We start from the raw sequence: 144,179 nt of genomic DNA, 5'->3' as shown, positions 1-144,179 counted from the left end.
CACCTATATGGATGTTGTCTACCTGAGGTACTTCAGAGACCTGCAGGTTGCTTCTGGTTTTTCATGGGCAGTTGCGTGCCTAGCTCACTTGTATAGGGAGCTTAACCATGCTTCCCATTCGGCCTGTAGTCAGCTGTCAGGATACTTTTCTTTGCTGCAGGTATAAATTAGGAATTATGTTTGTTTTTTCATATGTAAGTTTTGACCTTGTTTATATATTTATATGTGGTTGTTTTTTATTGCAGGTTTGGATTTATCAGCACTTCAGGGGTATAGACAGCAATGATGCGCGGGGTGGATATCGGGAGGAGTATCCACGTGCCATACTTTTGCCCCACGGATGGGTTTGTCTACACCAGACGAGTACATAACGCATATGGATGCGCTGGATCTGTCTGTCGTTGTCATGGCCCCATAAGCTGAGCACCGTGTTTCATGTCCTTTTGAGCGGGTCAGCCTTTACTCCAGATGGCTTAGATATGGTAACCGCATGGTGAGATATCTGCTGGAGTGGGTGCTTCGTCAGTTTGTGTACGTTAAGATTGTCCTGATATATCCATTGAAGAGTGCACCTCCCCAGCAGACCTTAGGGGAAATCACCCTTCGCTTTCAGCGTGCTTTTGATTATGCACTGACACCTCAGGAGTTGGGTCACCCTGTAGTGTATGGGGTTAAGGAAGCAGAGGGATACATCCACTGGTTTATGACGTCTCTCATCTACGCATGATTCTTCCAGACATGGAGGTTCTGGTGCCGAAGCCACAAGAATGGGAGGCCATTGATGAGTTAGGAGGATGGAGAGCATGGGTACTTAGAGTTGAGCGGAAGGTTGGGCCACATCAGAGACCATGTTTATGTTGTTATGTCTAGTGGTGAGGTTCGGCAGGGGTCTGAAGCATGGCAAAATTTAGAGGAAGTACTGAGAGAGGTGCATAGTGGGAAGGTTTACCGCCGTAGCGGAGCTACTTAGGGTGGCAGGGGTGTTGGGGGTTCCAGAGGTGGCAGAGGTAGCAGGGGTGGTGGTAGCGGTGTAGTGATAAGGGGTTGATTGTAATTTTAAATCATGTTATGTTATATATTTGAATATTTTGGATGTCATTTAATTATGTAACAATTGGATAATTTTAATTTTTATGTTTAATTAATGTTTTAATGTTTGAAAATTATATTGTGTTGTTAATTGTTATGTTATAAATTGAATTTTCTGTTTGAACAAATGGTCAAAGGCCAAAACAGTTGACTACATGCTCTAAAACAGAGGCTCAGCCAAAACAGATGGCTTCTGCCTCTATTCTGATGCAGTTCGGATTATATAATCCGGACAGTTTTTACACTTTCCAGATTATGTAATCCGGAAGCATCATTTTTCACCCTAAATGTTGACTTCCAACATGGTGATTGACGCATTTCGGATTACATTATCCAGAATGAGTAAATCCATTCCAGATTCTATGACCCGAATTTATCCATTGCACACTGCGCTCAGAATCCATCAGGGTTATTCAAGTTCAAAATCCACGAATGTGTCCGGATTTCGTTTTTCGGAATCAGTTCGGATTATGTAATCCGAACAAAGGGTATTTTTGAAAAAAATAGGGTGCTCGAGGAAATGAATAGGGTGGGACAAGTAATAGTCTAATTATAGGGTTTGGACCCTAAATATTGAGCCCAAATTTTTATAGGGCTTTTTAGCCCGGCCCTAAAAAGTCTGGTATCCGTTAGGGCTAGCCCGTTAACCCGCATAACAAAAAAATCCTTAAGAGAATCTTCAGGAATATCATGCTTAAAAATAGTTTCTAAGAAAACGGAACAAAACACGCTATGATGTCGTACCAACATGTCAAGACATCTTGTCCGACATCTTACTAGAACTCTTGTTTTTAACAAAATGCAGTCAATACATGTCTATAGACCTAACATATATATATATATATATATATATATATATATATATATATATATATATATATATATATATAAACGAAATACGTTTCCTTCCAATCTCAGGCTTCATTCAAACTATTGAATGTAGGAATTTATCCTTTATATAATATATTTAAATCTTTAATTTAAAAATGAGACAAATCTTATTGCAATAGGAACATTTTCAATGTAATAAGAACAATATTGAATACTATAAAATGAACTAACTTATTTTAATCTTAATTTGTAATTATCTTTAGTTGTGTGTGATAAATTAAATATACAATTATGCGTGATAGAAATATAGACAAAGGAGTATCTTAATGTCCATCTTTTGTGCATAACGTAAGGGTGTGTTTATTTCAAGATATATTTGTAGATTTCTGAAAATAAAACGATTGAAATATACATGTTTATGTTTGTTATAAGTTTACTACATCTTATCCTCATCTATAAAATATTTCTGAGAATAGAAAAAAAATTCTGAGAGAAAATGGTGTGAATAAAGTTCCCATGTAGATTAGAATAAATTCATGTGTAAATACCTATTATAATCCATATTTTAAGGTTTCTTGAAATTTTATAATGTTAATCAAACATCTTTTTTTACATTGTTGTACCTTTGGGTTTGATATGGCACTATATTTACAGGTGGCTGAATTTGTCGTCAGTAATTCCCTTTGTTGTGGGGGATCATTTTAATCAGTTTACCGTTGTTGGTGGTCTCGCAAAGGCTCGTCAATCTATTTTACAGGTTCTTTGGTTTGCAACTATGTGGGAAATTTGGAAAGAAAGAAACAATAGGCTCTTCAATGGTAAAGAATGCTCAATTCACTACTACAAAATATATATTTTACATCATGGGGGTTTTAGTTTTCACATCAGTCGCAAAATAACTGAAGGAAAACATGCACACTGAGAGTTTTTACATCAGTTGATATATGCACATAAGGGGAATTCTTAATAGCATGTACCATTTACATAAGTGGATATTTTGAATGAAGGGAAAAAAACGCGGTGGCATTTTCGCAATTTGAGCGAAAGCTTTGTCTATTTTTTTTCACATCAGTTGTGTGAATTGACTGAAGGAAAAACAAACTTTTACTTTGACCAATCCATTCATCTATCGTAACTCACTTTCCCTTCCTCATTTTTCACTTTCCATTCATCTATCGTAAATCACCGTCCTGAACTCGTAAGATCTCACCAATATCTCGTAAGATCTCACCGTCCTGAACTTCACTTCGTAAGATCCCTTCTTCTTCTTCGTAAGATCTTGTAAGATCCCTTCTTCTTCGTAAGCTCACCAGTGGCGTGTTCCTTCGTAAGATCTCGTAAGATCCCTTCTTCTTCTTCTTCTTAACACAATCGTTTTTTTATCTTTATGTTTTCTTAATTTCTTAGATTGTTATTTAATTTGTTTTTGCAGCATATTTTGGAAAATTTGGAACCATCAAGAGATTGAGAATTTCCAGAAATAAAAAGGTTAATCTCTTATACTTCTTTTCGTCTTGCTTTTGTATCAACATGATGATGATGATTTGTGGCTTTGCTTTGCTTACTGTATCGAATTACTCTGTGTCATCCATTAGAACTATAATTTCGATGATAATTTTTCTAGAATGTTTCAGTCTAATGTATATTGGTTATCTTTTAATTTTAATAAATATTTTTGATGCACATTGCAAATTCTTCAAATTTATTGTTAAGTAGTTCTCATGATACTTAGTTCTTCTGCCTTTAGCACCCATTTCCTCAAAGGTTAAGCCTTTGTGTACCAGGAATTCTATCGTTTTTATTTGGTTGATTCTTGACTATTTTCTTTGATTTTTGGTTATATATGATTTAATCAAACTTTTGGCTTTAATTAACATGTTCAAAACTGGATCTATTTATTGAATCCGTTTCTTTTGGATTTAATCCGTTTTTTAATCCCTTCGTATTGTTTTTGACTAAATTGTTTTTGATGACTTTTATTGTTAGGATCTTTATCTTCTTCTCGTGCACAACTGGATCTTTTGGAGCAATTTACATCTACAAGCTCATCAGTCACTGGTATGCAAGTTCACTTCTTCTCTTTAAATCAAAATCAATGAATATGTTTAGTAGACAAAAACTTGATTTATTCCTTGTGACTGCCTTGGAAAGTGTGTTTTTCGCTGAAATGGGTTAAAAAAAACATAGTGATACTTACCTCTTGATGTACAGAGAATTCATTGTGCTGACTGTCGCATAGTGTAGGCTACAAATTATTTATAATTATAAGTAACCCAAATTATATGAATTGTTTTATGTAGTTTTACATTTATAAGAAACCCAAATTATATGAATTGTTTTATGAATACAACTACTATAAGTAACCCAAACTGACTGTCGCAGTTTGTGAATACAACTACTTCTTTGACCTGAATTTTGAACAAATATTATAAGAAACCCAAATTATATGAATTGTTTTATGTAGTTTTACATTTATTATCTTGTTCAGTGACTAATTTAACCGAACATTTCTCATTCAATAAGTTAGTTTACTATCTGCTTTCAACTTTTGGCTAAGCACACTTAGTTTAAAAACATATGTTTTTTACTAATTTATCTTCTTCACTGGTTTTGCAAATCTCTAAAGGAAAAAATTTCATAACAAACGTAGTATCTTTGAAATCATGTGGTGCGAAGTGGTTGTGTTGCTGTGCCATATCATTGAAAATTCAATTGATATAAGAAAGAAACTTTTATGTATTATCTGTCCAAAAATAATGTCTATGAAGAGAAATGTAGACACATTTTTCATATCGAGTAATCAATTTCCTATTTCTCCCATGCCCTGATCTCTAAACTGTACCGCGCGGGCTATCAGACCTGCACCCCAGTTGCCCTCCAGAACAAACAGTTGAACCTAACACCCATTTGGGCCTTGCCCCTCTTTTGTGCCTACGAACCATACTCAACATGGTATGATACTATATACTAGAGAGAATGAATTTTCTGGTGTCAAAACTTTACATTATCTTCACATGGAACTTTTATGTGTTATATGTGCAAAATTAATGTCTATGAAGAGAAATATAGACACATTGTTCATATCAAATGATCAATTTCCTATTTCTCCCATACCCTGATCTCTATGTTAATGTGTCACTACTGATATGGATTTGGATTCTGTCCAATGGGAAAAGTATGCAGTTATACACAGTTTTCAATCTCGGCTCTTAATTTGATATCATGTGGTTGAGATAAAATATTGTGACACAGTTTCTACTCTAAATCAAATCCCTACTGATATGCATGTATGTCTCAAAGATTCATCTGAAAGGGAAATTTTTTTTATAGCAATGTCTCTGTAACCTATTTCTTAGATTCATCTGAAATTAAGTTGTGTTTTTTTCAATAACGCACATATAGGGTGAAGAAATGGTACCCTAATTAAAGATAACGAAGACCAACGGACTCGAAAAAAAAACATACAAATATTAAGAGTTTTGGATGGAGGTATTTTAATTTTATGATAACATGTTTATACTATATGTATTGCCAAATATACATATCCTTATTAATATTAATTACTTATATTAACCTACACATTGTAGGTATTCAATGATCCAACGCCATTAACTGATGATGACTTATATGATTTGCGAAACCAATGGGCAACTTGTTTTCTTGACTTGTATAAGGCTTAGGATTTACATGGTATGTTTCAAAGCCAATCTCATAATTTCACATTTGTAGAGAGTAGAATTTTGAATGGACTTGTATCTGTCTTAATGTGTGGTGGTTTTGGTGTGTCAAGTGCGTCTGCAGTTGAGATAACTTTTTCAATTGATTTTTTTTTTTTTGTAGCAGAAAATTGATTATGATGTGGCTGAGATGAGACACTGCCGATGCTTACGACTGAGATGAGATGAGATGCTTTTTGCAGCTGAAGTTTAGCGTATTTACGATGATGATTCTGCTGTGGATTATTTTTTGTTTGAAATTTCTACTTAAGTTGTTGGATTGTTTCTACCTATATTGTATTCAGATGCCTCTTTTCTAGCTTGGAATATTGACGTGGAAAATTGAAGATTGATTATGTAATATCCAATTAGATAATATAACTCTTTTTTTTGCATTAAAATTAGCCATAATTTGTTTTCATTTTATTACTATAAAAAAAACCAGGGGTCAAGCTTATTTGATAAGCTATTTAAAAAAAATAAAAAAAAAATTATTTCACTACAGTGGATTTGAAAAAACTGATGTGAAATATACGTATTTAACTTCAGTGTCGAACGTACAACTGATGTGAAAACTGTTGGGTTAATTTTCAAAGTGCGTCTATTACATCAGTGCAAGCGGACCTGATGTAGAAATTTAATATTTCACATCAGTTGCAACCTGATGTGAAAGGATACTGACTTACCACATCATATCAGTTTACATCGGTTACAAACTGATGTAAAACGTCAATTCCAACTGATGTAAAAACTAATTTCTGTAGTAGTGATTTTGCAGGTGGTTGATAAAATTAAGTCGCTTTCGTTCATGTGGTTAAAGGCGAAGTTTCCTTCTCTTCCCCTTAACCATCATGGTTGGTGGCTTTCCCTCTTCACTATTTGGGCATAGGCTAATGGTTTCTTGTTTGCTATTGTCACTGTTTATTTCGGTGACCTTTGTAATTATTGTATAGACTATGTTCTTTCCTGGCATGTCTTATGCTAGGAAGGACTTTTTGATGTGGTAATATAATTCATTTTAACCTCTTAAAAAAATCAAACATCTTTTTTCTTAATACTTTGAAATAGAATTCACATCTTTATATTCTAAGTAATGTTATTTTTAAGAATAAATTCGATAAACATGAAACAAACACACCCTAATGTTATAAATGGAGGTTCAAGTTCTACTTTTACTTGTAAAAAAAGACTTGCAAAAAAAGAAAGAAAAAAATATTTGTATTATACTTTTTTGTTGTTGCAGACTTAGTGATCCATTTTTAATGTACAAGTAAGATTCGTACAGATTATCAAAAAGTAATTTAAAAGATTTAGATTCGTACAGACCGTTTCTGATTTTAACATATGTGACCTACCTACTTGCATTGATGTTTATATAAGAATAGAAATTTCTTCTCCCATGTGTTTCCCCATCCTTATTCCTTATTTACCAAAAGCATATCAAATCCATACCATATCTCACCTTCCACTACATTTCTCATCGATCCTTATCCATGGAATATGAGAAAGCAACCCTAAAGATTGAAAGGAAGATATTTTGCTTGTAAAGCCATCAAAATCCACTCCTTCTTGTATTCTTTCTCTATCAACAGTTGACAATAAAGTTGCTAATAATAACATTGCCCAAACTGTTCATATATACCAATCATAATCAGCAATTCATAATTATGATTCCAGTTTCAACCTAGGTTTTATTTATTATTATCCTCTTGCAGGTATTCTAGTTTTTTTTTTCTTTAAGAACACTCGATAGTAATTATTAGTCTTTTTTACCGTAAAATAAACTCCATTTAAGTTCTAAAATAAGAAGAGCACAATTAATTTGACTATGAGAAGTAACAAAAAAAAGATTGGCTATAAGTTGAAACATCTTGCATCTATATTTTTAAAGTCAATACGCTATCAACACACATAAAAATTTCAGTAGCGAAAAGTACTTTTAAACCAAAATCTTAGTCCTAACAAACATTATTTTTTTTCTTCACATATGGCTATTAGCCAAGAACAAGATTGTAAAAATCGGGATTTTACTTCAGGTCAAAAGGGAATAGCGAAATTGCAAATCGTAAAATCACAATCAAAATCGATGGATTTTACTTAAGGACTTTTGTAGAATCGATATAGGATAACAAAATCGTAAATCGTAAAATTGCAATCAAAATCGAGTTATAATTAAATATAAATTATATGGATATATCAATTCATCAATAATACATCAATTCCAAAATTTAACACGTTGTAAAGCACAGTCTAATATTTCAACAATTTTATTCTTGCACGCAAACACACTCTTAGTACTTTTATTTTCGTTCTCAACCATCACCATATAATCTAGACAATATATTGTATTTTTCTACGATTAGTTTTCCTCTTAAAATCATAAAAACCATTGAACTAGAGAGGCTTGAAAATAGTTACATAGATGCAATTATCAATAGAAAATTTTGAAGATTTCAATGATCATCTTCCTTTATATATAAAATATCAATTACACGCCTCTATTTTTTTTTTCATTTAAAAAAAAGCTCCGTGAATTTGTTCCATAGATATTCAATTCAAATCATACCAACTTCTAGAGTTGAAGTTTAGGGAATTGATAGATATAGTGACAAAATTTATCAAGAAAATTTCAAAACAATGTATTTGCTAACACCTTTCCTTAATTACACCCCATTACCTCCCTTTATAATTACAAAATAAGATAATTACACACCATTATCAAGAAAATTTATCAATGAAAACTAAGTGTAAGTCTTTTTTATCCGTCTGATATCGCTCCATCACACGTCGAAGTAAGTAGATCGCTTCCATAGTCGACCTCCGAGACATAAAACCAAATCAATTATCTGTAACTCGAGTCTTTTTTCTTAGTCTTCGTTCAATCACTCTTAAAGGAGAATTTATCTTATTTAGATTATGTAAAATACTTGCTAACAAAGTTATATGGAAATTACAAAGTCAAAATTAATAAATGCATGTGATTGCATAAAATATTGAATGAAATAAATAAATTACATTCACAATTACTGCACTAAAATTAGAATAATTATATAGAGTATGAATAGTTTAAGAGTTGGATTTATGCTCTTCTATATTAACACTCAAAAATCGTATTATTTTACCCAAGTTTATTTGTACCATTTTCTTTCCAATTCTCAATCTCTAATCTCTCTATCTCAATTATGTTAAGACAAGAACACAAGTCATTGACTTTCGACAATAGGCAAAAACATAAGTGTCAGTGTCGTATAGATATGATAGTCTCTTTAAGAGTAGGTTCAAAAAGATCTATTTATTTATTAAATAGTTATACAATTATTTTATTATAGATATAATAGTAAAAAGTCAAACGATTTCTTGGGAAGAAGAAGTCTCTTATAGTTGTTTATGATTTTAAACATTGAATTATGATCCTTGTGTGCTATTGTGTAAAACATGCTCTCAAGAGTCGAGTGTACACTTTGGAGCATGAATCCTTGTTTAAAGCCATTTGGTTTACATTTCAAAGATCCATACTTGCGTTCTTTTTTGCACAATGTTAAATAAAAATGTGCAATAATCTTCCGGTTCATTTATGTTATCTTTGTGTATTTTTTGTTAAATTTTTTATAAGGAAATAATCTCATGATTCGCCCAAGACATTCAAATTTAAAGGACCGACCTTGCATAAGACAAGCAGCGAAACTAGCAGAAATTTCACGCAGGGGCCAAATTTAAAGAATTTTTTTTATATTAGTCCTATAAATTATAACTTTTTAGGTTTAGTCAATACAAAAAAATATTCAATTTTTCTCTAAAAAAATGAGCGTTTTTGGTCATTTAATCTTGATAACAAAAAATTAAAGACTAAAATTAAATAAAATATTTTTTTAGGAAAAAATTAAATAAAATATTAGGAACTAAACTTAAAAATCGAGAGTGTTAGAGACTAAAACCAAAATTAATCCTAAACTTAACCAATATGTTAAAAAAAACACAATAATTTTTACTTACATGAAATTAAATTAAGGCAATAACAAAGAAAATAAAATTTGACAATAACTATTTAAAAAAGTTGGGCACAACGCGTTTTAAAAAGTTAATTTTATTTATAATTGATTGCCTACTATATAGACTAATAATATCTTTTTCAATGTAAACAAAAAAGTTATTTGCAAGAAACTCATTGTATATTTAATCCGTTTTTTAATATTGTTTTGACAATTTTTATTCTTACAAAAGTTTTCTCCACATTTGTTATTGAGACTAAAAGTGTTAAATTAATAGAAATAAATCTATCAATCTTGTAGTAATTTCTTAACTTTCTTATTTATGCTAATTTTTAACAAATAAATTTGTTTGGGGTAGCTAAATATAAAAACATACCAGCTTATTCAAACATAATATATTTTTTCGGGTAGCCTTGGCTACCTCACACTAATGAAGGGATAGGCCCCTGCATAAGATGAACATGAACCAACATACAAGAACTACAAAACAAATGTATCGTACATAGGCCGAACACCAAAAAGAAAAGCGTATAACAACACTAATATATTAACTATATGCATCCAATTTTTTTTTTTTTTTTTGGGGTCAATGCATCCAAGTTTATATATTACGGTTTCTTCTCCCACTATTACGCCGACCTCTCCTCATCCATATATTTCTATAAATCCATTCTACCTTCCCATGCAATTTCTCATCATTTTCCATTATGGCGTATCAGAAAGCACCCCTAAACCTAAAGCTAGAAATGAAAGATGTTGTGCTTGTAAAACCATCCAAGTCCATTCCTTCTTGTATTCTTTCTCTGTCTACACTTGACAATAAAGACAACAATAATAACCTTTGTCAAGCTGTTCATGTATACCGGCCATCAACAATTCATGATTCTGATTCGGGTTTCGACCCTTGTCATGTATTCAAAGAAGCACTCTCAAAGGCTTTGGATTATTATTATCCTCTTGCAGGTATACTTGTAAAAAAGAACTTTTATAATGATAAATGTTACTAATGAATTGTTATAGCATAAATTTATGTGTGTGTATCCAAACACCGTTTATTCATTTATTTATGCTCGTGATCATAGAAGAATGTCTCGTTAAACCACTAAACCAACTTCTCAATCCGTTTCCCAGGTAGACTAGTGAGACATGCCGGAGACGGAAGACTTAGAGTCGAGTTTGGCGTTGGTGGTGCAGAATATGGTGTTCCATTTTTAGAAGCATATGCTAATTGCACCCTTTCTTCTCTTCATTACTTGGACAATACTGACACAGATATTGCAAAAGACTTGGTGCTTGATGTTCCTTCTCCTCAAGATAAAAGTTACCCTTTGCTATTCATGGTGACAAAATTTATTTGTGGTGGTTTCACAATTGGAATGGGGTGTTCACATGTTGTTTGTGATGGATATGGTTCAATTCAAGTCTTCAAAGCAATTGTTGAACTTGCAAAAGGAAGAAGTGAGCCTTCTGTGATACCTGTGTGGGAAAGAGAGAGACTAGTTGGTTCTTCAACAAGTACTAAACAACCACTTCCACCATTACTTCAACCAAAAGAACCTGTTGCATTTTCACCTTTAGTTCAACCAAAAACAGTTATTAAAATCTATTGTTTTAAGGTTGAGAGTGAGGTGATAAAAAAACTTAAGATGAGTTTGATGAAGGAAGGTGATAGTGAAAGTGAACCAGTTACAACTTTTGAGTCACTTGGTGCTTATGTGTGGAGGTCAAGAGCAAGAGCCTTAAAACTTAGCACCAATGGAAAAACAATGTTGAATATGTTAGTTGGTATTAGACGCAGCATGAAAGGTTATGATCCTTTGCCTATAGGGTATTATGGTAATACTACTGTGGATGGAAAAGTTGTGCTAAAAGTGAGTGAGCTCAATGAAATGCCACTCTATGAAATTGTTAAGTTGATCAAAGAGACTAAAAAGGTTGCTTCCACCGGTGATTATGTCAAAAACTCGATCGACACTCCGGAGACGGAGCATAAGCAAGATTTTAGCATGGACGGTAGCGGTGCGGTAACGATTCTGACTGAGTGGAAGCATTTAGGTTTTCTTGATGAAAATAGTATAGATTTTGGAGGGTATGAATCAGTGAATTTTGTACCAGCACCATGCAACATGTTTGCGTCTTTGGAAGGGTGCATTTTCGCATCTCCTAGTAAAGTTGATGATGATGATCCATCAATGAAAGGAGGAGTTAAGATTTTCACATCACTCCCTGTTGCTGCCATGCCAAGGTTCAAGGAGGAAATTGAAGCTTTAAGGTTACTTAATTGAAATGGGAATCTATGGCATCCGTTGATATTGCCTTAATGTTTTAGTTATGATATTCCTAAATAAAAGGAGAATCCTAACGAGTGCTGTTGAGACATTGGTTAAGGTATTAAAATTAGTAAGTTTATTGGCTAAGGTATTAAATTTAGTAAGTTTACATCAATAATAAAAGGAGAATGTTAATGAATGCCCTTAAGACACCGGTTAACAAGACACTATTTAGATTATGTTTTGATGATAACTATTCAAAATGTATGTGTTAAAATGTGTGTTTCTCAAGTAAATGATAACTATTCAAATTCAACCTTCTTTAGTGTGTGTTAAAAAATGAATAATTTGTCTACTAATCATGTGTTGGTTGGTAATAAGACAAATATAATAAAAAGGTCTATCATCTGGACATAATAATAATAATAATAATAATAATAATAATAATAATAATAATAATAATAATAATAATAATAATAATAATAATAATAATAATAATAATAATAATAATAATAATAATAATAATAATAATAATAATAATAATAATAATAATAATAGAAACTATTCAATGGTAGTATTTTCTCAAGTATAAAAGAGAAACTATTCAAAATGTTGAGTTTGTCTTTGAATGTCTTTCGCCTCGACAATCCTTCAGAAAGAATCTGAGGAAAAAAAAATACAGGTGTTATGTACTTATTTAAGCAAAAGGGGGAGCATGCGATAGAATGCCATCTCCATATCATAGATCAATTAAAATGAAAAGAACGCACAGGAATTGCACGATATGTGAAATTCTCTCTTAATTGATGCTAGCTTACATATTTTTTTTAAATAAAAGACAAACTTAGATATAACAAACATTTAAAGTGGAAACACCTTTAACTTGTGTGATGCAGTATACATTCACCGATTGACACACCAGTGAAGAAGCACCATGCAAACCTAAGTGATTTTTTTTTTGTGGTGAAGCAAAGCCTAAGTGATTTGAAAAGGGGTTGTACTTTTGAGTTATTATTATTTCAAAAGTTTACTTATTACTGGCAAACAATTTAAATTAGAATTATTGCTCAGTATCTATTTGTTGACCGGTTCCATATGCTAACCCATATCCACTTTAATATCTCCATGACTCATCATTATTAATAAGAAAAGTTGATATTGTGTTTAATTGTTACATTTTTTTAATATTTAAATTTATTCTTATTTATTTGTTACATGTGTTATTTGTATTGAAAATTGATGACATTTTTGGAAAGGGAAAAAGTCATCCTAAAAGAGCTGACAGGAGTTGTTTTAATATATATGGTATAGATGTTAATGTCAAAACACACAGACACAAAATGATAAAAAAATATTAATTTAAGGTTAAAATTGAATGAAAAAAGTTACATCAAAACATAATATTTTTTGATTAAGATCAAAATAAGGTTTATTTTATAGTGTCCAACATTGTTCTTATTGATATGGTTTGTTATTCCTATTGTTCTGGATGTTGTTCATCCTTTGTTTTAGATTGTTTATATTTTAATTTAATTTATTGGATGAAATATACATGTGCCTACCATTAAATATGAAACTCATTTATAAAGTGATGTTATTCAAATGTATTTCATCCAACCAAGAATGCCAACATCACACTTTTACACACACATTCTAACACATTTTTCTCAATTGATTACTCCCACTGTCCCAAATTATAAAGGATAATGTTTCATGGACACATTTTTCTCTATACCCACATTGTACCACCCCATGTGATAGTGTGTGAGAGACACAAAATGTGAGTTTTTTGTGTGTGTAGGGACCACATGGACACATGTCACAATTGTATGTGGGTGTACAAGTGGTACATGCCACCTAAGGTGGTCAATAGATCACTACCCAATTATAAATCACTTTGGAAATAATGATTTTTTTTTTCCTATTCTATGCTTAACTATTTATTACTTTCTATTCTTTTAATTATTTAATTTATCTTTCTCGGACTATTTATTAAGGACAATTTTATAAAGCAACGAATTATATTTCTTAATACAAGTGAAATTGTCAAAACGATATATAATTTAGGACCGGAAAGATTAAAATTTATTAGTCCCATTAGATTTATATGGGATCCATGTAATTTGGTGGGACCATTTTGAATTTCAACCAATAAAAAAGAGTATGTTAAGATATGTCTGTTACACAACATTTTTTAACATTATTTTAATATAATAAAAGAGCAATCTTTAGGAAGAGTTTGATAAAGCGAATGTTTGTAGCATTACTCTTTAAATAATATTATATAAATCAAAAAATTGGAAGAAGAAAAAAAAAATCAAGTAGTATCATCTTTATTATTGTTGTTATTTTATAGATTTGTTAAGATACAAACCAGATTCGTTAAGATATGTTAACTTATGTGTTAACTTATGTGATATCAGTTTTTGACATGTAAAAAGCCTTCATCACTTTTGCCAGACATAGTCCCTTGAAGTCAGAACCACACGACACTCTAACATTGCAAAACATGCAGCCACGAAAATTTATGTGGGACAAAATTTGCATGTGGCAGAATCGTGTGTTCTCCACCACCATAGCTCGAAGCAATGAAGATGGTATCAATTTTCTTCCCAAAATGCCACAATTCAATCACACTCCAGCTCCCTACAATGGCCCTTCAGCATCTGATCTCATAAAGAGAAGAAATCAGTATCTTCCCACTTTTGTTAACACCTATTACAACCACCCAGTAAGCAGTTTTTTCTTTGATGAAATATTTTTGCATGAAAAAAAAAAAAAACTTCTAAGTTTACTTATTTTTAATGGTGTCACAGTTAAATCTGGTGGAGGGTAAAATGCAATATGTGTATGATGAAAATGGTAGAAGATATCTTGATGCATTTGGTGGAATTGCTACTGTTTCATGTGGTCATTGTCACCCTGATGTTGTTGAAGCAATTGTTAATCAGACTAGGCTTTTGCAACATACTACTGTTCTTTATTTGAATCATAATGTTGTTGATTTTGGTGAGGCCCTTGCTGCTAAGATGCCTGGAGAACTCAAGGTTTCCATTTTTTTTTCTTCTTTTTATTTTTGAAATTTGTTTGAGGTTTAGATTTTAACATATTGTTTTGGATAAATCAGCATTTTAGTCGTCAAAATTGTAATGGTTGAGCAATTTAGTCCCTCAAATTTATCGAATAAAAATTAGTTTTTTAAATTAAAAAAGATCGATCAATAACCAAGTGATTAATGAACTTTAGTTAAGATGAATTGTTAGAGCGAACCCGAGTTTGAATTCTGGTTGGAACAATCCTTGCCAGGTTTTACTTACCTCTAGCCAAACACCGGATTACCAATGCTCTTTTGTCCTCGGAACCTAAGAGTTAAGACGAAAGATCAATCCATTCAGTCACTCAATCAACATATTTCTTTAGTAAACTTACATATTATTGATTTGAATTAGTCTCGTGTAGTCGTGTTGCATCAAGATAAGTATAAAACGTTTAGAATTGTAGAGCTAAGTTTGCAAAAAAGAACTAAATTGACCAACATTTTTCAATTGAAGGCACTAAATTGACAGGATCTTACAAATTCAAGGTCTAAAATGATGATTTGCTCATTCTTTTTCACCACAGCTGAGTTATTTACTATATTGATGAATATAATTCATTTTTCAAGGCTGTTTTCTTCACAAATTCGGGGACAGAAGCCAATGAGTTAGCTTTGATGATGGCGAGGCTGTACACTGGATGCCATGATATAATTTCCATTAGAAATGGTTACCATGGCAATGCAACCTCAACTATGAGTGTCACTGCGCAGTTTTATCACAAGTTTAATGTTGTACAGGTGACACTTTTTCTCTTATAATGATGGTATGTTTTGTGAGAAACAGTTCTTGTTTATATCTGTTATAGCGTCAATTAAGCTCACAAAAACAACTGCATTGTTGTTTTGCTGGGATGTCAGCATAGTTGAGATGTCGGTAATTCGTAATGATGGTAATTCATAATGATGCCTTTGTACTTTTAATTTTCTCCAAAAAGAAGTTCACAAAAACAAAAATAACTACTAATTGCATCAATTATGAAGCACGGACACTCCTCGGATTAGGTGTGTCCCCATGTCGGACACATGTTGTGTTCGACACTGACACGACACTGACACATATAATTACATTGAATTATGTAATTTTCTCAAATTATTAACGGTGTCAGCTTGTTAGTGTATGTGTCGTGTCTGGTGTCTGTGTCCGTGTCCGTCTCCGTGCTTCATAGATTTCTTATCCTTGGTATTGTTTCTATGGGAGTAGACCGGAGTTCACCATGTCCTTAACCCAGATCCATACCGAGGAGTTTTTGGTTTGGATGGAGCGAAATATGCAAATGATGTTCAAGATATAATTAATCATGGAACTTGTGGTCGTGTAGCTGGCTTTGTTGCTGAGGCCATTCAGGTAATACTGATATATGTCATTTATTTTTTGAGTTTAATTTTGATATACGATTAGTGTAAAAGTTCTACACTAGTTATCGTTAAAGGAAAACGTTTTTGATGATCTGACGATTATGGTTGCTTGATAGTGTAAAAGATCTTTACACCGGTGGTGTATATGAATTAAATTCTTATTAACTTATCAGTGTAACATAGAAATAAACATAATGGTACTTGCTCACTCTCATAAATTTGCGAAGGGGTTCATATTATTTACTGAAAGGTTGGTGCTTGACACAGGGAGTGGGTGGAGTCATAGAATTGGCTCCAGGTTACTTGCCTGCAGTTTATAGCATCATAAAAAAAGCAGGAGGTCTCTTTATAGCTGATGAGGTTCAGTCAGGTTTTGGTCGAACCGGTAGTCACTTTTGGGGCTTTGAGGCACATGGAATTGTCCCTGATATTGTAACATTGGCAAAGGTAACAACACTTCTTTAGTAGTAATAAGCAGCATTGGTGAGTTTTTGACACCATTTTTAGAGAAATCAATGAAACTTATAGCAATGACTTGGCACATATAAGAACACAAACTATACAAGCATGTACCATGATAATCAGCATCTCATGTCCAAATAATGCTTATGATTATACACAATCTTTGATTTCATATAAGGTTTAAGGAAATCTCCAATTTGTCTATGCTAAGATTCAAAATGAACATTTTCTCTGGCTTAATTGATAGAAATTCCACTAGTTATTGTATAACATTGTATGTATATTGCATGTAATTTCAGTACTACATTAATCCTGCAGTTTTATTTGGTGAACATTTATCAAGCCATCCTTAAATTACAGAAGTGTGGAAAGTAGTGCTAGCTTTTTTGAACAGTTGAACTAATTTGAAATATAATATGCTATGTAGCACCGAAATTTCATATTAATTGCATGTTTGGTGTCAGACGTATGTCAAAGTCTGACACATGTAGTTACATTCAATTACTTTCATTTCTAAAAATATTAGTGGTACGTGTGTGTCAGTAATAGTATCAGTGTTGCGTCTATGTCAGTGCTTAAGAGATAACTTGAAATTCCAGTGACACTGTTCGGAGAACATACCAATTGTCGAACATTATCTTCAAAAACCTACAACTCATGCCCTGCTAAACTTGGTTAATTCATTACATCTCTTTGTATTTTGCGTAACATTATTCTTTGTCGTCTCAGGGAATTGGTAATGGTGCACCTATTGGGGCAGTTGTAACAACTCCTGAGATTGCAAAAGTCCTGAAATATGCATACTATTTTAGCACATTTGGAGGAAATCCTGTTTGTGCTGCAGCTGGATTAGCAGTTCTGAATGTAATTGAGAAAGATAAACTTCAGCAAAATGCATATGTTGTTGGATCATATTTAAAGGACCGTCTTAATTCACTAATGGAAAAGCATGAGCGTAAGCTTCCTTTCTTCTTTTCCATCTTTGGTTTGATGCATAGTGAGCAAAGCAATTTGGATTATGAATAATATTGCTAACATGATTTTCTTATGGCAGTAATTGGTGATGTACGGGGAAGGGGAATGTTGCTTGGAGTTGAACTTGTGAAAGATAGGAAGCTGAAAACTCCTGCAAAAGATGAAAGTATGCAGATCCTCGAACAGATGAAAGGTCTATTTCTATTGCATACCCTAAGAATCACTGACATAGACACGACACGGGTAATTCCTGACACGTTGAGACTACTAATATTTTGAGAAAATAGAATAACCGAATGTCGCCCATATGTGTTTCCCTCGTGTCATATACTAACATGTGTCATACAGTAGATGCGTCTTCAATCTGAAGTGTTTGTGCCACATGTGTTTCCCTCGTGTCATACACTAACATGTGTCATACACTAGATGAAGTGTCTTGGCTATTGGCTAATATTAAGGTGTCAGTGTTTTTCAGATATGGGAGTGCTAGTTGGGAAAGGTGGTTTTTATGGTAATGTTTTAAGGATTACACCTCCACTTTGCTTCACTAAGGAAGATGCAGGTTGATTGTCATAATCGTCATCACCATTTTCTTTTGATTCCTAATACTCTATTTTGCTATTTTTATTTTTGTTTGCTAATTTAGACTATTTACTTCATAACTGTAGATTTCCTAGTAGATGTGATGGACTATACAATGTCAAAGATGTGAGCAAATGCAATACTAATGGATGAAGAACTTGTTCGAATTTTCTCCCCTCAAAAAAAAAAAAAAAAAAACTTGTTCCAATTCTGACTCCATACTTGGATGTCCTATATAAAACCTGATATGATGTAAGCCTAACATATGTGCAAATGTAATGTAAAAGCGAAATCAATAATTGCACTTTTGGGGTTTATTTAATAAAAATGAAAAAATTATCATAAATATTAGAGAATTAGAAATTTGAACATGGTGAGAACTATCTTCACAACTTTTCATACCTCAATTCTAGCACAACCGGTCCGAGGATAAACCTAAGAGTCTGTTTGGGAGCAAGGATTTTATGAGCAGAGGGGAGGATTTTGGGGAAAAAAGATGGGAAATTTAAGGGCTTAAAAAGATTTTATATTTCTTCATAATACAAAATGTCTCAAAATATGTGGTGGAAGAGGATTTTCGAGAGTTATAGAGAGCTTAAATAAATAGTTTAAATCCAATATATTAACGGGCAAAAGTTATGGTGCATAAGCCATTTCCTTATGCACCGTGCATAAACATTTCACAACCATTGGATTTGATCACACATCTCTTTCCCTTTCCCTATCTCTTTCTTTGTCTCTATCACGTTTCTCCGCCGTCGATCTAACACCGAGGGAGGACTATAATTAACATCTCGCCGCAATCACTGCAATCTGCCGCAACATCACCAAATCCGACGGTGCACCAATTCTCCGATCACAGATCCCGACGAAATCACCTCTTCTAATCAACGGCACCGCCCAATCAACCACCGAGGGTGGAATATAATTAACATCAATCGCATTTCTTCCACTGATAATCTCTAACAACAAGATCCCAAAACTGAACACATCACTCTTCGCGCTAAGATCCTCCGGCGCAAGATAGCATGGATCAAGATTCCTCTCATCTTCGCCGGCGAGATATGCAGAACTCTCAGAAGAAAATTCAAGAATTATTCAATTGCTGTGAATTGATGAAAAAGAAAATTCAAAACCATTAAGTACATCTAATGGTTTTGGAGTACAACTCACAGAAACCATTTCCACTGCAAAATGGTTTTGGAGTCCAACTCACAGAAACCATTTCCACTGCAAAATGGTTTTGGAGTCCAACTCACAGAAACTATTTCCACTGCAAAAAGGTTTATGTGTTGGGACTTATGCACGGTGCATAAGGATTTCCTTATGCACCATAACCGCTCCCATATTAACGCTCTCATAATTAAAAATATATTAACATAAACATTTTTTTTGAATAATATTAAAACGTTTTTTTTGAATAATATTAACATAAATATTTATTTATCTTTCTCTGCAAAAATGCTTTTTTAAACAAGGCATAAGGTTTCTCTATATTTTCCTCTCATCCCCTCTTCCGAAAGTCCTTGCCTTCCTCTCCTATCTAAACTCTCAAATAGGTCTAATAATAGAAGGGAATGAAGGCAATTCAATTTAGAGGAATGTTAACTAATGCTTTCGAGATACTATTTAAGATCCTTAAATGATAATTTTTTTATGAGAATATGTATAATCAAAGTATCGGAAATCAAAATATTTGACTTTTCTATAAAATAATTTCTTCCTTTAAACTTCTTAAAGAGTGCTTTAGGGTCACAGGTTAACAAGACACTTCGATTTATGCAGCATCAATCAATCGGAGAGAATAACATACTTGTTGCCTCTAATTAATAGTTAGCATAAAAAATAATATACTAATATAAAACTAGATAAATGAATAAAAGTTAAATATGTTTTCGCTTCCTATAAATATATAACTTTTTGTTTTAGTCTATTTAATTTATTTTTTTCAAATTTTTGTAATTGAATTGAAGGAGTCACTGTTTTGTCAAACTTAAAACTTTTATGTTAAAAAGGACCCTTTTACTCCTTCGATCCTTTAACGCCTTCTACTCTTTTTACCCTTTTGCAAAAACGGATGAGTTTGTTTTTTATTGAGTGGAATATAGTGGTTTAGCTTTAACGCCTTCTACCCTTTTACCCTTTTTACCCTTTTGCAAAAATGGATGAGTTTGTTTTTTATTGAGTGGAATATAGTGGCTTAGAACTTTAAGAAAATTGGGGTTGCAATGATAAAAAGGACCCTTTTACTCCTTCGACCCTTTAACGCCTTCTACCCTTTTACCCTTTTGCAAAAATGGATGAGTTTTGTTTTTTATTGAGTGGAATATAGTGGCTTAGAACTGTAAGAAAATTGAAGCCGCAATGATAAAAAGGACCCTTTTACTCCTTCGACCCTTTAACGCCTTCTACCCTTTTTACCCTTTTGCAAAAATGGATGAGTTTGTTTTTTATTGAGTGGAATATAGTGGCTTAGAACGGTAAGAAAATTGGGGTTGCAATGATAAAATGGACCCTTTTACTCCTTCGACCCTTTAACGCCTTCTACCCTTTTACCCTTTTGCAAAAATGGATGAGTTTGTTTTTTATTGAGTGGAATATAGTGGCTTAGAATGGTAAGAAAATTGGGGTTGCAATGATAAAATGGACCCTTTTACTCCTTCGACCCTTTAACGCCTTTTACCCTTTTACCCTTTTTTAAAATGGGTCTTGTTAACCAGTGCCCCCGGAGCACTGGTTAAGGAATCTATAAATAGAAGTTCTGTCTTGTAAATATAAACTGTCACTTTTTATCAAGTAATAATTATGTTACTTTTTATTAAAAACTTATTTCTTTTGGCCTTTAACCAATGGCCAGAGGCACTCGTTAACATTCTCTTTTTAAAATTTTAAGTTAAAAGCCTTCTGTGTTTTCTTTTCTGCAACACGAACTGCACATCGTCGTCCGCCGCCATTAACTGTGAGCTTGTCCCTTTTTTATGTATTTCAACTATTTTCCTTCTCTCTGTTGCAATAGAGTTCTTGAATTCATGAGTTTGACTTATTCTCGCGCCCTCAAAACCTTCAACCATCACAATATTTTCTCTATTTTCTACTCTTTAATGTGCATATAAGCTGTTTGTTAAATGTTCTGTGTGAAACCCAAACTTGTTCAACTTCAATTAATACAAAATTCTCTAACTCTTTTTATATTTTACATTGAAGGGTTAAATTAAAGGAATTTGATATTATGGGGACTGAAATTGAGTCAACAGATACCTCTCTCATTCTCATCAACCAAGGAGCTGAAGCTGTAAGTTTAATTCACACTTATTGGATTTTGAGTATTAATTTAGCACATACCCATCATGTAAAAAATCAATTTTTTCTTGTTTTTTTTATGCACACGCCTTGTTAATTTAAAATTGATTCATGGGCTATGTTTAAAGTTTCAGTCTTTCATTGTGGTAATGTTGTTAGGTAGATGCTATAGCTTAGAGAATTTGAATTGAACAAATTGCTATTGTTTTGTGATATACTATTTAGTACAAAATGTTGTCAAATAGCGGCATTGTGGCATTGTTGTATAGCGAAATTTGAGCAAGCCGCTATTTTTTACTATTTGTGATTGACAATACTGGTTTTGTGAACTTGAAGGAAATTGGATCTGCGCTTATGGCTTTTTATTTTGTCTTCTTGTTGTTGTAGAGGGTTTTTGAGACTTCTTTTGTGGGAAGAAGGTGTGTTGTCAAAGAGAGATTCTCAAAGAAGTACAGACATCCGATTTTGGATGCTAAGTTGACACTCAAGCGCTTAAATGCGGTACGGTCAGATTTATATAAAGTTTCATTTTTATATTTGATTAAGTTTGGCTCTGTTTGGATAAAGAGCTTAATTAAGCACTTGTAGCATAAGCATCATCATATAAGTATTTATGTATAAGTCATATTTGTAACCAAAGATAAAAGAAAGTCAAATTATTTTTATACAAGCTATAAATTATTTTCATAAGCTATCTTGGATAGATTTTGGAAATAAGCTACAACAAATTATAAACTTTTCATAAGCAGTTTCATTAGCTATCGCAAACAGTCTGACAGGTGCTTATGCCACTAGATACACTCGAATATAAATCAATCCAAACAAACTCTTATTATTATGATTATGTATATAGTTATGTCTGATTGGATGTCTTGAATGCTTTGTTCTGCCAATTGGATTTTGGAGTAGGAGGCGAGGTGCACAACTAAGGCAAGGCGACTTGGGGTTTGTACCCCTGTGTTATATGCTGTGGATCCTGTGTTGCACACTTTAACATTTGAATTTGTCGATGGACCTTCGGTCAAAGATGTATTTCTTGAATTCGGATCACGTGGCATCAATGAAGAGCGGTTAGGCAAGATTGCATCTCAAATTGGTGATGTAATTGCAAAGTTACATGATGGTGGTCTTGTTCATGGTGATTTAACAACATCAAACATGTTACTAAAGAATGATACTGATCAGTTGGTGAGTTCATTCATCTCTTAGGTCCTGTAATTAATATTTATTACATTTACTTAGGTTATACAATATGAGAAATATCATTAACTTTTGTTACTGCTGTGATGTGTATTTTGTGTAGGTTCTTATTGACTTTGGTTTGAGCTTCACTTCAACTCTACCAGAAGATAAAGCCGTCGATTTGTATGTTTTAGAAAGAGCCCTTGTTTCGATGCATTCTTCATGTGGTAATGTGGTAAGCCAACTTCTCATTTTCCCAATAGTCCTAATTGTTATAGTGTTAAATACTAAGGATATAAAAACAGGGTCTTACTTGTCTGTTATGGAAATTTGAATGAAGTGCAAGTATATTTTAGTTCTCCAAGTTCAAGGTCTTACACTTTCCTTCCCTCAACTTTTGTGTAGAGGCTATCTGTCATGCTTGTGACTTTCTTTGACCCAAAAATCATTAAGAGGATAAAGCGTTTATTTATTTTCCTGTTTTGTACTATTAGAAATTTTATAGTTTGTGCACTCAAGGTTGATTTGAAATTTTGAACAAGAACTTTAGGACAAAGCATAATTTATAAATTATCCATTTGTACTAATGCTGATGATTTTAAACATCAATACCATGGGATATATATATATATATATATATATATATATATATATATATATATATATATATATAGGCCGAAAGCAATAAAGACTGTTTATACTGGTTTATCTCACAAATGAACTTACCATTATTAAGCAACAGTTACGCCTTCCTATGTACCAAATGAACTTGATTGCATTTTTTTATCTTACAAGGCTGAGACTTATTCCATCCCTTTCATATTATATGTCACTTTTGTAATGTCGGCTCTTCTCAAAACATATCACTAGAATATCAAGAAGGTGATATTAACCATTTTCAATATCACCCTTATTTACCTGTATATATAACAAGACGAAATATTTTTAACAATAGATAATGCAAGGTAGAGTAAGTACTTTGTTATTTAAGAAAGATTGGAAGACTTGTTCTGCTATAATATAGTTTCTGTACTGATATTGATTATTGAAATTTGTCTGGATAGATGGATCAGATACTTGCTGCTTACCGCAAATCATCGAAACAGTGGTCATCCACAATGAACAAGCTTGCAGACGGTATTGTCTTCCATCTAATATTTTTTAGTATTGAGACATTTTCTTTAATAGTACTTACCTCCGTACATTTTCACAACTTGTAGTGCGACAAAGAGGACGAAAGAGGACCATGGTTGGATGATTCTGAGTTTCATTTCCTTACTGTAGTAAAAAAAGAGGCGACAATCAATGAATGTTATCAACATTATTTATATGTATTTTTTATATGCACATCTCTTACAAATTAAAAATCGCAACATTTGAACTTTGATTGTAATGTCCGACTTTCGTGCGTAACAAAAACTTAACATTTCTGAGAGCTTATTTTGATATCTACGTCAATGGTTCAAAGGTTATGCTTGTTACTATCTTGGTTATTGGTTAAACCATCAATCTGTAAATAGTAGATTTCGAAGGTGAACAAATTTTAAGAAAATGCTCAAGTATTGCTGTTTCAATGCTTGAATCTATATCTCAGTTTAGTCTGCAATTTGATTAGCTTCACGGTGAACCTGATTGAGAGCACCGAGACAACCTGTCAAGTAAGTTAGAGATGCAAGTGACTAGAAGGAAGCAAGGATGACTTGAGATGCATCCTTTCAAGATAAGAGAGACCACAATAAGAGAGTCTAAAACAGTCCTCACTTTGTTGAAACCCTATATGTCAATCATAAGATCAATGCCTTTGAAGATAGCTCATAATTGCCATGGTAATCGAACAAAGACTAACATCACTAGAGTACCTGAAGATGAGATTACCAACATGATCAGGCAAAGCACCACCACAAGGTGCCTTGCTGGCAAGATGAGACACTGCACCGTTGCAGTTAAGCATCAACCAATCCTCATAAAATGCCGCTCATAAAAAAGGACATTGACGAACATTGATGAACTGACATGACCATCAAGCCTAGCAATCTTTCAATGTAAAGAAACACTCAGCAATGAAAACAATGTACCGTATGGATGTAATTTTTGATGCCAAAAAATGCCAACAGTGTAGTCAATTGACAATTAAGAACCTTGTGTTGTTCTTAAAGGTCTTTGACTTATGATTTTTTACTTTAAAAAATCATGTGAGTTTCTCATCAAATATCTAGTAGACTGAGAAATAGACTGAGAAAACAAATCAAGATCCATTGTTTTCTTAGCCGAGTGACGTTCTCTGTAAATATGTGCAATACACTTTTTTTGGATTTGGATTTGGATTTATGTACAGTACACTTGGTTACCTTTCATATATTCATATACTAAAAGATAGTTTCGGTTCATACATCTTACTCGTTTAACAGTGCTTGCAAAAATAAGGGGAAAATGCATAATACCTTGGATGTGTGAGCTTCTCCAAGTATCATGAGTCGATTTAATTGATATTATAGTAAGAATAAAACTTGAGGAAATCATTATTGATTCTAAACATGTAAGATGCCAGTCACTTTGAAATAAATATGTTGACTGAAAATTACTTTTAAACTAAAATAACTTATAAAACAGTTTAGTTGAGAAGTTTTTCATCTTTCTCCTCCCATGAATCAATAACCATCCTTTCCATAACAACATTGACCATTATGGCCAGTGCCTCTGCTTGCTGGTCTGTGACTTTCAGCACACTATCCTCGTCGCAAATCCATTATCAAGCCATGAGTCACATTGCTCGTAACCTATCTAGAAGACGAAACCGAATCACACTTTTAAATGTCTTCGTCAAACACACCACGTTTTTGCCATAATTGACACTCACCTCGATCAAACTCACAGAAAATATGTGAATCAGACAACTCCGACAAACCATTCTCAACACAAACTCCCTGACTCCTCCAACTACACATTCGCATAGATAAACATCTTCATCTCATCAGACAATCTTCTCCAACCACCAAGCTTTTGCCTTCTCATATATCTCAATTTCATCCCTGCAACTATTCTTAGACATTCCGTAATCACTACCACTGGAACACAACCACAATAAGCTGCTGCCCTGAAGTCAGAGCCTGTACCTCATCTTAAATAGTTACATCTTAAACTGACTTTACACAACATTTAATTCGACGGAGGAGGTGAATTGTTTTACTTTTATCGGACGAGAGATTGTAATTAGATATTCATTTTGATCAAGTAAAGGGCAGCAGAGAACGGGAGATAAAAAACCTAACATCTGGTTAACAGAGGGAGAAAAAAATGTTTTAAACATAAATTTTATATTTTTATAATAAAGAGTTTTTAGATGTACAAAATCTGAATCAAACACTCATTACACTGCCTTTGCGAACAAGATTAAAAGCAAATTAAACAGATTAGTGGATCATACAAATAGTAATCCAATTTTATCCTATCCTATGATAATATAGCTCATGACAATAAGAAACATCAATATTATTATGGATGACAGTCATAACACATTTCATTGGTTGATTTTTTTTATAACAATACATCTGATGTCTGTCATCGCATGAAAGGAACCAACCCCCTCATTTCTGTTCCATTCCCATTGCATAAAAAGTAAATTTTCTTCCAATTATCTTCTGTGAATGCTTCACGGCGAATAAGCCTTTGCCTGTCAAATATGAAAACACAAGAAAATCAGGAATATGAAACACAATTTTCAAGGTATGAAATTTGTATGCGTTTCAGTATCAATCAAAAACGGGTACATGCAATATTCTTTCAAAAGATATTAGGTAGGTAGTTTATTTCTCTAACCGTAACCAATGTATGATAGATCCTAGTTATCATAGTAAAAAATAGAAAATTGATATACTAACACTAGAGACCAAATATTAAGAGCAGGTGTAATTCAATACATGAACAAAATTAATACTTCTACTTAAGGACTAGAAAAAGATATAAATATACAAGGTCATTAATCCATTGATCATTTGTTGAAGAAACACTTAAATATCTACGATGTATCTTCTATACTGACAAAACTATAGATTTACAAGTGCATATCGGAAATCTTCAACAATGATACATTACAAATAGGAAAAAGAAATTAAGCAGACACAGAATTAGACTGGTTAATTTATTAAATGATGTCTTTTCTATCTGCTATACACTAGAAACGTTTATTGTGTGCTATAAGTAATGCTATCAACCTGGTAAACAGGGACTGTGTAAGCATACCTTAAATAATAATGACAAACAGTCTCGGCTTCCTCTAAACTGTATCGAGGAAACATAGCACGAGCATCTACCGGTACATCCGGTAAGTCTTTACGAAGCTTTCCTACAGCTGTTGAATGAGAGAAAGCCCCTACCATCATATCATCATGCATCATTGACCTAAAAGCCTTCACCTGCAATAGTAAGCAGAAAGCATATAATGGTTTCAACCAAAGTCAAACAGTTGACGTATGTAATATTAAGAAAGTCATATTAAAATGCCACATAATAAAGCTCTCTATCCCAAAGAAGTAAGTTTACAGTAAAAAGAAAAGAACGCATGAAAATATAGCATATCTTCAAGAACAGAATTTTTATCAATAAAAAATGTATAGGTGACACTGTTCTAAAATATAAAGAAGCAATGTACTGACCATTGTAAGTTCTTTAGCATGTATTGGCCGACAAGAACGAATTGTGACAGGCTCCTCATACTCACTGAATGTAAACCAGTTATTATACTGGAGACAGGCAATCACAGCAAATAAGATAAAAATATAGCATAACCCATTTTTGAGAAAAGATAATTTTAATGAATGAACATCATTTTAACATCAAGGGATATGTTTCTCACTTGATCAATTGCAATAAGAACAGGCATGTTTTTAACAAGTGATAACTCTTTCCTCAAACGAACTACCACTCCAACAGCTGCATGTGTTTGTTCAATGCCAGTCTTCACCAGCTCGTATAACATTGTACCTTCAGGAATTGCCATTGAATCAACATCTTTCAACCAACCAACCCCAGCACCCTCACCTAATGGGATTGGATCAAATATTTGGCAAGGCAGTTCCTTTAAGTAGGATTCGTTGTACTTCAAGAAATCCTGGAAGAAAATTATCCAAAACATTCAAAGTTACTCTGGGTAATGAGCCGAGGACGCTGGTAACAGAACGTTGTTAATCGTAAAAATCGTAATCATCACTAACATGCAATATAAGTAAACAGCCAAAAATTAAATTTACAAATAAGTAGGAAAATAACCTTTTCCTTCTTCAAAATCATATTATGAAATTTTCTTTCTTAAACATTATATGTCTAGCTGCTTATATGCGTATAGGTTTATCACTGTACTAATATAGTAGCCTGGACTAACAATTTTACATGACATGTGGGTATGCATTCCTCTAGCCTGCATAATCATGACATTATATAATGATGTATACAAAACCATTGCACAGGCGAAAATCAACATTCTCTCCAAGTAGGCAGAAAAAGAAAGAGAGTGTGTGACAGCAGTTGAGTGAAGAGAGAGATGAAAGAAAAATGCACTCATTCTTTCTTATTTCCTAAATATAGTTCATTTCTAAGCATTGGCAATGTATTTCTTCTAGGTAAACAACCACATCAATTAGACAAACTATGGAAATGTAATGAAGATGCCCAATGACACTGGAGTAACCAGCTACTTGAGCAGCGATAATAAAGCAGTTTACAACCATCCTATGCAACTCTCTATAAATTGATTCGTTGTTGCCAAAGCATCATCAAGAAAACACATTGTTTCATTCATTTCTCATGAAACCTTCTCCAAACCAAACTTCCAACTGAAAAGTGTATTTAGCATAGCATAGGCACGAAAACATACAGTGAAAGCTAAAAATAGTAAAACTCAGAATCTTACTTTGAGAACATTCTCAGCCTGGACAGGTGTATCCCATAGCCCTGTTTGCGGATGCTTATAGAAAAATCCTCCATGAGTCCATTCTTTTGCGCTAGGAACATACAAAACCAACCAACCTTCTTCTCTAGCCCACTGAACAAGCATTGCAAGCGCAATGCTCTTCCCACAGCTAACAGGACCATCTAAAACAACTTGCTTCCTAACTTTGACCCCTACAAAATTTTAAAATGATTCAAGTCGAGCCTCAAAATGAATTTAGCAAACACACCAATATGTATACATCAACATTGAAAGTTATCGAGTAAGGCCTGTTTAAATTGGCATATTTGAGTTTACCTACTGATTTAAGCGCTTGTGAGACTTCTTAGTAGAGCTTATAGAAACAGTGTATAGCTTAGATATGAAAACAATTTAACTTTATTTTATCTTTTGTTATAGAAATATACCATGTTTGGATAAACAACTTATTTGCAACTTATAACACAAGCACTTACAATGACAAGCACTTATGAATAAACTTAAAGTTATTTCTATAGCAAAAGATAAAACTAAATGAAATTGTTGTTGTATATGCTCTATTGTTTTCCTAAGCTATCATGGAGAACTTATGAAAATAAGCTGAAAAAAGCTTATGAAAAATGTACAACAGCCAAGTCTTATCTCACTAAGTGCGGTCGGCTACATGAATAAATGACATCATAGCGTTTCTATCAAAAACCATGTTTTTCTCTAACTAATTGATCTCTAGATCCTTATTGATAGTTTCTCTAATAGTTTTGTTAGGTCTTCCCCTACTTCAAGTGATTTGACTCCCTCTATCTAATCTACTCTCCTAACTACAATATTCCCAAGTCTCCTCTCTACATACAAAAACCACCTAAGTCTAGTTTCTACCAAACATCGTATGTTGTTTTATTAGTTCCCCGAAACAGTGTCCAAAGCCTATGTCAGTAGATAAGCTGAAATAAGTCAATCCAAACATACCCATATAGTCTATACACAAGCACTTGTAAGAAGAGAAGTGTTTACTGCGCTTCATGAATTTGTTTATCGAAACTTGACTTAATTCAAAAGCGTAAACGCAAAAACCGCACCTTTACCGTGAGGCGACCACATTGGCGGATCAACAACACGTCTAAAATTATCACGAAGATCCAAAAAGCTCTGACGAACAAGCAACGCAGTTCTCATAGAATCCTTAAACTCCTTCTCCATACCCACCGGCAACCCTTCAGGCAAAACAGCATCCAATCCCTCCTTCCTGTAAATCAAAAACAACCCAGAAACCCAATACCCAAAAAAAAAAAGTCAAAAATTGAAAATTCAACTACACACACAACCTGTTCGAGAAAATGCCACAATGAAAAACAAAGCTTAAATTTAAAGAGATAGCATGTACGTGAGGTTGAAGTAAGTGCAGATATCGTTGTTGGTGAGCTTAGATAAGGAAATGGCCGAAGTGAAGAGGCGTCGGCCATTGGGGCCCACATTGAGTGATGGGTTTTTTTCGTCGGCGGTGAGGTTGCGGAGACGTTCTTGTTCGTCGAAGAAGATGTCGGCGGTGGCAGCGGTGGTGGTGGCAGGGGTTTTGGAAGTGGGTTTTGTGGGTTTTGTGGGCTTTGTGGGTTTTGTGGGCTTTGTTGGAGATTTGGAAGAATAGTTTAGAGATGAGATTGTTGGAGTGAGGTTTTTAAGGTATGAATGATTGTTTTTTGCTGCGGTTTTTGTAATGTGCCGCAACATTTTTGTTAAACGTTTTGGTTTCTAAGATGAATCAGAGAGAGTGTGGGAGATTTTGCTATGGAAGAGAGCTACGAACTGAAAGAAGAGGAGAAGAAGAGAACAGAGATTTTGCAAAGAAAATGAGATCAGTACTTTACTTGATTCTTGGGCCACGTGTTTAATTTGTTGAAAAATTACTCATTCAAACCACGAAAATACTTTAATACCTCCCGCGGTAGTTAAGTGTTGTTTGTTACGTCAGTTAACTGTCGTTGATGTAATAACCATTGATTGTGAGTGACTCTTAACTGTAATTTATAAATACAATTTTCAGAATCAGTACAATCAATTCACCCACAATACTATAACATAACTAACACAACTACATTATCATTCATAATTCAAGAATATTACATCAATTCGACATTACATTAACGATACACGGATGACTGAAATTCAACAAGAGTGCAACTTTTGTGATTTCTTAGAACATATTATACATTAATACATTAAAAAAAACTTAAAAACCATAAAATGACACCAAATCTCTGCTGAAAATTTGGACAGTCGCAGTTGGAACAAACAAAAAGATATAACTTACTACATCATCATCATTACGAATAACCTAAGAATAATAAACAGTTTTACAAAAGTCTTCATCTTTATCTGTCTCAAGATCTACACATGATTTTTGTACAAATACTTGAGAGGTAGTTTGATTTTGAAAGGATTGACAAAATATTTGTTAAGTTGTGTCTTCAACTCATCTAACTTGTTAGTGGGGGGTTAAAAAAACCTTAGTCGTCCTTTTGAAGGCGAGTTTTCAGACATTAGCATCAGCTTTTCCATCCTGAGACACGATTCACTTAACAGAAAGTAGATACAAAAGCAAATATCATAATAAAACAAAATGAAAGGTGAAGTAAATTAGTGATCAAATAAACTCCCGGTGATTTATCCACCGCATAAAAGTCATATATTTATATATTTTATATAACTTTAGTTACATATTGGCCGCAAAAAAATGGTGTTACATTATCAACCACAAGAAATATGTCGATGTATTATCTAACAAAAAAATTATGAAGACCAACAAAAAAGCGTCATATCCTATCTATTGAAACTTCATCTTCATCCTATTGAATAACTTCAAATTCTTCATTTTCTTTTGAAGGAGTATTGCACAAAATTGGATTGAGTTGATTTGATTCTTTTTTCGACGGTTTCTCTACTTTAGCGATGAGGTCCTGGAACAAACTTTGTCTATCCAAAAACTCAAATTCCCATGACTCAGCCTCACCAGTCTTGTATTGCTTCCACTCCATACACGATGATGGTATTGGACAACCATCTTTCAAAAAAAAAAAAACATGAAGAAAATGATCAGGAATTAAACTGAGGCCCGTGATATGGGCATGTGGGTTAAGCAGTAGACAACCTCTAATTGAGAAAAAATTCTCACATATATTGAGTTTGGGATTTGTCAACTGAACTATAACTCTATTGTAACAAGTTGCAACAATGTGACTCATGTCCGATAGTGTCACCACTTTCATTGCATGCAGTTCCACCACTATTTTTAGGAGGAAAAAAACCATTCATGAAATAGTTAAGACGATCCTCAAACCCATATATTTGAATATAGTCACTCGTATGAGATTGCAACTCTAGAATAAGTGCTCACCGAACTATAGGATGACTCTCTTCATCCATACCCATGTGTGGAGCTGCAACTCGAAATCCGCAATTATCATCCCATTTAACATTCCCAATTTTTTCAATATACGGTCTCATGAACTCTGGCATATGAACAATATCTGGTTAAAGGTGTCAAGTGAAAAAGGCATCAATAACTTATCCAATGACTCAATGCAAAACAAAATGAAAAAAGCGTCAAAATTTAAAAATTTGGCATCTTGCGGTAGTTAACAACTGCTGGCTCCCAACGGCAGTTAATTGTCGTTACTTCTAGGTTGTTAGAAAACAAAAGTTTGGCAAAAAATGCAACAATGTAAATGGGTTAAAAGAAGAATTACCCATTTATTGACGTCAAATGAGTGTAGAAATTTTCTAGCATTCCTTCTCCAATAATTTGAGGGTTTTTTGAAGGTAGAGGGAAAGAAAATGGTGAAATAATAGTGAGGTGGTATAGTCTAGGCCTAATACTGGAAGGATATCAGCAGCGACAGTTAATTGGCGCTGGAATCACTTAGTGAGCGGTTGTTAATTGTCACTGGGGGTATTAGCGTATTTTCAGGTGTTAAAGAGCAATTTTGAAAGTAAGAAGAACAATTTTTTTATTTGTTTGGCCCAACCATTTTCATTGAGCTATATAGCCCATACTATCTTTTTGTTTTAAAGTTTGGTGGTTGCTCTTTAGGCACCTAGTAAACGCCAAACAATAATTAACTACCGTTCAATATACTTTAAAATTGGATGAACCGATTTTGAAAATACATTTACCAATATAAAAAGTGTCAAGTGACAGTTATTTACCGCTCAGTAGTTGCTTGTGAGCAATCGATAAATGTCTAAAGAGCAATTGTCTTGAAGTTTTCTCTTCCTAATCTATGTGTTAGTACATTCAAAACATCCGAAAACTTATATCTTAACAACGCAATCATCTTTCTTCTTCTTCCTTTGATTTTTGTCAAATCGACGTTCAAAGTATCACATTTCTTTTCCTTTTCAACAAGTATGTTCAATTCCTCTAATGTATTTTCGAGTATTTTGAAGTTTACTGTTGTTTTGCTGTTGAGAAAGATTGTTATTATTTAATGTCAACATAGGTAGATATTCTAAGTGTATGTAATTAGATATTGTAAGGTTATTTATTTGTTGTAAAAACTTTTTTTGTTGAAATGTTGGATTTTGAATCAATAGGAAGTTCAACCATAACTATAAATATATCACAAAACAAAGAAAATAACAAACAAGCACGACTCAATTTTAGATAATACTAGAAATTAACTTCCGACCATTTTAAATATGCAGGCTGCCTGAAGATGTCTTTAGATAGCTTGAAGTATGGTTCTGAAAAGAAAAAAGATGAGTGTGAAAAAAATATGTGACAATTTTAAGATATACATTGTCTTTTCTTTGAGACCAAAATAGTGTAGATAGACTATATGATACAAATTTTGTGTAAAAATCTGAGCATTGGATGATTTTTTTTTTTTTTGGAGGTTGAGTCTTGAAGAAGAAGAAGTGGTATAACAAAATATGATTTATATGTACTTATCGAAACATATCTTCTAGTAAGTAGTGAGCGAAAGATGGTTAGATAACTTGACCAAAAAAATAAAAGTAGTGAGCGAAAGTTACTTGCAATAAGTTTTGAACGGAAGACATCTTCGGCTAGGTTCTGAATGGGGTATTTTTGGAATTTTGGGGTCTATGAGCAACACTGGGGGAGAAAGCTGTTTTTTTTTTTTTTATTATTTCTTCTTCTTACATTTCCTCTTTTCTAGAAATTCAAAGAGTTCACATTAGAATAATTATGGACGACGGGTTTGGTCTCCCGAATTAGTTGGTCATTGTATATCAAATTTCAAAAAAATAGAAATCATATGTTTAATCGAGTGGTTAATGAGCATAAGATCAATTGGTTCGAAAGAATTTGAATTGAATATTTAATTAGACCATATTTATCTTTAATCAGACTCCTAATACGGATACTCGTCACTTGAGAATTTGAGGTTTTTGTTTCAATTGAAACTATATATAAAGACTAACTACAAAATTAAACGTCAAAAAAAAAAACTACAAAATTAAGTCTAACTTGAGTAATTGTTCCTTGACCTTACCCAAAGCACTAGCCACAACCTCTTCCTTTACCGTTCTCCAAGTGTCATATTTCAAGCTTGGTCGTGTGTTTTATTGAACAAAATTGACACAAGGAAATTGGAATAGACGTCGACACAAGGACATGAAAACCACTTAGAGTATCGTCAATGAAAATACCTTAACCCAATATGAAGTCTAACTTATTTGGTATACCTATTGAAGGATGAGTGAGAAGAGTGGCTGTTGAGGAATAGGTTTTTAGAAGCACAATTTTCCCTCTAATATATAATAACAAATAATTTAATAAATAACCTGTTATTATCTAATATACAAATCCTTATTTATTAATTTTGTTAAGTCTGCAGCAACTTAGCCTGATTTTTTCCCGCTCATTTGCAAATTAAGTTTGCAATTATTTAACTTAACAAATTCCATCTAAAAAAATGCATCGCACCAATTTCATTCCCATCCTCTTGCCTTTTTTTTGTAGCAAATATTTTCTACACTTTAAGGTTTGCAATTATTTAACCTAACAAATCCTTATTTATTAATTTTGTTAAGTCTGCAACAACTTAACCTGTATTTTCTCACGGACAGTTGTTGTATGTTGCTGTTTCAAGAGTTACATCCAGAGAAGGACTAAAGATATTGATCACTGATGAAGATGGTGAAGATACCAATGTAACGTCTAATGTCGTATATGAGGAAGTATTTCGCAATGTGTGATGAAACTACATGCCAATGTACTAAAAATTTCATATTTATTTTACCGAATTATTGATAGTATTACCAAATTTTCTTTTATAATATTTTCAGATTTCATACATTTTATGAAGTGTTTTATTTTGTCTACTATAGATCATCACGTGTTTTTTTTTCACCGTTACCAATTATATATTGCATTTTATTATTCGTATGTCAATTTCTTTACAATAAACCCGAGCGGAGCACGGGTCAAAAATCTAGTGTAAGGAAATGTTGCAAGTAAACCCTAGAAAAACCCTAGGTTTGGCCATGGTTTTTTACTGAAATGCCTCCACATGGGCTCCAAAATGCAAGACAATGTGACATTTCTATTCATTAATGATATCCAACAATCAAACCATGCCATTTATATCAAAGTTTCTTGTATGAAAATCATTATGCAAATCTTATTATTATCCAGATATTTGATGCATTCTTATGCAACCATAAAAAAAATTTGTTAGCCTAGATAAGAAAATAATGATTTTGTTGTCACTCTATACATAAAGGCTACATCAAGACATAGATATGTGCAATGTTCTATGCACCTTTATCGCCACTCTATATACATAAAGGCTACATGGTAGACTTTGACTTTAATTAGAAAAATTATGAAATTTCAAGTTTAAACTACTTTTAATTTATTGTGCTCATCATTCACCCGTGCGAAGCACGGGAGCGCGATCTACTTTTAATATGATGATAGGAAAGCTACTAAAAAATAAATTTGAAGGAACTGAAAAAGGTTATAGTATATAAAAAAAATGTTGAATTGGAGGGCATTCATAACCAAAACAAAGATAACTTGAAACTATTTTGATCAAGCTAGTCAAAAGAAAACAAATGTTGCTATCTAAATTTTAATTTTTAAGCACTCAAACATATGCCAATTTTATGGTGTAAAAATGAGATAAGTTTTATATCATGTACAAGTTTGTTTTATGATATGATCAATAAATGTCATCATTGTATCAAATGATATATGATGAGATTTATTGATTCAATTGTGAAAAATACATTTATGCATGACATAAGATATTTTACTTGTGCGCATATGAAACAAATGTTCAAACATAAAATCTAAAAATTTAGAAATGTAATTATGTTAGCAACAAACATTGTATAATTACGTATATATTGTATTATAAAATTAACTTTTCTTCATACGGTTACATGTTGCTTCCTCCCACCACTCCAACCAAAAACTAAAATATTCATCATTAAAATTCAAGGTTATTATTTATTAGGAGATACCATATCATATCATGGCATGATTCATATGGAAAGCACAAGATCAGGCAAGGATCCTTGAACCCTAGCCCAAGGAGTGCTCCTCCAAAGCCTACCCTCATTTCCATCCTCAGAAACCACAGTGAGCAAAGTGTTGAAATACTCACGTAGCTGAGTAATAATCCCATCCTTGAGCCTCCACACATGCACCCAATACTCCCCCACGTCTTCCCATCCTTCAACAATCAAACGGTCACCCATAACACTCCTCATTCTCCTTGGCCTAAACTTGAAATTCTTTTGTGTCGACTCACCGGTCAACATTTTCATCATATGTTGGCAATGTGGAGGTCCATGATACCTCCATTCCAATTCTTTTCCTACCACTTTTGCTATCTTCTCTGTCTCGCCACCACGTAGTAGTGCCTTGTACACCATTTTCACCACTCTCCGGTTGCGATTTTCAAGTTCTGAGTCCGTCCAAGACACGTTGTAGACATTCTCCTCCACAATTTCATTCGGAGTGATCTTCATTATGATTTTAATCACAATTTTTTTGGTTGGTGCCTTTGTTGTTTAGGCATGGTCTCTTGTGATACATTTATATAGGCGATTGAGTTTTGTATGAATTGCACTATGGCTTATAAATAAGTATTATAAAGTCTTTGTTTAACAGTTGATTTTGATAGCAATAAGTTAGAAATGAAATTGACATGTGACCCAAACCAACTTGTAGGTTGTAGCACGTTTTCAGGGTCGTGTATGAGCATTTCAGGGAAATATAAGTTTAACAAATATAAAATACATATGATGAATATTTTAATAATTGTTTAAAAATATCCAACTTAAATTTAAAGAAATTAAAGCATTGATTAATGAAATGAAAATTGTAGAATATGTTTTGTTATTGAATAACTAATTGAGAAAAAAGTTTGATTAGTCCATATGAATCTGTGTAAGTGTCATAATCATTTGCTAATGAAGTGTCATAATCATATATATCAGATGATTTGATGAAATTAAAAATATAATGTTGCTTGGTAAAATCCAAGAATCAAGATTCAAAATTTATACTTGTTAAACTAAATATTCAATTCTAATATATAATTAAAGATAAATGTAGCAATTGAAATTATGTCCGTAAGCTAACGAAGGTTGGTTCAATTGGTAAAGAGTTTGATTCATGTCCTCGTGTGCGTCATAGTTCAGTTTGTAGGAGAAATGCATGATTTATGCAATGGTCGATGTTTGAATCTCAAACACTTCACTTATTGATCTTAAGAGGTGAATTTTTAATCACTACACTACATGCATGACAAAAGAAAAAGATTTTAGCTCATATACCACAAAGACGTAAATTCAACTCTCGTTCTTTGAGTCTTGAGGTACGATGTGACCCTATTGAGCCCCAAAACCCAACTCACATAAACTGCTTCACATCTAATGTAAGGCGATATTATTGCATACTCTTTCGGGTCTCAAATATAAGTAAAAATTGGTTAAAAAATTCACGAATATTTAATCTAATTTTTTTTACCAAATACATCAATTTTGTTTTCCTTATCAGTTTTTACTTATAATTTGATATCAAATGGAGTATATCTTTTTCAGTTTATTTTACGCAAACTAAAAAAAAAAAATTAAATTGGTAGAGTGCACTAGAAACAAACACAAATTCACCATCAATAAAATTGAAAATGATGAATCTACAAACAAATTCACATCATTCAATTTAACAACATAATTAAACAAAAAATGCGTACAAATAATGTGACAAATCAAAGTGACTGAAATATCCATGTCTTCGGATCTGCTACGTTAACGGCCTAGTCATTGATTTGACAATCTAAATCAAACGAATACGACAATTAAATGGGAAATCAAACAATGCAACACCAAGATGACAAACAAAACAGCCCCGCACTAAAATGACAGAATCACATAGAAGTAAAAAACACGAAAGAAAAACTTAATATATGTAGAAACCACTTAATCAAATTAGAAGAGGAAAAAATAGAAGATTCATATCGGTAATTCTGAGCCAAAAAGGGAGAGAGAACTAAGAAATGGTTTGTTTAGCAATAAAATTTTATACACTGCAAAATTATTCTCATTGTCTTTTAACTTAATTTTAAGTAACATTTTTATCATTTATTTTTTAAGTCATTTTCATCATTTAAATCAATTTGCATATGCATTTTTATGATTCAAATTTATTGTCCTTCACTCATATTTTCATATAAATTTTAAAATTTGATGTTTGAATATTCATATACAAACGGTTGCTCAAAAAAAAAAAAATCATATACAAACGGACCAAAAATACTAAAATAACACGAAAAGAAAAATAAAAGACAAAATCGTTATCTAAATTAAGGGACGATGAGTATAATTATGCCTTAAATAAAATATCATTTGTCTTAAATATAATATTTCATTTTTATTTAGCTCACTTATTCATTTACCTACCCTATTTATTAATAAGGTAAGTAAAGTTCACATGGTAAACTTTACATGAGTAAAGTTCACATGGTAAACTTTCCATGAGTTTAGCTCAGTTGGTAGGACATTACATAATATATATATATAGGGGTCGGAGTTCTAAGAGTTCGAACTCTGACACTCCATTTTTCCATATAAATATTTTTTTTAACAAATTTTCCATATAAATATTGATTAGTCGATGTCAATTTGTACAAGTGTCATATGCATTTGCTAAAAGAGGGTCATAATCATATTTATTAGATGATTTGATGAAATTAAAAAATTTGAAAGAATAACGTTACTTGGTAAAATCCAAGAAACAAGATTCAAATCTCATACATGTAAAAAAAATCAAATTTGATAGATAATTAAAGATAAACGTCGCAATTGAAAAAATGTGTAATATGGTTTAAGACAAAAATGAAAGAGATCGTAAGTTCACCTTGAAGATGAATAAGTAGAGTGTCCAGAGTTCGAACCCCAGTCCTGTATATAATACGCATTATCCCTTACCAACGAGTGAGTTAAGTTTATGGAGACAATAAACTTTCATTCTAATTTGGTTTTCTAAATTTTGCTAATGCAGGCGCGTAATTAGCTGAGGAATATACCAAAGACAAGCACGGTGTGATACTATCCCTAAAAGGACAAAAACTCTTGACTCATTATTTTATTTTTCTGGACCAATAAATCATCATTATTTTATTGGTAGTGACTCATTATTTTATTTTTCTGGACCAATAAATCATCATTATTTTATTGGTAGTTAAGTGTATATTTCTATAAGCTTATTAATTATGCGTATAATAATTTGTTTAGACAATTAAACATTACGTTTGATTCTCTCTCCTAAAACTCAAAACGTTGTTTTTTTCCTTTCTCTCTTGTGAGCCGTCGCAAAAACCCTAGTTTCTTCTCCTTCATCCACCAAAGAGGGTGATTTAGGGTCAATTTTTGACCCAAAATCACCCCTCTAACTCGTTTTTCTATTTCCCTTTTATTGAAATAAGTGATTTTCACATCTATTTCGTTTTATTTTGTGATTTCGCCGTCTTTGTGCGACGTTGGTTGTTTGTCGTCTTTGTGCGACTTTGTTTGTTTTTCTTGTTTCTCCCAGGTATTTGATCGCTTTAGATTGTCAGATCAGCTTCGATCCAGTGCAGATCCAATCAATGACTTTGGCGTCATCCACGTTGCAGATCCGGAAACATGGTTATTCCGGTGATTTAAATATAGTCATATGCGTAGGCATTTGTACTTTGTCGTTTTATGCTATTAACATGGATGTTGTGAGCCTGTTCACAGATTCATCCTTTTTGTTTTTAGCGAATTTGCATTATATCGATGTACTCTTTCAATTTGAATGAATGAATATCTTTTATTTTGTCAAAAAAAAAACATTACGTTTGGTTAAGTTTAAATAGGGAAATAAAAAAACTCTAATGAGCCTAAAATCTAATATAGAAAATAAAACAAATAAATATTAAAATTGGGCTAAAATAAAAATACTATAAAATTACTAAGGAAACCCTCCTATCTCCTCCACCTCTGAAGAACTCGACCTCGAGTTCTCATTCTAATAAAAAGTTTCTCATGCATGTTGACTCCTCCAATGATCACGAGGCCACCCTCCTGGATCCCATTGAGTGAAATGAAAAAAGTGGTTTGGTTTGAAAAATATAGTAGTTGCTTTTATCCTATTGAAGAAATATACTGACACAGAGCGTAGGCTAACAATGAAATTTTCGGACTGTGATTCACTGCAGTCAGAAAAGTGATGCAGTCACACAGTCAAACAATACACAACCATTTGATTAAATCAAGGGTGCAAGTTCACTTTCACCAATTATTCCACTTAAGTCCTGAATACAGTCAAACACGTCTTCTCCATCTTCTGCATTTCTCGTTATCTTCCCCAACAAAACAACAACGACCCATCAAGCTTGCAACCAAGACGAAGGTCATATGATCCGCCACCGCCAACAAATTAAAGTATCTTCAAGCTTTTTCATTGAAATTTGGGTCAATGAAAACAACCAACCTCTTGCTGTGAAGTTGATAAATTGGAATGGATTGGAATGAAATTAATTAGAATTCTTGATTGAATTGTCACTCTCTTCTATTGGAATGAATTGGCCTCAATTGATAAAAATCCTTGAAAGAATTACACTCCATAAAACAAAAACACGGAAGAAAAAAATAAAGAAAAAAGAAATAAATGGAAAACCTTGATATAGATCAATTCCATAAACATTGGGATCTTTTTCTGGGATATTTTAGACGAGATCTTATGTTGAGGGTCAATTTACCCATGATTCTGGCTTACTTTTATTTACCGAAAATGATTAAACAATAAAACAGATGAGAGAAATAAATTATATGAAACCCAGAATCCAAAACTTTTTGATTTGAAATGTTGAGTGCTCTAACATGTTGGAGGAATATAAAAGATTGTTATTGAAGCTGCAGAGAAAATGAATCTCACGAAGGGGGAGGGATGAACAATGGTTTCTGTTTGTTCTTTTATCCTGTGTTGTGGCTTAAAATGGAAAAATTAGAGAAGGTGCATCTACAACCTTAATTTAATCAGATGGCTGTGTTTTAATTGACTGTGTGACTGCATCATTTTTCTAACTGCTGTGAATCACAATCCGAAATTTTCTCTGTTGGGTGTGGCCTAACCACATTGTCAGCTCATACAACAACTCCAGCAAGATCACGGAAATTTGCTCCCATCAGCTTGGGGAATTGACAAACATGTAGGTAGTCATCTTCAGACATAAAAAGGGGTTTGCGATCATATAACAAGTGCCTTTTCTTTGTTGCTCCATTTAATGTGGATCCAGTCACCTCGTGTTTAGTCGATCATATATATCCTTGAAATTCTATTTATGTAGGATTTTGGTATGGCATTTCGTCCCGAGTTTCAAAGTTTGTGACATGAGGAAGATCAAAGATGGCATCTTGAATAACAAGAGCTTCCATTACTTCTCGTTGTTGGTCCTCATCATAAGCAACAATATTGCGCTCAAACTTAGGCGGAGGCCCGTATCTCATAATAACATCATGTGATAGCAATGGAAATTTGGGTAGAACATCAGTCTCTTCCATCCCTGAAAAACTTGAATCTTCAATAATTTGATTGTTTCCACCACGTGGAACCCTAATTGGTCCACTTCCCCTATTATGATTGTTTATGTTGTTGTTGGCGTTGTTATTTCGCTGCGTTGTTAACTTCTCCAATGTTGCAGTCAAAGCATCGATGGTCGTGGTAAGAGTCATGGTTTTGCCGGGAAACTCTGCCCTAATCACCAGTTGATCTCTCATGGCTGATCATGTTAGGAAAAGAACATGAGAACCTTGCTTTGATACAAACTAATGCAGTCGGAAACGTAGGCTAGCAAGCACTAAACCTAGATTAAAAAAAAAACAAGTTTGCAAGCGACAAACTTGTGAAAAATAAGGTTTTGGAATCCACCAGAAAATTGAGAAAACTCTCTAAAATATTATTGAATGAATAAAAACTGGCTCTTCGGCTACAACTGTTAAACTTAAATAGGGAAATAACAAAACCCTAATAGACCTAAAATCTAAAATAGAAAATGAAACAAACAAATATTAAAATTTGTGCTAAATTAAAAATACAATAAATTTTCTAAGGAAACCCTCCTATATCAGAATGTGACTGCCATGAAAGTGATAATCATCAACTTCTTTCTCTCACACCTTCCTTCCATTTCTCTCACACCGTTGTGCTTGGCTTTCACTTTACATCATGACGTAAAAAAATAATCTTTGCCTTCCAAATACTGGAAATTTTTATTAATTCCTTTATATACAATCACTTGGTTAGTTGATGTACTTGTACACCTTAAAAGTCCTACATCGTTTGGTAGACGAAGCTAATGGTTGTTTATATACAATTCTCAAACTCCTCAAACCAACAAGACACATTTTTACAAATGACAAAACAAAGAAGAATTTACTTCCAAAGCAAACAATACCTCGTAATGTGGTGTAGCGTACTTAAGTGTGCAAAGGAACACTAGCGACTTAACTAGGGATCGAGTCCGGTTAAACTCTTCCTTAGCTTCGACTAGAGGGCAACTGATCATATACACCTTAAAATTCCCACATCACTTGGGGTTCGAGGCCGAAAGTAGTTTATATACAACTCTTACACTCCTCAAACCAACGAGACGTATTTTACAAATGTCATTTTAAAAAAGACATCACACCCACCCAAACCCGTCTAAACGGCACAATATTTTTAGAGTAATGATATTTTGACATCTATTTGATGACAACTTTGTTGACAACCTTGTTTTTCTCACTTCTTATTGGTCAAAAACAATGGAGAGAGAAAAAGGAAGAGAGAGGATAACAACATCATGTGAGTATGAGAGAGAAAGTTGTCCAAAAGTTGTCAAAAAGTGGTTGTCAAAATATCATTTCTCATATTTTTAATGTGTCCGGATATAGATTTTCTTTGAAATTTAAAGTCACGATCTTGGCCTTGGGTAGGTAGGTTGGGGGATATCTTCCATGCAGTCGTCCATGAACTTGCCTCATAGATTTTTTTTTTTTGGTGGTCGGAATTTGAACCCCGGACCTTTGCCTCATAGATATGCATATATTTATTCATTTCCTTTTATTTAATATTTATATATATTATAAATTTTTCCTTTTATATAATATATATAGAGATATTATAAATTCTAATATTATCTCAATAGAATATCTAATTTTAATATTATTTTATTATATTCCTAAAAAAAATTATTATTGTTTAATCATTATTGTTTTATCATCTATACTATATATAAATAAAATAGGCTTTTTTTTTTACAAGATAAAGAAAATAGGCTTAAAATGCATGAGTTTGAGCTAACTTTTTCATTATCTATTTTTCCCTTTAATTAAAATATTTAATTTACTATTTTATCCTTTAATAAAATTATTTAAATTTTAATTAAAAAATTAAATCCCAAAAAAATAGAAAATATCCCACAACAATAGGAACACCATTATCAATATTATATACGAAAGGGGTTGAGATTTTGAGCTGAATTATTTATCATTTCAATCATACCCTTAAACAAATTTTCCTATATTAATGTTATATTGTTGGTGGTGTTAAAAAGATAGGGATTTATATCATATTTTTTAAATTACTGTTATTGAAAAAGATAAATGTGATTTTTTAGGTTTGTTATAATTTAATAGAGCGGAAAGACGACGTCTTTACCTCAGTATCTATACTATATATAAAGAAAACTACCCCTTTCAGCACATTTTTGGGTTGGAATTTTCTTTCCAAAAATACCCTTAATTTTAAATACAAATAGCCAATTATAAAATAACACGTGGATTAATAACCAATGTCACTAATCATCACCGTTAACTTTCTTTTACCACCGTTAACAACAGATCAAACTCACAAAAAGTTTAAAAATTATATTTGCATTCTTTATGTCTCTTCTCATGAATTAAAATCGACCCAGAATTCATCATAGTACCCTCTGATCACATCTTATCACCTCTAAAAAATTAGAAAGTTCCAAGGCTCACGAACTTGATTAATACTTCTGAAGCACCATTGAATGGAATATCTTTAAGGTCCACTTCATGAATTGAATATTTTTCTATTTTATCCTTCGAGCAATTTACTTTCCGCCAACATTACAATTCAAGCTTTGTTTTTATTTTTTTTTTTGTTAGAAGAATGAATGCATCAGAATTTGAGAAAATCAAAGTTGAACAATAATCACTTATGAAAAAAAATAATCCAAAGTTTATGTTTTTACTGCTTTATTTCTCACGAGTCTATGAGTTTTTTAATTTTTTTAAACAAAAATAATAGCCGATGAGGATTGGACTATAAATCCTCTAAAAGAAAAATTAATAACAAACGTGAGTAAAAAATATTGTTAAAGATTGGACTTTAAATCCTCTAAAAAAAAAAGATTAGTAACAAACATGAGCAAAAAATAATGTTAAAGATTAGACTTTAAATCCTCTAATAAAAGATTAGTAACAAACGTGAGCAAAAAAAAAGATTAGTAACAAACTAAGCAAAAAATAATGTTAAAAATTGGACTTTAAATCCTCTGATAAAAATATTAGTAACAAATGTGAGCAAAATATTATGATTCAAAATCTTTTAGAAAAAGATTTGTTAGCACTATATTAAATGGACTATAAATCCTCTAAAAAAAAGATTAGTAACAACATGAGCAAAAAATATTGTTAACGATTGGACTTTAAATCCTCTAAAAAAATATTAGTAACAAACATGAGCAATAAATAATGTTAATTATTAGACTTTAAATCCTCTAATAAAAGATTAGTAACAAACTTGAGAAAAAAAAAAGATTAGTAACAAACAGAAAAAAATAATGTTAAAAATTGGACTTTAAATCCTCTGATAAAAATATTAGTAATAAATGTGAGCAAAATATTATGATTCAAAATCTTTTAGAAAAAAATTTGTTAGCACTATATTAAAAATATTAATAAGTAGGGTTCTCACAGTTCATAGTTTGTTCCCGCGTTGTTTAGTTTTTCTCAGCCTCTCCACCCTCTGCATCAGGATTCAGAATTAACCTGTAAGTTTTTTTTTTTCATGTTACAACTAATCAAAGTTGATTAATTTTATGGATTATTTGACTTTGCTGGTTTATAAGTGATTATGATTCAAATTATTTACGATTAATTTTAAGAATTATTTGACTTTGCTGGTTTATAATTGCTTATACAAACTATGATAGTGTGCTTTTTTTTTTTATCTATAAGCACACATTTGGGTTGGACTTTTCTTTCCAAAAATACCCTTAATTTTAAATACAAATAGCCAATTATAAAATAATACGTGGATTAGTAATCCATGTCACTAATCGTCACCGTTAACCCTCTTTTGCCTCTGTTAACCAAAGATCAAACTCAGAAAAAAAACTAGCACAAAACAACAACTCATGTTACTTTTTTATCAACCGCTTTTATGTTGTACATCTGTGTTGTTCCCCTCAATACAACCGACAAAGATTGTCAAGTATTTTCATATCCCTTCTACAAAAAATAGTATTCCATATTATTTTATTGATATAAATTACTCATCCTTAGTCTTTGATCAATTGTAACAAACGTGAGTAAAAAATAATGGAAAAGATTGGACTTTAAATCCTCTAAAAAAAATATTAGTAACAAACGTGAGCAAAAAATAATGTTAAATATTGGAATTTAAATCCTCTAAAAAAAATTAGTAACAAATGTGAGCAAAAAATATTGGACTTTAAATCCTCTATAAAAAGATTAGTAATAGACGTGAGCAAAAAATACTGTTGAAGATTGTACTATAAATTCTCTAAAAAAAAGATTAGTAACAAACGTGAGCAAAAAATAAAGTTAAAGATTGGTCTTTAAATCCTCTAAAAAAAGATTAGTAACAAACGTGAGAAAAAAATAATGTTAAAGATTGAACTTTAAATACTCTAAAAAAAATATTAGTAACAAACGTGAGCAAAAAATAATGTTAAAGATTGAACTTTAAATCCTCTGGAAAAAAAATATTAGTAACAAACGTGAGCAAAATATTATGTTAAAGATTGGAATTTAAATCCTCTAAAAAAATATTAGTAACAAATGTGAGCAAAAATTAATGTTAAAGGGCAGACCATTCCCAATGTCGGAATCTATCTTCCACGACATGTTTTCAGTCATGGTCAATTATATGTAGCTTTATCGAGAGTAGTTTCTCAAAATTCAACAAAAGTTCTCATTAATGAAGGGAAAATAGAAGGAGAAGATGGAGACTTTAAGGAAAATGTAGTTTTTAAATATATTCTTTTATTGCAGTCATAAGAATGTTTCTTTTACATAAAATGTCATTTATACATTTATGTTAGGGTTAATTATGTTTTTGGTCCCTACAAAATTGCGACCTTGTAAGTTTAGTCCTTACCATAGTTTTCAGACTCGGCTCGGACCGGCCGGTCGGACCGGTCGGACCGTGAACCGGTGGGTAAGCCGGTTCGAGCCAACATTTGGATCGGCCATGCAGTTAACTCGGTCAAACCCGATCAAAACCGGTAAAAACCGGTGACACGGCCGAGTCATGGGTCAGACCGGTTTTTTGCTTTTTTTTTTTTTTTTTTGCTTTTTTTTTTTGCTTAACTGAAAGTCTGAAACGACGTCGTTTTGCTCAATCAATCTTGACTCCTTGGAATTAAATGTTATTGATGATAATACTTGTGTTGGAATTATACTTTCTTTGGATCTTTTTGGATTTTTACAACTGGGGCAATCTCTTATTTGAATTTATGTTGGAATTGGAATCATACTTTTTTGGGATCTATTTGGATTTTTACTACCAAGATGTATTTTGAGTTATGACTATGTTTTGAATTTGAGCAATTAGCCTATGAAATTATTATTGTTGGATAGTTTTTATCTTATTTTACAGGGGTCATTATTTTAGTTTTTAAAGTGACCGAGTCACCGATTCAATCCGAGTTAATCCGGTTAAATAACAATATAAATTTAATCTAAGGACCGAGTTATCTAACCGAGTCATCCGAGTGGTTCCGATTCAGTCATGCGGTTCGACCAACGACCCAGTGGTTCGACCATTGACCCAGTGACCCAGTACCCTCGCCGAGTCGATGACCGAGCCGAGTCTGAAAACTATGGTCCTTACTTAATTTTAATAGCATTTTTAGTCCCTATAAAAAAAATTTACTTATAATTTTAGTCCCTCCTAAAACAAAGTTTGATTAATTATCCTTAAACTCTTAAATTTTTGAACGATTTTTTTGAGACAAGATTAGAACACTATGAAAGGTTCGTTTACTAAAATTTAGAATTTTCTTACATGAAATGAATTAAATATGAATTTTTTAAAACGACAAAAGTTAAAGATAAAAAGTAATAAAATCTGGATGTAGAAATCAAATTTTGTGATAATTTTTTGCGGAAGAACTTTTAGTAATGTTCTAAACATGTCTGCAAAAAATTGTTCAAAAACTTAAGAGTTTAAGCATAAATTAAACAAATTTGAATTGAGTATGGACTAATACTCAGTGCAGAAAAACAAAATTAGGGACTAAAAGAGCTATTAAAATTAAGTAAGGACTAAACTTAAGAAGTCCCTATTTTATAGGGACTAGAAACATAATTAACCCTTTATGTTATGATGTTACTAATTACTATTAGAGAAGAGAATAAAAAATCATTATTTTTTTCTTTATTTTATATGCAAGACAAATTAAAATATGTTGAGTTCATAAATAATTGTTATATAACTTGACAATATTTTGTTTATAAATCAATATATCAATAATTTCCATTAATATTTAAAAATTTAATCAAAATTATACAAACAAACATAATAAAATAATCACATGTGTTAGCGCAGTAGAAAGAGCAGACAGACAGGCACGATAGTGCCCGTCTTTCTGCTAGTTAGTTATAATAAATATTTCTTTCAATTTATTATTATTATTATTATTATTATTATTATTATTATTATTATTATTATTATTATTATTATTATTATTATTATAGTCATCATTATTATTATATTATATTAATACACTCTTTTCTCATTTTTATGAGAGACAAATAAGTTTGTCAAAATTAATATATCTGATTCATAATATAGACCAGATACATAAACTTTTATTAACTATTATCTCTCCTATAAAAAGAATCAGAAAGAGCAATACACACGCACAAACAAATAAATACATACATATATGGCAGGGGCAGGTGCATGTCTCTACAGTTAATGATATTATAAGACAGAGAGAAAAAAAATTAAGTTTCCATATTATAGAGAAAAAAATTAAGTTTCCATATTATAAAATAAAGATAGGTATTTTATAAATAAATAATTAATGCATACGAAGGTTTTTAAAATATTTTATATTAAGGGACAAAGAAATATAGTCATTTACGTTGATTTGGTGGTGTTGAGTTATGAGTTTGAATTGTGCTCATCTCAAGGTGTGAGATTCGATTATCACCGGGGGGGGGGGGGGGGGGGGGGGGGGGGGGGCACTTTTGGTGGGTTAATTTGACTTATTCTAAAAAACGGGACAAAAAATATGTAATAAAAAAGTTTTATAATTAAGGACGTAGAAAGTATATATTATTTAATGACCATAAAATGTCTTGTAATGTAAATTAAAAATAAGGAATACTATATTTATTAAAACTAATGTATGAAATATCTTAATCAATTACTATTCACAATTTTTTTAATATTTTTGGTAAACATTGTTCATAATTATTATTTTTTGAATATTAATTTTTTTAGTGACACAAGTTTTGCCTATATAAGCGTCATAACCGGACTAAAAAGAAAATCACATACACCGTTCCAAAATTTCTTTCTTTCTCGTTTCTTTTTGTTTTTGAGTCATCACTACTATGGGCAGAAGGAAGGTGGAAATCGCATACATAGTCAACAACTCAAAGCGGAGGTTAACATTCATAGCAAGAAAAAATGGTAAGCGATTAACTTTTCAATTAAAACATGTTTTTTTTTTTTTGAAGGACAATTAAAACATGTTTTATTATTTTATAACATACATGTTTATTTTATTTTTTTTTGACCACACTATGATTATAATCTTTGATAATCGGTGTGTTCCCCAAGGCATCTTTACGAGTTAGGCGCTTGAGATCCAGTATGAGATTAATATTGGGTCGACAACAACGCATCCATTTATTTTTATACATAATTGGACACTCAACATGTTCATAAATAATTACATATTCGTTACCATTAGAAATAAAATAAAAAGTATTTAAAAAATTAGGGTAATTATTTGATTTTTATATTTTATCAAAGCATCTAAATTTTCTAGCTTATGAAACCATTTTTATTACAGAATTAGGGTAAGTTTTGGCTGTCACCAATGACTTGGGCCATTTTTCACAGATGAAAAAAATCGTGTAAAATCGTTAATGAAAGTCGTTACTGCTATTAATGATTTTCCTTTTTTTTTTTTTTTTTTAAAAAACTGGATAAGCTGATGTTGGCTTATATGAATGTTACAAATCTTTCGATCCAAATCAAAATTTCAAATTGGTGCAAAAATTAAATCGTGTATATAATTTTTATATCGAATCACAATTCATATTCTTTTTTCAAAATTAAATCGTGTATATAATTTTTTATACTTATTTATCTTTAAATATCTCCTACTACTGAAAATAAATAAGTCCTATAATTTTTATATATACAGTCTTGTTCAATTTTATTTTGAAACAAGAATTTAAAAATAAATCAGATCTGACCGATTTTCACAAAATGATATCCAATCATATTTGATTTTGTGTAGTTTATTTTATTTATAGATTTAAGGTTTGATTTTAATTGTTTTAGATTTTCCTTCAAAAAAAAATTGTTTTAGATTTCAACACTCTACGCATCGACCACCTCAACAATTTAAAAAAAACGTTAATTGTACGATTACTTCCCTTAAAAAAAAGTAAAATGAGTTTTGTTTTTTTTTTTTTTTTTTTGAGAGAAAAATGAGTTTTGTTATCCATGACGATTTTCGTTCTTTATTTTATAAAAGAGGTAATTTGTTGGTGGCTGCCGTAACTTACCCTAATTGTTTAATATAAAATATTTGAATTTCTTTGATAATTTAATACTTTGTAAAGAAAAGTTTGATGTAAGTAGTTTTATTTTGTTTTGATCTGTAGTTAGATAATAATTTTTTTTTATAAGGCCAGAACAAATGACATAAAAAAAGAGTGGCTCCCAACTATATTGGTACCCAACTCTAATCTTTTGTCAGATGATTTATATAATAATAAAAATAAAAACTTTTTTTTTGAGCAAAAAAAAAATAAAAACTTTTAATATCAACTTTGTAATCATACAAATTGTTGTTTTAACGATTCTTATAAAAAAAAAAAATCTTATGGTTTGATAAATTTTCAGTTTTTTTTTCTCAATTATAAATATTTTTACATATTTTTCAATAGGGTTATTGAAGATGATCAACGAATTGAGCATCCTTTGTGGTATAGAGGCTTGTGCAATCATTTTTGATGAAAACCATCATGAAGTTGAGGTTTGGCCTTCTTCAACTGGAGTAGAAAGTGTGTTGTCAAGGTTCTCGAATTTGTCCGAACATGAAAAAAGAACAAGGATGCTGGATTTAGAGAGCTACTTGAAACAAAGAATTGAGAAAGCTCAAGATCAGTATCACAAACTAAAGGTGGAAAACAAGAAGAAAGAAATGGCTGAATATATAAACAAATATATGTGTGCCACTGAATTTAATTTTGATGATGCTCACTTGACCAATCCTAATGAAGTTACGGAATTGATTAATGAGAAATTGAAGGAAGTCTACCAAAAGTTGGATTTAATGGATTTCCAAGCTCAAGAGGATTCAATTGATTTTGATGATATTGATTTCGATCCAAATGAATTTTATCTAGCTTCTCCATAATTCTCCAGAAAACTTAGGCTATGTTTTCCCTCAAAAAACTTAGGCTATGTTTGGTTATGTTTGTACTAGGTCATGTCTTTCATGATTTAAGTTGTTTGGTCGTTAATCAATTATGTGTCTGTTTAATGTAGTTAGTCCCAATGCGTGTTTGTTTCAAACATGTAGTCTTTGTTTTTATGTCATGTTTTGTTTTATCGTGTTGATGTTCATCAACAGAATTAATAAAGACTTAGTTCCTTATTCCTTGTCACTTTTGTAGAAAAATTTGTTCCTATTTACTTCTCATTTTTAAAGTTCAATGCAATATTTATTTATTATTATTTTATCAAAAATCCCCTTATTTATTTATTGCAGAGAGATAAACAAATGAAATAATAAAATAAATGATTAAGAGTATTATAATAAATAAATAAATAATGGTATCAAAATTAACAAAATTAATTGATTGCGTTGTTTGTATAAAACGTAAAAAAAAAAAAAACTTGTAAAAAGGAATAGATGGAGTAAAATATATAGGGAGTAGTACGTCCCGTGAGCATAGCTCAGTTGCTAGGACAATGCATTATTATATGCAGGGGCCGGGGTTCGAACCCCAGACTCCCCACTTATTCCCCTTATAAGGTGAATTCTAACCACTAGACTACCTGACCAAAAAAAAAAAATATAGGGAGTATTGGTGATATTTCAAACCGTCAAAATCAAACTATTATAAGGGAGTACCGGAGATGCTCTAAGTTACGAAGAACAAGAATCTCAAGAGGGTTCGATTGAAGATCTCAGTAGTAAGGCAACCAAATCACATATTCCATGCAAAATAATGGTTTCGAATAAGCTGTTTTGCATAAATAAGCTGTTTTGAATAAGTTGTTTTGCATAAATATGTTGTTTTGCATAAATAAGCTGTTTTGAATAAGCTGTTTTGAATAAGCTGTTTTGCACAAATAAGTTGTTTTGTATAAGTAAGTTGTTTTGAATAAGCTGTTTTGCACAAATAAGCTATTTTGTATAAATAAGTTGTTTCGAATAAGCTGTTTTGCATAAATAAGCTGTTTTGAATAAGTTGTTTTGCATAAATATGTTGTTTTGCATAAATAAGTTGTTTTGAATAAGTTGTTTTTTAAAATGAAATCGAAATAAGCTGTTTTGTATAAATAAGTTGTTTTGAATAAGCTGTTTTGCACAAATAAGCTGTTTTGTATAAATAAGTTGTTTCGAATAAGCTGTTTTGCATAAATAAGTTGTTTTGAATAAGTTGTTTTTTAAAATGAAATCGAAATAAGCTGTTTTGTATAAATAAGCTGTTTTGAATAAGCTGTTTTGCACAAATAAGCTGTTTTGTATAAATTAGTTGTTTTGAATAAGCTGTTTTGCACAAATAAGCTATTTTGTATAAATAAGTTGTTTTGAATAATATTTTGAATAAGTTGTTTTGCATAAATATGTTGTTTTGCATAAATAAGCTGTTTTGAATAAGTTGTTTTTTAAAATGAAATTGGAATAAACTGTTTTGTATAAATATGATGTTTTGCACAAATAAGCTGTTTTGCACAAATAAGCTGTTTTGTATAAATAAGTTGTTTCGAATAAGCTGTTTTGCATAAATAAGCTGTTTTGAATAAGTTGTTTTGCATAAATATGTTTTTTGACAAATGCATAAATATGTTGTTTTGCATAAATAAGTTGTTTTGAATAAGTTGTTTTTTAAAATGAAATCGTAATAAGCTATTTTGTATAAATAATTTGTTTTGAATTAAAAAAACTTTAAAAATAGTTTTTTTTTTAAAAAAAAACTTTAATGTTTATAGAAATTTTGGGGCTTGTAGGCTTTTGATTTGTAGGCTTGCATGAATGTGGGCCTTTTAATCTTGTTGATTTTTAAGCCCCATTACTATGTGGGCTGGGGCCAAAACTTCAAGGCCCCATGATATTGACACCTCTAAAGAAAATATTATGCCACCATTTCTTGGTAGGGAGACAACATGAGACTCACATAAGTGACTAGTTATGATAAAAAGAGTTGCATTGTAGCCTTTGATATTAAATAATAGGTCATGCTAACCGGTGTCCCCGGGGCACTGATTAAGGAATCCAAAAAAAGAAATTTTGAATAAAAAACAACACTTTTTTGACTTTTGAGGAATTGATTACACAGTTTCCGATACATAAATTACTACATTTGCTTCCTTAACCAGTGCCCCGGGGACACCGGTTAACATTCCCCTTAAATAATTACCCCTAAACCGCATATGAATTCCTCAATATAAGGTCCCTAAGACTATGTGCAATGGGGTTGTTTAATCTCTGACATTCAACAAGCAAAACCAGTACAATGGTTTGTTGAAGGCATGTTGAAGGTAGTGCTGGAGGAGAGAGATGATGAACCCATTCAACACAATTGAAACTGCCAACCAGTGCCACGTGGCGACGAATCATTCGCCCAAACATGCGCGTGCATCACACTCTCCGACAGCAGCGAGTGAGCTGCAGACAGGATGAGAGAGGATTTGCTTTTTTGGATAAGCTTGCATGCATGTCTCGTTCTGATTGGTCCTCCTGATTCATATCATTTTAATTATTTAAATCAACTATTTTGTTGTAAATTAATTTAAAAAAGAAATAAAAAAAATACCAAAATTCATGATTTTTTTTCTCTATAAATAGAGACCTGGTTCATTTTATTTGGACACAGAAAAAAAACCAAGTTTTTCACTATCTTCATCTTATTATTATCTTTCTATTAAGAAACTAAGTGAAGTTTTAATCTTCTTTTTAATGAAATGGATCCAAAAAAAATTATTAAGTGTTTCTTTATTTTAATTTAATTATAATCGATAATTGTAATTTTATGTAAGTATAAAAACAAAAATATAAAATTAAATAAGAATAAGAAATAAAAGGTGGTGGGGTAGAGTGTTGAATGAAAAAAACCATCGGAGAGGTAAAAGTTGAATGAGTGTTAAATTAAGAGAGAGAAGATGATGTGGAGTGTTGGGAATTGAAAAAGTGGGTGTTGAAGGGGAAATACTTCCATGACATAGCTTGTGTGCCATTGGTGCCATTGGGGAAATCCTGGCCATTGATGTGTGTGGATGTGTGTGGGGATATGTGTGTGATGTGTGTGTGTGTGGTGGAGATGCAAGCTATGACACCAATGGCACACAAGCTATGGCACCAAAGTGGAGTCCGTGTTGAAGAGTGTTGAATGTGTTGAACCATTGTAAATGGTTTAAGGTCTAGCATAATTCCTCTAGGTTTAGTCGTATTGATTTTTATTTTTTTTTGTCAAGAGTCATATTGATTTTTAATACTTGACTCATATTATCGTATTTCCCTAAACAATGAGTTATTAATCCTCACAATTTCTAATTGTATACACATATTACACTGGGTAATTAGACCCTCACGTAAACTTTGAGTTTCTAACCCTCACATATATACATAACATTTTGAAGGTGGGGGAAATAAAAAAAGGGGGTTTTGAATTTTGTTTACAATTTCAAAACCTTTTATATTATAAGAAATTTGATTTTTGAACTTTGTTTACTCAAATTATATTTGTATGATTTTTTACCATTTTAATATTCATACTTATCGATTAAGTTGAATATCTCAATAAAAATAGCATAAATGACATTGATGCTTTTAAATAGTGAGCATCAAAGTTTTTTTTTTTTTTTTTAGCTTTTTAAGACTCTCTGATTCTTCCATTCTAAATAGACATAGTGTATTGTTCACAATTCGTAGCATGTTTCACAACAATAAGAAAGACAAGGTATATGAAATGTAATTTCAACAAAAGGCAAAGTAGTTCTACCTTAGATGTGAAAGTTGCAGATTGTATGATACCTAAAGTTACACGGTTTAAATATCTTGAGTCCATAATACAAAATGACAGAGTCATATAAGCATATGTAAATCATCGTACTCAACCTCGGTGGTTGATATGGAGAAGAACCTTAGGTGTTTTATATGATGCGAAAGTACCAAGTTGAAGAAAAAAAATTCTTCGAACAATTGTCAGATTATAAATGTTGTATGGAACAGAGCGTTAAGAAAAGAACATAAGTGAGTAAATACATAATAACTCTAATGGGTATAATAGCCACAAATCGTAAACCAGATCAATAAATCACACACCCATTGCACACTTCAGCGAACATGTGTACGCGCGTGAAACCTAATTGCAGAAAATAAGAAGTGTGTGAGCTAACGAGCATCGACCTCAATGCAAAAAATAAGAGGTGTGTGAGCTGACTAGCACTGGTCTCAAATTTTGATAATGAAAAATGTATATATCCGTCAACACGAAAATGAATCCACTCACCCACAGTTTACTAAGACCAGTAATAGAAAACTCCAACTATTTCTATCCAAATGGTCCAACAAGCTCTATAACACGTGATGAACCCAAATTGTGGGATTAGTCCAAAATGACAAATTGATCAGAGCTCAAAACGAATTGGAATTGCACAAGAGGAAACCAAACACATCAGATATGGGATGAGTAACCATCAACAAACCCTTTTAGATTTTAAAACAAACAACACATACCGCGAGCTGAACATGTTTTATAACAGAACCACTAGTGACGACCAGTAAGGCGGTCACCGCCGTTCTTTGCATCAGAAACTAGATCTTTAGCAATCACCGAAACAAAAATGAACAGCAACAATGAGATCTTTCTTGAAACAGTTCAAATTGAACCATAACCTAAGCAAGCAATGTTGTAACCATATTTGAAACTTAAAAAACCAAAACCCACCGATGCAATGGCCGTCGAGAGCCGTCATAACCGAAACTTTACAATTTATACTAAAGTTACTTTAAATTTATATTAACTTATATGTCAAATAAGTTAAATATACTATTATTTTGTGTGATATGTATTTTTGAGGACTGAAAACAACATTATGATAAGGTGCACTTTCTTTGCCATCTAAACTTATCACTCTTTCCTTTCTTATTAACTTAACCAAAGAGTACTTACATATCACCTTTTCACCCTCTAAAAAAAAAATATCACCTTTTCACATCTAAACTAAAAGGAATGCTGCTCCACAAGGCCGGTCCTTTAAATTTAGATGTCTTAGACGAATCATGAAATGTTGTCCATATAAGTGATTAATTTTGACTTTGTAATGCCTCTATAACTGTTTTAGTAAATATTTTACATAATTTAAATAATATAAAATTCTCCTTTAAGATATATAATAATAATAATAATAATAATAATAATAATAATAATAATAATAAAATTTTAGTGCCTCTAAAAATATGGTGCCCTAGATTGTCGCCCCTTGCCCACGCTTAAGGCCATCCTTGTTGCTCCATTTTGACTAAATTTCTCTATCATTCATGTCAATTTTTATTTATATAAAAAGGAAAGAGGGAGTATTATTTGGAGCAACAAGATTTTATTAGAAAAAGAAAGAAAAATATCTCAGTGTGTGTCAGCCGCCATCCAGTCAAACCCACACCCTCTGACCCAAAATTAAATGTCTTTTTTTAAAGTAAACAAAAATACACAACTTCTTCATTTTACCTTCTTAGAAGTATCCTCTCATCCTTTATTATATCACCTCCTAAACACATACTCATCTTCTTCTTCTCCTTCATTTCATCACCCTCCTCCTTCTTCACCCTTCTCTCATTCCTTTTTCACCTTAACAAACCAACCCTTCAATTTATTGATTTTTTCACAATCTTCATATTTTTTGTTGATAAAGCAAAACATCATTTTTTTTAATCTCAACTTCATCACCATTCAATGACCTCCTCTTTCTTCTCTGACCTCCTTAATTCTCCAACCGACCAAAACCTTAAAGACACCGAAAGATCTCATCATCAAGTGTTGTCGGATCAAAACAGGTCGGGTTTACCCCCCAAATTCAAGTCTACACCTCCTCCATCTCTTCCTATTTCTCCTACACCTCTCTTTTCTCCTTCTTCTTACTTTTCTATACCTCCTGGCTTTTCTCTTTCTGAGCTTCTTGACTCTCCTGTTCTCCTTAACTCTTCTCATGTAAGTCTCATAACAAATTCAACTTCTTGTTACAAAAATTATTCATCAAATCACCAAATTGATCACCTTAATTATACTTTATAGTTGACTTCATAATTCTCACTATCTTTTGTATTAATTATTGTTTTTGTGATTGTTGTTTGTTGAGTATATGAGATACTTTGTGTTGTTTTGCCATATCGATTTAATTCTTGTATATGGTTGGTGTAAATATTTTTTTACACCTAAAAATGAATCATAATTGTTAGATCATTATATGAACATTTAATTTTAATCATGGTTATTTTTAAAGTCACATATATGTGTGGTTGTGATTTGTTTAAAGTGGAAATAAAATTGATAGAAACCATATATGAAAATCAAACTCATATTATATACTCTTTTTTATATTTATGTCTATGTGATTCTAGTTGGTTGCATATATATAATATAATTTTTTTTTTTAATTCAGATTCTTCCATCTCCAACTACTGGATCATTTGCTAATAATCAAGGCTTCAATTGGAAGAATAATTATGAGGAAAAGCAAGAGAATGTCAAGGCAGAAGAGGAAACCATCTCATCAAGTTTCTCCTTCCAAGCTCAACCAGCTGGGTTTCAATCTTCAACCACCACGGTTCAAAATGTATGTAACCAATTTAAATTCACAAGACTCATTTATAACATTTGTGCATATACTAAAAAAATACTCGAATTACCGACAAAAATTAAAGACGGAAAAAAGTGATTAATCTCTAATTCTTACATCTTTAAAATTTAGCGACATAATTAGAGACGAAATTCATGTTTTTCGGTCGTTAGAAGTATATGTATTTTTCTTTTCATTTGGATAAATAGTTTAAATTCAATTTTTTGACATATGTTTCAAACTTTCATGTATACCAACAGGGATGGAACATGGTGAAAACTGAAAACTCTTCTTCAATGCAAAGTTTCCCACCAGAGAGTAATTCTACTAGTGAACAAAACAACAAGAGTGGTTCACAATCAAATTACAACAATTATCAATCACAGCCACAAGTTCAAATCCTTAGTAGAAGATCAGATGATGGATACAATTGGAGAAAATATGGACAAAAACAAGTGAAAGGAAGTGAAAATCCAAGAAGCTATTACAAATGCACATACCCTAATTGTCCAACAAAGAAAAAAGTTGAGAGGGGTTTAGATGGACAAATTACTGAGATTGTTTACAAAGGTAGTCATAATCATCCTAAGCCTGTGGCTAACAAGAGGAACACAAACTCGATGTCTTCATCGTCGTCGTCACTGGCAAATCCTCCTCCTTCAAATCATTTTGGAAATGAAATTCAAATGGATTTGGTTGCTACACCGGAGAATTCATCGATATCGATTGGTGATGATGAATTTGAGCAGACTTCTCATAAATCTGGTGGAGATCATGATCAGTTTTGTGAAGATGAACCTGATTCCAAAAAATGGTGAATTTTTCCTCTCTTTTTTTTAGTAAAAAAAATTAGTGTGACACTTATATCATTTTATCATATCACATAAAATGGAAACTTTAATTGTAATACTTTGTTGCACATACCTCAAAAAGATTTATATTGTGGACCACATTTCAAATCCATGAATGTGATCACTTTATATGTAGTTACTTTTTTTTTTCATAATCATTTTGAATTAATTTTGTTAATATTGCAGGAGAATAGAAGGTGAAAATGAGGGGATATCATTAGGAGTTGGAAATAGAACAGTGAGGGAACCTAGAGTTGTGGTTCAAACAACAAGTGACATTGATATTCTAGATGATGGATACAGATGGAGGAAATATGGGCAGAAAGTAGTAAAGGGAAATCCAAATCCAAGGTAATTAAAAAGCACTCTTTTGATATTTTCCTTTGACTATTAAATCATGTCCAACTTTTTAAAAGTTGTTGTTCTTTTTACTTTTAAGAATTTTAGTATGAGAATTCCATCATAGAGTTCGTTGACTCCTTTTCTTTATGCTTTTGAAGTTTGAGATAATGCTACTGCTAATACTCTCAAAAATTGCTATTATGCTAATACTATATTAGTAGGCAATCATAACGCCCTCAATTAACTGCTTAAATGTGGAGTATATATGGTATACAAAACTCCTTCTTTTCATTTTTAAGCGTCGTTGTTGACACTTTACACATGCTAATGAACAACTTTGACTGCTAATATCTGTAATTATATGTCGCCAAATTTTTAAAAACTTGATACTTTAGAAATATTTATCGACACAAATTGAACAATAATACTCTAGTAGGTTATATAATAATATTTGTCTTTATATATTATTAAAAAAGTATAATCAAAATAGATTACATAAATAATGCACATAATCAAACGACAAACATTAAAGAGAAATCGAGGGAGTATAAACATATGGGAGTGCTAAAAAGTAATTATTTTTAAACACGATTACCACCATAATGTTACGTGACCCGTGCAGTTTCCGCACAAGTATGTTACTAGTTGGTTAAGAAGATAAAAATAGAAATATTACATTAGAAAATTATGAAAAATGATGAATTTAACTTTTTAAAAGTGAATATTGTTGAATCAAACGTAAATCTACTACTTTTAATTTTCTTAACAAACGTCTTTAATACACTTGTTAGCATAATCCTAAATATAACAAGAAATGCATGATACATGCCATTAATTATGATATATATCCGTATCTTTTAGGTACCTATAATTAATTAGTGCCATCAATTCGGAAAAAAAAAATTAGTGCCATTAATTATGCCTAATTTTAAATTTATTATATGAAGAAAAAAACTCGAATTGCTTAGATATATGGCCTTAATGTAACCAAAAAAAAAAGATATATGGCCTTAAGAAAGTGGATAGAGCCTGGAATATTCATGTTACGCCAGTTTGATATTTATTAAGTCTGAAATTAACCTAAAATGATATTAAAATCTACTATCTATCTCTAATACGGGTTTATCTAAAAAATTGTCTAAGTTTCAATTTAAATTACTAAATACATTGAACAAAACTAAGTGTTTTAGAAGATAAGGTCAAACTTAAAGTCACCCATATACATCTTTTTTTTTTTTCTTTCTTTTTTTTAAAGAATTCATACAAAAATTGTACACATTAAATACATGATCTACTCTATTTTAATATATGTAAAAATTTCAAAGTAAATTTTTGAAAAGCAACGTACCAATGTACCATTATAGATCATGTTTTGGACCACCTATATTTTACCTATCACGTGCAGTTGAATTAGACCAAAAAATCTCAAGACTTTTTGCACAATGTCTAAATATTCTTATTGGTCAAATTTGGCAACCCACATTTCTCTAATGCATGCATGGGATGAAAATGAGACTCAAATATTCTATGCCATGTGATGTCTAAGACTAAAGTGTTTTCCTTTGTGTAATTAATTATTTTTTTGACTAAACATAATATAGGAGTTACTACAAGTGCACAAACCCAGGATGTCCAGTGAGAAAACATGTCGAACGAGCCTCACAAGACCTAAGAGCAGTGATAACAACGTATGAAGGAAAACACAATCATGATGTTCCTGCACCACGTGGAAGTGGAAACCACTCTATCAACAAACCACTACCAATGCAAACAACTATGAACAACACCACTGGTGCCAACAATTCCATCAACAACAACAATGTTTCACTTCATAATGGATTCTTCAACCATGAGATGATGCAGAATAATGGATTCACGGTGGATTCTTACATGAATATGAATCAACAACGTGTTAATAATATTCTTAGAGGTAGAGCCAAAGAGGAGCCTGTAGAAGATGACTCACTTTTTGAATCTTTCCTATCTTGAAGGAATGTTCCTTATTTTATTTATTTTTTGCATAGTTTTTGATGATTGGAACTTTTTAGAAGGTTGGTTTAGGGTTTTATACATACATATACTTATGACTAATAAGATCAACTTCATTTCATTTATTGTATTTTTTTATTGTATATTTTCACACATAAACATGATTTGTATACTATGTATATTCAGCATTTGTTGTAAGTTAAATTAATATGATAGTATGTTTGTAATTTATAATAATTATTATTATTACTACAAATTTTTGAATCAAATTAATTACATGTATATGCCTTATTGATAAAAAATAAATAAAAATTACATGCCTTTTTTAAGGGTGCAAGCCTTTTTACAATGTCATATTTTTCATCTTCTTAATTTAAAGGGTGAAAAATAAAATTGATCATAGATGGTACTTGTATTTACCTGACCGACATAATAGTTTTTTATACAAAAAAGTAATGTATAGCTTTTTGATTGAAAATGAAATTTATGTCATCTAATGGAAATATCGTGTTGAGGAGGTAGTTTGCTGATTGGAGCTTGTATATGTCACTTGTTTCTGTATAATATCTGGTAAATGCAATTAAAAATCAATGATTTCTAGATGATGATAGATTACTTGGTGTGCAAGGCGGTGAAGGTCAACTTTGGTTTTCTATTGTTATTTGGCTAAATGACAAAAATATATAAAGTGAAGAAAAAACTATTTCAATTAATTTAGAATTTATTATGTTTAATTATAATATCTATTTTTTTTATCAAATAACTTAATGATTATAATTTCATTAAGATAAATAAGTGAGAAATTTAGGGGTTTGAACTTTGATCTTTTTACATATACAAACAATGTCATTATCAGGTGATTTATGTTCATGAAGACATAATATCTACTTTTGTTTAATTTCACCAAAAAATTTACTTTTAATCCGTTAATAAGAAATTTATTATACTTTTTTACACACTAAAATATGATATTCACTTTAGAGAAATAGCATCTTTATTTATTATTCTTTCTAATGAATCGGTTATATCGCTATCCAAAGTTATGGCCTGATTTTCCCTTCGTTCATCGAGGGGGGTGGTTTTAGGTCATTTTTTTGACCTAGAATCACCCCTCTACATCTTTTTTCTCTTTTCTTTCAATCTAAATAAGTGGTTTTCACATAGATCAAGTTTCTTCTTTTGTGTTTTTTTGTGATTTTGTCGTCTAAGTGCGGTGTTGTGTTGTTCGTCGTCTTGTGCGGCGTTTGATTTCGCGTCTTGTCGCGGTGTTCGTTTAATTCCTATTGAAAGATCGACATCAGTCAATTACAAATTCAACAAATTATTTGGGCGTCAACGTTGCAGATCCGGAAGCATGTGAATTTCAGTGACTTAGGTTTTATCATATTTTTTGTAGGCATTTTGCCGTTTTATGCTATTAACTTGGGTGCTGCGAGTTTGTTCGCAGATTCACCCTTTACGTTTTTAGCGATGTTTGTATCTGATGTACACTATCAATTTGAATGAATGGATATCGTTTTGTTTTTGTCAACAAAAAAAAAAGTTATGGCCTGATGGGGTCAAGCAATATCTGTAAGATGTCTGCCCCTCGTCCAGATTCATTGCACAGTGTGAATGCAAGATGGGTGTTCCTACTATGGAGGCTATGAGCTGTAGCCCTTGCCGTGCAACTATGAATATGATAGATATTTTATTACTGTTTATCATACATAACTATTGGAACACACTAAAATGACGGAATAGGACGGTGTGCCACATAACTATTGGAACACACTAAAATGACGGAATAAGACGGTGTGTCAGATCTTGGTCGTTCAATCTTCAATCAACGGTTGATATCATTTAACTATGTAAAATCGATGATTTTAAAATTTAGATTGTCTGATCGTAAATTAATGATTGAGGTTAATTACAACGTGCAACTACGTGATGCCGGATCAATCAAAAGAAAATTTAAGAGATGCTGAAAATTAACAAACACATTGTAACCAATGTGGATACTTTAGGAAGACCCATGTTATCCTAGTATGACGAAGAGATTCCTAGGGGAAACCTCAACTTTCAATTCCCACTACTAATGACAAACTTTGAGGTTCGAAAAGTCTTTGTAGATCTAGATAAGCAGGTAGTTCGTGAGATATGCAATCACAATTACTCCACATTTTGCAAATGTCCAATAAAAATATTTTCGTTACCACGTCTGATGGACCACCCACATATTAATTAGGTACGAGTAATTACACATGTGAGAGTGGCACCATATTTTTAACCAAAACTTTAAAACATTGTTTATGGATCCTCTCATTTATAAAGTGTCAAACCTCCAATTTTCTAAGCAATGTGAGAGTTCTAACTCACACTTGCTATACAACAATCTCCCCTCAAATGTGAGTCCATCAATTAATCATACACACCGCAAGCGAAAGCTCTTCATCCGCACACACTTGCTTGTCGTTTCCCTCAATGAGACGCATCACCTGAATATATACCTTGCCATAAAGACTTTTGATACAAGGAATCAACCAGGCTCTTGGTTGAATCTCAATTCTGAAATCCAACAATTGAGGGGAGCCTGAGGGACCTCCCAGGCAAGAGCAACCAAACAATTGAGAAAAACACCTCACTTTTACCCAAAACCTCAAGACATTAGGTTTATGGATCCTCACACTTATGAAATGTCCATCCTCCACTTTTCTAAACAAGCGAGGCTTCTAATTCACACTTGCTACACAACAAAACTAATATTGTACAAAAAATGAAACTTGCAAGGTTTCGACGTACAGGTCCACCAACAAAACTTGGGAGTATGTCAAACTCAAGGTTCCCTTTGAAGAATGAGACTCTAGGAGGTCTGTGAAAGTGCAATTCGTTGTGTTCGACTGCATAGCTATCATGTATCATCAAAAGACTCACACTAACACAATTAGGAGACTTTTCTTCAACATTGCGCCTCAAGATGAAATATCATCTCATTTCGAGTATCATGGCGATCCTTCACGCTAACATCGAAGCTGCAAGATTGTAGCTTTGTCAATTGATTGTATGTTGATGTTTCTCCTTGTTTTAGATATTGACTATGTGTTGTTCCCGAAGTGAAAATGAGAAACCTATCAAGATTGCATAATTATGCATGGTATTAAAGTGAGAAACTTTAAGAGAAACGTTAATTTTACTATAGGCTTTAACAAAACAAATTTCTTCTCCAATTGCAAATTTCATTATGATTTGTTGTTAGATTTGAATTTTCCTTTGAGTCAAACTTACAAGAGTGATCTATAGTTGACCTAATGACTATTAAAGTGATTTTAACTATATATACGGGTGCTTTGTTCCTTGATAACATCTTCGGGGGCCATCATGTACAAATTTCTTCCAACTTCCCTTTTCGAGTAGTCTTGAATAACACTTTGATTTTTGATGTTGATATTGTTGAGAATTCGTTGAATTTCTTAATGATCAAGTTTGGTTGATGTTGGATTGTTACGCGACTGTGGCAGAGCCACTCATGGCCCAGGGTGGGTGGCCCACCCCAAACCCTAAAAAAATAATTTTTAATAGGTATATATACAAAAATTATAGTATGATGTTATATTATATATTTTATATTGCGCTAGAAATAACAAACTTGCAGCATGTTCCAGTGGTTAGGCAATGGTTTTGGCTGCTTGTTGTGCCACTTTTTTAATTTTTTACGATTTTTTTTTTAAAATAAATTAAAAAGACCATCAAGGTCCGAACCGGTGCACTTTAAAAATTCTTTTCCACCAAGGTAACAACCTTTCATATGTTCATCTTGCTTTTAATAATATATATTAACAAAGAACAATTGGTTTTACAATAAAAATTAATAGCCACTAAATTAACTAATAAAAAATATAAATTTACATTACAAAAATTGACCCACCCTGAAAATTATTTTTAGCTCCGCCGCTACGCGATTCATCCTTGTGTCTCACCTATGTGGTGGTTTTGACTCTAATGAATGTTGTTGGGGCATAGTTGTCCAGTTGACTCTTGTGTTCTAGTAATGTTGATATTAGAGTAGCCATGATGAGAAAATAAGATAGAAATGAAATTTTGGGGACCTTAAAATTTAATCCCCATGCTATGTTACCTTGAGGTAACCCCAACTACCACTTTGTAGATCTTATTTTCTCGTTAGTTAGTAAGAGTAGCCAAACCTTGTTTTCTCTTGCATAGCAACTTGACACACACTTCTAGTACACATCATAGTTCATCCAAATAACAAGTAAAATTTTGACAAATAAGATAGATGGTAATTAATCCATACCTTTCCTCTAGAAGAGTTTCGAATGGACCTAGTCCCACATTTTATACTCGATATAATCCATACCTCGCTAAAGAACTTATTTAAACCTAGATAGAAATTACGTAGAACATGTAATAATGCCTCAGCTCATGCGACTTATAATACACCATAAATCACGCATTCTTAAAATTTATTTGGAAACTCTAAACATTAGAATTTGGGAAAATATATGTATAACGAAAGTTTTTCCCAAAATCATCCCGAGAAGTGTTAATTAGCTACACATGTACTACCACCTGCATGAATGCCGCAAAAACAGGAGTTAAAGTGTGAGCAAAATTGTGTTAAAATACACCTTTGTGGGATTCTCGTAGAATTTTCCTTCGCTTGATATAGCATCCCTCTTAGAATTTATATATGTAAACCATACATTGAGCCCTTCCCGAAATCTTTACCTCCAACAAGTAAAAAGCAAATATGAAAATAAAAATTGTTATACATTGAATTGAGAGTGATGAAAGTAGTATTAGTTAGATTGTTTAATTGGGGAAAAAACAATTAATGCTATATTGATAATTGAAATAGGTAAGTTTTTTGGGATTTTTTTTACTAATTGGTCAATGTTTTTTTGGGATGGAGGTAATATTATGTTTTAACTTGGTTGAGTTAAGTGGTAAAGCATTAAAGGATTCAAGACAAATATATGTTGATTACCCGTTATGTTTTAACTTATTGGTTTAGGTTTAAGTCATTGTGTTATTCACGCTTAGTGACATATATGTTCATTATCCGTTATGTCAAGGTATACGATCTCTAATCTCAAACATCTCACTCTCATTTTTCTTTTACTAACTTGAATGTCAAAGTGTTTGTAGGTATCACCTTCCACCATCAACTCAACTCAACGGAACGCGCAGTTCATCCAAGTTTCTCAATCTAAACAAATCAAAATATTTTCACAATCTTTAACTCATTTTCTATTAAACACCCCTCAAAAACATTTTCTTGTCCAAATTCTTTTCTTTAGTAAAATAAATTTAGATTAAGAGAAACACACCCTTATGCGATATCAAAAAGAACCATTAACTTCATTGAACATTTACAATGACATGCACATATATAACCTACCAATTATGAAATTTCAAATTAGAATCCATATCATAACTAATGTGAATAGAATGTCTAAACATATGTACCAAAGTTTCTATTAACTTGATGCCTTGTTTGTTATGGAAGAAAACAAATAAAAACCGTGGACCCAAAAATCAACCCTTAGAAAGAAAAAGAAAAAAAACGGCTCTATAATGGCATTTTTGTTATTCCACAACAACTGAATGGCACTTTTGCTAATTAACTCTCACTACATAGCAAAATCCTCTTCATTCCACCCTCATTCCCGCAAAGCAAATCACACGAATTCCCAATTTTACCCTTCAATCCAAACCTAATTTTCAAACCTTACCCAGAAAATTTCTTTCTTTCTTCTCCTTCGTTTCTTGTTAATCAATCCATGGAACCCTCCATGGCAAAACACGGCTTCCTTCGCAACATTCTTGTCCGAATATTCTCCGTCGCTGTTCTCATCTTCGCTGTTCGATTCGCTATCATCGTCACCGTCCGCGGCGGATCATGCAACTCCTCTGATTTCTGTTTCTTCTCCGAAAATCTCAACCTCACCGCCCCCTCTCATCTCTCCACCTCCGGAGATCCATTCTCCGGCAAGAATTGGCGCCGCTCCGTTGAACACTACGCCTCTATTTTTCAGGATCTCATCGGAGAAGGCTCTCTTTTGCCGAATTCTAAAGCTCTCTGCATTGACACTCCCACCGGAGAAGCTGTTTTAGCGTTGATGGAAATCGGCGTTGTGGACTCCGTCGGAATCTTCAAGAAACCGTCACCGCCGTTGATTATTCAAGGAGAAAGCCGGAAACATCCATTTCCCGGTGACTCCTTCGATTTTGAATTCTCCGGTAACGGCCGTTTGGATGAATCCGTTAAACCGGGGGAATTCGCCGGGGAGATATGCAGAACTCTCCGTCCCGGAGGATTCTTGGCGGTTCACACGACGGCGAGAGATTCATACAGCTTCAACTCCTTTCTTGAATTATTCAATTGCTGTGAATTGATCAGAACAAGAGAAATCAACGGTGTTGATTCATCAACAATTCTTGAAATTTTGATGAAAAAGAAAATTCAAAAATTCAAAACCCTAGATATTGCCCTAGATTTTGAAGATTCACCCTCAAATGGCAAGTCAGTGAATAAGTGCTTAATTCCAGGGTACAAACGTGAAATAGTGAAAAATGCAGAATCATTGATTCTAGAAGAGCCATTGAAACCATGGATTGCATTGAAGAGAAACTTGAAGAATGTAAAGTACTTAACTTCAATGGTTGATATAAGTTTCAAAAGCAATTATGTTTATGTTGATATTGGAGCAAGAAGCTATGGTTCAAGCATTGGAAGCTGGTTCAAAAAACAATACCCAAAGCAGAATAAAACATTTGAGGTTTATGCAATTGAAGCAGATAAAGCATTTCATCAAGAGTATAGAACAAAAAAAGGTGTAAATTTGTTACCCTATGCAGCATGGGTAAGGAATGAGACATTGTTCTTTGAGATAACAAGAGACCCAAGTAAGAAAATGATGATGAAAGGTAGAGGAATGGGTAGGATTAATCCTGTGCAAACAAGTGCAAGTCATATGGGTGATAAGGATAAGATTCTAGGGTTTGATTTTGCTGAATGGTTGAAAAGTGTTGTAACAAGTAAGGATTTTGTGGTTGTGAAAATGGATGTTGAAGGTACTGAGTTTCATTTGATACCTAGGTTGATTCAAACTGGGGCTATTTGTTTGATTGATGAGCTTTTTCTTGAGTGTCATTATAATAGGTGGCAAAGATGTTGTCCTGGTGAAAGAAGTGCTAAGTTTGAGAAAACATATTCTCAGTGTTTGGATTTGTTTACTTCACTTAGGAATATTGGTGTTCTTGTTCATCAATGGTTGTGATAATCCATAGTACAAACTTGTTTGTATTTTTGTTTTCTTTATGTTTTGCTTACATTTTTAGTATAGGGATTTTTTAAGATTAGATTGATTCTTTTGTAGATTCATTTTTGGTCAATTGTTATTATAAATGTAAATGAAGAGATTAATGAATGAAAGATTTTGTTTATTCTATATTTGTGTTACTGTAAAAGCATTTCCTTGTCAGGGTTTGAAAAGATGTTTATTCTATAATTTTGCTGGAGCTGGCTTACTGAATTTTTGCAGCATACATTTTACACTTGTATTAATTAAAATTGTCACAATGGTCATTGATAAGTGAGTAGAGACTTTGACCATATTGCATTAGGAATGATGCTATATATACATACATATTCAGATAGTGCTCCCTTGTTGATTATAGAACTACAAAGGATTGGCAAATATATAGTACTATATAGTTAAGAACTCATTGGTGAGAGGATAAACACATAGATAGTACTATGTAGTTGACAAAGTTACATGTTTTGTTTACACAAATTCTTTACCAAACTGAAGGGAAATATGGTAATAGCTAAAAGAATTATATACCAACTCAATGTTAAAATGTCCCCAAACAATTGACAAAATAACATTAACTATGAGGCCTACGATGTTAACAAATTCTTATTTTCTGTATTTGGTGCGGCTAAAATGTCTGTATTTTTTATTCAATATTGCTAAATTTGAGGTTAGAACTCTAAACAATTGACAAAATTAAGGAGAAAATTCATTTAATGTTAAGATAGTCCAAATAATAAGATGGTTTCTCTTTGGAAATAAAAAAAAAAATTAGACGTATAACTAGAATTGATTGAAAAATTTCGTGGGGGGGGGGGGGGGGGGGGGATTTTGCTATCATTTAACATATTTCACTAACTAAATTTTCCAATCAATTCTAGTTGTTGACTAAGCCTGATAATTTAGTCCATTGAAATAGTTTCTTTTATATAATTTCATATCAGATTTATTTATTCAAAAAAATAAATTACTATTTATTATTTATGTTAAAATAATCACAATTAAACTTTTCTAAAAAAAAATCATAATTATATTTTTTGGTGAATAAAAAATCATAATTATTTGTTAAGCTTACAAGTGACATTTGATTTTATTTAAATAATTATTTTTGAACAAGTCAAAATGAGATATATTACTATAAAACAGAGATGGTTCACCCCACACAAGGCATGCCGGAAGTGAAGCACCCAAATAAAGCTACAATGTCATTGGTGTTGTAATGAAGAAAGCACCATCAAAACAAAAACCAAAAGGGCTTACATAACAACACTCATACAAAGAAGTGGGTGATGCCAGCAATCAAAATAACAGTAAATGAATGAAACCTGATTTGTTTTCAACCACAGGAAGGAATTCAGCTTTACTTTGTCAAGAAGGACGTAAGGATCGGAAGCTGGATTATTAAATACATGGTTGTTTCTTTCCTTCCATATTACCTAAACACAAGCTAGCCAAATAACCTTAAAAAAAGAATGAGAAAAAAAAAAAGAATGAGAAAAACGCGGCATGCCCACCATACCAGTAAACTGAACAAAATGATCACGAAGCACCAGAGGAAATAAAAGATATACCATGCCATTGCTGCACTAGAAGCCAAATATCACAAAAAATGGCGCATCCAAGAAGAAGGTGTTCCGCCGTCTCAGGATTTCCGCAACCTCCAACACACAAATTAGCAAATAATTGAAGAACTCGACGTCGCACCAAGTTGTCTTTGGTAGGAAGTCTATTGCGCAGGAGCCGCCACGCAACCAGAGACACTTTGGAAGGTACTTGCTTGTGCCACACATCATCAACTAGGCCCCTCTCCAATGGATCCACTGGAGCGGTTAGAAAATGGTAAGTCTCGCACACCGAATAACCATGAATAGGATCCAACAACTACTTCCATCTATCATGAATATTATAGATTTTATTTAAATATAATATATATATATATATATATATATATATATATATATATATATTGCATTGATTTTTTTTTTGAACAAAATATATTTTGCATTGATTAGTGAACCAAATTTAGAAATGACATGAAATAGTTTTTATTTTTATATTTTTGCGAGACTTGAAAAATTAGTTGTTAGTTACTTTTTTTTTTATTTTATCCTTAATTCTCATTAATACTATTGTATCGATAAAATATGTCTCAGAATTGTCAAATTCACGTGGTTTCTAACTAAGCACATTAATCTAAGGTGAGGATGGGGGCCGATTGTGTCTTGGGGGAAGAGGTGGATTTGTCTGGTGGTGAATTAAATAATATTAGAGAGGGAGTTTCTTCAAAAGAAACATTAGAAAGGGTGCTGGATTGGTAGATGGAGGTTGGTTGCTAGACAATATTGGTTGAAAGATGGATGATGGGTCCTCTACTCTGTTTTGGAGATATCCATGGTTTGATGGATTTTCTTTTAATGTTAGTTCAAGTAGGTTGTATGAATTAGCGGAGAACAAAATGGTGACTATAGTTGAGATGTACGATTTGGGTTGGGGAGTGAATGGTGAGGCGTGAAAGTGGTGTAGGTTGTTTGCTTGGGAGGAGGAGTTATTGGGGGACTGTGTTGAGCATTTAATCTCAATTGTTTTGCAGGTGATGGTGGAGGATAAATGAGTTTGGAAATTATATACATCTCATTGTGATACAGTGGAAGCCAATATTTATCTGTGTAACACTCATCTTTTGTGGATAAAGGTTCATCTGCTTAAAATTTTCTATTTTTGCATGGCGTTTGATTCTTAATCGTGTTCCGACAAAGGATAATTTGGTCAGGAGACGAATTCTTGCTCTTAACTATCAAAGTTGTTCAGCGAATTGTGGCATGAATGATGACAAAGATCACTTATTATTTATTAAATGTGATTTTTTTTTTGTAGATTTTTGACTATTATATCTAGGTGGCTTGGATTCTCAACGACATCACATGGAAACTTATTGGATCAACTATTTCAATTTAGAGGGTTAGGGGGATTTTTGAAAAATGTTCGTTTCTCCCTTAATAATATTTGACTTTCTGTGGTTTGGGTCGTCTGGAAAGAGCGCAATAGACGCATTTTTCAACACAAGAAGGAGCACATGCAAGCGTTAATTGAAAGGGTTAAGCTTCAATCTTTTTGGTGGTTGAAGTCGAAATATATTACTTTCGATTTTGATTGCCACTTTTGGAATCTTAATCTTATTTCTTGCTTAACTGCTGGAATTTAGCCTGTTTTCTTTTTTCCATTTATGTACAAACTTTTTGTGTTGTAACTCTACTTTTTAATAAGTCGTTTACGATAGATCTTGTGCTGGTAGGACTTATTTTGGATTTTAATATATATCTCATTTTGAACTTAAAAAAAAACACATTAATTTAATCCGCTGAACTGAAGTATTTTAATATAATTTATTATAATATTAATTAATTCAGAAATCTAAAAAATAAATTATAATTAATTGTTTATGTAAAATAATCACAATTACAATTTTATTAAGAATGACATGAAGTTTTTTTTTTAATAAGGACATGAAGTGTTATTTGGAAAATAATTTAAATTAAGGCTTAAATATGAATTTCGTCCCTGTAATATAAGCGTGTTTTGATTTTCGTCCCTGTAAAAAAAAAAGTTTGAATTACGTCCCTGTAAAATTTTTTTTGTTTGAAAATGGTCCCTGGGCCCACTGTAGCGTTGATGTGGCATGGCATTCGCCACGTGGCAGTTGCTGACTGTGCAACTTTTGCCACGTGGCACTGACGTGGCGTGCCACATAATATTAAATTTTACAAAATATTTTAAAAATTCTGAAAATTGTTTTTAAAATTAAAAAATATGAAAATAATTTTAAAAGTCATAAAAAATTACCGAAAAAATTCTGAAAATTATAAAAAATTTCCGAAAAATCTGAAAATAAATTTAAAAATCATAAAAAATTTCAAAAAAAATCTGAAAATTATAAAAATTATAAAAATTTTCCAAAAAATCTGAAAATAAATTTAAAAATCATAAAAAAATTCCGAAAAATCTGAAAATAAATTTAAAAATAATAAAAAGATTTCAAAAATTTTAAAATTTATAATTTTTAATTTCGAAAACTTAAAAATTTTAAAATCGAAAATTTATAATTTTTTTAAAAAAATTGAAAATTTTCGGGATTTTTCAGATTTTAAAATTTTTGAAAATTTCGAAAATTAATTTTCGAAGAATGTGAAAAAAAATTCTGAAAAATTTTAAAAAATGTGAAAATTTTCGAAGAATGTTGTAGCTAAGAATTAATTTTTTTTCCGAAAAATTTTTAAAAATTAAAAATTCCGCAAAAAATAAATTATAAATTTTCGAAATTTTTTTAAATTTTCAAAAAAAAATTTAAAAATTATAATTTTTTTCCGAAATATTAAAATAAATTTTTTTTCTAAAATATTAAAATAAATTTTTTCTGAAATTATGAAATATATTTTCTATTTTTTTCTGTAATTAATATATATATTCTGAAATTTTTCGAAAAAACTGAATATAATATATTAATTTCAGAATATATATTATATTTTTCTGAAATTATGTTTTTCGAAAAAAATTTAATATATAATTTTCAAATTAAAAAATCTATTTTTCGAAATTTTTTTATGATTTTTAAATTTATTTTCAGATTTTTCGGAAATTTTTTATAATTTTTAGATTTTTTTCAAAAATTTTTATGATTTTTAAATTTATTTTGGGATTTTTCAGAATTTTGTTTTATTATTTTTAGATTTTTTATGATTTTTAAATTTATTTTCAGATTTTTTTAAATTTAAATAAATTATTTTCAGAATTTTATTTTTATTTTTTATTTTTTAATTATGTGGCACGCCACGTCAGCGCCACGTGGCAAAAGTTGCACAGTCAGCAACTGCCACGTGGCCAAACCCTTGCCAACTCAGCTGAACAGTGGGCCCAGGGACCATTTTCAAACAAAAAAAATTTTACAGGGACGTAATTCAAACTTTTTTTTTTACAGGGACGAAAATCAAAATGCGCCTATATTACAGGGACGAAAATCATATTTAAGCCTTAAATTAATATTAATAATATCCACTTTTATAATTATAACTATTTCCTTTTTTATAGAATATGTCTCAGTTATATGAATGATATGATTGTGACGAAGTAAATTAAGTTGGTTCAATGAACTTTTTTTTAAAGGATTATTATGATTATAACTATTTCCTTTTTTATAATTATAACTATTCTCTTTTATAAAAGTTGGTTCAATGAACTTTTTTTTAAAGGATTATTATGATTATAACTATTAAAAGTTGGTTCAATGAACCTTTTTTTAAAGGATTATTATGATTATAACTATTTCCTTTTATAATTATAACTATTTCCTTTTTTATAGAATATGTCTCAGTTATATGAATGATATGATTGTGACTAAGTAAATTAAGTTAACTCTTTTGTCAAAAAAAGAAAGTAAATTAAGTTGGTTCAATGAACCTTTTTTTTTTAAAGGATTATTATTATTATAACTATTTCCTTTTTTATATTTATAACTATTTCCTTTTATAATTATAACTATTTCCTTTTTTATAGAATATGTCTCGGTTATATGAATGATATGATTGTGACTAAGTACATTAAGTTGGTTTGCACTACCAAAAAAAAACATTAAGTTGGTTTAATGAATTTTTTATAGGGAAAAAGATACATATCGCGAGAAACTTTATCCTGAGAGTATCCCAACGTGCAAATTTGTATGGGTGGTGGGCCCTGTTAATTTTCATCAGCTCATGTATGTTACTCAAGTGAGAGATCCAACGATTGCAATGCATTCTGGACCATTTCGCTGATTTCTTCTCGGGAGAAATAGCATCTCTCTTTTTTTAAAGGATTATTATGATGGGTTGGTTCAATGAACTAGTATTTTTAATATAATTTATTATAAGATTTATTTATTTAAAAAGCTAACACAATAAATTACAAGAGTGAACCATCAAATTAGTCCCTGAATTTTCACGCGTCGGCCAACTTAGTCCCTCAATTATACGAAATTTCTAATTAGTCCCTGAATTTGTCAAACGTCGATCAAAAAGGTCCCTCCGTCAAAGTGCTCTGTTAGCCATGCTGACATGTCGCCTTGCATGCTGTGTTGTCTTGTACGCGTGGCAAGAAGGAAGCCACGTGTTCAGGGACTAATTTGATTGATTTGGAAAAAGTTCATTTTTCACCTTTCAGTTTATTTTTTCCCTGCGTTTCCCATTTTGCCCCTGCATTACATATTCCTCCTTCTTCACATTTCAGTCTGAACCATCAAACACATCCTTGAACCTACTCCTTCCCGCTAAAAATTTCTCCATTCTCACCCCTCCAAAATCATCATCATCTCCGGCGATTCAGACGTTTTTGAAGTTCCTCTGCTAGACAGTGATTAAAGGTAATGCATTTCCTCTGCTAGACCAGCGATTTTGTGTTCGTTTTGACCCTGTTTATGTCCGTTTTTTCGTTTTTTCGTTTTAAGTTTGGATCATCTTGTTTATTTGGTTTCTGTGATCGTTGATGCTTGCATTGTTCTTTGATTGTGTTTGTTTTGCGTTTTTGAGACAGTTAGTTTCATTATTCGTTTTTAGGGTTTTGGGTTAAGTTGTAAAAATTTGAAAATTTGGTTTTTTTTCTGGTTGGTTACTAAAATTGATGAACATTTAACTTTGTAATGAAGGAAATTACAGGTTGAATAAAACAGTTTCTGAATAGGGTCCGTATTTTAGGGTTTGTGTTTTGTTGTTGTTGTTTTGTTTGTGATTAAAACTAAGCTTGCCGAAATCTGTAGGATGGAAGACCATATCACACTAATACTGCATCATGGTGGTGATTTAGTGCGAAATGAGAATCGGAGGCTGCAATACGTTGGCGGTGAATTCTGTGTATGGGAAAAGATGTATGTCGATGAGTTGTGTTTGTGGGATATTGAGAAGATGGTGAAACGCTGCAGAAGCTACTTCAAGGTATCTAAACTAGGGTACATGAAGCCGTATGAGGGTGTTGCAAATGATCTGAACATCTGCTTGACTCCACTGACAACTGATCAACATCTTTTGGATATGGTGCAAGCTGCAAGGTCTAATGGTAATGAAGTTGAAATATATGCACAACATGTGGTTGATAGTGATGAGGTTGAAATTGTTCCATTAACAACTGAAGAGAGGGAGGAGCTTGAGAGAGCAATGGAAGAATCTCTGAGAAATGGGAAAACACCTGAGGAGGAACCATTTAAAGTTATGGAGGTTGACATACTAACTGCTGAGGAAAGAAATGTGGTGGATTGTTTGGTTGCTAATGTGCAAAATAGGGTTGGTAATGAAGAGGAAAATGTTGATGAAATGCAGGAGAAAAATGCTGATGCTACTGAAGGAAGGGAAGAAGGCAATGTTGGTGCAACACAAGGAATGGAAGAAGACAATATGGTTGGTAATGAAGGAGGAAATGTCACTCAGGCTCAAGAAAGTGAGGCTGAAGAAAGTCAGCCTCAAGAAACAGTCACCCAGCAAGAAACTCAAGTTGAGGAAAATGTCACCAAAGGAACTCAGAAAAAGGTTGGAACAAAAGGAGCTAAAAACAAAGGCAAGGAAAAACAAACTGCTGCACCAAAAAGAAAAAGACCAGTGAGATACTTAAGAGGGACTGGGGTGACCATTAATGATGATGGCCCACTTGTGTTTGATTCTTCTAGTGATGACAGTGATTTTGAGGCAGATTTTGAGGTAGGTAATGCTAGCCAGGTTAACATTGAAATGTCTGAGCCTAATGAAGTATGCAGTGACAATGACAGCTATGTTTCTGAGGAGTTAAGGACTCCAATAAGCACTGATGATGAAGGTGATGGAAATAGGAATATAGTTTATCCTCAATTTAATGAAAATGCTGGATTTGGTGAGGTAAACTTGGAACTTGGAATGGAGTTTCCTACGCTTCAAAAATTTAAGGATGCTGTTAAGGATTACACCATTCACAAGGGGAAAGATATTAAGTGGTTGAAGAATGATAAGGACAGGGCAAGGGCTGAATGCAAGCATGAAACATGCAACTGGGTAATATTCTGTGGGAGGAATAAAAAGAGTAAATGTTTTCAGATAAAAACTTTTGTAAGTAAACATGACTGCCCTACAGATTTTAAGAATAAACAGGCAAATAGGAAATGGGTGGTTAAGATGCTTGAGAAAGTGTTGAGGTATAATCCTGAAATTAAGCATGGACAGATATATGATTTGTTCAAGACTGATTACAAGGTGATATTGGATGACAATATGATCTTTAGGGCAACAAAGGAAGCAAGAGATTTGGTTGAAGGCAGTGAAAGGGAGCAATATGGTTTGTTGTCGGATTATGCCAATGAACTAATGAGGAGTAACCCAAATTCAACTGTGATGATGAATACAACACCAATGCCACAGTCCCCTCCACAATTTAAAAGGTTGTATGTTTGTTTGGATGCATGCAAACAAGGTTTTAAGGCAGGATGTAGACCATTGATTGGGTTAGATGGATGCTTTCTCAAGGGGTATTATGGAGGGCAACTGTTGTCTGCTGTGGGACAAGATGGAAATAACCATATTTATGTCATTGCTTATGCCATTGTGGATGTGGAGAATAAAGATAATTGGAAATGGTTTTTGGAATTACTACATAAAGATCTTGGAAATTATGAGCGTAATGGATGGAACTTCATCTCAGACATGCAAAAGGTATGAATAACCATCTTAGTCTTTTTCTTATTCAAGTTATGTCCCTTTTTTGCATGCATACTGATGTATAGTAATAGCTGAAAATGTTATAGTTTTAGAACTGATGTTATAGTAAGTAAAATAATGCAGGGACTATTTTGATAGTAAGTAAAATAATGCAGGGACTATTTTGATAGTTAGTAATATAATTCAGTGACTATTTTGATAGTAAGTAAAATAATGCAGGGACTATTTTGATAGTAAGTAAAATAATTCAGGGACTATTTTGATGGATATTGATATAATTCAGGGAAACTTGTTTCTGTGATTGTTAAAATTGGCAGGGTTTGATTCCAGCCATGCAAGAAGTGATGCCAGGGGTGCCACATAGATATTGTGTAATGCATCTATGGAGGAACTTCACAAAGCAATGGAAGGAAAAGGAATTGAGAGGAGTGGTATGGGAGTGTGCAAGGGCAACAACTCCCACTCAATTCAACCGCATTATGGAGAGGGTGAAGAGGATTAATGAGAAGGCATGGGAGTATCTTAATAAATGGCCAAAGGAAGCATGGACTAAAGCTTATTTTAGTGAAAATTGCAAGGCAGATAACATAGTGAACAATGCTTGTGAGGTTTTCAATGCAAAGATCTTGAACTATAGAGGGAAACCAATACTCACTTTGGCTGAGGATGTTAGATGCTATGTTATGAGAAAAATAAGTCATAACAAGATGAAACTTGATGGGAGAGCTGGACCACTGTGTCCTTGGCAGCAAAGTAGGCTAGAGAAAGAGAAGCTTGCCAGTCACAATTGGACACCAGTGTGGAGTGGTGATAATCCAAGGCAAAGGTATCAGATAGAAAACAACTACAGAATCAAGGTGGATGTTGATATATTTAAGCAAACTTGCACCTGCAGATTTTGGCAATTAACTGGTAAGTGTTTTATTTTTATAATTTTGTGTTGGTTTGGATTTCAATAGTTGAACATGTTTTATTCTGGTGTTTTGGATTTGAACTGGAACATGTTGGATTTGAATGCAACAGGAATGCCATGTATGCATGCATGTTCAGCCCTTGCATTGAGAGGTTTAAAGCCAGAAGACCATTGTCATGCTTGGTTGACCCTTGGATCTTATAGGGCAACATACAACTACTTCATTCAGCCAGTTAATTCCCAAATATATTGGGAATCAACTCCTTATGACAAACCTGTGCCACCAAAGGTTAAACGGGCTCCAGGAAGACCAAAGAAGGTCAGAAGAAAGGATGGTAATGAGGAACCTGGTTGTGGGAGTCAGATAAAGAAGACCTACAATGACACTCAATGTGGGAGGTGTGGATTGGTTGGTCATAATGCAAGAAGTTGTATGGAGCAAGGTGTTAGTAGAAGACCAAAGGACTGGATTGATGCTGGCAATGTAGATGTTGTGGATGAAAATGCTCGGAATGCTCCTAATGAAGTGCCAGAAAATGTTGTGAGTGAAAATGCTCCTAACTTTGTGCCAGAAAATGTTGTGCCTGGAAATGCTTCATACTCTGTGCCACAAAATGTTGTGCCTGGAAATGCAGAAACTGTAGGAAATGTTGCAAATGCTGGACAGGTATGACTCTTAATTTTTAAGGATCGTTTTGGCAATTAGTATATTAACTGAAGGACTGATATGATTGATTATGTATGCTTTTAGGGACTAATTTGATTGATTTTGCAATTTCAGAGTGTTGCACCAAGGAGGTATGGCCTTAGAGGACCGGTTCCTTCAGCTGATAGGCCTAAGCAAACACCAATGAGGGGTCCTGCACCAGCTCATCAACCTCCTGCTGGCATGATTAGGGTTCCATATCCTACCTATGGTCCACCCGGTTCGACTCAACCTACTAAATTCATGGACTTTATACCAACTCCCGGATTTCCAAAGAAGTGATGCTTCCTGGAGTTTAATTGATGTTTTGGATTTGTGATATTTAGGCTTGTTTGAATTATGCCCCATAGTTGGGTTTCTTTTTGCTTAACTTGCCGTTTAAGACTTATGACTTGTTAATGCCCCAAAATTGGGTTGCTTTTGCCTATGTAATTTCTCAAACTTATGACTTATGACCTATGCCTTTTGCCTATATAATATTTCAGTTTCAATTTGTGTGTTCTTTAATTTCAAGGATCTATTTGATATATGATTAAAAAATTCAGGGACTTATTTGATGGTTTATAATATTACGTAGGGATGTATTTGAAGGTTACATTTCTGAATCATCTTCAACCTCTTTTCATCACCATTAAAGTTGGAGCTTGAAGATGAAGCTCGACTTTAATAACAGTTTTTTCCCATATTCCCATTTAATTAGAATGTAGATTGCATATTGTTTAATTAGGGTTACAATTTTATACAATTGGGGAAGACAGATACGTTGGGGAAGAAAAGAGCTGTTTGGGAAGAAGCCAAAAAAATTTCTGCAAATCAATCAATTTAGTCCTTCAAAATGTTTGTTATTTTCGGCCAAATCAGTCCCTGCCTACGTGGCGTATGACATGTGAGAGGTTAACGGCCACGTCAGCCCGTTAACCCTCCGTTTGGACAGAAGGACGAAATTGATTGACAATTTACAAATTCAGGGACTAATTAGAAATTTCGTATAATTGAGGGACTAAGTTGGCCGACGCGTTAATATTTAGGGACTAAGTTGAGTATTTACTCAAATTACAACTAATTATTTTTAATAAAAATTACAACTAATTGTGTAACATCCCAACTTTATCAATTAGCATCTAGAAGAATAAATTACGTGTACTCCTATCTGTATCAAATCAAATAATTGATAATTGGGATAGTTTAGGTTATTTAATGAATAGTGAAATAAAAATAAAAGTAGATAATGAGAGGGAGTACTTAATTGTAGCCAGAGCCTCACCCTTTAGTTTCAAACCATATGTATCATTTTTTTTTAACCAATTAGAAAACATGCATTGTATTCCACTTACCTCGTCTCTCTCCATCAGTTTTAAAGAGAAAAAAGAAGGTAGAAAAGAGAAAGGGAGAGTGAACTGAGAGGGATGGAGATTAAAGGGAAAAGATAAATTTTTCCAATCCATCATGTAAAACCCTTTACACCAATTTTGGGTGCACGAAGAGATGGGAGAAAAAGAGTGGACGGAAGAAGAAGGTGGAAAAGAGGAGTAGCAAGGAAAAAAAAAGTTTGAAAAAGAAGTTAAGACCAAGTTTGAGGAATTTACCACATTCACTTCAAAACTCTAAGGTAACATAGTCTTAAATCCAAACCTTAAAACCTCTCTTCAAGTGTGTTTAGGATCTTTAACTTCATGTTATTTATCATATTGTGCCTTGCTTGAATGCTTAATGAATTTTTTGAGTTTAGTAGACTTCTCATGCACTCTAGATGATGATTTGATCCTATGAATTTCTTGATGCTTGGATGATTTATAATTAGAAAGAATGTATATGATTTAATGTGAATTAGAATGATTATGTTGAGTTTCCATGCCTTTTCCTTTCAATTGTACGTTTTGGTCAATGATGGTTGTGATATTAAGATTTTGTTCTCCTCTCAAAAAAAATTAAGATTTTGTTCTCAAAACTTGTAAATCCTTAATAAGAAGAAGGTAGAAAGAACTAACATTGCATTTTGAAAATTCTACTATAATCTATTGTTCTCAAGTGTTGCACAATGTGTATACCCGTACACCCTGTAGTCTAGGCAGCCTAGAGTAAAAATAGTCAAGTTTATATCACAATATGAAATCCTTTGATTCAAATAGAAAATTAGTAACATGAAGATCCCCACACCAAATTGGAAAATTTCTTGTTAAAATTACTTCCAATAACGGTTAAAAGATCCACTCACCGACAGAGATTCAAATCCAACAAAAAGAGAACTATCTATACTAGACATAATGCACATTTAATACATAAAATACATAAATCACCTCAACAATGAATACATAAGTATTAATGCTAACATGTGCCATTGGAGCATTGTATAAGCATACATAAGTAGTACTCCCTCAGTCCCGAAATAGACGACCCATTTAAAAATGTGTAATTTTGACCTAACTTACTTTGACCATATTTTTCTACTAATATACAAAGATAAATAATATCATATAAGATGTCGTTAGATTTGTCTCGATGATTATTTTCAAAATATCAAATTTTCATAATTTTTTCTAATATGTTATTCAAGATATTTAAGCTCAAAATTATGCATTGACATGCGTATTAAGGTCAACTGTGTCAAGTATTATGGGACGGAGGGAGTAACTTTTACATTGGAAATTGTGTAGTTATGACTTTAACATAGTATGTTTGACTTGTATTTTCAAAACAATGCCCTAGGACACTTGTCAGCGAAACCCTTTAAACAAACAATTAATAATGTTTTTTTTCTTTAGTTTTCTAAATTAATAAATTTTATAATTAATTATATTCAAAAAAATAAGTTCAACAGACCAAATTAATGTTCTCCTCTATAAAAAATAAAAAAAAACCATGTGATTCAGACAATTCTGAGACAGATTATATAAGTGAAATAAAGGGAAAATGGAAAAGTAAATAAAATCTTCCAATCTAAATCATTTCCAAATAACACTTATATCGTTTTTAATTTCAAATATAATTACACTGCATTTTATAATAGTTTTTCACTAATTAATTCAATACATATATATATGTGTGTATAGCAAAATTAAAATAAAATTAGATATCATTTATATCCTTATCAATTAATTATGATTTTTTTATAGAATTTTAATTATAATTCTTTAATATAAATAATTATTTGTAATTTGTGTTTTATCTTTCCAAATAAACAAACCTTAAAATATAATATATTAAAAAAAAACTAGTTCATCGAATCAACTTAATGTGCTTAGTCAGCAACCAAGCGATTCATATAATTATAAGATATATTCTATAAATAAATAAAAAGAGAAAAAGAAAGAATAATAAAATTAGATAAAATCAATTATCATTTGCGTTATTTTCCAAATAACACTTCATTTTCTTCTTAACATTATTTTAATTGTGATTATTTTATAAAAGCAATGAATTAGGATATATTTTTTTTTAAATTGTGATATCAAACAATGTTGAGATTCCACGACGAACAAAGTGCCATTTTCTTTTACAAAATAATCACAATTAAAATTATGTTAAGAAGGAAATTAAAGTGTTATTTGGAAAATAACTCAAATGATAATTGATTTTATATACTTTTATTATTTTTTCCTTTTCTCTTTCTATTTATTTATAGAATATATCTTATAATTATGAATCATTTGGTTGCTGACTAAGCACATTAAGTTGGTTCGATGAACTAGTTTTTTTTAATATACTCTATTTTAGGGTATATTTAATTAGAAAGATAAAAAATAAATTACAAATAATTATTTATGTTAAAAGAATTATAATTAAAATTCTATAAAAATATCATAATTAATTGATAAGAATTTAAATGATATCTTTTCTTTTTTAATATATATATATTTTTTACAAAATTTTTTAATATATATTTATATGTATGAGCTTAGCTCAGTTAGTATGGACAATGCATAATATATGCAAGGTCCGAGGTTCGAACCCCGGCCATCACCATAAAAAAATATGTATGTAATTGAATTAATTAGTGAGAATTAGTGAGAATATATTATAAAATGCCGTGTAATTATATTTGAAATTAAAAAACGTCATAAGTTTTATTTGGAAATGATTTAAAAGATATTATTTTTATTGGACTTAAATTGGAAGTTGTTATTTACTTTTGCATTTTCCCTTTATTTCTATATCTTGGTGCTGATTCCGAAGGTCCCGGGTGCGGCTTCAATGGGGGACTTTCGGCCTATTGCTTTGACAAATTTTCAATTCAAAATTGTTACAAAAATTTTGGCGGACAGGCTTGCTACTATTTGTATGCGCATCATTTCTCCTCAACATAGGGGTTTTGTTCGTGACCGTAATATATCAGATGGTGTTATTATTGCTTCTGAGGTGATTAATTTGTTAACAAAGAAGCAGTTTGGTGGTAACATAGCCATTAAAGTAGATATCTGTAAGGCATTTGATATGCTTGATTGGAATTTTTTAATTGCGGTATTGAAGCAGTTTGGTTTCAGCAACTTATTATGTGACTGGATTTTATCTATTTTGCATTCAGCTCATCTTTCTATTTTGGTGAATTGCAAAGTAGTTGGCTATTTTCCTTGTACTAGAGGCGTGCGTCAAGGGGACCCTCTCTCCCCTCTCCTCTTTTGTCTTGCGGAAGAAGTTCTGAGTCGATCTCTAGAAATGGAAAGGGTCTCTAATTCTTTGCAACCAATGACTTATTGTAGAGGTACCTTCCTTCCGACACATATTTTGTATGCCGATGATGTTTTTATCTGTTGTGTTGGTTCTAGGAAGAATGTCAGATGTCTGCTTCGCATATTTCAAACTTATTCAGACACTTCTGGTCAAATGGTGAATTTTGATAAGAGTAAATTGTTTACCGGGGCGATGACTGCTACTAGAAGGAATATGCTTTCTCTTTTGTCTGGGTTTGTGGTTGGTACTATTTAGGCTGCCCTATCTTCCAAGGTAAACCTAAATGTATCCACTTTCAACCGATTGTTGACCGTATCAAGGTGAAGCTTGCTACTTGGAAAGGTGTTCTTTTATCCATCATGGGTCGGGTCCAATAATTGAAGTCGATAGTGCACGGGATGCTGGCGTACTCCTTTCATATTTATCGTTGGCCTATTCGATTATTGAATATGTTGGATAGATGGATCAAGAACTTTGTGTGGAGTGGCGACATTTTTACTCGGAAAATCTGCACAGTTTCATGGGACCAAGTCTGTCTTCCTTGGGATTTTACTAGAGACAGAAATGGGCTGCCTAACTTTAGATTCCCGTAGCCATTTCTAGTCTTTCATGTATGGTTTAATGTTTATTGTCACTGAAAACTCTATTTTTGTGTGGTTGACAACAAGTTATTTTTTAATGATGCCATGTTTATACGTTTACTTGCATAATAACTGGAGATGCTTCCTCAAGACTAATGTAAGTGCCTTACAACTCTAGAATCAAGAATTTCTTGAACAAATAGAAGTCCAAAAGCAAGCTATACATGATCTTGAAGAATAAATCAAAGAATTAAAAGAAAGATAAAATTCACGATGTCATATATAGTAATTGCATTCAACCAAAACTGGGATAAGGTTTTTCTTTATTGTCATTCTTCGGTTGCTTTCGATTCTTCTCTCTATTCACTTTGTTATTTCCTCTTTTAAATGTAACATGTCCAAAGAGTAGTGCATGTTCTGGTGACCATGTCGGATATCGTATGAGGAAGGGTAGGAACTTCTGTCATATTCATGAATGGTGTGCACATTGGTTTAACTTATTTCCCTTTCTGATTGGTTGATGATTTGACTCTCTTCGGGATACAAGTTGAGAGAAGCATAATTTTTTTTGGAAAATTTGGATTACGTGAAGGTATTTTAACACACACGTGCACGCGCGCGCACCCACATCAAGTTATTTTATGCAATATTAAAAAAACAATAAAATGGCTTTACTTTCGTTTTAGGTTCTTTTCCCTCGTGTCATCCATATATGATATAGTACTTCTATGTGATTAATCTATAAAGATTCTACTAAGAGAAGTCATTGCTTTGCGTGGGTTATCTACTAGGGAGTTATTGAAACTCTTTCAAGTTATAGTTGATGATCAAATGGAAAGAATTGATGATATTGATTTGGTTTTGCATGGGGATTTATCCACTAAAGGTATGGTACATATGAGATACTACGCAATGGTTGTACTTTATTTTATTTTTTGGCTTAATTACACTTTTGGCCCCCTAAGTATCCAAAAGTTGCGATTCAGGCCCCCTAAAAAAAATAACTCTTTTCAGGCCCCTTAAGTTCACTTTTGGTTGCAATTTTGGCCCCCTAGCCCAATTTTGACCCAGTCAACGCTGACGTGGACGCATATTTGAATTTTTTAATATTTTTTTTTTAATTTTGTAATTAAAAAATAAATAAAAATTCTGGAAAAATGAAAAATTAATAAAAAAATTGATTTTTTTTTTAAAAATTCTAAAAAATTCAAAAATTAATAAAAAATTGGAAAAAAAATATTAAAAAATTCTGAAAAATTGAAAAATTAATAAAAAAATTGAAAACAATTCTGGAAAATTGAAAAATTAATAAAGAAATTGAAAAAAAATATTAAAAAATTCTGGAAAATTGAAAAATTAATAAAAATGAAAAATAATTGAAAAAATACGGAAAAATTTAAAAATTTAGGAAAAATTAATAAAAATAAAAAATGATTAAAAAATTGAAAATTCATTAGTATTAAAAAAATTTAAAAATTGAAAAAAATTAAAAAAATTTAAAAATTTCGAAAATATCTGGAAAATTTGAAAACGGAATTCTGGAAAATTGAAAAAATTGAAAATTCTGGAAAATACGGAAAATATTTAAAAATTTTCGAAATTTTCATTCGTATTTTTTCTGGGAATTTTTGTGTATTTATAAACCGGAATACACATAATTTTTTGTAAACCGGAATACACATAATAAAAATTTCCCGGAAAAAATACTAATGAAAATTTTTCCGGAAAAAATACTAATGAAAATTTAGAAGTTTCGAAAAATACACTGAAAAAACCTAAGCTCGACATATATACTAATGAAAATTTCGAAATTTCGAGAAATACTAATGAAAATTTCAAAAATTTCATTTTTTTAAAAATGATTAATCTTTTTAATTTTTTCGAAAATTTCGAATTTTTTTTAAATATTTTCCAGAATTTTTATTTTTCATTAAAATTTCAAAAATTTCATTTTTCCAGAATTTAATTTTTTTTAGAAAATTTCGAAATTTTATTTTTTCATAATTTTTTTCAGAATTTTTTAGATTATTTTATTTTTTTAATCATTTTTTATTAATTTTTCAATTATCCAGAATTTTTTTATTTTTTTAAAATTTTTTTATTTATTTTTCAATTTTCCAGAATTTTATAATATTTTTTTTAAATTTTTTTATTTATTTTTCAATTTTCCAGAATTTTATAATATTTTTTTTCAATTTTTTTATTAATTTTCAGATTTTTTTTTCAATTTTTTTTGTAATTAAAAAAAACATTTTTATTTCTGTAATAAAAAAACATTTTTTTAATTACAAAAATATTTTTTTTTATTTTTTATTAATAAAAAAATAAAATAAAAAAATTTACACACGTGGCGCTGACGTGTCTGTTGACTGGGTCAAAATTGGGCTAGGGGGCCAAAATTGCAACCAAAAGTGAACTTAAGGGGCCTGAAAAGAGTTATTTTTTTTAGGGGGCCTGAATCGCAACTTTTGGATACTTAGGGGGCCAAAAGTGTAATTAAGCCTTATTTTTTTTTACTAAGGATTGCATTGTTAATTTTCTACCCTCTAGGTTATATCATTGATCGATTGCTTATGGAAATACATATAATTGATTTTTTGTTTTTACTTATACACTTGGGTTTGCAATAAAGACACCACCCAACCGATATCTATCACCAAACCGAATAAAAACTAACCAAGACTATAACCAACACCAAAAAATCAACGTCAAGCCTCACACAACTGCAAAACTCAAGTTGAGGCAAAACCCCAAACTCTATTGTGAATGTCAACCGAAACTAGTTCCAAACATCTAACACCGACTACTTGCACAAAAACCCATCAAAGACATTCCCGATCTCAAAACAAAAGTGATCGGCCTACCAAAATCTAGACTACAAATCCATAAGACAATAAACGGGTATAGTGGCAATGGAAACATAATCAGTTCGGAAAAGTGCCCAGCTCGATCACAACCCAAAATCAACAACACCCAATAATAAACCCTAATTTCTACCATTTTTTCGAATCTCTTCTCATGGTCAAGAGACTCAATGATTTCATTGCACAAGGTGCCTAGTCAGCAGCCATGGGCCTCATACACCTTTTCCATAACCATCCTTTTTGCACATAATGAGATTTAAAGTCACACTCAACAAGGGCATATGATGAAAAGAGCGTAGATCTGGATTTCATTTAGAGCGTTGCTATTTATCTAAAAAATAAACATTATGAATGTATAACAAATAAAGGAGAAGCATTAGATCTTAAAATTATTATAAATACATTGGGTAGATGAAAATGAATAAATAATGGTGATCATCAGAAAATTTCGCGACAACTAGCATTTTCGTTTCATTTAATTAATGTTTTTTGTGATTTAATTTTTTTTTTTTGTTTTTTTTTTTGACAAATCGATTTTATATTTTTATTGTTTTGTTTTAAAAAAATTAATTATATAATTAATGACATGTCATTCACTGATACATTTGGGCTGCGACACATCATCAAAAAATGTGTCACATCATCAAATCAAATTAAATTTAAGTCTAAATATTTGAGATGAGACCAAAATTGAGTGATTTTAAAACGGGCGACTAGTTTTATGACTGATCTAACACAAAACTGCAAAAGTTAGCATGTAAAAAAAGAAAAAAAAAAAAAAAAAACAAAATGCACATGTGAAGCAATGCAAAAATATGGTCAAAGCAATAGTAACGTATAAGAGGGAACCAATAACGCTACCAATTAATACTTTGAATCTCTCTCTCTATCTCATCCATCCACATGATCACAATTCACTCTCAATCCAAATGGGGTTGTCTCTTTCCCTCTCTTCCTTCCCTCAAGGTCTCTCAACCACTCTCTTCTTGCTCCATCCATGGAGTCAAGGCAAGACATTAGCAACAATTCTATGCCTGATGATGGAACTGAGTCACAGTTTGGAGGATCTTTCATATGTCATACAGTTAATCATATCAACTCTAGGGGATATTGGTTAGGAGAAAATCCACTTGCTTTTTCTGTCCCTCTTTTCTTGATCCAAGTTTTTCTCATGTTCATTTTCACACAGCTCAGTTACCTTATTCTCAGGCCATTTGGACAATCTTGTTTTGTTTCTCAGATTCTTGTAAGTTTGCAAGCTTTTTCTGTTCTTTGTTTTTCATCAAGTTTAATTGCAATGCCGTCCCAATGCATGAAGTAATGACATAGACACGACACTGATACGTGGACACTAGTAATAATATAAGAAAGTTGAATGTAATCACATGTCTTGGTGTAGTGTCAGAATCTAGCCAATCAAATGTGACTGAGGTAGTTTCAACTCGTGTTACATTCGCAGAGACATCAAAAACCTTGATGTCGCGGTCCAAATAGTTGTCACGAGGTTTCTAAAAACAAACTTGATTTTGATTTTAAGATACCATTTTGGTATTGAGTTATTCATTGATTGTTTATGTGTATAGAATATTGTATTTGTTTGTGATCACATTATATCATTCTTGTTGAGATTTTTTAAGAGATTATTATGTTCATTAGTCTAATCTCTACCACAAGAGATCTCTTACAACATTATTTAGGTGACTACATTGGCTTGTCCACCATAGCACCATTTTCACATGCTATTTTCGTGACCACCTTTTTTTATAGACAAATGTTAGTAATTAGTTTGTTGAGAATGTTAGTAGTAGAAATTTAATCCTAGATGTCTTACATATAACTTCTTCGGTGCCCTAACCTAAACCATTGGGCTACTCCTTCGGATCCGGTGCACCACTTAGTTGATACTAAACCCATATTAATTAATAATGAACATATTATTTTATTTCCTACTTTTCATTTTTTTGGCTACATAATTTTACTTTGTTTTATTCATTATCATTGGTGAGTGATATAAGAGGGGTAACCTTGGCACAACTGGTAAAGTTGTTGTCATGTGACTAGAAGGTCACGGGTTCAAGTCCTGGAAACAGCATCTTGTGTAAAAAACAGGGTAAGGCTGCGTACAATACACCAAATGGTGGGACCCCTTCCCGGATCCTGCGTATGCGGGAGCTTTAGTGCACCGGGTTTCCCTTGCCCTTTTTATTGGTGAGTGATATAACCTGGCTGCATCACTTGTAATACACACACACTTATCATTGGTTTTTGGTATAATGAGAATGAATGGCTAATGATATTATATCTGATCTATTTCAACAATGTTTGATGTTCACTAGGGAGGTGTGACACTAGGTCCTTCAATTCTTGGTCACTATTCAGCATTTGCCAACACTTTCTTCCCAATAAAAGGAAGAAATGTGCTTGACACATTAGCATTTTTTGGATACATGTTATTCATCTTCCTACTTGGGGTAAAGATAGATCCAACCATCATTTTCCGATCAGGGAAAAGGACGTTTGCCATTGGAATTTTAGGCTTCTTTCTTCCTTACATACTTGGCGGATCGGTTGTTTTTATCCTCGGCCGCTTTGCATCATTGGATAATGATGTTTCAAGGGTGCTTCCTATAGTGGTAGAAATTCAATCTATCACAGCCTTTCCAGTAATTTCTTGCTTTCTTGCTGAACTTCAAATCCTCAATTCAGAGATCGGACGGCTGGCTTCGTCATCTTCGCTAGTATGCGATGTTTGCTTTAGTTTAGTTTTGACAATGAAGTTTGCTGCAAATATATCAACGACGAAGTCAATAGGAGTATCTATTGGATTGATGTGTTCAACCACTCTTCTTGTTTTGTTCATAGTTTTTGTTGTTCATCCAGCTGCATTATATGCTATTCAACACACCCCAGAAGGAAAACCTGTTCAAGAAATTTACATTAGTGGAACTCTTATACTACTAATATTCTGTGGATTCATCGGTGAAGTTATCGGCGTAGATGCAATTATTGTATCTTTTATGGTAGGGTTGGCTATACCAGATGGTCCTCCGTTAGGTGCAGCATTGGTAGATAAACTCGAGTGTTTTGTTTCAGTTGTGCTTTTACCGATACTTTTCGTGGTCGTGGGATTGAGGACGGATGTTTTTGCAATACAGAAGATGAAGAATTTGGGAATTATTCAGTTGATTATTTGCATTGCTTTTTTCGGTAAAACTGTTGGGGTTTTATTGCCTCTACTTTTCTGTAGGATGCCATTTAGAGATGCTCTTTCTCTTGGTCTTATAATGAACTGCAAAGGCACAGTTGAATTGGCATTGTTGATCAACCTGAGATTAAAAAATGTAAGTCATGTTTTTTCATTCATCTTCATATTACAATTTCATAAGCTAGCGAGTAAATACGCGTTTTAATCCTTGAAATTGTAAGTGTTGGTCAATTTAGTTTCTCAAATTTTGCAACAATTTTAAAGATTATATGCTTGTTTTGATGGATATTTACTAAAGAAGTATATTCATCGAGAGACTAAATTGCTGTTTTGCAAATTTCAGGGACTGAATCAAGACCCTTACAATGTCAAAGACTAAAATGTTTATTTACTCGAAGCTAGTTAGTATTGTGTATAAGATTGTTAAAGGGAAACTTTTTTTATGTCTTTGCAGGTTCTGGATGATGAATTGTTTGCAATTATGGTTCTTACTTTAGTGCTTGTAACCGGCATTGTGTCGCCTGTTGTGAAAGCTCTATATGATCCTTCTAGAAGGTTTCTTGCTTACAAAAGGAGGACAATATTGCATCACCAAAGCGACGAAGAATTGCGTATACTAGCTTGCATTCACAAACCAGATAATGTATTGGCTATTCTGAACCTCCTTGCTGCTTCGAATGCAACTGAAAAAACCCGCATAGATTTAGTTGTACTACAGCTTGTTAAACTTGTTGGAAGAGCTGCCTCTGTGCTTGTTGCGCACATACCGCGAGAAAAGCCTACCGAAAGAATCTTCAATGCATTCAGCAAATTTGAAGATGCTTATAAGGGAAAGGTATCGTTGCATTGCTATAAAGGTATCTCACCCTATGCTACAATGCACAATGATGTCTGCTACTTGGCACTTGAAAAAAGAATAACTTTCATAATCATACCTTTCCATAAACAATGGATAATCGGAGGTATGGCCGAGTCGACTTTCGCATTCAAGCAACTCAACAAAAACGTTCTCGAGAAAGCTCCTTGCTCGGTTGGTGTCCTCATCGATCGTGGCAATCAGAAGAAATTTTGGTGCGGCTATTTGAACGAATCAACATATATAGTCGCTGTGCTTTTCTTTGGAGGCCCAGACGATAGAGAAGCGCTCGCGTACGCGAAACGTATGATGGATCAACCTAATGTAAATATTACCCTCTTTCATTTTTCTTCGTCTTCGAAAGATATTATTGGCGGTTCAGATAGAAGCAAAAAGCTTGATACTCAAATATTGAGCGAGTTTAGGTTGAGTGCTTTTAGGAATGATAGGGTTTCTTATAAAGAAAATGTTGTAACAAATGGAAGAGATGTGCTTTCAGTTATTGAATACATGGATAGTTTTTATGATCTTGTTATGGTTGGAAAGAGGCATGAAGATTCAAAGTTGATGTCTGAACTTGGAAAATGGAAGCATGGTGAGTTGGGAACTGTAGGAGAGATTCTTGCTTCTTTGAATATTGGAGATAAAACTTCAGTTTTAGTTGTGCAACAACAAATTAAATTTTGGGGGTCACGTGATCCAGAGGAGTCTACACATTTGAGAAGAGTAAATGTATAGCATTGTTTAGGATTGGACAGAAACATTCTTATGTATACACTTAGTTTTAAATAGAACATGTTTCCTAAAACCTTCCAAATTTACTTCAATTCTTTCTTTCTTTGCATTGCTTTTGCTCATTCTAAGGTGCCTTCATTTGGTATAAATTAAGTATTTTCGACGCGCCCAATAAAAATTATTCCCTTAGGATGAATAAGATCATGATGGATTATAAAGTTATTCCTCGAGAGATTTAAGTCGCTGCATTTCCAAAGCTGGATTCGAACCTAGAGAAGTGATGAATATATATGTTTCATATTTATTCTCAATTCTTATTCACAAAGTAATTTTTAATAAATATTGATTCATAAAATAAATTTGTGCAATAAACGGTGCATTTATAAAAAAAAAATTAAGGGATTGTCAACACACAAAGTTTAGGCCATGACAAAGATTATAAATTATTCTTGCTGCAATTATTTTGTAGTCTATAGCTGCCTTCCTTAAAAATTGAGGCCATAGAAAGTTACTCACAGTAAAATAGATAATTGCTGCATTATATGCACATTTTCTCCATTTCTATGAATGCTGTGATATGAAGGAGCATTTAGATGATTTTTTTTTTCATTAACCTTATTATGTTGATGGTCTATGGCTCTCAGCCAAGCTCATAAAGGAAAACATTTTTATCATCCAAAACTGCACAAAAATGTCTTGGAAGAACAATATTTGCGGGAAAGGTGCATTGAATGTCATTTTATTTTTTTTAGCAAATGGGGTGCAGATTGAGAACCATTTGCAACACCCTAGATATATTAAAAAAAAGCAAGAACAAAAGGAGAAGGGGGACTAGACCAAAACCTTCTCAAGTGATAAAGATGAAACAAACTAGGGGACAACTGTCAAACCTAGAGAAATAACAAGAAATTAAAAACAAAACAAACGAAAGGGAAAATAAAAAGAGCAGGAAAAGAAATGTAACTCAACAAAAAGTCCATGAATCAATCTGGTAACCTACTCTTAGATCGAGAATTATGTACTTGAAAACCCTTCTGCTTTTTCTTTTTAGTTGCCTTAGAAACCAGCTCAGTGAATGGCTCTTCCGTAGTAGCAGAACAGTTCTTCAAATATCTGATAGCTGCCTCTCTCTCTCCCTCATCAGTGTAAACTCGAGGCCCTGCGTCTCTGACATCATTTCCATTCCAAACATGTTGCTGCAAAATCTCCAAATCATGAACAACGTTTGGATTTAAAACCTCATCAGAAAGTGAATCACACCAAGTTGAGGAATTTTGAGTGTAGTCAAGATTAGTGACGGCGTCACTCCAGGGACCAACAATGTGTAAATCAAGATATTTTATACTTTGTTGATCCTCTCTTTGCTTCACAACAAGATCAGTGGTAAGATCATCTTCTACCTGTACAGGTTGCACGGGAACTATTCCATTAGAGGTGCTAGGAAGTAGCTCTTTCTCAAGGATTATAACATCTCCCACGCGAACACTAGATGTTGCCTCTCTAGACCTTATTATATCAATAATAAAGAGATCTTCAAATGTCACTGGTTTACTACAACCTTTCACTGGATCCACATTCCTTTTAGGAACAAAAATTTGTTTGGGTTTTTGTCCAAAGTCAGATTTGGTGGTAACATTTTCAAGAGTAATTTTATCGGCAAGGCCTTTTTTACAATGATCAGAAGAATGGACAATAGAATTGCAAGTGAAACAAAAATAGGGCAGTTGTTCATACTCAATCTCAATATCAAAAGAATTTTTTTCTCTTTCAACCACCAAAGAGTCGGGAAGAAAGCCAACCATATTGATATCAACTAGCAATGACCAAATGCATGATTACTAGTGTTCTCATCAATTGTTATAGGTGTACCAATAGCCCCAGCAATCTCAAATAAAATTCTAGGTTGCCAATACCCCAGAGGGAGATAGTGAAAACACACCCATACCTAACTAGAAGGGTTAAAATCCGGAGACCAACGAGAAAGGCATAACAGTCCCGGTTTCAAGTTCCAAGCACCATTTGACCAAACACTTCTCAAATCATCCGCACAAGAGAATCGGAATTCAAAAAAGCCCCAGCCGAGGGGAATCATCTTCCACTGGTCAATAGGTTTCCATAAGCACAACAGTTTCTCGCACAAATCTTTAGAGGATATCAATAAAAAAGTAGGAAACCCTAGAATGTAATTTTTTCGAACTGACTTTGATATTAAGACAATTTTATTTTATTAATTATTAGTGATCTAACAACTAATACTATTTTTGTAAATCTACTATCTTCTTTGAAAAAAAATATTGTGCGCAAACAAAAAAATAAAATCAATGTTAGTTTATAAAACTCTTCGAAATCAAGAATTTAGATTTGAGTTCAGTTGCGCTCAGACTAAGGTTGGTTGTTGGTTTGAAATGATGCAATAATAATCAAGATTTATTTTGATTATTTTGTTAAAATTTCCTATTTTTGGCTACTCAATTTTATTGGATAACAATAATTGTTACTTTTCAACCATTAAGCTTCTGGCTTCCTCATTCATCCATTATCAAAATAATTGGTTCACTCTCTCTTTCATCATCTCTCTCAGAAACACATTCTCAAAAGTTTATTTGCATTGTTCCTATATCTTTTTGCTTAATTCTTATGAGGATTAACTTTCATTAAATCAATAGAAATGGAAGCCAAAAATGAAAGACTAGATCAATTGACTTCCTATGGAATGATTGATAATGAGAAATTAGTTTGTCAATACATAACAACAGATACACACAAGGGTGTGTTTTATGGAGAAAATCCCCTCAAAGAAACCAAATCTATTCTAGCATTTCAGATTATTCTTATGTTTGCTCTTAGTAGAATTACTCATTTCTTGTTAAGTCCTTGTCATCAAACTCTCATTGTTGCACAAATTGTGGTAAGTTTATTTCTTTTAACATAGTACATCTAACCTTTACTATTTGATTGCATTGTTAGCATCAATTAGGACATGAGGGAATTTAGCAATATGATCACTCTTTCTATATCATTTTCCCTATATGGTTAAAATATTAAAATCCAATTATTTTATATCATTTTTACTTCCTTAATCAGTGACCCTAAGATACGGGTTAACATGACCAGTTTATTATTATTATTATTATTATTATTATTATTATTATTATTATTATTATTATTAGGGTTATGCTAACAATCCCAAATAAAAAAGAAAATTCTTTAGATTTCTAAACAATTGCATCAAAGCACTCGTTAGCATTTCTTTTATTATTATTATTATTGTCACAATTATCATAATCATAATCTATCATTTTTTTTTATACTTTTAACAGGCTGGTATCATAGTGGGTCCATTATTTTTGGGTCGAGACAACACAAGTTTTGAGATGTTATTTCCATCAGCAAGCATAATGATACTTTCAACATTTGCAGAATTTGGAATGATAATTTATTTCTTTAAGATGGGGGTACAAATAAACTCTAAACAGATTTTTATGGTTGAGAAGCGTGCATTAATAATTGGAGTATCAGGCCACTTATCTTCTACGGTACTTGGCATTATAGCACTAAGACTTGTTGAAATATTCACCCCTTTAGGATCTGAAAAACTTAGTATGATAAATTTGACAATTTTTGGTTCATTAACCTCATTTTCAGTTATTAGTAGCTTCCTAAGTGAGATGAACATTTTAAATTCAGAGATTGGGAGAATGGCATTGTCAACATCCATAGTTAGTGATGCATGTATGTGGGTGGTTTATTTTGTAGTAATCAATGGAACTTTAGCCTTGGAACGCAAATCATATAAATTTCTTCTAGAATTTTCTGTGACAATTGGTTATTTCGCCGTCTTATTTTTTTTGTTAAGGCCATTAGTTATATGGATCTCGAACCGCAATCCAAAGGGAAAGCCGATGACGGAAAGCCATTTCTTGATGATAATTTGTATACTTTTAATAGTTGGACTCTCCGCGCAAATTGCGGGACAATCTTCTTTTATCATTGCGTTTTGGTTTGGTTTGTTTTTGCCGGATGGTCCTCCTTTAGGTTCTATTTTGAGTGAAAGACTTGGTACTATTGGTTCTACTTTGACTGTTCCAGCTTATTGTACTATTAGTGGGTTGAGGACAAAAGTTCCTAATTTGGTAGGGCCAAAAATAGCATTCATGGAGGTTATCATAATTGCTGGGTATATAGGAAAATTTGTTGGAACCATTTTACCATCACTTCACTTTCATATTGAATTTTGGGATTCCTTTGCTTTGGCTACAATCATGTGTTGCAAAGGCCTCATTGATCTCAGTTTGTACAACATATTATTGAATAGTAAGGTACTTTCTACATCCTTTCTTTGTCCCTTTATATTATATATGAAGCACGGATACAGACACAGGCATCGAACACGGACACTGACACGCCGACACTTCTAATAATTTGAGAAAATCAAATAATTCAGTGTAATTATAAGTGTCGGTGTCGACGCGACATGTGTCCGACACCGGGACACGCCTTATCCGAGGAGTGTCCGTGCTTCATATAGCACTTTTTAAATTAAATATTATACTAATTTTTCCATCTATTTAATATATGTTATAACAGCAAATAGGTGAACTTTCATTCACTCTCATGATATATACAATGGTGGCCATAACAGGATTTGCAACCCTAGTTGTTCATTACATATATGATCCTTCAAGGAGATACAAAACCTACATTAGAAAAACAGTTAAAGACTCTCAAAAAGATTTTGATCTCAAAATACTTGTATGCATCCAAGATGAAGAAAATGTACATCCAATGATAAACCTCCTTCAAGCTACAAATCCAACAAACACAACTCCTCTCTCAGTCTTTGTTTTGCATCTCATGGAATTATCTGGTAGAGCAGCCTCAATCCTCACCAATAATGAGAATACTAAATTTAAACCAATCACTTATAAGGAGACTTCAAGTCAACACATAAGCAATGTGTTTAATCAATTTCTATTGCATAACCAAGGATGTGCCACATTGCAACTTTTTACAGCTATTGCACCATATGCTAGCATGCATGACGATATATGCTACATGGCGATGGACACAAAATCGAACATTTTAATCGTGCCGTTTCATAAGCAATGGTCGATGAATGGAAACGTTGAAGCTTCCAATGGTTCGGTTAGGTTAGTGAACCAAAAAGTACTAAACAAAGCGCCTTGTTCGACCGGTGTCTTAATCGATCGAAGCCAAATGAGCGGAAAATTATTGGTTATTCATGAAAAGTGTTTATGCGAAATTGCTATGCTATTTTTAGGTGGTGCAGATGATCAAGAAGCGATGGCTTACGCTATGCGTATCGCGGAACATCCTAATGTAAAACTCACCGTGATTTGGGTACGGTACATGATGCAACAAAAACAATGTAACATAAAAAATCCTTACATTGATATGATGGAACATGTAAGGTATACTAGTAACCTTAAAGAAAAGGTGTTTTTTAAGGAAGAGATTGTGGAAGATGGGGCAGGAACAACACAAGTTATTCGTAGGATGGAAGGACGTTATAGTTTGGTTATAGTTGGTAGACATCATATAGCAAATTCTCCATGTATTATGGGCTTGACAGAATGGTGTGAACTTCCTGAGCTTGGTCCTGTTGGGAACCTCTTAGCCACATCAGATTTTACATTTTCTGCTTTAGTTGTGCAACAACAACCCTATAATAATGAATTTTGGTATTGTAGGTGAAGACATATATGCCAATACACTCTTTTGTTGTTTTGTAACACTAAAATCTTTGTTCATAAAATTATTTTTCTTTATGCCTAAAGTTGCTTTCATTCTCTTCATCCTATGTATAGGGACATTCTCTATACAATAATATGCCTAAAAAAATAATCAATCAAAAGATATTTAAAAAAAAAAAAAAACAAAACAAAGATTGGGCTTGAGCAACATAGAAGAGTGGAAAATGTAGAGAAAATAAAAATCTAAGAATCAAAGAGTGTAATATTCACAAATCTAGTTATGACAAGGCTATGATTCTCTATTTATACATGATGTGAATCCTCTAGAGTTTATTTTGAATTCTAATTAAAGTTACTGAAATATTCATGTCTACAAATTTGTAGTATTAATGCTCAAATCATCAGTAGTTAAATTTATAATGAGTCGAATTCGATCTTACAATTTAAATAGAATAAACACCACAACAAGACGAGAAAATCAAACTGTGCTGAACTCATAGAATAAAATCACAAAAAATAATTATATGAATAATATTTATTTAGATGAAAGGAGAGAAAAATGATGCAGATAGGTCTTCTCAGCTAAACTATGACCTAAAACGACCTATCTGTGAAAGAAGAAAAGGCGATAAGCCTTGTTTTTATGGTTTTATTTTATTTAATAAGTTAGTGTTTTTATTTGGATTTAGTTTCAATTCACTACATTTTGTTTAATTTCTAATTTATAGGCCAAGAACAGTAAAACGTGAAGAAAGTTATGAAAAAGTGCATTTGGCCAAGCTTTAAAGAAACGGAATCAAATTATGGTACTTTAAGGCCAAGTCAATGCAAAAGGGTTGAAAACTCAAGGAAAATCGCTTTATTCCCAAAATATTAAGGAAAATCGAACAATTTGTAGTGTTAATGCCTAAATCATCATTAGTCGAATTTATAATGAGTCAAATTCAATCTGACAATTTAAACGGAACAAACACGACAACAAGATGAGAAAATCAAACTATATTGCACTCATAGAATAAAATCACAAAAAAAAAAATATGGGTGACTACTGAATGCTCAAAACTAGGCTATATTAACACCCACTCTTCATCCCTTATGAGAACTTTTAGTCAGCATAAACCATAGAATTTTCATTGTGCTTTCAACTTTAATAGAGCCTTACACTTACTCTTGCATTTTGCTAATTAAGTTAATAAAGGTAAGCTTTTCTTTAATCATCTATGTCTTATGTCTTTTTTTTAACTTTGTTTAGTCTACAATAATGTGTATGAGTGAGACTTTATGGGTGTGGTTATGGTGCATAAGCCAAACTTATGCACCATGCATAAGCCCTGTATGGGTCCAGCCCATTAACACCACCCATTAATGAAATTGCTTTCTCCACCACAGAAAATTGCTTTTTCAACGCTCCTCTCTCTCTCTACTCATTCTTCTTCTTTGTTCATGACCTTCAACATTTTCCAGATTCCGGCACGGTGGCCGGCCGTTTTCCGGCGCCGGAGCCACCGTGCCGGAAAGTCAAACAATTCTTTTTTAAAAAACAATCACAGTTTTAGATATCCTTTTTCGCGTAGAGTTCAAATCCGAACTTAGTTTTTCAAAATCAAGCTCACAGCATCCTAGATCTACAATTGGATTTCGAAATTCGGACAAATTGCATAGCAAATCTGTGCTCAGCAATCTGGAACTTGGAGTTGTTGCAGCTGATGATGCTCGATGTTTTGCTATTGGTGTTTCAATGCTTAAGCTTGGTGGACATGTTGTTGATGTTGCGTTTTGCGTTTTGCTGCTATTGGTGTTGTTTTTCAAGCTTCAGTTGGCGGAATAAAAATATTTCTTCAATGAGATAGCCTCACTGCACCACCTCATCCTCACCATGAGATTATAGATAATCTATTTCTTCAATGTAGTATGATATATGTTATTTCGGATTGGAATGTTTTTATTTTATTTTATGTGGATTAATCCATCCATATAAAACATTATTTCATGCTATGTTATTGTTTTCTTTTATTTTAAATATGGTTTAATGGTTTTGATAGTCTTGTATGTGAAACCAAAATAATTGTGTAATGGTTTTTAATGAAATTATTATTTGTACATGGTTTTAAATAATGGTTAAGATGTTATACATTGAAATTATTACTGAAACCATAAGTACGGTTTAATGGTTTTGATAGTCTTGTATGTGAAACCAAAACAATTGTGTAATGGTTTTTAATGAAATTATTATTGGTACATGGTTTTAAATAATGATTAAGATGTTATACACTGAAATTATTACTGAAACCATAAGTACGGTTTAATGGTTTTGATAGTCTTGTATGTGAAACCAAAACAATTGTGTAATGGTTTTTAAAATAATTGTGCTGGTACTCCAAAACCATTTTATTGTGGAAATGGTTTATGTGAGTTGTACTTCAAAACCATTAAATTTCTCACAAAAACACTTTCTCACAAAAACACTTTCCCAGTTTCTTTCACATCATTATGCCAAAACCATTTTGTTGTGAAAATGGTTTCTGTGAATTGTACTCAAAAACCATTAGATGTATTTAATGGTTTTCAGCAGGTAACACAAATTCATCGATCAAAACAAAACCAAAATTAACTCGTAACAAATATCAATTAACTCGTAACAGCGATACTTTATATCAAAAACATTTTTGTTTTTTGACACTAACACGACACCAACGCATTTAATTATATTTAATCACTTTGATTTTTTTCAAATTATTATCGAAGGTCGCTGTATGTCCATTGTTCGTGTATCTGTTTGTGCATATATATATTGATTTTTTTCTTCTTCATTTGATTGATGGATTAATTTTTGGTTTGTGCATACATGAATATTGCAGTGTTCAAGTATCCCGGCAAAATGATTATTTTGTCCCTGGTTCAGTCAAAATGATTATCATTATTGATATTTTTCAAATAAAAAAAAAAAGGGTATCCCGCTGAATGAAGTTGATTCTGCAGTGTTCAAGTATCCCGCTCCAGGAAATTCCATGGTTGTTTCCAATAATTTACATGTCGCAGGCAACAACAACGCTCGTATTGCATTGGATAACGAGGTCACCATCCTTGTATAATTCATACAATCAAAAAACAACCTTTGTAACAAACTGAATCAAAAAAAATTCGAAAATCATTTCTTAGATCTAGGATTTTCTTTAAGCTTTCTTTGAAAAACGATGTTGGATTCATACTCAGAAGGAGAAATCGATTTGAAACATGTAAAATTTTGTAAAAAAGGTCGACGTTGGAGCTCCGGCCACCGCGCCGGAGCTGTTTTCCGTCGCCGGTTTTTTGGTAGGGATGACCGGAAGTTGCAGAGAGAAGGAGATAAGAGAGGACCGGTTGGATGACAAGATTAGGACACGTGTCCCTGATCTTGACGGTTGTGATATGTTTGAGCTGAAGCACCAGATTATAACACATGTCCCTCATCTAATGGCTGTGATTAGCTTATGCATGGTGCATATAAAAATCCTTATGCATAATAACTTACACCAGACTTTCTAAGTCTTGGATTGTGGAAAGAAGTTCACTTGCAGACATTTCATGATTCTAATTCTTTCTTGTTGCAATGAATTTCAAAACCTTATAATTCTATCTTAGATATTGAACGAATGACTAAAAGATGAAGTTTGATATCGTCAAATCAATGGTGATGGTTGGTCTCGAGCCTATAAAATATAATAAGAGATTTAAAATAAGAAAATAGTCTAGTTTCTCATAAGGTGATATAAGGTAATCAAATCTAAATAGTTTTGTCAACCATTTCACAAAGAAAATGGGATTTCTCATTGTTTCAAACACACTTATGCATCTATGAAAGGGGATGTAGGTTACATTATTTTACTTAACCTTTAGAAATTTGATTTTCATAGCAAATAATTGGGATAAAAGTTTATATCATTGCGATGAAACCAAAATCCTAAAACACATTTTATATTATTGTTAATCTTCATACCAACATCAATCTCTAAGTTATAATCTTTTTAGGTAATCATCTTAAAAAGTTGATAATAAACATTAGTGCTTATGGAATCGATCTTTTTACTATGTAATAGAACCGTACGTTTACGTTATATCAAGAGGTTACAGAAAAGTTGGAATTTCTCTCATTAAATAAATTGGGTCGGCTTGAGTTGGTTTACTTCTTTCTTTCTAGTTTTTTTTATTGTATCAATTCTTAATATGCCTATTTTAGTCTATTTTATTTTAGAGGAAGTATAAAGAATCTTAATCAAAGAACATTTATTTAATAGTAATGTCAGCCTAATTAAGCCATTTTTTCTCGTTTTCTTCAATAGATAGATTCCTTGAGTATGCATATGTGCCTAACATGCATATACCAATTAAATACTCATGCTCTCTAAAATATCTTTTAAATCTATTAGGCTAACCTGTATATATGTAATTAAAGAAAGATATGAGTTAATAGTCATTTTAGTCCCTAAATATGTAACAAGTAGTCACAATAGTATTTGAATGTATTGAAATTTCAAATAGTCGCTCATTGTGCAGTTCATTGGTCAAAATAGTTTCTGACGTTAAAATAGTTCATCAATGATGACAATAACTCTTTTGTTATAGAGATTGATATGACAACAAGTATTTTTATTTTTTTTTATCAAGTAGCATAGTGGCTAGAGAAATTCACCTTAAAGATGAATAAGTGGGGTGTGGGGTGTCCGGGGTTCGAACCCCGGCCCCTACACATATTGCGCATTATCCCTTACCAAATGAGTTAAGCTCATGGGGACTATGACAATAAGTATTTACATGGATTGATATGATACCAAGTAAGTATATTTCATGACTAATGTGATAATATATACATGGATTATATTTTAATGTGAGGGACTATCGTAACTTCAGGGACCAAAATGACTATTATCTCACACATACACATAATATACTACATTACTTCTTTTTTGTTTGGCAATATATATTCTACATACTTCTCATCATCATATTTGTGAAAATAACAAAGTGCTCGTTAACTTCTTTTATTGACACAAAATAAGGGGACTAACTTATTCACCGAAAGAGAGCTAAAATTCAATATTAAGTTGGATCTCTTATTTGAGAATACTTCACAACTATGTACTCTCAAATTTTCATTTAAAACAAAGCTAATTAATTAGGACAAATAGTTCATCAAAAAAATTAGGACAAATAGCTAGGTAAGCATTGAATAAATTCAAATGGTGGGGCAGAAAGAAAAGCTCAACACTCGTTTGTTTCTCCTCAACTCTCATTTTCAATTATTATGTATACAAAACACAAAGAAAAGGAAGATACTATTTTCATAAGCTTACAACTTGAGAACTTTTTTTTTTAAATATTAGAAAAAATATAATCATTATTAATTAAAGTGACATGAACTAATTATTATTTTTACAACCATTTCGCGAGAGAATTTAAACTCTATTCTTCGAGTTACAAAGTCAATCAATCTATTTTCATCGAAACTTGTGACTTTGAGATTGAAAATCACTTAATATAAATTTGAACATTGATTCTTATCACCTTTTTTTGTTGAAGATAGACGAAATGACAAGGCCTTTTTTTTCTATGAAGCAAATAAAATTATATGACTTGTAACATCCAATTCACAGATAATTCACCCCACAAAAATTAAAACACAAAGTATACGAAAAGCAAGGTTAAAAAAAATTATCCACAAAATTAAATGCCCACGTACACTTGTAAAACAAGAAAAAGGGCCATGTTGCTATATATTTCAATAATTGAACCATTAAATTTTTTTAACGGTCCTCCTCTGCTGCAGCCAATGTCATGATATACATGACACTGATTGACAATTCTGAAAACTATCTAGTCTTCAGAAATACTTGCTAAATGAGGCCTCCATATTCCAACACGACCTTTCTTGCGATCCCGTCTTGAGGATTTCTTCTCCTTATATTGCAAGGGTGATGTTGATGAGTAAAAACAATCTCCATCACCACTACCATTATTGTCATGATCACCATCATCACCGTGCTTGGTGCTTCTTTTCTTTGAAGACAATGATGCTTTCTTGTTGAGATGAGAGTCACTAACAATTGATCCATTCCTTTTGTTCTCCGGCAAAGATGTTGCCGGGATCAAGAAGTATATGCTTCCTCTCTTGAGCTCAGTCTCCGGTGAAATGATCAAAATCCGACGAACAACGCCTTGAGAACTTGGTTTGCTTAGAACATGGTTAGGGTTTGCTTGGAGAACCTCACCTGCTGTGATTGAATGTGTAATTTCATCTACACAACCATTCAAATGCACTATTCGGATCAAATCTAGTGCCCCACAAGGAAGAACACAAGCCAAACAACACCTTAAGCTATTACCCATATTATTTTAGCTTCTATGCAAAAATATATAAAAAAGAACAATGTAGAAAAACTAATCAAAACTTGTTTGAGTCTTTTGGGATTGTTTGAACCGAGGAAAAAGGTATGAGGTTGCTTAGGTATATATAGCACCAACCATACTCATAATGTAAATGAAGGATTCGATTAAATAATAATTGTGATGTGATGTTCTATTTAATAATTAAGGAACTATATGTGGACTTAAATTTGAATTGACAAAATTGTCCTTTGAGAGTAGGGTGTCTTTCAATTTATGTGGTTTGTATTTTCACATGGTGGGGTGGGGTGGGCTTCATTGTTTTTGTAATTCTAGCTTCTTGTAGGTTGCTTTAAGGAGATGATTAGTATTGTTTTAGTTTCTAATTATAATTAAAATAGGGTAACACTTCAAATAGAAGATAGAGGGTATGAGTATGACCAATTGAGTTGAAATATAAAACTATAAAAATCAGGATAATTTTAATTAATTTATTGAGTGTATATTTAAATATGAGTTTTCTTAGACGAATTTAAATATGAGTTCTGGTTGGTAGCACAGCTGTGCTCTCATTTGATCTATATATTTTAAACAAAGAGTTTGATCTAGTACAATTATTAGTACTGTTTTTCTTCCTGACAATTCTCTTTTAATTACAACATCAAAATGAGTGAGAAAATATTCCTCCTTCACTATATCTACTACTCCTTAACATAAATGAGAAACTAAATTTATCAATGAGAAACTAAATTAAAAACTGTTGCGAATTCGATGAGAAAACTCACACCAATAACAACTTGATGTGTGGAGCAAGGGATAATAAAGCAACCAATAATCAAAGTGAATAGAACAGTTATAATCACAAGCCAAAAGTAGAAAACAACACAGCAAGAGAAAAGAAGAAGAGAGAACACAAAGAATCTGTTTACCCAGTTCGGTCCAAATTGACCTAGTCTGGGGGAGAGAGCAGCCCTCCGTTCCACTATATGATGAGTAACGTTACAAAAGAGATGGATTACAAGAATAAGTCTCCCGCCTAATTCTACCCAAATCCCAGCCTCTTCCCGTAACCAAGAGACTCAATCCTAATAGTGTTTCCCAAGGTGAATCAACCCTCAAAACCTAGTGTTTGTTCCAAAGAGACAAACTCTATACAAACCCTAGTTTTGTTGTTGCCTTTCTAAACCCTTGTTTCAGCCCCCTCTATCTCAAGGTTTACACTGATACAATGCCTATATTTATAGTAAAAGAAACTCCCATAAAATTGTACCAAATCTGGCCCAAAAAATACGTTTCTGAAAAATAACAGCACGCAAAATCGGGCCCCGATTTTTACCATTCGGGCGCCGATTTTTCCAGTACCAAACTGCTCCCAAAGACAGCCAAAATCGGGCCCCGATTTTTGCCATTCGGGCCCCGATTTGTACTTTCAGCAAACATCAATTTTTGGCCTCCAAACTCCAATTTTGAGTCACTTTCACAACAATCTCCACCTTGACTCCAAATTAGTGATGATGCCCATTTAACATCAACACCTTGCTGCTCTTTCCCTTGCTTCCCACTACACCAAGTAGCTCCACAAGTTTGCACCCTAACCTCTTCAGCCATCGGAATGTCTTCCGCCTTCTCGAAGATACTTGCAGTCCAACTACGCCAGGAATTTTAGGTAGTTCCACAAGCCTTTACCATAACCTCTTCAACACGAGACATCTCCCGCTTCCTTGAAGATCTACTTGTTCCCAATCACCCTTGGCTTTTAGAGTAATCCACAAGTATACACCTCCCATCCCTTCAGCCCTCGGAATGTCTTCCGCCTTCTCGAAGGTCCTTGTAGTCTAACTACGCTAGGTATTTTAGGTAGTCCCACAAGCATTCACCATGACATCTTCAACACAGGACATCTCCCGTTTCCTTGAAGATTTCCTTGCATCCAATCACCCTTGGCCTTCTTTTAGAGTAATCCCGCAAGTCGTGTTATACATTCTTCAACCTTATGAAGAAATCCCTTGCTCACCATAGAGCATAGCACCCAAGGTCCTCCATAGTCGTACCATTACCGGTGTGTTCAACTCCACCTCACGCTGAGCGTACTCTACCTCAACTAGCAAATGCGTACATCCTACTATGTCTTCAACCTTGCAACTCGACCTCAACAGGTAGATCATGAGTATTGTTGCCTCCGCCTCTCCAGACTGATCATGAGTATTCTTACCACCGCCTCTCCAGGCTGATGTTGAGTGTTTAACGTCTCTCCAGACGAACACCGCTCCAATAGGCATCAATCCCAAGGTGACCAACATCACCTTCATCCTCCAAACAACACCACACCATCAGAGCACCTGCATCCTCATAACCCTCAGTGACAATTTGTGCGGAGTTACCATTAATCTCCGGACAATCCTTCATGAAGTGACCCATCTTGTGACAGTTAAAGCATTCAGACTTTGACTTCTTACCACTCTTTCTCCGGTTACCTCTACCTCCACCATTCCCTTTTGAGACACTTAGGCCTTCACCGTTTTCATGAACTCTCAAGTCCTTGGACTTGGTCAACTCCTTGGTTCTCAAAGCCGCTTGAACTTCTTCCAAGGTAACAGTGCCTTCTTTGTCATAGAGCATGGTATCTTTGAACGATTCAAAAGATTTCGGTAGAGCACACAACAAGAGTATAGCTTTATTTTCATCCTCAAGTTGCACCTCAATATTCTCCAAGTCATCAAGGATTTTGTTGAACTCCGTAAGTTGCTCCATGATAGCCTTTGACTCCACCATCTTGAATGAGTAGAGTTGTTGCTTTAGGAATTGCCGATGAGCCAAAGACTTTGTCATATACAAAGATTCCAACTTTGCCCACATCGATGCCGCGGTTGGTTCCTTTGCTACTTCTCTCAAAACTTTATCTCCGAGGCACAAGACAATGGCACTCCTGGCCTTGTCCACCATCTCGGTCTTCTCCGCTCGTGACATGGTGACCGGTAATGAACCTTCACCCTTCAAAGCTTTCTCACACTTTTGCTGTATTAACATCGCTTCCATCTTTACCTTCCATAACCCAAAATCGTTATCTCCGGTAAACTTCTCAATATCCCACTTCGAACCCATGATACTTGATTATCCTTTGACCCTTGCCCCACGGTGGGCGCCAATTGTTGCGAATTCGATGAGAAAACTCACACCAATAACAACTTGATGTGTGGAGCAAGGGATAATAAAGCAACCAATAATCAAAGTGAATAGAACAGTTATAATCACAAGCCAAAAGTAGAAAACAACACAGCAAGAGAAAAGAAGAAGAGAGAACACAAAGAATCTGTTTACCCAGTTCGGTCCAAATTGACCTAGTCTGGGGGAGAGAGCAGCCCTCCGTTCCACTATATGATGAGTAACGTTACAAAAGAGATGGATTACAAGAATAAGTCTCCCGCCTAATTCTACCCAAATCCCAGCCTCTTCCCGTAACCAAGAGACTCAATCCTAATAGTGTTTCCCAAGGTGAATCAACCCTCAAAACCTAGTGTTTGTTCCAAAGAGACAAACTCTATACAAACCCTAGTTTTGTTGTTGCCTTTCTAAACCCTTGTTTCAGCCCCCTCTATCTCAAGGTTTACACTGATACAATGCCTATATTTATAGTAAAAGAAACTCCCATAAAATTGTACCAAATCTGGCCCAAAAAATACGTTTCTGAAAAATAACAGCACGCAAAATCGGGCCCCGATTTTTGCCATTCGGGCCCCGATTTGTACTTTCAGCAAACATCAATTTTTGGCCTCCAAACTCCAATTTTGAGTCACTTTCACAATAAAAAAAATAGACCTGGCTACCATTCATCAGCTCAATTTCTATGTCCCATGCCACCTTTCTTGTTTCATGTATATGATGATTTAAGGGAATGGGGACTAGTATGATGTGATATTTCTATTACTTAATTATAAGAAAAACATGACAGATATTTAATTTATTTTCCCTTTTACATAAAATAATTTAGGTGATGAAATGTACAACTCATAATTGATGAAACTAATAAGGTCCATATATATATAAAATAAACACTAAATATCAATTATACTTAAATTGATGGATCAGCATGTTATTTCTGAAAGCGTGTGAAAATTAGACAGCTCTTCAAGTATACCAATTCGGTGATCAGATCTCTCTAGTCTCCATCACTTCCTCTCTCTTTTTTCTCATCATTTCTTTTTATTTTTTTAACAAATTTTGATGTTTTTCGTGTATTTTTTAAGGTAAACATTTGCTTTCTTTCTTATACTATATTGCTGCTAATTATGTTTGTAGTTGTACTGAAAAATCAACTTACATTGAACAGATAAGGCTGGCCTTTTCCATTATGTAGCTATATATTATTTATCTTGCTATCATGTAGAGCTGGCTCTTTTTAATTTGTTCTTTTTCAAATCTATTTCTTATAATAGTTCGTTCATTAAAGTTTAAACTTGAGAGACATATAACAAAACGACCAGTCAAGAAGAATTAAATATGTTGCTCTAAAAATAATTTAATATGCTTGACTATGAAGAAAAATAAACATCATGTTTCAAGTTAGGAATATAGAAGAAGATGAAGGAAAATCAGTACAAAATTGTTATTGTATATATCGTCACTACCAGAAAAAGGCTATTTAGCCACGGTCAAAACCGAATATGATATGCAGAATAACCGTAGCAACTTATACACATATATCGTGTCATTGGCAATAATATATATTGTTGTGAAAGTGACTCAAAATTGGAGTTTGGAGGCCAAAAATTGATGTTTGCTGAAAGTACAAATCGGGGCCCGAATGGCAAAAATCGGGGCCCGATTTTGGCTGTCTTTGGGAGCAGTTTGGTACTGGAAAAATCGGCGCCCGAATGGTAAAAATCGGGGCCCGATTTTGCGTGCTGTTATTTTTCAGAAACGTATTTTTTGGGCCAGATTTGGTACAATTTTATGGGAGTTTCTTTTACTATAAATATAGGCATTGTATCAGTGTAAACCGGGAGATAGAGGGGGCTGAAACAAGGGTTTAGAAATCAAACTAGGGTTTGTATAGAGTTTGTCTCTTGGCAACAAACTAGGGTTTGAAGGTTGATTCACCTTGGGAAACACTATTAGGATTGAGTCTCTTGGTTACGGGAAGAGGCTGGGATTTGGGTAGAATTAGGCGGGAGACTTATTCTTGTAACCCATTGAAATCTCTTTTGTAACGTTACTCATCATATAGTGGAACGGAGGGCTGCTCTCTCCCCCAGACTAGGTCAATTTGGACTGAACTGGGTAAACAGATTCTTTGTGTTCTCTCTTCCTTTTTCTCGCTGTTGTTTTCTACTTTTGGCTTGTGTTAATTGTTCCATACACTTTGATTTTGGTTGCTTAATTATCCCTTGCTCCACACATCAAGTTGTTATTGGTGTGAGTTTTCTCATCGAATTCATCAACAATTGGCGCCCACCGTGGGGCAAAGGTCAAAGGATAATCTAGTACCATGGGTTCGAAGTGGGATATTGAGAAGTTTACCGGAGATAACGATTTTGGGTTATGGAAGGTAAAGATGGAAGCGGTGTTAATACAACAAAAGTGTGAGAAAGCTTTGAAGGGTGAAGGTGCGTTACCGGTCACCATGTCACGAGCGGAGAAGACCGAGATGGTGGACAAGGCCAGGAGTGCCATTGTCTTGTGCCTCGGAGATAAAGTCTTGAGAGAAGTAGCAAAGGAACCAACCGCGGCATCGATGTGGTCAAAGTTGGAATCTTTGTATATGACAAAGTCTTTGGCTCATCGGCAATTCCTAAAGCAACAACTCTACTCATTCAAGATGGTGGAGTCAAAGGCCATCATGGAGCAACTTACGGAGTTCAACAAAATCCTTGATGACTTGGAGAATATTGAGGTGCAACTTGAGGATGAAGATAAAGCTATACTCTTGTTGTGTGCTCTACCGAAATCTTTTGAATCGTTCAAAGATACCATGCTCTATGGCAAAGAAGGCACTGTTACCTTGGAAGAAGTTCAAGCGGCTTTGAGAACCAAGGAGTTGACCAAGTCCAAGGACTTGAGAGTTCATGAAAACGGTGAAGGCCTAAGTGTCTCAAAAGGGAATGGTGGAGGTAGAGGTAACCAGAGAAAGAGTGGTAAGAAGTCAAAGTCTGAATGCTTTAACTGTCACAAGATGGGTCACTTCATGAAGGATTGTCCGGAGATTAATGGTAACTCCGCACAAATTGTCACTGAGGGTTATGAGGATGCAGGTGCTCTGATGGTGTGGTGTTGTTTGGAGGATGAAGGTGATGTTGGTCACCTTGGGAATGATGCCTAGTGGAGCGGTGTTCGTCTGGAGAGACGTTAAACACTCAACATCAGCCTGGAGAGGCGGTGGTAAGAATACTCATGATCAGTCTGGAGAGGCGGAGACAACAATACTCATGATCTACCTGTTAAGGTGGAGTTTCAAGGTTGAAGACATAGTGGGATGTACGCATTTGCTAGTTGAGGTAGAGTACGCTCAGCATGAGGTGGAGTTGAACACACCGGTAATGGTACGACTATGGAGGACCTTGGGTGCTATAGGGATAGCACAGCTTGCGGGATTACTCTAAAAGAAGGCCAAGGGTGATTGGATGCAAGGAGACCTTCAAGGAAACGGGAGATGTCCTGTGTTGAAGATGTCATGGTGAATGCTTGTGGGACTACCTAAAATACCTAGCGTAGTTAGACTACAAGGACCTTCAAGAACGCGGAAGACATTCCGAGGGCTGAAGGGATGGGAGGTGTATACTTGTGGATTACTCTAAAAGCCAAGGGTGATTGGGAACAAGTAGATCTTCAAGGAAGCGGGAGATGTCTCGTGTTGAAGAGGTTATGGTAAAGGCTTGTGGAACTACCTAAAATTCCTGGCGTAGTTGGACTGCAAGTATCTTCGAGAAGGCGGAAGACATTCCGATGGCTGAAGGGAATAGGGTGCAAACTTGTGGAGCTACTTGGTGTAGTGGGAACAAGGGAAAGAGCAGCAAGGTGTTGATGTTAAATGGGCATCATCACTAATTTAGAGTCAAGGTGGAGATTGTTGTGAAAGTGACTCAAAATTGGAGTTTGGAGGCCAAAAATTGATGTTTGCTGAAAGTACAAATCGGGGCCCGAATGGCAAAAATCGGGGCCCGATTTTGGCTGTCTTTGGGAGCAGTTTGGTACTGGAAAAATCGGCGCCCGAATGGTAAAAATCGGGGCCCGATTTTGCGTGCTGTTATTTTTCAGAAACGTATTTTTTGGGCCAGATTTGGTACAATTTTATGGGAGTTTCTTTTACTATAAATATAGGCATTGTATCAGTGTAAACCGGGAGATAGAGGGGGCTGAAACAAGGGTTTAGAAATCAAACTAGGGTTTGTATAGAGTTTGTCTCTTGGCAACAAACTAGGGTTTGAAGGTTGATTCACCTTGGGAAACACTATTAGGATTGAGTCTCTTGGTTACGGGAAGAGGCTGGGATTTGGGTAGAATTAGGCGGGAGACTTATTCTTGTAACCCATTGAAATCTCTTTTGTAACGTTACTCATCATATAGTGGAACGGAGGGCTGCTCTCTCCCCCAGACTAGGTCAATTTGGACTGAACTGGGTAAACAGATTCTTTGTGTTCTCTCTTCCTTTTTCTCGCTGTTGTTTTCTACTTTTGGCTTGTGTTAATTGTTCCATACACTTTGATTTTGGTTGCTTAATTATCCCTTGCTCCACACATCAAGTTGTTATTGGTGTGAGTTTTCTCATCGAATTCATCAACATATATATTTATAGAGATGAGGGATTAAGTTAGGAAAATGTTTTTTTTTACTAAAAATAAATTATATTCATTCATTTAAATTTATAGACTACATTGATAGAATGCAAATTCGCTAAAAACAAAAATGATGAATCTGCGAACAAACTCACATCATCCATGTTAATAACATAAAACGACAAAGTACAAAAGGCTACACATATGACTATATTCAAGTCTCCAGAATATCCATCTCTCTGGATCTACAACGTTGAGGACGCCAAAGTTATTGATTGGTTCTACACTAGGTTGAAGTTGTTCTGACAATTTGAATCGAACAAATACATGAACGAAACAAGAAAGACAAATAACGCTGCACAAAGACGACGAATAAAACAACGTCGCACTAAGACCACGAAATCACAAAAGAAAAACGAAATAGATGTGAAAATCACTCATTTCAATAAAAAGGAAAGAGAAAAACGAGTAAGAGGAGTGATTTTGTATCAAAAATTGGCTCTAAATCACCCTCTTAAATGGATGAAGGAGAAGAAACTAAAGTTTTGGTGACGGCTCACACGAGAGAATGGGAAGACCTAAAATTGAACGTGAGTTAAAAAATGTTAAACATGTATACGACATATGTTAAGATCTACATGCACAAAAATGCTTACAAAAGTATTTACATTTACCTCCTTCAAAAACGTTAATTATGCATAAATCAATGATTTTCACATTTGATTACCACTTCATCGAATCTATGGAGTGTTGGTAACTTGGCAACCTTCATGATAGTAACAGAAAAAGAAAATTTACATTGGTCAAACTCAGTCAACTGTGTACCCTAACTTCAATTTTTGGCGGTTAGTGTAAGAATATGCACACACACAGATATAAGACGAAGCTTCGTCGCACTGAGGTTTCAGGCACCGACCACAAAAAGCTCAAAACCTCAATCAAACGTTTCACATAAACAATAGTGGTGGTTACATGAACGCACGAGGTTTGCCATTTTTTTACACTTAATTAAATCTAACAGAAACAAAGACAAAACTTTAATTCATTATTGAACAACGTGAGCTTAGTCTGTCATTACATTAAATCCAAGGTGGAAGCACATTATTTAATCAACTTCACTTTCTATTTTTATGATCTTTCGTAAAGTCTAAACAAATGTACTTGAGTAACGACCATTGATGTGTAAATGATTAGGAATATTATAAGATCGTTCAAATCATGACTACCGTGGTACCTTTAATTAAGCTACATACTGATAATGTTCTTTTAATCTTGTTATAAGCTCAATCAACTGCACACCATCTTGAGAGACTCTAAGTTTTGTTAGTTTTGTTACTATCTATGAAGTATGTATACTCCTCAAATTATGGATGTCCATGTATTGGATATATGTTGTGTCCGACATCGAATGATACCGATACATATAATTACACGAAATTATGTTATTTTATCAGATTATTAACAGAGTCGCCGTACCGGTATCTGAGTCGTGTCCGATTTTCGTGTCCGTATTCGTGTTTCATAAGTTACTATTATTATTATGAGTCAATGAAGTGCATGTTCTTTCTACTGGACTTGTTAACATCTCGATAAAATATCATCTTTAAGCAGTACAAGATTGATCAGGTGCAGATACTTACTTGGTTCCATAAGCTTGAGCAATATTTAACTTAACCGTGGGAATTACTCCATCTGTTTCTTGATTAATGCTCCATTCTTAAATATAGCATTTTGTTGAGTAAATGATAAAAATTAACAAAGTTGATAATGGTAATAAAAACATGATTTTAGAAATGATATATGAAGGACGTGAAGAAATAAAATAAATTGGTAATATCCACCAGCAACTTAAACTTTTATGAAAATTCACCTTAAAATACATAAGGATTTTCTTAATAGCTCTAATTTTTGCCCAACTTCTCACCCATGATGAAAATATTATTAACCAACCCGAAAACCCTTGAAAAAATCCCAACCTCACAAATTCTAAACATAGAATGCAGACCTCCAAGAACAAAGAAAAAAGGATGGGCATCATGATCGGGGTACAAATCCCGACACCTCCACGTGTATGAGTTTATAATAATTTTATCATTTCGTCTATCTACCAAAAAAAAAAAAAAGTCCCCCGCTGTAGACCTAGCCAAAGGAAATTTCGTTGTTGAACTCTCATTCACCAAAACTTACTGGTAGCCAGACCAAGACAAGCAAACATTCAACTTCTCCATCTAAATTGTGGTTGAGGCTAACACAACCCTATAAAACCGACTTGTGAGTTGAGAATTACCCTCATTTATAAAAGGCTTAATAGCAGTTTTGACCCCCTATGTTTACAGAAGTTGCGATTTTGGCCCCCTAACTAAAATAATTCGATTTTGGCCCCCTATGTTTTGCCCCCTTTGCACTTTTGGCCCCCTAGGCCAATGTTGACCAATTAAATGCTGACGTGGCGCCACATGTGTAATTTTTTATTTTTTCATTATATTTTTTTAAAAAAAAGTATTTTTTTATTTTTTTAATTAAAAAAATTTAAAAAAATATTTTTTTATTTTTTTAATAATAAAAGAAATTACACACGTGGCGCCACGTCATCATTGACTTGGTCAAAATTGGCCTAGGGGGCCAAACGTGCAAAGGGGGCAAAACATAGGGAGCCAAAATCGAATTCTTTTAGTTAGGGGGCCAAAATCGCAACTTCTTGAAACATAAGGGGCCAAAACTGCTATTAAACCTTCATAAAAACACAAGTTCATGTCATCTTTTATCGTATGTGAGACTCTTTAACACGCTCCCTCATGCCCATGACTGGGCACCTGAAGCGTGGATATAAATGGTGGTGGCTCGATAGCGAAAACATGATAGTAGGCGTTCTAATGGATCATTGAATAGACTCTGATACCATATTGAAATTGGGTTTAACTCATTCAATTAGAGACTTTTTAACATTTTGCTAGCATCATATCGAGATAATCTAATTTCATCGACTCATGTTTTTATAAAATCAACTTTAAACATGATCAAATCCTTCCTTTTCTTTTTTGTCCCACCTCATTAGCAACTGACTATGTGAATACATCAAGTGAGAGAGAGTCTTTTTATCCAAGATTGAAATGAGTAACCCTTTGAATCTAACAAATAAGTTCAAACTGAAACATAATGCCATGTGACTTGTTTAGTAGTCATACAACGACTAAATAACTTGTGATTCTGATCATCCATCTATGATTATATGTGACCTAGCTTTTTAGATTTACTCTTCTCTAATTATCAAAATTAGACTCAACTACAACAATTTTTATTATTTATGTATATGATCATTTGATCTTTCACCTCTAGCATATCAAAACTTACTCACCTTACTTTTATGTAAAAGTAGTGCTCTAATTCATAACCATGCAAACTAGTTGATTAAGAAATGTATCATATCATATACACATTATTTGAGTGAGATTGGTAAAAACTAAAATGCCAGTTGGTATGTGAAGCAAGGCTTGATTCACGGCAAAGTCGAAATCTTGAAATAATTTAGTAAAGTTGAAGAACATTAATTGAATGGACCCTTCATGAGACCATGACCCAACCCTATCCTATTAGATTTTTGTAGCTCACTTTTCGTTTGTGTGGTTAACGTACTTTCCTAAGATCTTGTTGGTATATGTATCTTGCACTAACGTCCAAACAATGTGGTATACCATGGAGACGAGTTTATATCATCCACGAATATGTTGATATAGACATAATACTTACCATATTTTTTCACCAAACAAAAATATACTCAATAATATGAAAGGGAACAAGAGTAAGATATTATGAAATTTAAACTTGATTATATATAATATACGTGTTTGTGTGTCTAGTGTGAATTAGAAGTTTTAAATTAGACAGAAATGAATGTTGAACAACATATAAGTGAGATAAGTTTTTTTTTTTTGAATAAAATAAGTGAGATAAGTTATATACTTAAATCCTTAAGATTTTGGATATATATGTGCAGCATTGCTAAAGCTCACAACGCATTTTATCCCGACGGAATCACGACACGTTTACAACATATAACTTTGCTCCTACCACAATACAAGGGAGGGTATTCTTGTAATTAAAAAAATGCAATTAGTACAAATTAACCTGTCGGGAAACATTCGCTGTAAATTTTGTCTGGAGATTTAGCATTTTTCATATATGTGATATCCAATCCGCTTGTGTATTACTCTTAGTTCAATATAATGCTCGAACTAAGAACTCCTTCATTATCCAACAATAATACACTAACAATGAAAATCCTAAAAATAATAATTAATATACTAACTTTTTTTAATATATTCACTAGTTAGGTGTGCCAAAAATTGAAAGAGTCATTATATACAAAATAAATTTCAGTAAACAAAGATTCCCAGGGACCCAACTATATTGAAAAACAAAAGAAAGAAAGAAAGAGCAAGAACTCCTCTTATCTGTAGTCATTCCCCAAGACTACATCGACACCCACAAAAGTACAAATTTGTCTCCAACTATTATGATTTATGACATCGTTTTGCAGATATATGAGCAGTAGGTGAGATTTTATACCGATCGATATCTCTTCAACCTTATTATATACTCCCTCCGTTCCAAAATGTAAGCAAAATTTGGTCAACAAAAATTAATGTATGTGATTCAAAATTTGTGCTAGATACATCAACTTACGTTGACCCATTTTTACTTACATTTTGGGACAGAGGGAATACTACCTTTGTACTTGTCAAGTAAGGTGTCATTTAGAATGCACAAGAATCTCATATCGTCTACATAGATCAATATTTAAAATTTGTGGTGAAACTCCATAAGTAAAAATTCATAATATTACTTGTCCTCAAAGTTAAGTCGGTGATCCAATTGGTATATACAAACGGAAAAACATAAAAAGCAAATATTAGTTCCTCAAAACTCAACTTATATACGTTTTTTCTTGTTTTTATTAAATCAACGTCAATCATGTTAGTTTCACAATCGCAAAGACTTGAAAGACTCTGAGTTACTTAGCTTCTTAAATGTGACGACGATAGTAACCAAAATTTTAAAAATTTCTTGTTTTTATTAAATAAACCTCAATCATGTTAGTTTCACAATCGCAAAGACTTGAAAGACTCTGAGTTACTTAGCTTCTTAAATGTGACGACGATAGTAACCAAAATTTTAAAAATGAAATAAGTATATATCTACTAAAGACTATATGTAATACTTCCTCACCCTAGTAATTGTTGGGTAAAGCTTTACATCAAATTCCTAAACTACAATACAAATGTTATTGTAACTACCAAATCTACATATATTTTTGAAAGTAATGCTTCAAGTTTCGGGACATTGAATAGGATCTTGGAGAATATATGAAGAGATCAATTTTAAACATTGGTGTTAACTGGCAAGACCAATAAATTGGACTAGTATATATGATAATGATATATATGCCCACGAGTGGGTTAGTATCCAATCAAATCTAATAATAAGACAAACTCTTGGTCTTAGTGAAATTGGCAGATTGGCATCCGTGTATCATGCATGGTGGTGCATGAACCTCTTCAATTGGTCACAGTCAAATTGAAGATATGGAATCAAATTGAATCAAATTAGTAATAATTAATACATTCCTTCATTATTGCTGATGATGTTCAAAATATCCTTTGTCATGTAAAATGTGATGTGTTCAGAGAATTCATAAATCAGGTTTCTAAAGTATTTTGGTGCCTCGAAGTAATAAGTTCAACTCTGCATGGGTTATCTTAAGCCAGATAGACAATTATCATGCACAAAGAAATCAAGCCAAGCTGTCAATCAGAGAAATGGATTGTCTAGATTTACACAATCACGTCATTGCGAATTTGAACTATTCAAAGATTGGAAGGTCCGGGTTTTGACGTTGCATTTTAAATATGTATTGTATAGATAGATACGGATTATTCTATAAAACAAAAAAAGTAATGTCAAAACGTGAACTTTCCAATCTAAAATGTAAGATTGCGTGACTAAGTGAAGGTTGGATTGTCCCGACCCGATTTTAGGAAATTCAAGTCTGGTCGATTAACTAGAAGATGAGAAAGAAAATGAAATTCTAATTCTCCATCAAACACTCACATACAAATAATGGATTCAAACCTTTTGAATTGTTGGTGCAACTTAACTAGTGAAAATGACAGATTTATATAGGTGTATTCCCTCAGGTTACATTATTATTATAAACAAATTTTATTTTTCAGGTCCTCCGGTCACTATTATATACAAGATGTATGTGCACTATTCACCTGAAAAGTGAAATTAATTTTGTTTATAACAAGGACTGAATGGAATAATTTGAAAATGTCTTTTTTTATAATTAAAGATAGCAAGAGCATAAGGAGTCCGTCCTCTAATTCTTGTATACTAATCATACTTACATTTGGACAACAAAATCCACACACATCCATTAGCTCGAGAACCTTATACATTTAACAAGATTCAAGCAATACAAATTATCATCTTGCCAACAAACCAAATTATTATTTTGAATTTTGAAATTGAAACAAAATCAAAGCAATTATTGTTAAAAACAATATAAATTATTGTTAAAAACAATATAATGCTTCTGCAATTAGCGTATTTGTGGGCTCTTTTTTTGTGCTCTTGTATAGTTTTGGTTATTTATTTTTGCTTATTTGTTTGCTGTTTCAAATTCTTGCTTAATATTGCATCGGAGCTTGTCTAAAGTAAGTTCTAATTGTTAAGACACGGTTGCATTAATACGTGAAAATAATTAGCTGATGGTTGAATAAAATTAATTGCTGATTTGAGTATACTAAGAGCATCTTCAATGTTGCCCTTATTAGGAGGTAGCTTAAGAGAGAAACAATTCTTGTACAAACCTTGCATCTAAATAGCAATACTTCTTATTTCTTCTTCAATGAGAGTAGCTAATAAGCTCTACATGTTATTAGGCAAAACATCTATCATTGGAGATGCTCTAATAGGCTTATCAAGGATTTAGTCAAATGATGCAAGTTGAAAGTTCAAATTCGGGAGTTATCTCCCAAAACAACATTTTTTGCATTTTTAAATGCTTGAGAAGATAACCTTCGAATGTTGTTTTTTAGGATAGCAAATAGAGGGCTAAAAGCGCAACGATTGTCAAAGTTTTGCTAGGTTGAGTAGACAAATGGGCTTATCAAGGATTCATGGGCTTGGAGACATTCAACTGAGCGTGCGTGCTCTTTAGGCATCTAGTGATTGCTCACAAGCACCTACCGAACAGCAATTAACTAAGGCACTTTTTAAATCAACTTAACCGATTTAAAGTGTTCCGACCGATAGTTAATTACTGCTCGACACTTGTTAGGTGCCTAATGAGCAATTTCCCAAATGAGAGAGGAAGGAAAAGGAAGGAAGAAAATATGTTATTATGTTATTATCTCTAAAGCTTTTATTATTGTAGGATAAGTTAGTTGCAGTTAAACTTAAGAAAACAATTATTGGGAGCTGAATTTTGACATGAGAGCCAGCAAAGACACGCGAAACGCATTTAAACACCTAAATAGTTGAGTCTCATTGTTGATGCTCTCAACGGGTCAATTGACTTAGTCGACCTATGTTTAGTTGGTACTTGTTTGGAACTGCGTCATGTTCACATAAATCACCGTGAAAAATCAGGTTGACGCAAAAGTTAAGGTTTGGAACTTCTGAAAAGTTGTGGTGGAAGCTAGTTCTGGACGTAAATTTGACAATTCAAACGCTGGAACAAACATATGCTTAGTTAATACACTTGTCATGCAAGTTAAGTTAGAGAAGAACATGATATATTTAGGTAGATTACATTTTTGCTCTATAAATATGTACAGTTCATTTCAAAAACATACACAATCAATCAAATAACTTATTTGTCCAAGCATTTTTTATTGGTCTTAATACTTCCAATCTTCAAATGCAATTGTCTAAATTGTGCACCTTCGTAAAATTGTGAAAACGAATGTACACTATTCCCCTCAGCTTCATCATAGTACTAATGGGATTCCTCAACTCCTCATAATGGTACGTACGAAATAACACTTTGTTTCTTCTTAAGTCGGCACATTTTGAGCTTGTTTGGATTGACTTATTTGAGTTTATCTAATGATATAAGTTTTGGTTTTGTGAGACTGTTTGGGATAATATATGAAAACAACTTATGACAATTTTCATAAGTTGTTTTCTACTTATTTCCATAAGCTCTCTAGTATAGTTCATAAAAACAACTAATAACATATACAAAAACAATTTAATATCATGTTATCTTTTTGCTATAAAAATAGCTTATGCAAACTTATACATATGCTACAAGGTGCAAAAAGTTGTTTATAAAAACATGCATTTTATTTATTATTCATTTCTTTCAGTTTTCGAATGAATATATGCAGCAATAACTTGATGATTTAATCACTTTTAAGTAGTGACAAGCAATTCACACTACACCATTTTGCAATTTCATGATTTATGAGCCAATGGATTTGAGAGTCGATTCTAGCACACTGTTCATCACCAATTGAAGTGCATGTTTGGTATCACCGTAGATTTCATGGTAACCCTGTAATTTTGACAAAATCCACGTTGATACCAAACATGTCTCAATTATGTCTACATCTAGCGCTAGCTACATGACTATCCAATCAAGGCTACTCAAAGTTGGGGTAAAGATGGAATGTGCTAATTGATGGAATAAGATAATATATTCATGGCTATAGCCATAGGCTCTACTTCTCAGTTCTCACTATCATATTTGGATAAAGGAATAAAGACAAGGATAGAATCCATACAGATTTCTTGAGGATCAATCAATTTTAGCTATTGTCTCTGTCTAGTTAATTACTAAAAAACAAAAAGATAATAAGAACAGAATCTTCTGCAGCCCCAATCAAATTCCATAGGCTTTTCAAAAATTGAAAAAGATAGAAACCAAACTATTATCAGGTTGTAGTGTAAGTAGACAACTGAACCATACCATAATTTTGAAATTGTATTTACAGAAATCTGTCTCTTGACTTGTATGCAAGAAATACAAGAGGGAGGTTTGTGCAGTTTGGATTGGCAGTGACTTTTGCGGAATCAAGGTGAACCACCACAATTTTAACAAAAGCTAAATCTTGAGGTTCAACAAAATCACGATGTCACCATGGTTTCGCGAAACTCGCCATCAATCCAAATATACATTTCATGTGAATGAATACCAACTCCTACATGTACTGAGAGACCAGGGTAATTCCTCCCAAATTCTACTCCAAAAAGACCAAAACTAGAGATCTTCTCTCTATTCCTCCAATTATACACACCTTGTCATGTCTCACCTGAGGGGGAAAATTACTGGTACTGTTTGTGGATCTCAAAATACCAGTTATATTAATGGAATTAACAAACCCGTGACTCAATTAGTCTAGGACAAAAAATAGAGCTTTATACATGCTAGCAGAACCTTCCTCCTTTTCAGTGTTTTAATATATGGCTGCAACTGTTAAGTATTCTGGCGTAACCATTTGACACTCCTATATCTCCTGTAAACTATCTAACATCCAATTTGAACCCAAACACCATTAACCCACCATTCCTAAAGGCTTGTGAATCGTCCTGGCTAAACAAACATAGAATGGATCCAAAAGATTGTAGTCCTTTTTTATACCATATAAAACAGGTACTAGCCCTGTCACTGCCATAACTTTGGCCTTGAACTAAAAAGACAAAAAATATACAAGAGAAACAGGCATATATAATTAACAAATGAAATTTCATGATCAAGAATGCTCGCTCTTAACTCTTCAAATCCTGTTTTAAACATTCAAATGTGAAGTAATGCTACAATGGAATAGTTGAAGTAAATCACTAATTGAAACCTAAACTTTACAACAGACCTGATCTGAGCAGACAAACATACAATGACATACATAGATAGATAGCAAATGTGGACTACATTGATCACATTCAAAACTTTGTATCCTAATTACACTAAAAATTCATACATATACATATACACACAACAAACAGGAGCTTTTTTTACCTTCACTTACGGCTACCATTCGATCCACCACTTCCCTGAAACAAATTGTTAAGCCGAGCTTCAATGTCCTCCATTCCAAACTTGATATACTTATCACTATTCTTAGCAAGCTCCGGTAAAATTTGAAACCTTCCAATAAAGCTTCCATAAGCAGGCAACAAGAGCTTTTCGATTGAGATCCTTATTTCTTCCTTGAGCTGCTCATCAAAGACAAACCACTGAGATTGAACCCTACATATCTCTTCAAAATGCAGATTGAACATCTTTAGTTTCTCCTTCATGGGTTTCGCAGCCAATGTCTCCACCTTCAGAAACCCCAACAACTTGTTCCATGAACTTCTTTGATAGTTCATATGGCATTGCCGCACTTTTGTACTGTGTTTTCTGATCCAATCATCACCCAAAAGTGTTCCTAATTCACTGTCTTTAGTCTTCTGAACAATGTATCTCCCATTGTTCATCATAAAAACAGAACACAAAGCAGGGTCTTTATAAATTCTAGACTTCGCTTCCAAATTCCGTTCCAACAAATCCATAATCCACGAAATTTGAACCGAAAACGATGAATTTGATTCTAACCTTTCATCATGCTTAGGGTAATCCTTCAAAGAAAGTGCATTATCTTTGAAAACTAATTCTAGTGTTTTACTCGACCTACATGCAGCGCGAAGGTAGTTCATCACATAACGAGTAATCGGATGAAGACCTCCGCCAGGAACCACTGCCTTCACCGGATCACGACTAATCAAATTCTCCAATTCCATAAAAGTTCCCCTTATCGCTTCACCCAACCTCTTCCAATTCGTGATTGCTTCGTTAACAAGAAACGAACAATACTGATCAGAAAACAATGATTCAAATTCAGGAATTAGGTCACGCATTGTCTCAAACACGTCAAGCACTCTAAACAACCGTTCCGGGGATCTACTACCAATCGCCACCGCATCAGCGAAATTAAGTAACTGAATTGCCGAACCACGGCAGACCTCCATAAATGAAAGATCAGCAGCAGCAGATGACGAAGATAAACCGGAGAAAACACGATCACAAAGACGCCGTTCACTCGGAAACAGAATCTTCAGAGCAACATTGGAAGCCTTAATCCATCGTTCAATCTCATCTTCAAGCTCTTGCCATTGCATCTTATGAACTTCCGAAATACTCAATTTCTGTAACCCTAATCTCGATAAACTCTCTTCCAAAAACTCCCTCCTACAACCACCGTAAACATGCGAACACTCCTTCCCAAACCCCGCCGCTATCATCCTTTTCGCGATTTCACGTAAATCGTTCACCGTCGCCGGAGGAAGCGCGTCGATCACCACGTTATAATCAACAACCGCTTTCGCCACGGGAATCAAATCCTCATCACCGTCAATTTCCTCTTCTTCATCTTCATCCACCTCGTCGTTTGTTTCATAAAGTGAATTACCGTTCAGATTCATCTCGCCGTTAAACGATGCGCCGCCGACTTCCATCAACGACCGAAACTCTTCCTCCGCACGAAACATAGCTTGTTGAAGAATATCATCAGCACGTAGAAGACACGCGCCGACGGTTTTATCATCGGAGAGAGGACTCCAATCTTCGATAATCGCAACAAGCTCGTCAACGGCGGAGAGAAACTCAACGGAAGCCGCCGTGGGAATCTCCGAGGAGAGATGACGAGAAATCTGACGGTCGAGATTGTTGAGAGTTTGTTCAAGTGCGGTGTAGCGTATGGTATCATTCCGTGGACCTGAATCGGAGAGATTTTCTTTAGAGAATCTACCGTCGAAATTTGAGAAGATTTGAAGAATATCATCGGTCATGTTGTGATTTGTTTGGCCTAGTGTTTTTGCTATGTGGCGTGCCACAGCGAGTAATTTCTCTTCACCGTTTTCAGACATTTTTTTGGTTAGTGTCGTAACTTGTTCGGAGAAGAACTGAAGAAGGAAGTGTTTTGAGAATAAGGGGTTTGAATGACGGAAATGTCCTTGGAAATACGCGGTTTCTGTGAAGAATTGAGGGGTAAATTGGGAAAGTGGAAGTTGAGAAGAGACGTGACGAGAACGTGGGAAAAGCAGTTTTTGTTAAGTTAGTTTCGCAGCTTTTTGTGTCGTGTCTTAATTTATTGTTACTGTGGATGTTTTAATGTCTTTAGTTATTTAATGCATGGAAGCTTCTTGGCTCTATACCGTTTATATACGTGTTTTCCCTGTTTGACTGGTTCATGCGTTCATCATCACATGGTTGTTTCAATACGGCAAAAAATAGATGGAAAATGACAACACTACTTGGTTTATGTTTGGTTATGCTTTAACAATAATCGATTATGATTAAAAGTGATTTGTAAATAAAGTGATAGTGTTTGTATACATTTTTGTAAAAAATAAGTTGAATTATAAATTTGTCTGTCCGAATCAATTTTAAAACATCTAAAAGCATTCTTTATCGTTTCGTAATGTTAATTTTTAGTATATTATATTTTACATGAAACATATTACTTTATAGCGGCTTTATAATGAGGTTTTTCCAAACATGTTTTTTCTCTCTAATACCCTTCTCTCTGACCTCTCTATATATATTTTGCAGCACTCATCCCTACCGATCCAACCTTCAAGCTTGAAATGTAGCCTCTTGAGGTAGTGGTGGGACGATATCCTCCCTTTGCACAATTGTTCCTTTTCGTCAAGGTCGTTTTTCCGCCTTCTCCTTTCGGGGGGCGACGCACCGACCGGTTTAATCCTCCTCCTCCCTCATCATCCCCTGTGGTTAGTCGTCATTTTCTTGGAACATGGTGATTTGTGTAGGTTCTAATTTTGGCCTAATTGGTTGGTTTGTGGTTCTTGATGATTTGGTTAAGTTTGTTTCATATCTAGTTTTGGATCTGGTCTCTGCATGTCTCACATTTTCAGAATTCATTCTTTTTGCATCGATGAGTTTTGAGCACACTTTGGCTGATGATGACACCCCAAGCCAAAAATGGGGCTGAGTAAGCAGTCGTCTCCATCCTTGATCGCATATTGCTAGTTTTCATTTGTACCTTAAGCTCTGGTTAAATCATCGTTTTGAATTCAACCCTCGATCTGAGTTCATCATGCGCTCTGGTGCTTTAAATTGTTTGGCTAGAAATGGTCGTGTGTTTTCTGTTGTTTATCACAATAAACGATTGGTGTGTGGATACGTCACCATGTTGGGGGGACAGATTCTTTCGTGGTTATCAAAATATAGGTATGATTGTCATTAACTCATACACCTATATTTTTGCAATTTTGGTCTAATTTGAACTGTATTTCACTACATTGTGAGAATTTAACCTCTTATGCCTGACTCACCATCCGGTTAGTCAGAATGTAGTATTTGTAACGGTCACATTAATGTCTATTTCATAATTAATGTTGTTATTTATTTTTCCAATAATGCATATTTTCCATAATGGCTTAACCCACTTTTTTAACTCATATGCTTCACCCAATTTTCTTTCCCTCCCACTTCAACCTTTCATCTCGACGAAAACACCTTTCATGTCTTCATTATCCATAGCTATTTGTTGTTATCCGCTACATACTCTTTCTCCATCACGAGGTTTCTACTCCGACGTCATTTTGTATGTGATGTTCTTTTTCCTCTTTACCACTCATCTATCATATTTAAATTTTTTACTCATTATTTATTTTTGTTTTAGATGTTCACAAATTGAAGATAGTTCATTACAAGATTTTTTATGTTGTTTGTTTGTTGATTTAAGTGTTTTTGTTGGATGGGACTAGCGAACAATAAAGAGTTGAGATATCATATGCACTCCCTAAATTTTAATAATATTTTCTTTTATAAATCACAAAAAGAGAGTTTTTATTATTTATGTTGATGAACACCAACATTTTAAAAGTAAACATAACATAATAAAAGGACTATATGTTTGAAACAGACACGCACTGAGACTAACTTTATTAAAGACGCACATAATGTCTAAGACATTATAAACTAAAAAAAAGTGAAACATGGGACTTGGACTAGAAATGTAACTAAACATAGCATAAACTTTCACGAGAATTATGGACTAGATTGATCCAAATCCATTTGGGTCGAAATCAAAATCAAAATCAAAATCATCAAATGGTGGCATGAGGAAGTCCATAGGTAGTTGCTCATCACTTTGCAAACCATAATTCATGTTAGTCTCATAACCATGGGTATCAGCAACCTCATCCATGTTATCCCGTGTATCTCCTCCACTCAGCGGCACTTGAGCAATGTTTGTACTAGCCAACAAATCTCCATCCTTTATAGCTTCAGCTCCATTTACAACCTGCTCATGGGCTTGGGTTACCATTGAATCCAACCTCTGATTAACTTCCTTCATATTGTCATCAATTAAAGTCGTCAGATAATTGATATCATTTAAGCTCAGATCACCAACATTATAGTTACTAGTAGGAATAAATTGACGTATAAAATTAGTCATTTCGTTCTTCTTGTTTTCCATCATTGCTTTCTCATACTTCTCTCTGGCTTTTTCAATCCTTTGCATCCAAAAGCTATATAGATCCAACATCTTTTTGTTTCTTTGGAGTTCAGACAAACTCTCAAACTTGTGCAACACACGTTCTAGTCCTATCACGGATGGCCAAACTTCTGCTTGACCATGGTTTTCACCATAGATTATTACACATACCTCTACCCCACAAAGGGTGCTCAATTCATTAGCCTTCTTCATTATACCTATTGAAAAACATATATATAAATTATATATAACTGAATAGGGAAATTAAAATTTACCCAAACATAAGAGGTTTTCTATTTGATAAGAATAGTTAAAGCATAAATTTAAAAATTTAATATTTTTTAGTATTAAAATAAACAAAACTACCAACCTCAAACATTTTTTACGAAGTAGCAAAAACACTCAACTACATTACCAAACAAGTGCAATTTTTTTATTACACGGTTAGAGCAAGTCACAACTGCCACCAACAACTTAACATTTTATCAAATAAAATAAATAAAAAACATCAAAATCATGGACTGCAACCAACATTTTATTTTTTCCATTTGTAATGACAGTGACCGCTATAGGTATTCATATCTAAAACAATCAAAATTAAACTGCAAAGCTATAAATAAATTAAAAAACAAATAATCATACAAAATATAATATTATTGGTTATCATTTTATGAAAACTTCTAGGATCTGATCAAAGTTCTTATTGTCATTTCAAAACCAAACCAAATTGAACGAGAGTGCATATATATATATATATATATACACTTATTTATTTTTATTAGTATAAATGTTTACAAATAAATACTTAAATTTATATATTTATTTTGAAAGAGTAATATGAATTATGATGTGATATGATTGATTTTCACAAAAAAAAAAAACAATCTAAAAGTATCCAACAATAATTGATTTTATATGTTTTTCAATTTTTTGTACCAATTTAAATTTTTTTATTTGATTCGGGACACTCATAGCAGCTACCACCGACTTTGCCCGTTTTTGAAAAAATGAAAGATAAAAAACCATTAATAGCAGTAATAATTTTTATTAACAATTTTTTTTTAAAAAGAATGAAAGTCTTGTGGTTGTTATCCACGATTTTACTTTTTTTATCTTCAAAATAATAGGGTAAATCATTGGTGGCAATCACGACATACCCTAATTGTATAATAAAAACAATGTCACTAGTTAAATCATTTAGATGAATATTTTTTCTACTTTGGTAAAATATATGATTCAAAAAACGATAATAATTTTTTATTTATTTATAATGGCAATAAATATGTAACTATTTCATCAACATGGTGTGAGTCCAATCATGTATGTCGACGAAAAATTAGTTTTACAGTGGGGCCTCAAGGGTATAAGTTCTATAGTTACCTTGGGACACACACCGAAGATCAAAGATTTTAATTACAATGGGATGAATAAAATAAAATAAACATGTGTGATGATATGAAATGATAATGCATGATTTAATTGAAACTAAGGAAAAGTTAATCTATAACCTTCTGTTCTTTTTTTGAATGTCGCCATCCGTTTCGACTTATTGATTATGTATTCAAGTTTGAGCTTCTTTCTGCCCATGGTAGTGATGACCCAAAAACAAAAAGAAATGAGCGAGAAAGAAATTATGAAAACGATGTTTGTTATACTTTTCTTATTACTCGAGTTATTCTGCTTTTATAGACATTGTATTCGAAAAAATATTGTATAATCACTCAAAAAAAAACTTTTTTTGAAAAAATAAAAATTCAATGAATATTAATTCATTATGATATTTAATACATTACTTTTAAGAAATATAATATTTTATAGATTTAATTTATACAATAGATTAACATAGTTTATCAATATCCAAATTTAAAAAAATAATAATAATTTAAAGATTCACACACATCCATTTTTTGTCTAGGTTGGGATCCTCATCCCCAATTGGAATCAGGTTTGCTTACCTTACACCCTCTTCTACCATATATATAATTTAAAAGTCATATTTATTGTAATTAACATAATAAATCATAAATACTAAACTATTATAAAATATTACTGAAATTAGTTTTTCTATTGGGATAAGATCATACTATAATATTTAATTAAATAATAAATAATATGAGTAAATATATGTATATAATTTTTTTTATATATTAATAGACGAGTTTGGAGGAGGTTGAAGACACCCATGCTTTGAATATCAAAGAAATTATGCATCCACACTCAATCAAAGCATGGTTTTGTTTGGATGGATTTGGGTGGGTGCAATTATGTTGCCATACTTAAGCTCTTATAATATGACACGGATGAATTAATATTATTGTTAACTAAACAATCGGTGGAGCTTAATAGATTACTGAATTTCATTTAATAATGGTCATTCAAAAGAATTTGAATTTAAATCCTTATGTACTTGCACGGGTACAATAATCGTATCTAAGGTTAGACTGTTTATGAGATGCCTTGGGAGTGTGATGACAGTGCATCAACACTAGTTATTTAGTCATATTTAGGTCTTTATTATAGCATTTAGAGAGTCAACTGCAATGATTTCATGGTGTAATCAAGCTAAAACAGGAACAAGTGCTCAAGAGAAGAAACTTCAAGAAACCAAGGAAAATTGCCCAAGAATGAAGCATCGTGCCACGTTGGTGACGTTCGTGGCACGTTGAAGGAAGCGTGGGACAAAGGATTCAGCACTGGATATTTCGTGGCACGAAGAAACATGCAACGTGCCACAATGGTTGATTTTGTCTGCTGCCACGTAGGATTAATGAAGCATCGTGCCACGACCAGCCCGTAACGTGGCACGATGATGGGCTTTTCTGAAACCCTAATTTTCTTTCTATAAATATCCAGATGCTAGCAAGGGTTTTGGTACTGATTATTATTACGATTTTGAGCATCAAGGACGACAGGAGACCAAGGAACGAGCCCTGAATCTCATACCAACACTCCGTTGGTTAGATTTATGTATGTTTTCTCTTGTTATTTCTTATGATTGTTTAGCTATGAGTAGCTAAACCTTTAGTTTGGTTAAGCCATGATGAAACTTTTGTAATATATGATTTTGTAGTTGAACTCTCTCTATAATCAATGCTATTCAGTTTTTATTCAGAATTACTTGTGTTTATTGCTTTTCATGATTATTGTTTTGTATGACTACTAGCCCTAGCTTCTTGCAATCACATGAATTGATCTTAGGAATTGAATGACTACTAGCCCTAGCTTTTAATCCTGAAATAGTAATTTTGTTTAACTCAACACTAGGAACCTAGAGATAGGAAATTGAGGGTTATGATACATGAATTAACGTTCCAATATTGCTTCCGCGGTTATTCAATCACGTTAAGAGATTAATAGGGTTATAACTTAGGAAAGGGCTTTGATGCGAGAGATTGATCAAAGTCACTTAGTTAATTTATCGTAAAAACTGAGTAGTAATTGAGAGTAGAAAGAGGTAGACTTTTTCATATAAAGCAATAGTGGATTCACCGGCTTAACCATTCATCTCGACATAATTTTCTTTCAAACTCTTTCAACTTTAATCAACTCTGATTAAAACAAACTTTTTCTGCCTAGGGCAACCAAATATAAATTTTACACATCCTAACGTATACCGTACTTGTTATAATTGAAACTAACACAGTCCTTGTGGATCGATATTTATTACTACTTCGATAGTTTTTGGTACACTTGCCAGATGTCTATCAAGTTTTTGGCGCCGTTGCCGGGGACTGTTGATTTATTTCAACAAGGCAATTACGTTATAATTTAGGATTTCTGCAATTTTATTTTCTGTTTTTAGTTTTATTTTCCTGTTTCAGTATTCATTTGATTACTTTGTATTGTGCAGTGCTACTAAGGTATTTGTTGTTTATGCGAGGTAAAGTGAGCTCCAAAGATCTCGAATTCAATCCGGAAATAGAAAGGACTGCGAGAGCACTCCGGAAAGCTGCCCGGTTGAAAAGGTTGTCTCATTCCGTTCCACCGGGTGTCCGAGAACAAATACCTGAGCCACTCTCACTTGAATTTGAAACATCTGCTTCTCCTCAATCTGCTATCATGGGAGAACCTGCACCAAGACCAAAGCTAGGGGACTACGGGTTAGCAACTCATCGCGGTCAACTGACCCGCACTTTTCAACCAGCTAACCCCGTTGCTTTCGACATCAAGACAACTGTCCTCAACGGTTTGAGGGACAAGCAATTCGATGGGACTGAAGCTATGAGTCCTCATGAACACTTGAGCCGTTTTGCTGAGACTTGCGAGTTTTGTGTGCAACCAGCCACCGTGACTGAAGCACAAAAGAAACTAAGGTTGTTCCCTTTCACCTTGACGGGAAGAGCAAAAGATTGGTTGCTAACAATTCCAAACGGGACTGTCCAAACATGGGAAGAGTTAGAGCTGAAGTTCTTGGAGAAATATTTCCCTATGTCTAAATATTGGGAAAAGAAGATGGAGATCTCTAACTTCAAGCAAGGAGAAGGTGAATCATTGTATGATGCTTGGGAGCGATTCAATTTGCTTCTGAAGAGATGCCCTAATCATGAGTTCACCGAGAAACAATACCTCCAAATCTTCACTGAGGGGGTGACACCAAACACTAGAATGTTCTTAAATGCTTCCGCGGGAGGAAGTTTTAAGAGCAAGACTGATCATGAAGTTCAAGCCTTAATTGAAAATATGGCGGGCAATGAATATCGTGCTGAAGCTAAGAAGAAAGAAAGAGGAGTGTTTGGGGTAAGTGAACAAACAGCAATCCTAGCTAACCAAGCAGCCATGAACAAACAAATAGAGGCTCTTACTAAGGAGTTTCAAGGGTTTACTTTGGCTCATAAGCAACAACAGGTGGCTGCAATCAAATGTGACTTATGCGGTGAAGAACATCCCAATGGTGAATGTGTTCCAGAAGGATCAAGTGAGGAAGCTAATTTCATGGGAGGTTATCAAAGGCAAAATCAATACTACAACTCAGGTATCAACAAGCATCCAAATCTCAGTTACTCAAATAACAATGCTTTGAACTCTCAGATGCTTAATCTTCCACAACAACAACAACAAAGGAAGCCATCAGCTCTTGAGGAAACTATGATGAACTTTATGAAGATGACTCAAGGCAACTTTGAAGAGATGAAGAAGAGTCAAGAGGCTGAGAGAAAGAACAATGAAGCCTCCAGGAAGATGCTTGAAACTCAACTTGGGCAATTAGCTAAACAATTGGCTGAACAAAACAAAGGCGGATTCTCAGGTAACACACAAGACAACCCTAAAAATGAGTCTTGCAATGCTATTGAGTTGAGGAGCAAGAAGGTCTTGACACCTCCAGTTCCAAAAGTTCCAAAGAAAGCTGATGAAGTAGTAGTGGAGGAAGAAGAAGAAGGTGAAATTGAAAAGAGTAATGAGGTTGTAGTTAAAAAAGATAATGATCAAGGAGTAGTTGAAAATGAAAGGAAGAAAAAAATAGAGGGAGAAAAAAGTGAGAAATTGATTGATGAAGATTCAATCTTGAGGAAGTCTAAGAGTCAAATATTGAAGGATGGAGATCAGCCACAAGTTGTTCCATCATATGTGAAGCTTCCATACCCTCACTTAGCCAAAAAGAAGAAGAAGGAGGAAGGTCAATTCAAGAAGTTCATGGAGCTTTTCTCACAACTTCAGGTGAACATTCCCTTTGGTGAAGCTCTTGATCAAATGCCCATGTATGCTAAGTTCATGAAAGACTTGCTGACTCGAAGAAGGAAACCAAAAGATGATGCAAACATTGCACTTTCAGAAAATTGTAGTGCAATTCTTCAAAAGAAACTTCCACCCAAATTAAAAGATCCAGGTGCTTTCACTATTCCTTGTTCTATTGGACCGGTAGACATTGGTAGAGAGTTGTGTGATTTAGGGGCAAGTATCAACTTGATGCCTCTTTCAATGATGAAGAAGCTTGGATGTGGGGAGCCAAAGCCAACAAGAATGACCATTACTCTAGCTGATCGGTCAATCTCTTACCCTTTTGGTATACTTGAAGATGTGCTAGTTAAGGTCAATGAGCTAGTATTTCCTGCTGATTTTGTAATCCTAGACATGGCTGAAGATGAAGACATGCCACTCATTCTTGGAAGACCTTTCCTTGCAACCGGTCGAGCTTTGATTGATGTTGAAATGGGCCAGCTTATGTTGAGATTCCACAACGAGCAAGTTGTGTTTAATATTTTTGAAGCCATGAAACATCAAGCTGAAAATCCTAAGTGCTACCGAATTGATGTTGTTGATGAGACAATTGAAGATGATTCTCGTAAGCCTCAACCAACACAACCTTTAGAGAGAACATTAGTTAATTCTATAGAGAATGATGAAGATACTGAAGATATTGAGGTAAAGGATTGTGTCAAGCAACTTGAGGCAAGCAAGCAACAAATGCACCACCCGCCACTTGAAAACATACTTGGTGAAAATTATGGGGGATCGGAAACATTGAACAATAAAAAAGAAAAAAATCCAGAGTTAAAAGAACTACCTCCACACTTGAAGTATGTCTTTCTTAGTGAGGATCTTTCCAAACCAGCAATCATCAGTAACACATTGACACCTTTAGAGGAAGAGAAACTAATGAGGGTGTTGAAAAGTAATCAAGGTGCATTGGGATGGAGCATTTCTGATCTAAAGAGTATTAGTCCAGCCTATTGCATGCACAAAATACATATGGAGGCTGAATACAAACATGTGGTTCAACCTCAAAGAAGACTAAACCCAACAATGAAGGAAGTTGTCAAGAAGGAAGTATTAAAATTGCTCGATGCAGGTATGATTTACCCTATTTCTGATAGCTCTTGGGTAAGTCCTGTTCATGTGGGGCCTAAGAAGGGAGGAATGACGGTAGTGGCTAATGAAAAGAATGAATTGATACCCACACGTACCGTAACTGGTTGGAGAATGTGCATAGACTACCGGAGGCTGAATTCTGCAACAAGGAAAGATCATTTTCCGTTACCTTTCATGGATCAAATGCTAGAGAGATTGGCTGGTCAAGCCTTTTACTGCTTCTTGGATGGGTATTCAGGGTATAATCAAATTGCAGTGGCTCCGGAAGATCAAGAAAAGACTGCTTTCACCTGTCCGTTTGGTATATTTGCTTATAGGAGAATGCCCTTTGGGCTGTGTAATGCGCCGGCGACCTTCCAAAGGTGTATGCTCTCCATCTTCTCTGACATGATAGATAAGAACATTGAGGTATTCATGGACGACTTTTCTGTGTTTGGTAAGTCTTTCGACCAATGCTTGTTCCACTTAAATGAAGTACTACAAAGATGCACCGAAACTAACCTTGTTTTAAATTGGGAAAAATGTCATTTTATGGTTACCGAAGGTATAGTTTTGGGACATAAAATAAGTGCTAAAGGCATAGAAGTGGATCAAGCAAAGATAGAGGTTATAGAGAAACTTCCACCACCTGTTAATGTTAAGGGAGTTAGGAGTTTCTTGGGGCATGCCGGTTTCTATCGGCGTTTTATAAAAGATTTTTCAAAAATTTCTAAGCCCCTTTGTACTCTCTTGGTCAAAGAAAATGATTTTAATTTTGATTCTGAGTGTTTAAATGCTTTTTCTTTGATTAAAACCAAGTTGGTGACTGCACCAATAATCATTGCACCCGATTGGGATTTACCTTTTGAACTTATGTGCGATGCAAGTGATTATGTTGTTGGTGCAGTCTTAGGCCAACGAAAGAACAGATTTTTCCATGCAATTTACTATGCAAGCAAGGTTTTAAATGAAAATCAAGTTAACTATTCCACTACTGAAAAGGAGTTGCTTGCAGTAATATTTGCATTGGAGAAATTTCGTTCTTATCTAATAGGCTCCAAAGTCATTATTTTTTCAGATCATGCAGCTCTTAAATATCTCTTGACAAAAGGTGATTCAAAGCCTCGGCTGTTGAGGTGGATCCTATTATTGCAAGAATTTGATCTAGAGATTCGTGACAAGAAAGGAGTGGAGAATGTAGTAGCTGACCACCTTTCAAGGTTGGAAAATGAGGAGGTGAAGAAGAAAGAGAATGATATCACAGCAGAATTCCCGGATGAAAAGCTGATGGCGATTGAAGAAAGGCCTTGGTTTGCCGACATGGCGAATTTTAAGGTCGGTAATATAATTCCGGATGACATGGAACAGCACCAGAGGAAAAAGTTTTTCAAGGATGCAAACCACTATCTGTGGGATGATCCTTATTTATTTAAGGTAAGTGCTGACGGTTTGATTAGACGTTGTGTTGCAGGTACGGAAGCTAATAGTATCATGTGGCACTGCCATAGCTCAGCTTATGGAGGCCACCATAGTGGGGAAAGAACCGCTGCGAAAATCTTGCAAAGTGGCTTCTGGTGGCCCACTCTCTTCAAGGATTGCCAAGAGTTCGTAAAGAGGTGTGATGAATGCCAAAGAACAGGTAGTATCTCAAAGAGGAATGAAATGCCCCTAACTGGAATCATTGAAGTTGAACCTTTTGATTGTTGGGGCATAGATTTTATGGGACCATTTCCCTCCTCTTACTCTTATCTCCATATACTTGTGTGTGTTGACTATGTTACCAAGTGGGTTGAAGCGATACCATGTGTTGCTAATAATGCTAAAACTGTGGTTAATTTCTTGAAGAAAAATATTTTCACTAGGTTTGGAACCCCTAGAGTTTTGATCAGTGATGGGGGGAAGCACTTTTGCAACAATCTTCTTGAAACTGTGCTTAAAAAGTTTAATATCAAACATAAAGTTGCAACTCCCTATCATCCTCAAACTAGTGGTCAAGCGGAGGTTTCAAACCGTCAGTTGAAACAAATTTTGGAGAAAACTGTAGCGTCTTCTAGGAAAGATTGGTCTAGGAAGTTAGATGACGCTCTTTGGGCATATAGAACTGCGTTTAAAACGCACCTTGGGATGTCCCCTTATCAGTTGGTTTACGGAAAGGCTTGTCATCTCCCGGTTGAATTGGAACATAAAGCTTACTGGGCTATCAAAGCCCTAAATTTTGATCAAACTTTAGCCGGAAAGAAAAGGTTATTAAAACTTAATGAGCTAGAGGAGATGAGATTGCGTGCGTATGAGAACGCCGTAATTTACAAAGAGAGAACTAAGAGGTATCATGACAAGGGGTTGGTGAGGAGAGAATTTTATATTGGACAACTTGTTTTGCTGTTTAATTCCAGGTTGAAGTTATTTCCCGGGAAGTTAAAATCCAAGTGGTCCGGACCATTCGTGATTGTAGATATGTCTCCTTATGGAGCAGTGGAGCTTAGTAAGCCTGGTGAGCAAGAAACTTTCAAGGTAAACGCACAAAGGCTGAAACCATACCTTGGAGGTGAACTCCCAAAGAATAGAGCGGGAGTGGTGTTGAATGATCCTTAGGGGTCATCATAAGTCAAGCTAGTGACGGTAAAGAAGCGCTGGATGGGAGGCAACCCATCGGATTTAAATCCACTCAGGTATTGTTTTTAATTATTTATTTATTGCAGTTTCATAAAACAAAAACAGCAAAAATATTTTTAGAAAGTTGAAAAGAATTTTTTTGTGAAAACCTAGATCATCGTGGCACGATGGTTCTTCATCGTGGCACGTTTTGAGAGTTGCTCCAACATTGTTCGCCACTGGAAATTTCGTGGCACGAACACTCTCAGAACGTGGCACGTTTGCTGGAAGAACTAAGAACGTGGCACGAAGGATCTATGATCGTGGCACGAAGCTGCCCAGAACTATGATCGTGTCACGTTTTTCTGCATCGTGGCACGTGAGTGGGAAGTTTTGAAATCATTTGACCGTTACAAATAGCTTCGTGGCACGATCTGAACCAAACGTGGCACGATGCACTTTGCCTATATATACATACTTCACAAATTTCTCACCATTCCCATTCTCCCTTACCAAAACTCTGCCCAAATTTCGTCTCACACATTCTCTACCTCTCAAACTCACACCTGTTTTATCTTGGTTTTCGGGTGTCAAACATTGATTACGTTTGAACCTTTTTAACCGGTGATATCTTATTTTTTCTTGGGATGGGAAAAAGTAAGCAAAACCCTTGAGAATCGAGGTCCGGGAGTTGTTTTCGCTACGGGAAGGTGTTAGGCACCCATAACGACTATAGTATCCTATAGGAACCGTCTTTAATTTCTACGCGCGCGCTTTATTTTTAAATGCTATTTTGAAAAGTGTTATTTACACCTATGGGTTTTCTAAGTGAAGAATTGGAGGGAGAAAAATGTTTTTGGATTTTTATTTTAGTTGAATTGAAGGAATTTTGTTCCTTGCCTACGTACCCGTTTAAGGGATCAAATCCACCGTAGTTCTCTCTCAAAAAATGTTTTTGTTTTTGTTGGTTGATTTTAAATTTGAAAATTGGAATTTGAAGAATAGAAAGAGGCCTCAAGGGCATGAGATTTATGAAAAGGTGAGGTTTGATTAGTTATTTTGGAAAAAGAAAGTCAAAGTATGATTAAGGTTCATTGAAATTTGATTAAGAAAATAAAAGGGAAAATTACAATGGGATTTTGATCCCAAGGTTTATTGTGAAAATGATTTGAGTGAAGTTTGTTCAAGTTTTTTGGAAAATTGTTTTTTCTAAGTATAAATACTAGGCATTCATCTAAACATACAATCCTAAACATACATCTAAACATGCATATTCTAACTATATAGCTAAAGTGAGGTGTGTGCATGTGTCGGTACTTGTGTCGGTGTACATTATTAGAGTCCATTGTCCTTATTACATCATGCCCTAGTTTACATTCTATGGTCTTGCAAGGAATTTAAATTGCATAAAAGTAAAGTACAAAAATTCCTAAGTTTTACATTCTAAATCTTGCATGAATTTTAAATGGTAAGGAAAACGAAGCTAAAAAAAACACAAGATGGAAATAAAGGGGTTAGTGGACAAAAATGCATGGAATGATGGAAATATTGCATAAAAGAAATGGTAGAAAAAAAAACAAGAAAACGAAAACTAACACAATGCACTAGAAGTATATACAATCACATAGAATTTTTGGAGAGTTTTTTATAAGCACTTGAAATGGTAAAAAGTATAAGAACATAGAACACACAAGAGGCAAATTCACATAGAAATATAAAAGAAGAAAAATTGTATCAAGCATATATTTGGAGTGTTTTTTAAGACAAGAAAGTGTTTAACAAATTGGAAGTAAGATGCAACAACAAACGTGATAACGTGCTTAGAAGGTTACTACAAGATAATGATAAATCTCAATCTTATGGTCTCTATATCATGAAAACTTATAATATGCTTCCCAAACCAAAATACTAGAGATCAATCGAATCAAGAAACACCAAAAATTCTATAGCAATCTTTATGTGCACGTTTATTACATTTATCCTTGCATTTCAAAGTAAAAACAAAGGAACGAATCCACACAAAAAATGAGACGACCTACAATCACATGTATTTTCATATATTTCCCAAAGGTAACAACTAACGCACAAAAAGCTCAAGAACACATAAATTTTCATGCACATCTAAAAATCTATAAGAACACTAAATCAAGAAAAGAAACATAAGAACAAATGCACATATTTTTTTTAGATTTTTAGAGGTGAAAATTTAACATAGAAGCATCAATCAAAGAGGAGAATTAAAGTATGTAGCAATTTTTAGAGGTTCTGAAAATGAGCAGGGGTGTGAAAACCAGCTTGCAGTGTACAAATAGCAAGAGAATTCATAAAAACAAAATTAACAATACACTAGGCCCAAGCCCATACCTGAGGGAAGAAAACTGTGTCAATCTTCAACATAGAGTCTCTTCTTATCAAGCTTCAGTATCAGCAAGCTTCAGTATCAGCAAGCTTCAGCCTTTTGCCCACAATCTTGTTCAACAATGCCAGGCGGCGTTCGTGGTGACTTTCCTGACAAATCTATATCCTTGCCAGACTCCTCATATTCTTCTTCATCATCTTCGTCTCTCCCATCTTGCGAATTATCCGAATCATATCCCATGTTGTTGTTGAACAATCATCTAACACAATTCAACACCGAAATCGATAACAACTCAATTCACCGTTCGTCGATCAATTAGGGCACAGAAACTGAACCGGAAGAAATCAAAACTCTCCAATTTGTGTGGCGTTGAAGCTATTTGCGCAATTTGATTCACCGGAAAAAAGAGCGACGCCGTGATCGGAATGAACAGAGGCGGTTGTCGTTGATCGGAGCACGTTCTTGAATAATAATGATGAATCGTTCTTTCTGCGGTGAAGTGTTGTTGTTAGTTACGACGGCCGGAGGCGGAGCGAGCTTCAAGTAGCCATCGGATTTAACAGAAGCGTTCTTTGGAAGAGAGAACCTCTCCGTTTCAACACCGTTATTCTCAACCACACTCGTCGGACTCTCATCAGATTCGGGAGCTTCCTGCAACTCCTTGTTATTGTTATTGATGCTATTGCTATTCCAATCAGCACAATTTTCTTTTTCCATCTCCAAGATTCAAGCCACGGAAACCTTGCAACACATCAAACGGCATTGATTGAGTCTGGTCGGAGGATCCGCCACCATTGAATTGGTTTTCCGGCGAAATTTGAACGAGAAGGTTCAGATTCTTCTGCAACTTTGTTCACGGCATGGAGCTGTCCGTTTTCCTTTGCGATGCGGCGTCGATATCGGACACAATTGAGTTCACGATGGTGAAGGCCTTCGCGTTTGAGATCAATTCCGGATCAATTTGGTGATGAATCTTGCGCCTCTGTCCGCGAAAATGTGTTTGTGCTGGTGTTCCTTTGATCGAAGCGAACGATGAAATTGAAGGTTGTTGATGGATCTTGAGCAATAATACATTGCTGTTATGAACAAGAAGAAAGAAAAGGAAAAAAAAATGGAGAAAAGATGATGATTGTGGTGGTTAGGGATGAAGATTGAAGGTGGTGAAAGGTTGTTGTGGTGGTTGAAGGTGGTGGAAGAAGTTAGTTAGGGTGGTGGAAGTTTGTTAGGGATGAGAGAGTTAGTTAGAGGAGAGGGAAAATTGAGAGAAAATAAATATGAAGTTTGTGATTTTTTTGTGGAGTTTTTTGTGAAAAATGATTGAATCCCTTGACCATGACTTTGACCTATTTATAGGTGATGTGGTAAGCCTTGGACCAATTGGAGTGGGACATGTGGCACTTGGACTCTAACAAACTTAAAAAGGGATTAAAATGCAAATAACAAAAGTACAAGGACCGAAATGAAAATTAAAACTAAAATTGAATTGAAAAAGTAAATTGAAAATTAACGTAAAGCGAGACAATTAAAAACAATAAAGCAGACAAGAGATTTTATGTGAAATGACCAAAACGCCCCTAGGGACTTAAAACGACTAAAAATGACTCAGATGAAATTTTAAAATGGATTTTTAACAGGAAATTAAAGCAAGAACTTATACAAGACTCAGAGACAATTTTTAGAATTTAAACAGAGTTTTGACACATGAAAAGACTAAAATGCCCCTAGGGGCAAAACTGACTCAAAAATGACTTCAAATGCAATTTTAAAATGGATTTTGACATAGAATTGAAATGAAGACTTATCAAACTATTTGAAAGGACTCAAACAAATTTTCAAAGATTGAAAGAAATTTTAACATGGGAAATGACTAAAATGCCCCTAGGGGCTAAACTGACTAAAAAATGACTCAACTGATATTTTTTGAAATGAATTTTGACATGAGATTGAAACAAGGACTTATACAAACCAATTTAAAAGACCCAAACAATTTTCAAGGATTAAAATGAGTTGAATGCAAGAAATGACTAAAATACCCTTTTTCATGAATTTTGCAAACAATATTGAAATAAAATGCAGAGAAAGATGCAATTGATCAGAGACATATCAAATGACTTGAAATGCATGATAAGAAGAATTGAGTTAGTATTTTTAGGTCCAAAATTAGGGTATAACAGCTGCCCCTATTTAAGTTTCTTTGTCCGGAGAGTCAAGAGACGAAGTCTTAGAGTTGACGGGACGAAGATACTTAAATATTAACATTTGCACTGCTTTTGGACATAAAAATACGTTTTCAGATTTTCAAAAATGTGAACGCCATTGCAAAACTTTGATTATGAATGCAAGACAAATAACTGGAGTCCATGGAACAGGTCATGCCACTGGGGATTCAGATAGACATTGACAGGGTGGACAAACCAGAGGATAGAAAGTAAGGTACAAGTTGTTCTTTGGATCAAACTTGACACTTGACCAAGGAATACAAAACAAGAGATAGGTACAAGCTGTTCTTGGGATCGAACTTGGCACTTGACCGGAAGCACGGACATATAGGCAGATACAAGCTGTTCTTTGGATCGAACTTGACACTTGATTGAAGATACAAACAGATAGGCAGCCACAAACTGTTCTTTGGATCGAACTGACTGTTTGGCCGGAGATATAGACAAAAGGGTTGATACAAACTGTTCTTTGGATCGAACTTGCCGTTGGATCATCACCACATCATGTGGGTAGGTGCAAACTGTTCCTTTAGATCGAACTTGCCGTTTGACCGATAACAAAGCATAAGCTGGGTACAAACTGTTCTTTTAGATCGAACTTGTCGTTTGTCCGGAAGCATAGGTATATAAGCAGGTACAAGTGGTTCTTTTTTGGATCGAACCTGGCACTTGACCAGTAACAAGATACAAATTGAAAGTCTGGTTTAACAAGATACCAATTGAGGGTAAATTGTCATTGACTTGATTTGAAAATAGACATGACCATTTTTGTTGGCCCAAGAGTAAATTGAGAGTGGATTGACATTGATTTGAATTGAATTGAAAGTTGACATTGAAAGAGAGATTGAGAATTGAGATTGAGCAGAGACATAGACATAGACATTGGATTGAGAGTTGAAATTGAAAGAGACATTGGAAATTGAAATTGAATTGAGACGTGGACATTGACATTGAATTGGAGAGTTGCAATTGACATTGAGATTGGATTGGAATTGAAATTGGAGATCGACATTGACATTGACATTGACATTGGATATTGACATTGAGATTGAAATTGCTTCGAATTGACATTGGATTGAAATTGAGATTGGAAATTGCTTCGAATTTGACATTGAATTGAAATTGAAATTGAGATTGCTTCGAATTTGACAGTTGACATGATTTGAATTTGACATTGGAGAGTTGAGATTGCATCGAGTTTGACAATTGAAATTGAATTTGACAGTTGGAATTTGGAATTTGAAATTGAAATTGAGTTTGACAGTTGAAATTTGGATTGAATTTGACAGTTGAGAGTTGGATATGCAACATGTATGTATGGTGTAGCAAGATTATTGGATGTATGAGCACATAAAATGCATGATTATGCATGTATGAATGTTTGAAATGCATGATTGGCTTGTAATTTGGCGGAGAAGTTTCACAAAGATAGACAAGACATTGGAAGATTGGGCACGTAGTGGCTCGTTCTGCAACATATTCACAGGGGAAAAACCTCTTTGGAGAGACCGTCATTGGAAGACGTATCAAAACCATGGCTGAGGGCAATAAAACTTGTAGAGGAGGGACCCTTGGAAGGTTCTTGGATACAGGTCGCCGTTGCTAGGCGTGTCAGTGCTGGGTAAACATTGGATGTTCGCATCTGTGGTCAATGCTTTTTCAATATTTCATTTTTTCATTTTCAAACCCCATTTTTGCCTGAACCGCCCTTTCGGGTTTTCGATTCACCGGGGAATAAAATTCTTTTCATTGCCCCATTTTTGCCTGAATTGCCTTCATAGGTTGTCAATCAGCGGGGTGCTCATTTTTGCCTAAGCCGCCCTTTCGGGTTTTCAACTTAGCGAGCTTTTCATTTGCATTTTTTATTTTTTCAGTTTCATTTTCATTCTGTTTTTTCATTCTTGTCATTGACCACAGATCATCCTGGGGAGTAACCTGCTTGTAACATGTATTGAAATAGACATTGACATTCATTTATTCATGCATGTTTCATTGAAATGTACCTTATTGCTCAGGTTTGCTTTCAAAATAGACAGAAAAAGATTTTTCAATTTTCAAAAATGTTTGTTTCAGATATTGACATTATCAAATAGACAGAAAATATTTTGTATATAGCAATGAAAATAGGAAGAAAATAGAATTTCAAACAGTAGAAAGGCTCAAATTGATGTAGAAGAGTGAAAGTCAGCCAAAGGCATGACTTCACGGATTTACGAAGCTTGGAAAATGGTAATTTTATTGGTTGGTGATACATTGAACACGATGACCGCTACATTCCATAGAAATTTTGAATTCACAAGTACAGAAGCCTCTGATGAAGATGATCATTGACAGTTGCAGATACCCCAAGGGTGATGGTGATTTGCCAGATATAGTTACTTGTCTTTTATTGACCTCATTTTTGCATGAACCGCCCTTTCGGGTTTTCGGCTCATCGAGGCGCTCATTCTTGCCTGAGTTGCGTACAATCTCAGCGAGCTTTTTCATATTCATTTTTTTGTGTCCCTAACTTTTGCCTGGATCGACCTTTTCGGGTTTTCGATCCACCGGGAAGCGCATTTTTGCCTAGGCCGCCCTTTCGGGTTTTCGACCTACCACGCTGTTCTTTTCTTTTTAGACAAAGTATTTCTTGACTATATCGGCATTAACAGGATTTGGGAGTTCAACACCATCCATGTGTGTAAGAATCAAAGCACCACCAGAGAAAGCCTTCTTGATAACATAAGGACCTTCATAGTTAGGTGGCCACTTGCCCCTTGGGTCGGGTTGTTGGCTTATCCTTCTTTTCAATACAAGTTCGCCTTCCTTGAATTCTCGAGGTCGGACTTTCTTGTCAAAAGCATTTTTCATTCGTACTTGGTACAACTGTCCATGAGCCATTGCATCCATACGTTTCTCTTCAATCAAATTCAACTGGTCATACCGACTTTGACACCATTCAGTCTCAGTTAATTTTGCTTCCATGATTACTCGAAGAGATGGAATCTCCACTTCCAGAGGGAGAACTGCTTCCATACCAGACACAAGAGAGAAAGGGGTTGCCCCGGTTGAACTGCGCACTGTAGTACGGTAACCATGCAAGGCAAACTGTAGCATTTCATGCCAGTCTTTGTAAGTAGTGACCATCTTCTGAACAATCTTCTTGATGTTCTTGTTAGCGGCCTCAACTGCACCATTCATCTGAGGTCTATAAGGAGAAGAGTTGTGATGTTAAATCTTGAATTCTTCACATAAAGCTTGCATCATACTATTGTTCAGATTGGAACCATTGTCAGTGATGATCTTGTTGGGAACACCGTATCGACAGATGATGTTATTCTTGATAAACTTGACAACCACTTGTTTGGTCACATTTGCATAGGAAGCAACCTCAACCCACTTGGTGAAATAGTCAATTGCCACTAGAATGAAACGATGTCCGTTGGAAGCTTTTGGCTCAATTCTTCCGATCATGTCAATGCCCCATATAGAGAAAGGCCATGGAGAAGAGATAACATTGAGAGCGTGTAGAGGCACATGAATCTTGTCAGCATAAATTTGACATTTGTGGCATCTCTTGGCATGTTTGTGGCAATCACGCTCCATAGTCATCCAGTAATAGCCGGCTCTTAACAGTTTCCTTGACATGGTGTGACCCGAAGCATGGGTCCCAAAAGTACCGTCATGTACATCATGCATCAACTTCTCAGCTTCTTGTTTATCAACACATCTCAACAAGACCATGTCATAGTTCCTCTTGTATAGGATTTCTCCGTCCATAAGGAATTTGCTAGCCCATCTTCTCAAGGTCTTTTTATCCCTGTTGGAAGCACCAGGTGGATATTCACGATTCTGCAAGAATTGTTTGATGTTGTAATACCAAGGCTTTCCATGATTCACATCTTTATCAGCTTGATCTGGCATATTTTCAATAGTAAACACATGAGCGGGTCTATCAAGACGTTGTACTTTGATTACAGGCACATCATTCCAGTGATTGACACGAAACATGGAAGACAAGGTAGCAAGGGCATCAGCCATCTGATTTTCATCCCGAGGGATATGGTGCAGCTCAACCTTTGTGAAGTATGTTAACAGACGTCTTGCATAGTCACGGTATGGGATCAGCTTCTCATGATGAGTCTCCCATTCACCCTTTATTTGATTAATAACAAGTGCAGAATCTCCATAGATGTCAAGGTGCTTAATTCTCAGATCAAGGGCTTCTTCAATGCCCAAGATGCATGCTTCATATTCAACTATGTTGTTTGTGCATTCAAAAGTTATTCGAGCAGTGAAAGGAATGTGGTGCCCTTGCGGAGT

The 144,179-nt window shown here is 33.5% G+C and overlaps 14 protein-coding genes, 2 long non-coding RNA genes, 1 other non-coding gene and 1 pseudogene across 20 annotated transcripts; 12 read left to right on the top strand and 6 right to left on the bottom strand.

Moving 5' to 3' along the window:
• Positions 1-2,761: 2,761 nt before the first annotated feature.
• Positions 2,762-6,037, top strand: LOC146939216 (uncharacterized). Of its 2 annotated transcripts, none has more exons than XR_015031587.1 (6): positions 2,762-3,257; positions 3,353-3,408; positions 3,907-3,978; positions 5,323-5,409; positions 5,508-5,610; positions 5,764-6,037. It is a non-coding gene; the product is annotated as an uncharacterized LOC146939216 (long non-coding RNA). The 2 variants fall into 2 exon arrangements; XR_015031586.1 differs by having other exon boundaries at positions 5,761-6,037.
• Positions 6,038-10,264: 4,227 nt separating this feature from the next.
• Positions 10,265-12,213, top strand: LOC146939215 (tetrahydroanabasine acetyltransferase-like). The gene is made up of 2 exons (XM_085752987.1): positions 10,265-10,588; positions 10,757-12,213. Exons 1-2 carry the CDS (start codon positions 10,333-10,335, stop codon positions 11,908-11,910), a joined length of 1,410 nt encoding a protein of 469 aa, XP_085609113.1. The 5' UTR covers positions 10,265-10,332; the 3' UTR covers positions 11,911-12,213.
• A 1,961-nt stretch (positions 12,214-14,174) lies between these two features.
• On the top strand, positions 14,175-18,713 carry LOC146939214 (alanine--glyoxylate aminotransferase 2 homolog 2, mitochondrial-like). 2 transcript variants are annotated; one of them, XM_085752986.1, is made up of 9 exons: positions 14,175-14,626; positions 14,712-14,942; positions 15,560-15,730; positions 16,194-16,337; positions 16,616-16,795; positions 17,540-17,765; positions 17,865-17,978; positions 18,261-18,347; positions 18,454-18,713. In XM_085752986.1, the coding sequence occupies exons 1-9, from the start codon at positions 14,405-14,407 to the stop codon at positions 18,495-18,497; spliced, it is 1,419 nt and encodes a 472-aa protein (XP_085609112.1). In that variant the 5' UTR covers positions 14,175-14,404; the 3' UTR covers positions 18,498-18,713. The 2 variants fall into 2 exon arrangements, 1 of the variants encoding a protein (XP_085609112.1); XR_015031585.1 differs by having other exon boundaries at positions 14,307-14,626; positions 17,865-18,028.
• A 2,483-nt stretch (positions 18,714-21,196) lies between these two features.
• Positions 21,197-24,333, top strand: LOC146939213 (Protein kinase superfamily protein). Its single transcript, XM_085752985.1, has 7 exons — positions 21,197-21,326; positions 21,572-21,659; positions 22,055-22,168; positions 22,577-22,855; positions 22,971-23,084; positions 23,914-23,986; positions 24,070-24,333. Exons 2-7 carry the CDS (start codon positions 21,597-21,599, stop codon positions 24,105-24,107), a joined length of 681 nt encoding a protein of 226 aa, XP_085609111.1. The 5' UTR covers positions 21,197-21,326; positions 21,572-21,596; the 3' UTR covers positions 24,108-24,333.
• Positions 24,334-26,146: 1,813 nt separating this feature from the next.
• On the bottom strand, positions 26,147-30,627 carry LOC146939212 (mitochondrial 28S ribosomal protein S29-like protein). Its single transcript, XM_085752984.1, has 7 exons — positions 30,154-30,627; positions 29,849-30,015; positions 28,755-28,966; positions 27,702-27,956; positions 27,502-27,588; positions 27,089-27,261; positions 26,147-26,519 (listed from the first exon to the last, which is right to left on the bottom strand). The coding sequence occupies exons 1-7, from the start codon at positions 30,495-30,497 to the stop codon at positions 26,408-26,410; spliced, it is 1,350 nt and encodes a 449-aa protein (XP_085609110.1). The 5' UTR covers positions 30,498-30,627; the 3' UTR covers positions 26,147-26,407.
• Positions 30,628-35,987: 5,360 nt separating this feature from the next.
• On the bottom strand, positions 35,988-36,834 carry LOC146939211 (wound-induced protein 1-like). Its single transcript, XM_085757920.1, has one exon. It carries the CDS (start codon positions 36,768-36,770, stop codon positions 36,282-36,284), a length of 489 nt encoding a protein of 162 aa, XP_085614046.1. The 5' UTR covers positions 36,771-36,834; the 3' UTR covers positions 35,988-36,281.
• A 12,258-nt stretch (positions 36,835-49,092) lies between these two features.
• Positions 49,093-51,436, top strand: LOC146939210 (agamous-like MADS-box protein AGL80). The gene is made up of 2 exons (XM_085757919.1): positions 49,093-49,227; positions 50,721-51,436. Exons 1-2 carry the CDS (start codon positions 49,149-49,151, stop codon positions 51,191-51,193), a joined length of 552 nt encoding a protein of 183 aa, XP_085614045.1. The 5' UTR covers positions 49,093-49,148; the 3' UTR covers positions 51,194-51,436.
• A 5,311-nt stretch (positions 51,437-56,747) lies between these two features.
• Positions 56,748-61,294, top strand: LOC146939209 (putative WRKY transcription factor 26). Its single transcript, XM_085752983.1, has 5 exons — positions 56,748-57,215; positions 57,667-57,840; positions 58,104-58,657; positions 58,881-59,045; positions 60,638-61,294. The coding sequence occupies exons 1-5, from the start codon at positions 56,961-56,963 to the stop codon at positions 61,023-61,025; spliced, it is 1,536 nt and encodes a 511-aa protein (XP_085609109.1). The 5' UTR covers positions 56,748-56,960; the 3' UTR covers positions 61,026-61,294.
• A 5,409-nt stretch (positions 61,295-66,703) lies between these two features.
• LOC146939208 (uncharacterized) lies at positions 66,704-68,476 on the top strand. The gene has a single exon (XM_085757918.1). The coding sequence runs from the start codon at positions 66,806-66,808 to the stop codon at positions 68,303-68,305; it is 1,500 nt and encodes a 499-aa protein (XP_085614044.1). The 5' UTR covers positions 66,704-66,805; the 3' UTR covers positions 68,306-68,476.
• Positions 68,477-74,278: 5,802 nt separating this feature from the next.
• LOC146939207 (uncharacterized) lies at positions 74,279-77,151 on the top strand. Its single transcript, XM_085752981.1, has 2 exons — positions 74,279-74,729; positions 75,123-77,151. The coding sequence occupies exon 2, from the start codon at positions 75,124-75,126 to the stop codon at positions 77,038-77,040; it is 1,917 nt and encodes a 638-aa protein (XP_085609107.1). The 5' UTR covers positions 74,279-74,729; position 75,123; the 3' UTR covers positions 77,041-77,151.
• Positions 77,152-77,250: 99 nt separating this feature from the next.
• LOC146939206 (uncharacterized) lies at positions 77,251-79,150 on the top strand. Its single transcript, XM_085752982.1, has 3 exons — positions 77,251-77,952; positions 78,064-78,620; positions 78,735-79,150. Exons 1-3 carry the CDS (start codon positions 77,373-77,375, stop codon positions 78,939-78,941), a joined length of 1,344 nt encoding a protein of 447 aa, XP_085609108.1. The 5' UTR covers positions 77,251-77,372; the 3' UTR covers positions 78,942-79,150.
• A 753-nt stretch (positions 79,151-79,903) lies between these two features.
• On the top strand, positions 79,904-84,006 carry LOC146939205 (uncharacterized). The gene is made up of 2 exons (XR_015031583.1): positions 79,904-80,268; positions 83,182-84,006. It is a non-coding gene; the product is annotated as an uncharacterized LOC146939205 (long non-coding RNA).
• Positions 84,007-87,641: 3,635 nt separating this feature from the next.
• On the top strand, positions 87,642-91,641 carry LOC146939204 (cation/H(+) antiporter 15-like). Its single transcript, XM_085752980.1, has 3 exons — positions 87,642-88,018; positions 89,109-90,113; positions 90,432-91,641. The coding sequence occupies exons 1-3, from the start codon at positions 87,770-87,772 to the stop codon at positions 91,569-91,571; spliced, it is 2,394 nt and encodes a 797-aa protein (XP_085609106.1). The 5' UTR covers positions 87,642-87,769; the 3' UTR covers positions 91,572-91,641.
• Positions 91,642-94,159: 2,518 nt separating this feature from the next.
• Positions 94,160-97,344, top strand: LOC146939203 (cation/H(+) antiporter 14-like). The gene is made up of 3 exons (XM_085752979.1): positions 94,160-94,476; positions 94,889-95,887; positions 96,156-97,344. Exons 1-3 carry the CDS (start codon positions 94,237-94,239, stop codon positions 97,281-97,283), a joined length of 2,367 nt encoding a protein of 788 aa, XP_085609105.1. The 5' UTR covers positions 94,160-94,236; the 3' UTR covers positions 97,284-97,344.
• Positions 97,345-102,952: 5,608 nt separating this feature from the next.
• LOC146939202 (uncharacterized) lies at positions 102,953-103,751 on the bottom strand. The gene has a single exon (XM_085752977.1). The coding sequence runs from the start codon at positions 103,643-103,645 to the stop codon at positions 103,133-103,135; it is 513 nt and encodes a 170-aa protein (XP_085609103.1). The 5' UTR covers positions 103,646-103,751; the 3' UTR covers positions 102,953-103,132.
• A 17,413-nt stretch (positions 103,752-121,164) lies between these two features.
• LOC146939201 (exocyst complex component EXO70B1 pseudogene) lies at positions 121,165-123,337 on the bottom strand (annotated as a pseudogene). Its single transcript, XR_015031584.1, has one exon. The product of XR_015031584.1 is annotated as an exocyst complex component EXO70B1 pseudogene (transcript).
• A 2,057-nt stretch (positions 123,338-125,394) lies between these two features.
• On the bottom strand, positions 125,395-126,134 carry LOC146939200 (agamous-like MADS-box protein AGL80). Its single transcript, XM_085757917.1, has one exon. The coding sequence runs from the start codon at positions 126,132-126,134 to the stop codon at positions 125,478-125,480; it is 657 nt and encodes a 218-aa protein (XP_085614043.1). The 3' UTR covers positions 125,395-125,477.
• Positions 126,135-130,365: 4,231 nt separating this feature from the next.
• On the bottom strand, positions 130,366-130,471 carry LOC146939199 (small nucleolar RNA R71). Its single transcript, XR_015033833.1, has one exon. It is a non-coding gene; the product is annotated as a small nucleolar RNA R71 (small nucleolar RNA).
• Between the last annotated feature and the right edge of the window lie 13,708 nt (positions 130,472-144,179).

The sequence above is a fragment of the Medicago sativa genome, chromosome 3 (genome assembly GCF_051527215.1).
Source record: "Medicago sativa cultivar Bolivia chromosome 3, Bolivia_mono, whole genome shotgun sequence".
In the NCBI taxonomy this organism is placed as follows: domain Eukaryota; kingdom Viridiplantae; phylum Streptophyta; class Magnoliopsida; order Fabales; family Fabaceae; genus Medicago; species Medicago sativa.
The sequence above is the reverse complement of the archived record's forward strand: the minus strand, read 5'-3'. Positions and strand labels throughout refer to the sequence as shown.

Bases quoted from the DNA above. Each gene is read 5' to 3' on its own strand.
- LOC146939210 (XM_085757919.1), top strand. From the start codon at position 49,149: ATGGGCAGAAGGAAGGTGGAAATCGCATACATAGTCAACAACTCAAAG. The intron at 49,228-50,720 runs GTAAGCGATTAA...ATTTTTCAATAG, and splicing joins ATTCATAGCAAGAAAAAATG to GGTTATTGAAGATGATCAAC.
- LOC146939202 (XM_085752977.1), bottom strand. From the start codon at position 103,645: ATGGGTAATAGCTTAAGGTGTTGTTTGGCTTGTGTTCTTCCTTGTGGG.
- LOC146939213 (XM_085752985.1), top strand. From the start codon at position 21,597: ATGGGGACTGAAATTGAGTCAACAGATACCTCTCTCATTCTCATCAAC. The intron at 21,660-22,054 runs GTAAGTTTAATT...TTGTTGTTGTAG, and splicing joins TCAACCAAGGAGCTGAAGCT to AGGGTTTTTGAGACTTCTTT. The intron at 22,856-22,970 runs GTGAGTTCATTC...TATTTTGTGTAG, and splicing joins AGAATGATACTGATCAGTTG to GTTCTTATTGACTTTGGTTT.
- LOC146939209 (XM_085752983.1), top strand. From the start codon at position 56,961: ATGACCTCCTCTTTCTTCTCTGACCTCCTTAATTCTCCAACCGACCAA. The intron at 57,216-57,666 runs GTAAGTCTCATA...TTTTTAATTCAG, and splicing joins TTCTCCTTAACTCTTCTCAT to ATTCTTCCATCTCCAACTAC. The intron at 57,841-58,103 runs GTATGTAACCAA...GTATACCAACAG, and splicing joins CAACCACCACGGTTCAAAAT to GGATGGAACATGGTGAAAAC.
- LOC146939206 (XM_085752982.1), top strand. From the start codon at position 77,373: ATGCAAGAAGTGATGCCAGGGGTGCCACATAGATATTGTGTAATGCAT. The intron at 77,953-78,063 runs GTAAGTGTTTTA...TGAATGCAACAG, and splicing joins CAGATTTTGGCAATTAACTG to GAATGCCATGTATGCATGCA. The intron at 78,621-78,734 runs GTATGACTCTTA...TTGCAATTTCAG, and splicing joins ATGTTGCAAATGCTGGACAG to AGTGTTGCACCAAGGAGGTA.
- LOC146939203 (XM_085752979.1), top strand. From the start codon at position 94,237: ATGGAAGCCAAAAATGAAAGACTAGATCAATTGACTTCCTATGGAATG. The intron at 94,477-94,888 runs GTAAGTTTATTT...TACTTTTAACAG, and splicing joins TCATTGTTGCACAAATTGTG to GCTGGTATCATAGTGGGTCC. The intron at 95,888-96,155 runs GTACTTTCTACA...ATGTTATAACAG, and splicing joins ACATATTATTGAATAGTAAG to CAAATAGGTGAACTTTCATT.
- LOC146939204 (XM_085752980.1), top strand. From the start codon at position 87,770: ATGGAGTCAAGGCAAGACATTAGCAACAATTCTATGCCTGATGATGGA. The intron at 88,019-89,108 runs GTAAGTTTGCAA...GATGTTCACTAG, and splicing joins GTTTTGTTTCTCAGATTCTT to GGAGGTGTGACACTAGGTCC. The intron at 90,114-90,431 runs GTAAGTCATGTT...ATGTCTTTGCAG, and splicing joins TCAACCTGAGATTAAAAAAT to GTTCTGGATGATGAATTGTT.
- LOC146939211 (XM_085757920.1), bottom strand. From the start codon at position 36,770: ATGAAGATCACTCCGAATGAAATTGTGGAGGAGAATGTCTACAACGTG.
- LOC146939214 (XM_085752986.1), top strand. From the start codon at position 14,405: ATGCAGCCACGAAAATTTATGTGGGACAAAATTTGCATGTGGCAGAAT. The intron at 16,796-17,539 runs GTAACAACACTT...TTGTCGTCTCAG, and splicing joins ATATTGTAACATTGGCAAAG to GGAATTGGTAATGGTGCACC. The intron at 18,348-18,453 runs GTTGATTGTCAT...TCATAACTGTAG, and splicing joins CTTCACTAAGGAAGATGCAG to ATTTCCTAGTAGATGTGATG.
- LOC146939208 (XM_085757918.1), top strand. From the start codon at position 66,806: ATGGAACCCTCCATGGCAAAACACGGCTTCCTTCGCAACATTCTTGTC.
- LOC146939215 (XM_085752987.1), top strand. From the start codon at position 10,333: ATGGCGTATCAGAAAGCACCCCTAAACCTAAAGCTAGAAATGAAAGAT. The intron at 10,589-10,756 runs GTATACTTGTAA...TCCGTTTCCCAG, and splicing joins TTATTATTATCCTCTTGCAG to GTAGACTAGTGAGACATGCC.
- LOC146939212 (XM_085752984.1), bottom strand. From the start codon at position 30,497: ATGTTGCGGCACATTACAAAAACCGCAGCAAAAAACAATCATTCATAC. The intron at 30,016-30,153 runs GTACATGCTATC...TTTGATTTACAG, and splicing joins TGCACTTACTTCAACCTCAC to GAAGGAGGGATTGGATGCTG. The intron at 27,262-27,501 runs GTCAGTACATTG...TTACTATTGCAG, and splicing joins ATGCTAAAGAACTTACAATG to GTGAAGGCTTTTAGGTCAAT.
- LOC146939207 (XM_085752981.1), top strand. From the start codon at position 75,124: ATGGAAGACCATATCACACTAATACTGCATCATGGTGGTGATTTAGTG.
- LOC146939200 (XM_085757917.1), bottom strand. From the start codon at position 126,134: ATGAAGAAGGCTAATGAATTGAGCACCCTTTGTGGGGTAGAGGTATGT.